Source organism: Drosophila hydei, unplaced genomic scaffold (genome assembly GCF_003285905.1).
Source record: "Drosophila hydei strain 15085-1641.00,03,60 unplaced genomic scaffold, DhydRS2 tig00000215-arrow-arrow-pilon, whole genome shotgun sequence".
In the NCBI taxonomy this organism is placed as follows: domain Eukaryota; kingdom Metazoa; phylum Arthropoda; class Insecta; order Diptera; family Drosophilidae; genus Drosophila; species Drosophila hydei.
In genome coordinates, this window is record NW_022045687.1 from 733,222 (window position 1) to 855,117 (window position 121,896).

A 121,896-nucleotide genomic window follows, 5' to 3' on the forward strand; every position below is an offset into this window, starting at 1 on the left:
GGAAAAGTAAGAGAAATACGAAAAACATAAACAAGTGAACAATGAGGCTGACTCGGCTGACAGCCACTGTGCGTGTCCGCGATCTGTTTTGGGAATGTTTTTTCGTTTTTATCTAGAGACTAGTGCAGGGAATTCGTAATTTGAGAGCGTTTCAATTGCGTCAGCGATTGGCAAATTTACGAGTATGTTGATTGAAAACTGCGATAGCCATGCACTTGCACCGTGGTTCGAATACACGTCTAAATTGCTAACAAAGCGTAGGGCAAGCGCAGAAGATTCGATGGATAGGTATTGATGCGACAAGTTTAGCTCATCAATCGTGATTGACTGATTGAAAGGCTGATTAAATGAATGATTGATCGACTTACTGCTAGATTAACTGACCCGACTCATTGGCTAACTGCTCAATCTACGAATTTATTGCTAATTAATTGACTGATTGAGCTCATAACGAACTGATTGACAGACTGATTGACAGCGCATGCGACTTATTTGATTGATTGAATGACTGATGGATCGACTGGCTGACTGAGTCAGTAAAAGAGTGACTGATTGCTTGATTGCTGGACTGGCTGATTGACTGACTGACTGCGTATTCGATTCGATTGATTTACTGACTGATTGTCTAGTTCACCAATTGACTGATTGACTGACTGATAATAAACTGGCTGTTTGACTAATTGATTGACAGTCTGATTGACTTACATTTTTTGATTGATTGACTGACTTTGATTGATTGACTGACTTTGATTGATTAACTGACTTTGATTGATGAACTGACTTTGATAGATGGACTGACTTTGATTGATAGACTGACCAACTTAAATTGATTGATTAGCTGATTGACACACTGCCTGACTAACTTTGATTGCCTGATTGACAGACCGACTGACTAACTTTGGCTGATTTACTGACTTTCCGGGTAACTGATAATTTGCCCGCTTATTGATCTATTGACAGCCTATCCAATTGACTGACTGTCTAACTTGATTGACAATCAACATAACAAGCTAGGCGTAAATACGAAAAACCTTATCAATTCATCTGCTGCATCGCCTATTGCCATGTAAAACATTTCGGCAAAAACTAGTATTTGGCACCACTGTGCCCTGGGCCTGGCCATGTCAATTAACATTAACTGAAGTGAAATTAATTGCCGTGCCATGGTCACTCTAATTGCGGTTAATGTGGAACCGATAGCCCAACTCGCCGCAATGGGCGCAATTTCTGATAAGCGATTAAGCGATTATCAGCCGCGCGCAATTTCCACTGCGCTTCATTAGCAGCAGCAGCAACAGCACTAAAAGAACTAAATGAAGAAGAAGCAGCAGCAGTGTGTGTGCGTGTGTAGAAGTGCCATATGCTGCTGACAGTGGACAGTGTGGACAGTGTGATCGCCATGTGGCTATGCAGTTGGCGTGACCTTTACGACACAATCAACAACTGTTGACCGCAACGCGAGGACCCCAGAAACGTGAGACAAGCAGAAGCAGAGGCCGAAGCAGAAGAAGAAGAAGAGACAGAAGTCCTATTCAATATTTGTCATGGTCATTATGAGTTATAAACGATATTTTGATCCCTAATCACTTGGCCAAAGACAAGAGAGAGAGAGAGAGTGAGGGAGGGCGGTCGGCAGGGAGCGGGAGCGGACACTCGCAAGCTGTCAACGCATTCGTTTCACGTTTTACCCAAATGTCGCTGTCTCTGGCTCTGGCTCTGCCTGCGTCACAGTCGCATTCACGTCCTGGCAGAGCCCGCAGCGACAGTAGGGACACATTTTGTCGGATCTTTGTCGTCGTCGTCGTCGGCGGTGGAATTAAAGGAACAATTGTTGCAGCAAAGGGCAATTATAGATTATCACCTTGTTGCCATCCCGCTTGCAGCGTGTGCGCGCTATCTCTGTCGCACCGCCCGCAACTTGGCTAAGCCCGAACGTCGGACATCGAGCATCGGGCATCGAAAAAGAACCATAAAAATGACACCACATTGTTTTTATCTTTATCGCATAATTGCGGTCAATTCCCTCGACTGTGGCCTGGCCTGGCCCGGCGCGGCTCTGGTGGCTTGGCTTGATTTCAATAGCTCGGCAACGTTTTCGGCTTTGTCTTTGATCATTTGCCATGGCTACAAGCAGCGAGCCAGCGAGAGAGCGACGGAGTGCGGGAGTGAGGTGCAGAGCTCGCCCCCTCTGCGACAGCATTAGAACAGCAATAGGTGCGGCAACGAAGGGGCCAAGGCAGAGCCAACACATTTATCTTCTTGTCACAAATTAACGCTCTCTAACCAAAGAAGCCCAACCAAATTGTCTTTAAGAACTAGTCACAGCTGTCACACGCAAATCGGAAATACTTCAACACACAAAGGAAGTTTCCAAAATATTAGACTTACCTCTATGAATAGAAGTAGCTTCAACCCGAAGCTGTAGATTAAAGGAAAGGAAAGGTTTCGAATTCGAGTTCCAACTGACATTTTTAGCAATATCTAATTCCAAAAATATATCGAAATTTGATATCGAACTGATATACGTAGTAATGTCTGTATGTCCTCCTGCAAGGATTTCGAATTCGATATCGAACTGATATGTGAAGTAATATATAATTACTTAAATATTTTTAATTCGACTTCGAACTGCGAATAGCGGAAAGACTTCAAATTCCACAGCGAATTCGACTTCGAAATAATAAGCACATAGAGTTTGTGTTTAATTCTGAAAGAATTCGAATTCGAATTCAAATTCGATATTCGTTCTGATATATGTAGCAACATGTAATTCCTGATTGATTTCGAATTCGACTTCGAATTGATACACAAATTATATAACTGATTTCAACTTCGATTTCTATCTCATATATGTTTGTGCTATATAATGTAGTAATATATCATTCCTAAATTTCGAATTCGATATCAGACATAAGTGTGACGAAATACTTCAAATTCGATATTCGATCTGATCGATATTTATAGTAATATAAAATACCTGAAGCATCGGCGGATCAATAGATATATTTCCAATCTAACATATGCGTATACATATATATATATATTTATATATGTGAGCACACATATCTAGGGCTGCTCTCATCTGTCTCTCAAGCTCCGTTCTGCCGAGATAAATCTTTACAGGGTATAAAAAGTGATGCTGCGGGTGGAACTGCGATCGTTTAGCCAAAGTATTTGATAATTGGCAACTATTTGCGAGTGTTGAGATAATTCAAATGCTGCGCGCTAAGACCTCAATTGCAATCAGCTCAAAATATAAACCGGTTTAGCCATCCTTGGCAAGCAGACGTCGAGAGCGAGAGTGCGAAAGAGACAGAGCTAAAGAGGAAGCAGCTAAGTGCAAGAGTCTTTGGGGCCTGGACTTGACGACCTTCAGATTGGCTAACAAAAGACCGCGACGCTCCCACACTCCAAATTGAAGTCTGAGCGTCTGCTTAAGCCGATAACAACAACAGCAACAGCTATTGAAGTGCCACTCTCAAATTAACAGTTATGATCTATTCATAATTATTTATGCATATAAATATTTATTTGGCTATTGGGTCAAGTTGTCGCAATTGTCGCAATTTAGTTGCGATTTTTATGCTTGACCCTAAACTGACACACACACACACTTTTCTATCCCTTCACCCTCTCTCAGTCCTGCTCTCTCGCTTCCTCTGCCTGCCCGCTCTGCTCATTGCCAGCTCAATACAGCCACCCCCCTTGACCGAACAACAGCAATGCTGCAAACAAGGCATTTGCACTGCTTTACCGACTTTGTCATGAGAGTGAGAGCACAGTGGCAAGTGCTGCAAGTGGAAGCGAGAGGCACGCTCTAGCTGTAGCTCGCTCACACTCTCGCCTGTTCGCTTGCGCCCTCTCGCTTGCTCACGCTCGCTCTCTGTCTCTCGCTCTTGCTCAGAGCCATGCGCGGCCATCCGTTGGCTTTGACCAATGCTGTCTTTTTTCGAACGGGTAGGGCCACAGCAGGTCGGCGCGGCGAGGGGCGCGGCTGCCGACGCGACGACAACGTTCGACGCGCGACACATTTCACTGTGTCACATTCGTTGCGTGGGCAGCGTGCTAGAGTGAGAGGGCGCCGCTGGGGGGTGGTGGGGTGGGGTTATAGGGTGGCAATGCCGACCGCATTCGTTGGCTCCATTGGCTGACGTCGCAGTTGTCGTCGATTTGTTGTCGTTGTTGTTGTTGCTATTGTTGTTGGCGCTGCTGAACGCGTGTGGGAAAAGGAGAGCTCTATGTGCACACACACATATGTATATATACACAGTTGTGCATACATATATACATATATGCATATATATATTTGGACGATTACGAATAAACTTAAGCAGCTAACGGCACCTAGCGCGCTGAGTTGCAACAGAATTAAGCTGCTATAAGAAAACAAAGGGAAGCAATCTAGGATAAACAAATGATTTACCTGCAAAAGGTACACAACTATAGATACTTATGCTCAAATAGAGCAATCTTTAGATTCCTTTATATATTATAATGCTTAAGTACGTAAAATGGGTGGACATAAATCGAAAGCAGTTATCCATCCAGTCTTCAAACTTAAGCTAAAATGAAACTCATGTCGAATTAATTATTAAGAATTTCTGGAAAATAATAAATAAATTTGAAATTTTTTATAGATTAAATATAATAATAATAACTCATCTACAAACAAAATATAAAAAAAAAATTGTGCTCGAAATTAAAATTAATAAATCAAAATACATTTTATATAATATAAACTTAAAATTATGTTAAATATTTAAAGCATAAATTTCAACTATAAGAAAATTGAACTATTTAACTATTTTATATTGATACAAATTTTAGTGTAAATTTAAAAATAAATAAAAGTAAAACAAATAAAACATGTAATTAAATTACATTAAATTATTTCAATAAAAAAACTTTACCAGCTGATCAATTTCATTTAAAAAAAATATATAATAGTAATATAATAGCAAAGTAAAATTAAATAAAATATTTTTCGTATTTTTAGTGTACGAAAATTTCAAATAAAATAAAACGAAAGTAATTTAAATAAACGAAATGCTGAGAATAACAAACTATTTCGAATTCTGTTAAAATAGTTTTGTTGATAAATTTAATTGTTTCAAAGTATTTTTTATTTTTTTAATTTTAAAATATAATAAATAATAAATATTTATTTTTAAATTTAAAATATTTGATACATATTTGTATTGTATCTTTTTATAATAACTATTTATAAATTATATATTTTTGTTTTTATAATTTAAATATTTACTAAGTTTTCATTATATTTTATTTTATTTATTAGTTTTAATCGAGTATCAATCAAATATGCCGACGGCATTCGATATCAAATTGAAACAATTTCAATTTGAACATAATGTATACACATATAGAAATAACTGCATATACATACATACATACATACATACATACATACACACATAGATATATTTGTGTCGAAGTAGAATTTTGTGGCTAAGAAATCGCTTAAAGTGGTTTAATTAAATTTGATTTGATTTGTTGTGTTCGCTTTTTCGACTGCACCAAAAAGGCGACACCCCATCCACACAGACACACACACCCACAAATAGATATACTTACACACACACAGAGAGATACACTTAAAGCTAAGATGTCCAGCAAGCAGCAGTACACAAATCGAGTTACACACATACACAAGTAAATATATGTTAAATTTATATAGATCCATCTCTCACTATATGTTTGTGTGCGTATTTGTAGATTGAGCAGCGGCTGAATTTTGTGCTTGTGCTCGTAATTAATTATTTCATTAGTGCACACTTGATTCGAGCCATGCCCAGCGCCCACAACGAGTTGGACAGTGAATGTGGCCAGCATGATCTATGAATGCGCTACGACAGCAAAAAATTTGCTGCTTAGAAATAATAAAACAAATAGAAGAAAATGGGAAAAAACTAAATAATACAATTAATTATTTCACATATATATATATATGTATATTTGTATATATATATATGTATATTTATAATACATATGTATGAATATTAATAACTCTTTCATTGCTATTGCTTATTTATCGTAATTCACGGCTGGCTGAATTGTAGGGTGCACAGCATAGCGCAGAGAGTGAAAATTAACATTAAAGAGCGCACATCTCGCTCTTAAGAGTGAACGTGGGAAACAAACGTTTGAATTCAATTTTGGACTGCTTGCTTGTCGCTCGCTCTCTCTCTGCCATTCAATACCAATGTGTTTTTTCTCGTTTTGCTCTCTATGTATGCATGTGTGTGTGTGTTTGCTGCTTATGGGCTGGGCATGAGCGAGAGTGAGGGAGCAAGCAATACAATACGCACAGAAGCGAATGGACACTTGCGGCGCCAGTATATGTATTTATGCATCAGTGTGTGTTTGTGTGTGCTGGTCGCCACCAGTGGCCGTTCAGCTTATGCATGCGGCGAACTGTATGAGAGAGAGTCGGAGTGCTTGTGTTTGTGTAATCACATGTGTGTGTGTATTTATGCTGTCTTTTCTCGCCGCTAGGTGGGTCTCGGTCTCCGAGTCCAAGCACGAGCGCCAAACACTGCCCAGGCCCATGCGACGACGACGACGACAGCGACAGCAGCAGCGTCAGCGTCAGCAGCAGCCAGCAGCCAGCAGCAGCAACCGCGACGGCGACGTGCGTTGGATGTGATTTCAAATAGTAAAGTTGAGTTGCCGCTGCCGCATCGCCATCGCAATCGCATCGCAATCGTCGCCGTCGTCGTCGTCGTCGTCGCCGCCGTCGCCGTCGCCGCTGTCGTCGTTGTCGTCGTAGTCATAGTCTCTCTTGTCTGAACTGAACTGAACTGCTTACCGATATTTTATCGTCGCCGTAGCTGTAGCTGTAGCTGTGGTGGCTGTGGCTGCACTGTCGCCCCCACCGGCATTGGCTGCGCTGCCGACTTTGCCACTGCCACTGCCACTGCCACCGTCGCTGTCGCTGCCGTTGCCGTTGTCGTTGTCGTTGTCGCTGTCGTTGACGCTCCTCGTTGTCGTTTTGTTGTGTACGTTTCCTCTGTACGTTGTGTTGTGTTCTGTTCTGTTCTGTTCTGTTCTGTTGTATTCCGTTGCGTTGCGTTGCGTTGCGTTCTGTTTCTGTTTTGTTGTTGTTGCTGCTGTTGCGCGCGCGCGTCTTGTTTTGCCGTCGCTAAAACGGCAAAGCGCAGAACAACTGCAAAAAAAATAAAAACGAAAATCAAAAATTGAAAATCGAAAAAAGATTTAAATAAAATTTAAATATAAAATACAAAACATTTCCACGTTCGTTTTCCAGCATTTATTTAAATTATTTATTAAATTGTTTTATTTTTTTTTTTAATTTTATTTTTTACTGTGCCTAATCAACGAGAATTTACAGTTTAAGTTGATTGCATTTGCAGCAAAAAATGAAAAATATTTTTTTTTGTGTTTTTGTTTTTGATGTGCAAAGATAAAAAGAGAAACAAGAAATAAGGAAACTGTGTGATAAATGCGAAATGCAAATGCACAAAATGTGCTGCAAGTGAAACTTGGACAAACCATAAAAACTGCCCCTAATACACACACATATACACCCTCCGCCCACACACACACACACACAGATATATACACTGTATATAGTCCTTGACTGGCTATATACTGGACGAGCATAAAAAAATGACTACCCTCAATTGTCGCCACTGGCTGGCTGGCAGAGCTAACTGTTGTTGTAGGGGTCGCGCTCGTCGTTTGACGACAACGTTCTCGCTCTGCTCCGTTCAGCTGCTGGTGCTGTCCTGCACCACCTACTCGACAGTTACTCCTATTCCTACACTGCTTGCTTTTGGCTTGCATTCCAATTGCCATGCTCTCGCTCCCACTCGCACATAAATACAAGCACAAGCAGACACACACACACACACAAACACACACAGTCACACAAATATATACACAAGTGTCGCGCGTCGTTTGTCGCTTGTCGCTGCTTCTGCTGCTGCTGCTGCTGCCGTCGCCTTTTGCTCTTCTGCTTCGTCATTTTGTGCGTCCTCTGGATTGGTTTCGGCGTTTCAATTGCGTTCGTTTTTTATTCTACCTCCCCCTCTCATTCTGCTGTGTGCGTGCGTGTGTGTGTGTTTGTTCTCGATTCGATTGGATTACATAGTCGTTGTCGTTGTCGTTGTCGTCGTCGTCGACGTCGTCTCTGCTGTCGCCTGCCTTGAGGTACTCTGTGTGGCTGCGTAATTTTTCTTCTTTTTTTTTTAATACATACTTTGCTGTCCCTCAGCATCTGCAGCTCAGTTCGCCCCCATTCCAGCCGCACAACGACGACGACATTTCGTTTTTTGAGATTCGCTTTTTGCATGTTTCGTATATACATTCTGCCGCTGTGTGCGTAGCTCTTTATGTGTGTGTATGTGTGTGCGTGTGTGTGCGTGTTCTTTAATATTGTCGTCGAGTGTCATTGGTCGAAGGCAAACGCAAGCAGCGCTGCCAGCGTCAACGTCGTCGCATATTGTCGCAAAACCTTCGTCTCGGCACGTTTTTTTCTCGTTGATTTTTTTTTGTCGAGTTTGTTTTTTGTTTTTATTGGCTTTCGGCTTGCTGCTGCTGCTGCTGCTGCGGCTGGCTGGCTTTTTATTAGAGTCCATGCAAAGGGCGTAGGGGTGTGGCACATAGAAATGGTCTGCCTGGTGGCCGAGCGTGCTTTAGGGCCGAGGGATGGCAGCACGAGGAGGCGTGTGCACCCAAGTAGCCGAATGAGTTTTTGATTGTGTGTGTCGTCGTCGTCGTCGTTGGCGTCGGGTGCGGGTGACTGTGTGTGTGTGTGAGTGTGTTTGTTATTTGTGTCGTTGTCGTTGTCCTCTCTCGCCGTGTGCATGTGTGTGTGTGCGTGAGCGAGAGCGCATTAGTTGCATATATATATATATATGCATACACGTGTGTGTGTGTGTGTGTACGAGAGCGAGTGCAAAGTGCACAAAAGTTTTGCCAAGCAAAAATGGCGACAACAGCAGCGACAACGGCAACGACAACGACAGCAGCCGCAGCAGAAGCAGCCGTCGTCGTCGTCGTCGTCGCCGTTGCCGTTGTCGTTGCCGCAGCAAATTTTGTGTCGTGCGATTTTATAACCGTTTTCAAAAGCGGCGGCGCTGCTGCTTCTGCCTGTCGCACAAAAAAATTGCACGCGGACGGACAAGCACACAGCAACAACAACAATAGCAATAATAATAATAATAATACAAATTAATATAAAAAATAACAAATCAAATAAATGAAGCAAACATTTTCTTTAACCCAAATATGCAACAAAACATTTTGTTCAAGTGTTATACATGTGTGTGTGTGTGTGTGTGTGTGTATGTGTGGGTGCAGCTGTGCTTAACAAAAAAGAACTTAAGATTTGAACTTGTTTTGGCACACCAAGTAAAATTCTAATAATAATAAAATAACAACATTCACTTTACAGTTAACCAACAACAACAAACAACAAGCACATTATCATAAACACAAACATAAAACATAATTATAATTACAATTATAATTATAATTATGATGTGATCAGAATTTTAACAGCAACAACTCAACAACAACAACAAAAGGTGCTAACAACAACAACAAAGAAGAAGAAGAGCTGACAACAAAGTATTAAACAAAAACAAAACAAAAACAAACGCCTAATAATAGTTAAAATATAGAAGAAGAAGCAGAAGAAGAAGCAGAAGAAGAAGCAGCTAACAAAAAAATGCTCAACATTTGCAACAACAACAACAACAAGAATCGCACACATACATATGCCCAGCTGTGTGCGCGTGTGTTTGGCATATACATATGTGTGTGTGTGTGAGTGTGAGTGTGAGTGTGTAACGATGTTCAACAACTAAACGAGTTAACTAACTTAACAAACACATCAAGCAAATTGATCAAACCAACAACAACGAAAACACAAACAGCAAACAACTCTAACAACAACTTCAACTCCACCACCAACAACTACAACAACAACTACAATTCTAAGAGTATTAACTAAAAAAGGAGCTAACAAAAGCACACAAAAAAACAACAAAGCAAAACAAACTCAAATTCAGGTAAGTTTTTTGTGTCTATCTAGAGATAATGCGAAACTATCTAGCGTGATTTGGCAAATGTGATATATGTACTCTCTCTATACAGTTTTGTGGGGATTTTTTCTAGGTTTATAGAGATTTCTAGAGATTTGTATCGATTTTGATCGACGCTTGTGACACTTGGCGTATGCTTGATAAAGACTTGCTTAGCTCTCTCGCTCTCACTCCCTCTGTCTCTCTCTCTATCTTACATATTCAAGCTTATGTATATATATATATATATATATATATATATATATATATATATATATATCTATTTTATATATTTTATATATTTCTATTTTATTTTAAAGTCAATCAAAATCATTTTATATGGAGATTTCCAGCTCTTATGCAGCCCAGAAGTGGTATATAGTATATATTAGATTCATATTTAGATTATTATATATTAAGCCTTGCTCATATTCTGAGCTTATTCAATCTGGTAGGCGTGACTGAGCCCATTGCTCTTAAGGCGTGTCCAGCTGTAATCTTTCATCTCCCGTTTGACAGATCTATCTTTCATATCAAAGATTTCAGAGTTAAGCTGGACCCAAGCAAAAACTGATAAGGAAGTAATATTCCTGTCAGTCTGTAGACTGGTTAAGCTATGGCCTAGAATTTTGATAACGCTCTTAATACAAATTATACATCAAAATTATTCTTATATATTGCGAAACTTTATCTTACTTTTATAATATCTCTAAATGTCAATAACTAAGTAGAGAGTTATCATATATAGAGTGCATAAATTGCAATTTCTTATATATATATATATTATTATATATATATATATATATGTATATATATATATATTATATTATATATAATATATATATATATTATATTTTTATGTTATATATTAAAGATAACATATACCTCTACCCCAACAAGCTGTCCCAACTACCTAAAATTTGATAGAAGAACTCATTTCAAATAGTTGAATATACTTGCCTATATTATATATATTGTTATATATATTGTTATATTTACATATATATGTATATGTATATATACATATTCATATGTATGTCTCTATGTATATATGAAAAGTTTGAAATATTAGCGCTGCTTTGTGAGGGCATCTTCTAGCTGAGCACTCCCTACTAGAGTCACTCAATGAGGCTGAAACTGTTTATCTACTAAGTACGGCTCAAACTAGATTTGCTTGGGCAAATACTTAGAAATTTGCGGAGAATTAAGATTCACCTTAAGCAATGCCAAAATTAGAAAAAATTCAGTAATTTCAGTTTGTTTTTTTATGCCTGAAAATTAAGTTTCTTTAAGCACTTTTGGCCAGCTGCTCTGGACATAATGAAATTTAGACTAAGCAAATGTTAGGCAGTATGTGTGTATGTGTGTTTATGTGTGTGTGTGGGCTGTCAGGAATTTCGATATTTGCCAGTTGTCTTAATATTTACACTAACATCGCGCGCGCTCTTTGCCTTTTGTCAAATCGCACAGCTCTAAATAGTGAAAAGGCGAAAGATGGAAAGAGATGGGCAATTGGCATAGGTATGCCTACACACATTTATATTTATATATATATATATATGTATAAAGACATATATAATCGCCTGTTCGTGAGCTGTAAACATGGGCATTGTAAATTTACACCATGCTTATAATTAGCTATAGAACAGAACAGGCAGTTGACTTTATTTTTTATTATTTGCTGTTCTTAGTTAAACAAATGCATATATATATTTATATATATATATATATATATATATATATATATATATACATATATATATATATATATATATATAGTATTAAGATACATATATTCATGCTGCAACTGCATAAGACACACTCGCAGACACAGCTTCTGCTCAAGTGTTAACAAAAAACTGACTTTGCTGCAGTCCCTCTCTCTCTCTCTCTGTCGCTCGCTCTCGCTGACTCTCATTCTCACCTTCTCTCTTCCTCTCTCACTCGGACTATCCCTCGTTACGGCTGCTGGCAGTCGGTGATTTGCCTATGCTTGATTGCCAGCAATAATTGTCGCTCAGGCGTTGACGCTTGACGCCAACTTCAGGGCCCACCAATGCCTCAATGCACCTGCAGCTGCAGCCAGCAGCCAGCAGCCAGCAGCAACTACAACAACAACAGCTGCTTTGACAATAGAGTTTGTTTTGTCGCCGCCGCAGAGTTGTGGCCACAAAAAAAATAAATATTGACAAATTGCAGATAAATCATTTATTATAGTGCCGCCATCTAGCGGCCTGAGCAGCAAACACGTTTTCCAGTCTATTAGCTATGCATTTACCTATATATGCATACATCTATATATATAATTATATATATTATGACTTATATATATTAATATATTATTGAAAACAACCTTCCCAAAAATGACAATTTTTATTTTCTTTGCTAAAGCTCTCGAGTCTCTTTTATGAGTTTTCTGTAAATGGGGATTGTCAGCTTTATCATTATTACTATTTAATATTTGGTTGTTCTATAGTTTTTATATATATTTTATGAATTAATTCTTTCCATTTATCAAAGCTTATCATCGCTACTTTTAAGATACATTATAAAAGTTTGCGGATGGATTTATTTATGCGTATATAGAGTCGATATTATTTCTAAATAATTCCCAAATATATATATATATATATATATATATATATATATATATATATATATATATATCTATATATATATATCTACAGTTTTTATGGCTAATTGTTTTCAAAGAGATTGAAAATCTTAAGGAATTTCATAATAGTTCCGTTTCCTTTAGTTCTTTCTCCTTCTCTTTCTCTTTCTCTTTCTCTTTCTCTTTCTCTTTCTCTTCTTCTCTTTCTCTTTCTCTTTCTCTTTCTCTTTCTCTTTCTCTTTCTCTTTCTCTTTCTCTTTCTCGTTCTCTTTCTCTTTCTCTTTCTCTTTCTCTTTCTTCTCTTTCTCCTTCTCCTACTCTTTCTCCTTGTCCCTCTCCCTCTCCCTCTCCTTTTACTTCTAGGACTCTTACAACACCTTCATATAGTTTTCTCCAGTTACTCAAAGTTACCTTTGGGCTGATCTCGGTTCTGTTGCACGTTGCAGTTGCAGTTGCTTCGGTCAACTGCATTGCCTCTTCTGCCTGTGCCTATTAATTAACATATTTCGTCATGAATTAGCAGTTGAGTTATAATGAGGTGGAAAGCAATTCCGGTTCCAGCAACAGAGAGGAAGAAAGGGGAAGAGAGAGCACTCGATATTGGCTTTTGCCTGGCTGTAAGCGATATCTGCTGTATTATCCGTTGCCCTCGCCTTCGTCCTCACCCAGGACAATAATCGTTATGCACGCTCTGCAGTTTCACAGTCCCTTTTGCTTCCTCCTGCCCGCCCGCTCTTGCTGGGGACGAACATTCACATGCCGACATGTCGTCGTCGTCGTCGTGGTCGTTGCCGCTGCTCAGCGCCAGCTCTCATAATCCGTTGCCTTTGCAATAATTGCAGTGTCGCCGCCGTTGCCACTGCACAGTGGTATGAGAACACGAAAACGGTGCAGAATTTCGGCAAAGTTTGTTAAGGAAGTGGACATAAAAGGAATATGTTTAAAGAGTAAAGAAGAAGATGATAAAGAGGAAAAAGAAAGAGAAGAAACAGAAGAAGAAGTAGGATAAGTTGAAGAAGAATTGACAGAAAAAGAAGAAGTAAGAGGAGAACTGGTGGAAGAAGTAGAAGAAAAATGTGAAGACGAAGAAGAAGGAGATAAGGAAATAGAAGAAGTAGAAGCAGAAAAAAAGAGTTAAGTGTTAAGAAGAAGAAGGATAAAGAGAAGAGAAAGGAGAAAGAGAAGAATAAAAATATTTTATCTATGAAATTTCAGTTTGAACTATTTGGAAATCAGATTTTTGCTTAATTATATTAAGTATACGCATTCCATATTAAGTATACGATTGCACATAAAAAAAAACTCCTTAAATTGACATTTTGAATATGATTTCGTATATTTTATGAGCGTGTGATAGAAAACGGTCCACAAATAGAATCTGCCGAGCCTCAAAGGCAAAGAGCAATCAGCATTTGTTGTTGTTTGAAGTGAAAGGTGCCTGAAATAGTTATAAGCGCAAGCTGCACACACTGTGCACTATTAAAAATATTAATTAAGCTTATCAACTCATATAAGTCAACTCAAAGATAGCTGCTAAAATGCATGAATGAAGTTTTTGTTTCTATTTGAAAGTCTTGAAACACTCTAAGAACAAACTTATTCAATTCAGCTGCAACTGCGACATTTTCCAATTTAAATAAACATATTCGGAATTGTTATTATTATTTTTGTATTATAATTATTATTATTTGAATTTTTGATGAACATTCGCAAGCTCTTAAGTTGGCAAACGCACGAACTGCCAATTTGTGACACGAATTGAGTGGGTAAATGAAGCCAGCTTAGGCAAGTGTAAGCGCTGAGGTCGTAACGATTATAGCCAGAAGCAGCCTGCCGCGCCCTCATCAGAATAATTTGCTGGCTGGCGCATGCATATGTTTTCGGGCCTAATTGCAAGGGCTGTGCACCACTGTGCGTGGCCAACAGCACAGCGCACAGCAAGTCACCAACCAGATGTTCAATCCCATGTACAAGCCAATGCTGCTGCTGCTGCTGCTGTTGTTGTTGTTGTTGTTATTATTATTATTGCCTGTACCTTGGCCGATGCGATCCGATGCGATCCCGTCGAACGGTCGCGACTGCAGATGAAGACGACAATTCGGAGCTTATGTGTCAGGTGCGCGAATGAAACAATTTATTGCAGTTGCCGTTGTTGTTGCTGCTGCTTTGTTGTGGCTGGTTTTAAATTGAATTTTCCCGCAAAGCTCTGTGCACAAAACGCCATTTCAAAGTCTTTTTGCCTGCTTGGCTCTGTTCAAGTCATAAAAAGAGAGAGAGAGAGAGAGGGAGACAGGGCGGCAAATTGGCCTAAAATAAGGATAAGCAGGTAGACAATTGCGCGCCATCTGTTGCCCGGAAGTGGCACTGCTGCGCCTTTGGCAACGCTCAATTGATTGATTCGTACAGCGTGTCGTATGCGCAATGCCGCAAAAACAATATTAATTCATTTATACGCCATTCACACGTCTGCCTCATGTGTGCGCCGTCAGACACATGTGTGTAGCAGAACTACTCTAGCTGTAGCTGTGTCCCGGACTTGAATGCGCTGGCATCTCGTCAAATCGGCAATCTCAAACGCTATCGCCGATCAGCGTCGCGCTGCCCCTCCTCAGCTGGGGTCGCGGTTCAAGGTAGTCGATCCGCGTACACAACGAGCAGCGAGCAGCGAGTACGAATGCAATTGCAGATACAGATACAGATACAGATACACAGACAAACACAGATACAGATACAGATACAGAAACAGTTACTGTTGCTTTAGAGCCACTCACAGTCTTTAATCGTCAGGCCTGAAATAATAAGCAACATCAAATTGCTCGCTTTTCAGCGAGGGGGCAACGCACAGCTTCAGCTTGAGTATACACACACACACACACACGCACACACATGGCTGTGCGTACATAATTCATGCACATTTTTTTTTTTCATACAAAATCAATTCAGAGTCACAGTCAAAGTCACGAGGCCGTGAGAGATTGGCAAGTCTCCATCTCCTCCATCTCCATCTCCATTTCCATCTCCATCTTCATCTTCATCTTTGTCTCCATCTATGCATATTGGCCTTTCGACGCAGTTCATCTCAGTCGACAAGGTCAATAAAAATCAAAAAATATAATTACCCAGCCGCAATTATTAATAAACATTTAGCTATACAATGGAGATCTTATGATCGTGTTTTCGATTTTCCAATTGAATACCCTGTTTCAAGGTGGCATATGGCTAGTGTATTGAAGAGCTATAGGGTATTTGTTAGCTGTGCTTATGCTGCCAGCAGCAGTCGGTTCGTTCTGGCCATGCCAGCAGATTAACTCAAGACTTTCAATTGCCAAATGTGAAATGCTAATCAAAGCTTTGATGGCATTAGCATCCTTAATATGTTCTTTAGCTTTGCTGTTTGGCACTCGGCCAGCTCACACAGATATAGTGTCTACATATATATATATATATATATGTCTGTGTGCAATTGGCTATTGCTTGGCCTGTCTATAAATGCTTGGCCAACAGGCGTTTCTAGCGTCTCTAGCTGTGGCTTGTGGCAACAATTGGTTGCACTAAAATGTTGCCACAAACTCTTCTATCGGAAGCGCATAACTAATTAGCAAACAATTTGCAGCCACAGGCCATGAAATGCCTAGGTTATTATTATTGTGTCTAAGAGACCTTTAAATAACCATCAACTACTTCGATATCTATATCGAGAGTTTTGTTCATTAAAATAGTAGTGCTGCACGGCATGAAACTTAAGCCAAATAAAGCTGCTCTTTGAACTGAAATAAATTCAAATATATACACTTTTTGTTTAAAGTAGAAATTAAGGAAGATTACTAAAAAAATAATAAATAAAATGAATAAAATAAATAACATAAATAAAATAAATAAAATAAATAAAATTAATAAAATAAATAAAATAAATAAAATAAATAAAATAAATAAATTAAATAACATAAATAACATAAATAAAATAAATAAAATAAATAAAATAATAAAATAATAAAAATTCCTCAATGAAAATCGCTTGTTCATAGAAATAGTAGCGGTATTTTCCTTTTCCTTCTTATAGCCACTACTATTTCTATGAACAATTAAATGCTGTTAATTTTCCTTACAAAGCAACATCTAAGTTGCTAGAAAATATGTTAATACTAATTTTCATGAACAGCGCTATATCTATTCTATATCTATATCTATCTGCATATCGATCTCATTGCATTTGATGCTATTCAAGTACTTCGCTCTGTCTTCCTGCCTTTGGCTGCTTGTCGCATTGTAGATGATTGTTTTGTTTGTTGTGTTGCGTTTGGCTGTTTGTTGTTTTCAGTTGTGCTGCGGCGTCTTGAAAGCTTAAATGTTTTGTAAGTTTTTGGCTAATTTGTGACATGCGCGACCTTAATGGCTTCTTTTCACATCGTAAACTGCGTTTAATTGCTCCACAAAAGCTTGAAAAAAAGAAAAAAAAAACAAAAAACCAAATCAACTTCAGCTGCTTCTTAGCTCTCGGCTCAGCCCTGGTTGACAATTCTCTGTGTGGCTGGCTGGGAAACTGAAGATAGAGATGTGAGCTGAGTTCAAATGTAAATTAATTATGCATTTTTGATGTCTGAGAAATGTGTTTTTTCTTGTCTCTCTTGTTTTGGTTGATGTAGTCGTCATGGTACGCGCTCATCAGCTTTCCAAGTAACCCAAGCTGGGGGCTAAGTAATATGCTTTTATATTCAAATTATCACGCATGCCAAACAGGGCAAATGTTGTTAAAGAAAGCCAACAACATCGCCCTCTGTCTCTCTCTGTCCATCTCTGTCTCTCTCTGTCTTTCTTGTCTCGCCGTCGCCTAAGTTTTAACGAGCTGCGCTGATGATGGCCTCGGGGCAAACTTTATGTTTATGCTTTGGTCCAAAAAAGATTTTCGATTGGTTTTGCCGGCCTGCAATTAGTAGCTGGAAATGGATCCGGGCATCTCGGGCGGGTGGTTCGTGCGGCCGTGCGCGTCTCAAGGTCGACCGACTCCTCTTGGGCATCTGTAATAAGCACGGTTGACATCCAGTGTCACACAATTAAACTTGTATTTATTGATGAGCTGGGACATTTTTGTAATAGCCAGCGATTTCCTGGCCCCCAGGGCAGCACAGCTCCAGAGCTGTTTGCAGCGCCTGTAATTGAGCTCACGCTGGCAGCTGTAAGCTAATGACAAGCCCGGTCCAAGCATGCCGAGCGGGCACGCATCCAGCATCGATAGTCGCCAACTTGCCGCCGTGCCATGTCGCGTCGATGCGATTCATTTCGGGATCCCCTCTTCTTTCTTCTTGTTGTTGTTCTCTTTTCTTTTTTTTTTTTGTGCCATGATCTGGCCGGCACTTTGCACCATTATCTGCTGCAATTGCCACGCCGCATGGGTTGGTCGCAAACACGCAACGCCAACTCGCTCCCTGCCCTCCAGCTGGCAGTGTCTCTGCCTCACTCTGTGGCTATGGCCATGGCCATCGTGCTGATATGTTGATTAGTCAATGTTCTTGGTGGCGCAGTCGGGCTGCTGCTCGACTCGACTCGATTTGGATCGGCTCGGTGTGGGGGGCACTCGTCATAACTGGCAGCAGTTGGCGCTGTGCTGCAGAGCCGAAGACAACATTAACAACGGGATGACAATGCATTCCTACACAGTCATCCGTGCCCCTCACCCCCCAGCCACCAGCCACCAGCACCCGCTCCACATCCCCCTATCTCTCCAAATGCATTCGATCATTATTATTATTATTTATTCTTCTTTTCATTTTGAGGCTGGTGAGAGTTGCTTGCATGCGGACTTCGATCGGGCATGCCAAATGAAAGTATCGAGATTAGGCTTTAGTTGATATTTTATAGAAGACGCCAAGATAAAGTTGCAACGGGCTTAAAAGTAAAGTGAAGAAGTTGTACCATATGAGAAAGGATCTTTTATTCGAATCTGTATGATGGCATAGCAGATATGAGGTTAACTTTAACAAAAATTAGTATAAAGATAAAGCTATCGATATCTAATAGAAGCTGGATGTCAAAGTTGCAATGAGCATGAGCTACTAGCTGTTTATAGCACTATTGTTGTCAGCTTAGCAGCAGAGGAGAGAAATTGAACATCTGTCAACACATGTCAAAGTACATGTTAAATTTGCCATGAACATGTGTAAAAGATTTTCGAAAAACTGGTTTCTAATGTCGGCTAAGCATTTAAAAATAATTATTAAATTTGCAACTGCATGTTAAAGTACATGTTAACTTGCAATGAACACGAGTTCGTAGTTGTTTAGAGCACATTACTCTGGCAATTGGATGTCAGCAGAGCAGTTGATGTGAGCAGTTTACCACCTGCAAGTGCATGTCAAAGTACGTGTTTAATTTGCAATGAAGAACACAAGTAAAGGAGCCACTCTACTTGGAGCTCAACTAATTATGTAGCCCAAACCAATTTGGGCTTAAGAATTTGGTATTTCGTTTCGACGAGCTGAGCTCACAGCGAACATCAAGTGGCAGCCATCAATGGGCATCTAATTTCGCTCTATTGCTTAGGCAATGAAGCTGCAAGATGAGCTTCGGATAGCCGAAGAAGATCAGCAGCAGCAGCAACAGCAGCAGCAGCTACAACCAATTACAAGAGCAACAACAACAACAATGCTAAGCACGCACACAAGGCTTCCCAATTGACAGCGGAACGAAGATGACGAACCGGGAATGGGGCTTGGCTTGGTGGCTTGCTGGCCTGGTGGCTTGGTGGTTCGGTGGTTCGGCGGTTGGCTGCACGTTTTCGCACTGCCCTTTGGTTAATATTTACACCTTTGAGAGACGAATCCATCAAAATATGGCAACTCGTTATATAGCTAATGCTGGTGGGGCCTGTCGACTGTGTGCGCAGTAGGGAGGTGGGGCGAGTCAGCCGAGACCTGTGGCCAGTGGATCACGATTGCGGTTGCGAATGCCAGAAACGGCAGCCCGTTGACGGCGGCTCGTGATGAAGCACGCAAAGGGGGTGGGGTCGGTTATTGGGCTTTAAGCTAAAGCTGCAGCGCTGCGGCGGGTGGCGGGCTGTGGGTGGGGGTCTAGGCGGACACTTGTCATGTCGCACGACTAGGCCTGGGCCGTCGACGTCGACAACGCACAGAGAGTGTGAGAGAGGGAGGGAGAGAGAGAGCGAGCGCGGCATAGAACATGCCGAGTTTAGTTTCTGTTTGAATTTATTTAATGGCATGACAAGGTCAAGACGCCACTACCACTACCATTTCGACAAACTGACTGCGCAGAGCTCCAGGTTGGGCTTTGGCTGCAGTCTCTGGCCCTGGCTACCTGCCGACTGACGATCGGCGAGCGCACAAGTTGGGCCGGGCCATAAGTCACAAAGCAATTACAGTGAATTGCTTTCTACAGGCAGAGAGGCTGCGTCTTTGGCTTTGGCTTTGGCTTCGGCTTCGGCACAGGATCGACTGAGGCTCAGGGCAGTGCCGCAAAATGCGGGCAGGGCGGGCAGTCCACAATAAATGGTGGAGCAGGAGTAGGAGCAGGAGCTGTAGCTGTAGCTGTTGCTGCAGCAGCAGCGCCTGGCGGCATGCAACGTCCATCTTTGACCAGCGGATGTAAGCGTTGGGTGTGAGAGCGTCGACAACGACGACGACGACGATGGCGACGTTGAGCGGCAGCTGCGTCTCTAAAATGCTGATCGCACCTGGTCAACCAGTGGCGGCGTTGTCCGGCTTAGCTCAGTGAGCTCAGTTATGGCATTAGCCATGCTTGAATATGCATGAATGCCAATGCAATGGGGCTTACTGTTAAAGGGGGCTAATCCAGTGTTTGGCTTGCGTTAGCCAAGCTCCAGCTGAGTGCTGATGATGCTGACATAGAGTTCTATAAGTATTGATAGTTTAGTCTTGATATTAGGTTCTGTGTATCAATATATATATTCATATTTATCGATAATCATATAAACGATAAGCTATGAAACCATTTTTGCTGATTTATATTAGATTATTAAAAAAACAAGCTATTCGATAAATTATCGATATGATAAGTATTAACTTATAATATATCGATATATTCTGATCGATAACAGACTAACAATTTTGTAGCAAAACTTTCATTTTCAAGACAACACACGATCGATAAATTATAGATTAATAAGTTGCAACTATCGATAAGTAACGCTTTACTAGGTGAATATATCGATTTATTCTAATCGATAATAGCTTACAACTTTTACAGTAAAATTTTTTGTAGCTGGCATGACGTCCTATCGTTCAAGCATTGATTTATAATTTGCAAGTATCGATAAATGCATGCTATCGATAGCACAAGCAGTTGATGGCGGCGTTGTCCGGCTTAGCTCAGTGAGCTCAGTTATGGCATTAGCCATGCTTGAATATGCATGAATGCCAATGCAATGGGGCTTACTGTTAAAGGGGGCTAATCCAGTGTTTGGCTTGCGTTAGCCAAGCTCCAGCTGAGTGCTGATGATGCTGACATAGAGTTCTATAAGTATTGATAGTTTAGTCTTGATATTAGGTTCTGTGTATCAATATATATATTCATATTTATCGATAATCATATAAACGATAAGCTATGAAACCATTTTTGCTGATTTATATTAGATTATTAAAAAAACAAGCTATTCGATAAATTATCGATATGATAAGTATTAACTTATAATATATCGATATATTCTGATCGATAACAGCTTTGCAGTAAGCACTTTCATTTATTAAATTTACATAGTATCAATCAATTATAGTTTTATAATCGATCAGCCACATTTTATTAGTATAATGTATCGATATATTCTGATCGATAACAGACTAACAATTTTGTAGCAAAACTTTCATTTTCAAGACAACACACGATCGATAAATTATAGATTAATAAGTTGCAACTATCGATAAGTAACGCTTTACTAGGTGAATATATCGATTTATTCTAATCGATAATAGCTTACAACTTTTACAGTAAAATTTTTTGTAGCTGGCATGACGTCCTATCGTTCAAGCATTGATTTATAATTTGCAAGTATCGATAAATGCATGCTATCGATAGCACAAGCAGTTGATTAAGCGTTTTCGCGCTCGTTTTGAAATTGAAGAGAGAGTCAAAAGTATTTTCCAATGCTCTATTCACAAAGATATACGTATTGAGATCCACACATCAAATCCCCATTGAATTAATATGCGACGGCGCCTGTGCAGCTTTGGCTGGCGGTTGGAGTGAGCTGAGTGCAGTTTGTGACTTGTGTTGGAGGCGGTGGCGGTGTCGGTGGCGGCGTCCAGCCGGCCAAAAGCTCTTTTTGCGGACCCCAAGTTTCATAACACTATAAAGATGAAATTGAAACCGATTACCGCACTCTTGAAAACGATCAAGTACCACGAATGCTCGCGGACACATTTTACTCATGTAATTTTATTGCGGCTGCGAATGATTGGCAATTCTGGCTAAAAGACAAACGCAGGCAATGGAGTTGCGATTGAGGACAGTCTGCTGGCTGGCGGGGGCGTTGGGGGCGGCGGGGGTATCGGGTATCGGTATGGGAATGGGAATCGAGGGACGACGATGTCCAGAAAACCAGTTGCCGCTGTTTGCCACAATGGCGCAAAATGACGACAACGACAACGACAACGACAGCGACAGCGACAGCGACGGTTGACGGTGTTGGAATGAGGATGATGATGATACTGATGAAGATGAGGATGATGATGCTAAACATGAAATCATGAAAAACAATGGCATCCATATCGACAAAGAACGAATCGAAGTCGAAGTCGAAGTTGAATCGGCAGCCAAACAGTTAGACGAGAGACACCTGCCATCAATATGGCCAAGAGCTGAGCTCAGCTCAATCCAAAGCCAACCAAGCCAATCCAATCACTCAACAGCACACACATACACACAGAGGCAGACAGGGACAAGGAGCAGCTAAAAAGTATGGCAATCTCAGCCATCATAAAATGTGCGAACGAGAAAACTTTGCCCCGCCATTTGCCGCCTCGGCACTCGCAACCGCGTCGTAGATCAGCCAACATCAAAAAAAGAGGAGAAAAAAATAAAAGAGAAGCCACTTATCTCTTCTCAACCTCAATAAGCAAACGGAACAGCCGCAGTAACAGGAACAGGAGCAGAGGCGAAAGGCGAAAGGCGGGGCAAAGGAGCAACGGGCAACGGGCAACGGGCAATGGCATCGGCATCGGCATCGGCATCGCTCACATCTCACCTGGCAGAAGCAGCCGCCACAACAGCAGGCATGAGAATAAAAAGGAAAATAAATGTAATGCCGCATAAAAATAAATAAATAAAACCTTTCAGACGCAACCGAAAAATCCTACAGAGGGGGCGGCGGGCGGTTGTCCGAGGAGCTAAAAGACAATGCCAAAAGTGAGGCAAAGGCACTGAGTCTGCCGCACTGCCAGTCACAGTGAGTATATCTATATAGATGGCTGACTGATTGATGACTGCTGAACTTGTTGAAGAGTTTTGGATGGTTCCATGTCCTTACTTCCCCATAAGTAAGCCTGGTTAGCGCAAAAGAAAAACACGCAAAAAAAAGGCCAAGAAGAAAATGCTGGAAAAAAAAATGGGAAATAAAAAACGAAACGAAAAACGTGAGAACACTTAGCCGAGAACAAACATGCAATGAAAGCAAAAGGCTTTAGCTAACTAATTTATTGTCAACCTTTTCTTGCAGTGTATGCCTTGAGGTCGCTGACAACAGCAACAATTCCAGCCGCTGTAAAACATAGCAAAATATTTGCTATTTACTTGGAAGTGATTCACAACCTGACTTCAAATCATAAATATTTATATAGATTATTTCGAATTTGACTTTATAGAGGCATTGCTAGAAGCACTCTGCAGCTATGGAGGGCTAGAGGTAGATCAGAAAGTTGACATTTTCAACTGTTTCGATTGGTTATTTATGGACATCCAAATATTCTTGAGCTTTTTGGCTAAAGCATTCAATATTTCATGAGTGTCGTATGCACATAGCAATAATAAGAATATGACTTAATAATACCCTTCGAAGGGCCTGAGAAATTTAATGCATATGCCCAAGCTGCAAGTCTCAATGAGTGATTGGCTGCAAAAAAAAGCACTCAAAATATGAATGAGCTCGGGCTAGAGGCTTCGCAAAGACTCCTACACACACGCATAGCAAGTGAGCTTGATTCTGTTTTGCGCTTTTATCGGTGTTGGCGATCAACGCGTCGGCAATATCAAAACAAAGAGTCCTGCCGTGCCGTCGATAGGATGAGAAAATAAGATAGCAACAAATTGCCATGGATATGGGTGTCTGTAATCGTCAGATTGGGTAACATTTGCTCGTAAAAGTATCACTGTGAAACACACACACACACACAGGCAGAGTGGAAAAAGGAAAAAGAACAACTAACAAACAGTTGTCCATATCGTTCAGAGCGATATCGATACGGACTATGGCTGTGCCTGGGAATGTGTGATCTGATGGCCAAAAGCGACGCCGACGCGGACAGTATCAACACCAGCAACAACAGCAGCAACAACAACACCATTGAGCACTGACAACCGCAGGCAGATCCATGGCCTATTTCGATTTGAGTGCGCAAAAATCGACCGCTGAGCTGCAGCTGAAACTGGAGGCTGCATCTGTAGACGCAAGACTGCGTTGTTCGCCGTTGCCCCAGAGGCCTCTGGTCTGCTTTCGCGGCATGGTCAAGGAATCGACTTGAGAGCGACCACATACGGTGCCCAGGCCCACCTGCCCGCCGCCTCCACCTCCACCTCCACCTCGTCCGCTGTCCTACAGCCGCCTGCTCTTTCCGCTTAGTTACGCAGTGGAACCAGCATAAGCTGCTGATCCGCAGCCGATCGGTATAAGCTTGATCAACTTTGTCTGGTTTAGTTACGGCCTAAACGTCGCAGCCACCGCATCGCCAAGCACCAATATACAGTGCCCGGAGCCAGCAGACTCTGAACCAGCTCAGCCTCACATTGCAGCGAACATTTTTGCGAGTGGCGGACCTTAACTTGACTTAACTTAACCTCGAGCAGAGAGTGTGCACAAATTAGATCTAGCTGCTCATGACCCGGTCCTTGACTTACATTTAAATACTTATGACTAAATTGAAGCTGTCGATCTCTATTGGAATTGAATGTAAGCTTTGATTAGCGTTGAGGGTGGAGGCGGCGTCCGCTACTTATTCTCTCAAATCATATTATTATATGGCTTCCTGCATCCATTTTCCTGATAAAGTAGAAGAACATGGATCACAGATCAAAGATCAAACATCTTAGATCATAGATCCTAGATCATAGATCATAGATCATAGATCATAGATTTTAGATCATAGATAATAGATCAAAGATCAAAGATCAAAGATCAAACATATTAGATAATAGATTATAGATCATAGATCATAGATCATAGATCAGAGATCATAGATCCTAGATCAAAGATCAAAGATCAAACATATTAGATAATAGATTATAGATCATAGATCATAGATCATAGATCATAGATCAGAGATCAAAGATCAAAGATCAAAGATCAAAGATCAAACATATTAGATCATAGATTATAGATCATAGATCATAGATTATAGATCATAGATCATAGATCCTAGATCCTAGATCATAGATCATAGGTCATAGATCATAGATCATAGATCAAAGATCAGAGATCAAAGATCAAAGATCATTGATCATAGCATGTTAAAATAATCTAGACTTCAAGGAATATTGAGTTATCATAGGAATTTTTAGCTAGACTCTTCCTGAGGAGTCTAAAAACTTGAGTCATAGGTCCTTTAGTTCCTCCGCTCTCTTTCTGTATTATCTACTGGGCATGAAGAACTTGAAATGAGTGCAGAGTTGAATGTTATTATTGACGACATTCAGTCAAGTTTTTACCTTTACCCACTGCATATCAAACGAATTCGAACCTATTGCGCCGCTTCACCAATTGTTTACATAATTTGTTAGTTATTTTCTGTTTTTTTTTGTTTGTCTGAATTGGTTTGGATTGACAGACTCGAGAGGCGTTCGCAAGTGTTTTCGGGCGACACAGTTCACCTTCTGCCATCTTCCACTCATACGCCCCGAAGCGGCCGTTGAGAATGGCATTTGGAGGAGGCGACGAACTATTTTTCCCCGTTAACGTGTTCACTTTTCAAGTGCTTCCTTTGTGACTGACTGCCTGACTAGCTGGCTGGCTGGCTGACTGGCTGGCTGGCTGACTGACTGACTGACTGAGCGCCTGTCTACGTGTATAATGCATGGTCGGGCGCTCGGCCGGCATAAACACTGACACAGCCATGACGTGTGCCTTTCAAAGAAACGCAAACGCGAACCGGCGAATGCCAGTCCTCAGTGCTCCGTCCGCCGTCCGCCGTCCACCGTCCTCTGTCCCGGTCCGAGCTCTCAGTTGGCAGTTCTCAGTGCTCAGTTGCAGTCACAGTTACAGTCTCAGTCGCAGTCTCAGTCGCAGTCCCAGTCGCAGTCGCAGTCGCGGTCTCAGTCTCAGTCTCCAGTCACAATCGCAGTGTCAGCTCGTGCGAGCGCGAAAAGCAAAGATTATAATGCCAAACAACTTCAGAACGTTCCTTAGGCAGTTGACGACGCCAAACTTCGTCGTTAACCCTTATGTGGCCGTATTATGATTTATGCCCAATTGTCACGATGCTCACAAATCCCAACTAGGCTATAAAACGTCAACGGAATGGCCTTAATATACGGCTATTAACAAGCACGCCCAAGGGTTAACGTCAGCGTTCAATATCTGCTAAGGAGAGTTACTTGAGTAAAAATTCATAGTCAAATTATGAAAATCGAACTGAATAGTCTCAAGTTGCTTCTCTGCGCTGCGACTGCCCATAAAGTCAAGGCAGTGTTAACAGGGTATTAAAAACTTAGCTGATTTGACGTCGCACTCGAAAATCGCGCGCACTCTCTTGTCGCACATTCAAGTCAAAGTCACTACTGCCATGTCGGACCCAACTGACGGGGCCCTCGTAGCAATGCGAAATGCCGGCGGTACAGCTGAAAGAGTCAACCTGGTGGACGTCGACGTCGACGTGGATGTGGACGTGGATGTGGATGTGGATGTGGACGTGGCACGACACAACGGCAAACGGCAACGACAACGACAACACGACATCATTTTGTACGTCACTCAAAATGTTCGTAGGCTGTCAGGGAGACAGTTCAAAAAATGAAATATATACATACACATTATAACAAATTCTAAAACGCAAAAGAGACACTCACTCACACAGACACATGGTCGGTCGGTCGGTTGGTCGGCTAGCCAGTCAGTCAGTCAGTCAGTCAGTTAGTCAAGCTTCATTGTTCGTACGTTCGATTGAAGGTGTAAGGCGTATGGATCAGCCCCAGATCCGAAGACCGATGTCAGAGACCCAGGACAACCCCAACAACACTTTTCCACATTTTACTCCACACAATGAGGGTGCGAGCGAGTCAGCTACGCTCAAGTGCGCTGCCCCGTTCCCGCTGCTGACGATGACACGGACACCGGCGCCGTCACAGACACAGACACAGACACAGACACGGACACGGACACGGACACGCTTGGCTGCTATGCAGTTCCAGTTGTTGTCATTGAAGGGTCTGCGAGGTGAGGGTGCGGTGAGAGCACCTTTTGATTTTATTATTGATTCAATTACAACGTCAATGCTAAAGGAGGCGCATATGGTCGTCGCCAGGATTGTCAAGTGCGCCACTGCCAATCACACACAGTTTTGCCATCAACTTATCAACTGTCAATTCAGTTTTGCCTGCTCTTCTTCGCTGTCTTCGTTCATTTGATCATTTGAATCGTTTATGAGTGTGCATGCATTCGCCGACGTTGACATGTGCCTTCTTAGAAAAAATATAATACACATCTGATAATACTGCTAATTGCTATTTACAATATTTGCATTGTTAAAAACGAATTTAAGCTGCTAACTGTCCAAGTTTTAAAGCCAAACAAACTTGAGAAAAGACCCGCAAAGAGAAACACTGAATGAACAAAGTGTAGATAGCGGCGGGTATGCACGACCTTCAAATATCCAGCAGTTAGTGAAAAGTAAGCTGTGTTGTTATATGGGAAACATTTTGAAGAAAGGTATATAAAGTTATATATATGTATCGCTGGGCACATGCAAAAATAATAACAAATAAAAAAATTAAATTTGCCAGAAATTTGAATTTTTTGACTATTGTCAAATCACCTATATAGTCGAGTAGACAGCACTGTGCTTCAATGCCTGACAATAATACCTAAATGGTACTGCTAATAAGCCGTTTAAATTTTTTTCTTCGTAGTGCTAATGACAATAATATTTGATTAGCCAGTTTAATTGGTTTTCTATTTTCCACTTTGTGTCAAACGCTGTCAACTTGTGTTTGCCTTGACTGTTTTTTTTCATATGACAAATCGATACTTATTTATCGATAGCCAACGTAAATGTTTCACAAATTATCGCATATTTATTACATCAAATATTCCTGGACCTGCTCGACAGACAACTCTCGAATAAATACAAATAGTTTACTCTGTCTGCGAGCGAATGTCGTGGGATCTTGTGTTTGCACAAGGCACTTAGCACTTCTTTCCGTATCGTATTAGAGAAGACTCGGATTAAATTATATGGTCGTTTATTATATTTTGTCATTTGATTTAGATTAACACCATTTCGTGGCATTCGCTTTATGCCGCATTACAGATGTGTTAGCAAAACAGTCTCATATATCACAAGCAGAGCGTTTGACTGTCATTGAAGGTTTGTCACTGTGCGTGTGTGTGGACGCTGCCTATCGATAGCATTGTTTTCGATATATATATAAATACATAAATATACATTTGTAATCGATATATAAACAAGCAAGCACAAACAAGCTGTCATCGATAAATAATAGTTGCTTGATTACCGATTGTGTGTCAGATTATCGATAGCATTGTTATCGATAACTATATGTGTATAAATATATATATTAGGCCAGAAAGTAAGGCCACTGTAGAGCATAAGTAAGCATTTTATCTGTGAGTGTTTGATTTGAGTATAGCCACAATATCGATAATTTTTCCATCGGTACATCGATATATTATATAGTGTTGATAGAAGACGCTATCTGAAATAAGACAGTATAAATGAAGTTGAATATGATTTTTGATTAGCCAACTATTTCATGTGTCATATGTCTACAGTCAGTCTATCGATAGCAATATTATCGATATCTCTATGTCAGTGCAAACAGAAATTTGATGCTCGAGCTTTACAGCAGCTACTCTGTTTGCCATTAAAAATTATATTCTTATCAAGTATTTAGTTTAGTGTATCGACAGCATTGTTATCGATATGCGGATATTAATCTATGATCTAGATCTTCATAAAATCTGTTATAAAACCTTTCCTATTTCATTTAAATGATTTGTGCTTAAAATCTTTCTTTACAGATGTGGATTTGGAAGGCCTATGCACTTTTCTCAATATGTAAGTATCGATTGCTGCAGCAGCCTCTCACTGATCTTAAGCTTTTGAGGCACAGATTATGGCTGTGTGGCCGTTGCTTTATGCATTCATGTTACCTTTCTGCCGGTCACTCATAGGCGTTTTTGACAATGTTACAACAGACTAATTTTTATTGTTTCGTAGCATATCTTAAGCGGACCGAGATGCCCTGAGATATTCGCCTCCGATACCGGGGCAACACAATAGAGTCACAAAGCTATTAAAAACTGATATAAATCTCATTAAATGCGATGGTTGTAGCACATGAACAAAGCCGCCGCCTTGCCTTCAATCAATCGTTTGTTTCGCTCCCGGCTACAAATAAGATATAAGAATGGGCTCTTGTCTTTGGTTCGGTTCAGCTCAGTTTAGTTCGGTTCAGTTCGTATCGTATCGTATCGTTTTGTGTCTCTCGTATTGCATCGTATCTTTTGCTTTTGGCTCTTCTTCACCAAATGCCTTTTATATGGCGTATTTACGAGTCTTTCCGTCCATCCGTCCCTCTCTCTCTCTTTGGGGTCTGACTGTCTTCAGGGCTTTTGGCTTACCTGTGGCCAAGTGAGCGTATCATAACTCATAAATTTGTCGTCAGGTTGATGACGCCACAGTAAGGGAGGGCGTAAACTGCTGCTCCACTAAGGTTATTTGGCATTTTGAGCCTTCAAACATTTTCCGATTTACACAAAAGTTGCAATATCAGATGCGACTTTCGGTTCTTAATAATATTTAATATTAATATCTTATTGAAGTTACTAATAATAAGAGAAATAGATATGTTATCGCGTGTATCCATAATAATACAAAGATTTCCGTTATCGGAATTCTTTTATCGTTACCAAAACTAACGATTGACATTGACGAATCATACCATCGGTAAACAAAGTTTAATATGATATCTATTGTCAGGCTTTCGGTAATAAATCTTTGAAAAATGTTTATCGATATACACTGACGAGCAAAACTGTAACACATGTTCAATGTTCTCACTTCAACGGTCTGTATAATCTTTTCTACTTTATGCATGATTATGATTATAGTTTTATTTTGTTAGTGAAATATTTGTCTCTTTTATCTATAAATTTGAAGACATTTGATTAGCGATAAGAGAAATACAATGGCAAAGAGTAAAAAAAGTCAAATGTTACAGTTTTGCACTCACAGAGCAAAACCTATTTACTTTTGTTTCAAAGCTTTTTTTACCATTAAAGCTTATTTGTTTTCGTTTAAATCGCCAAGCCTTGATCATTTTAAGTCATTTTGCAAAATAATTATGATGGCTGATGAGAAGAAAAAGGAAATAATCGAATTATTGATAGGGGGCGAATCCGTTAGGAAAGTGGCTAATAAATTCGGTGTTAGCCACATGACTGTGCAGTGTTAAAAACAAAAACAGTTCAGAAAACATTAAAATCAATAAAGGAGGCCGACCGCGACTTTTAAGCCAACGTCACACGCGCCACTTGACTAACTTAGTTACAAACAATCGCGACTTTACGCCAATAAAAGCGGCTAATGTGTTAAATTTAAATGCCAGTGAGTGGACAGTCCGTCGCAGTCTCGGCAGATTGGGGCTTAAGGCCAATGAAAGAAAAAAAAACCATTTCTAGCTAAAAGGCACATTAGTTTGCGTTAGAAACTGTGCTATAATGCATGAAAATTGGGGTCTAGCTGATTGGGATGCCGTAAGTTACAAATAAAAAGCTTAAACAATGCTAAAAAAAATTTTTCAAGGTTATTTGGTCAGACGAAACTAAAATTAATCGTTTTAAGTCAGACGGACGATCGTGGTATTGGACTAGGAATCCCACAGTCCAATCGGCAAATACAGTGCGGTGCACGGTGGCGGGTCCATAATGGTTTGGGGCTGTATTTGTACAAATGGAGTTGGGCCCTTAGTGTTAATCGATGGGATAATGCGTAAGGACCAATACCTAAAAATTCTGCAAGAAAATTTGGGAGGAGTCATTGGCAACATGGGTCTGGCTGTTGAAAATTGCATATTTCTGCAAGACAATGACCTAAAGCACACATCCCATTTGACGAAAAATTGGTTATTGAACCAAAAGTTTCAAACTATGAAGTGGCCACCGCAATCTCCAGACATGAATCCCATAGAAAATGTATGGAGCCATCTGAAATCGCAGCTTGCGAAATATGCGGCCCCTCCAAATGGCAGGATGGAGTTATGAGAGAGAACAAAGGACGTTTGGTACTCGATTCCACCTGAAATGGTGCGACGCTACACGCAAAGTATGCCAAACCGTATAAACAACCTCAAAAAATCAAAAGGGCTGTGGACCCGTTATTAAAAAAAATTTAATAAAAATATTTGTTTAAAAATATTTGCAGTGCAAAACTGTAACATTTGACTTTTTTTACTCTTTGCTATTGTATTTCTCTTATCGCTAACCAAATGTCTTCAAATTTATAAATAAAAGAGCCAAATATTTCACTAACAAAACAAGACTATGATCATGATCATGCATAAAGTAGAAAAAATAATACAGACCGTTGAAGTAAGAACATTGAACATGTGTTACAGTTTTGCTCGTCAGTGTACATATCGATTTTAAATTTGTTTTCTTACAGGCCCTGATCAATATCACCAATGGTAGTTTTCCCCAGTGTACTCAAATGTAGCGTGAAAATATTATTGATTGCTTTCGATAAATATCGATTTTCAATTAACTCTCTTGCAAGCTTTAATAAATATCACTAATATTAATGCATAAAATTAAAAATCATAATGCCTTTAAGGCTTTCTCGATTCATATCGATAAATATCGATTTTCAATTAGTTCTCTCACAGGCATTTAATCATATGATCAAAATTGCTATAAATATTTCCTAATCAAGTCGAATTTAATTTAAAAATGCTGTCGATTCCTGTCGATAAATATCGATTTTACGCATCAGCAACATTTTCCAACAGTTTACTTTAAGTATACTAATTAAACGATTTCGTACACCTTACCCCGAGTTCTTAGTAAGAAATAGTGAAAGACGTTTGTCTGCTGCTTTATCGATTAAGTGTAGAAGCTGTGTCATCATCGATCTTATGCATTTCAACTTCACTTGTCTACCTTTTGGTGGCTATATTTAGGACATAGTGGCAAGTTCACACCTTGCCTTGCCTGCCTACCGATCTCGTTCGTGCTCGTTCGTTTGCCATTCGCTATCTGTTGATTTGGTTGGTTGAGCATCTTTGGTGCTTGATTCAATTACACAAGCCCCAGCTCTAAATTGCGTTCAGTGAGCCAAGGGTCTTACAAAGCTGTGAACAATACGGAGAATGCCAACTCCTGCTGTGCTCCCAAAATCGACAAAAAAAAAAAAACGCAGCCACAACTGATCGGCTCAGACATGGGCAAACGGGTACAAGTAGCGCCACAGTCTTAGTCGCAGAAGATGAATATGCATTTGTCGCCCAAAATGTGTCAGAGGCCGAGCCAAGAACGCCAGCCCATGCCCATGCCCATGCCCATGTCCCTGTTCATGTCCATGTTCGTGTCCATGTCCTGCCATTGAGCGCTCACATGGATGCCAGCGTCTGTTGGCGCTCCGTTGTTGCCTTAGCTTCCCACCTCTGGACGTTGTTGTTGCGGTGTAGCTGTTGCTGTTGGCAATGCAACAGCGGCGTCCGTCAACGATCCTAAAGCGATTTGCATATTAAAAAAAAAAAAACAGAAAAAACCAAATTTTTGTTGAAATCACTCTGTTAAGCTTTGTTCGGCGGCAGTCGGAGGCGATCAGAGGCGTTCATAATCAAAACTGAAGTGATGCGGTGGTCACGCTGCTGGCGGCTTTGGCTCTGCCGCAGACAGGAAGGGGGCAGACCATGGGAAGATTGGAGCGCTGGAGCGTTGAAGCGTTAGCCGGCTTGACCAACACACAGACACACCGTCGCACACCATCACACACACACCGTACGTATGTGTGTGTGTGCATGCATATATTTTATATGCAGCAAGCCGTGTTGACACTTTTTATGTGTTTAATAAATTAAGTTTTACAAAATAGAGAGAATACGACACGCTGTCGCTTCTGGGCTCCCTCTCTCAGCCACCACTGGCCGCGTCTTTATGGCATCTTTTTGGGACATTCGGTTCGTTTAATGGTTGACATTTGAAATTTTTGTTGGTCGACTTTAACACGCATTTATGGCTTCTGCTTTATGGCCTTCGAAATGCGTTACCTTAAACAAAAAACGCACACACACACATGTATATAAATAAATAAATATAAATATATATATATAAATATATATATATAGCCAATAAAGATGATTGGTGTCTGGACTGGCAGAGCTTAGCTGGGAGATGAATATTTCTTTTTAAATTTTGGTGGTCTCTTGAGAATTTTGAAATTTAAATGAATTTCTAGGGAAAGGAAAAAAGCCGTTGACTTGGCCAAATGGCAGTCAAAGTTTATCATTTAATTTGTTCAGGTCAAATGTGATTTATTCGCTGCAGCTGAACAACAACAACACTGAAACGTAGTTAAGGAAAAATGTCACTTGATTTCAGATATGGGCAACGCCTGAAATAATTACTCAAATATTTCAATGAACAACAGAAGCGAAGGCAAAGCTGAGAACTTGTTTGGCAACAGCTTCAAATGAAACTAAATAAATCGATATATATACAGACGAGCTATAGATACAGATATATATAAATATATATATTTATATGTATACATATATATATATATATATATGTGTATCAGCCGAAAGCAATTAAAACTTGGCCAGCGTTCATCTCTTCTGGGCAAGTGGCAAGAGCCAAGAGCGTCAAGTAAACTGGGCTTTGAGCTTGGCGTAATCGAAATAAATGTCATTACAACAACAAGAACAGCATTTATGAACAGGTGGCAATTAAAATACAATTTGTGCAGTATTTAAATGACTTGCCGAGATGACATATGTCATGCAAGCTGCCCACAGACGACAAACAACAAGCAATTGTCGTAATAACAATAATATCGAGACAATACGAGCTTAAAAGAGACATACACACACACACACACACACATACATACATACATACATACATACACATATCTATATGTATCCTACTTATAGACATATGAACATTTATCAATAACAATGTTATTTATTGAAAGTGACATTGTTCAGTGCTTAAGTAATTGTTGTATATCCGAGAACTTTCAATCGGTATTTTGCAGCCGGGCATAAGCAGCTGCACAATACTCGTGCGCTGCTCAAGAATAGTGAAACTCATATTTCTTTTGTAATATTCTTTCTATAAGCAAAGTAACTTCAACTGCAAAATTTATTAATACCAACTCTAAGATTTTGCATAAGCTTAATAAGTAAGCTGGGATATATCAGGCTATAGTTAGGCTTAACAGTTAGTCATTTTGATACAGTTATGCTTGATTGGCATTCATACGAACTGTTGCATGAAGCTGGCTTCACTTTTGGTATCAGTTTAACAAGAGTTATCAGAAAATATAGTAAAGTAAAGTATATACTTAAAGATACTTTAAGTCTCAGAAACAGCAACGAATTTGACTTGTATAGTTTCTGATCAGGTATATATATATATATCTAAAAACTCTATAGAGTCAACTTAACTTCTTTCCTGCATTTCATTTTCTTTATCTCTTTTTCTGCTTTTTTCTCTGATTAAACATAATTTTTTCTAACATATCTTGTAATTCACAATCTGTTCAAGCAAGAATTCTCATACACTCAGCTATCTAAAAAAAACCAAAATGCTGTTAATTATTTTGCGCTCGCCCTCAGGTTGACAGATGCGCGGCAAGTTGTGGTTGTTATTGGAATATTACACATAATATTCGATATACCTATTTAGGCAATATTAGGCGCAATTTGTGCTCGCATCGTTGCTTAATGATCAGCTAATGCTGCTTACCATTTGGGAACGATGTTGAACGATGACGAGGCCGTTCCCAATCACAATTTGCGTATCCAAGTCGCACAACAGCCAGCGATGGCGATCGCAAACGCGATCACGAGCTGCGACTGCGGCTGCGGCTGGGCTTGGGGTTGGAGGGGCTGACTCTATGGCTGGTGCCATGGCGGTCTTTGGCTAGACATCGACATGGAGATCGCCTCTTGTGCGGCGCACAAGAATGTGACATGGGAATTTGAAGTGGAAGTGGCCATGGTCGACAGCACGAAGACCGTCAGTGCGTCAGCGTCAGCGTCAGCGTCTTCTTCTCGTATTGGCACTGGTACTTGTCTCTCCCTCTCTCCCTCTCGCTCTCTCTGTGTCTGTGTGTGTGTGTGTGTACATTGTCATGTCACGCCGAGGCAGCTCTAGAGCGCAGCTCGTTCAGCCAAATGTCCACTCTGTGTGTCCAGTGACTGTCTGTGCGGCATCGTTACCATCGCTCTTAAAAACGTGAAGTGTCCACTCAGAATTTGTCACATCATTATTCTTATTTTTCTTTTAAATAATCATATTTACACACACGCACACACACGCACACACACACGCAAAATACATGGCTGTTGGCTGTGGTGCGCCTGGGAGGTCTTTTGGCCACTTCGTTAGGCCTTTTCGGTGGAACTCCTTGAGCATCAGCAGTGGACAATGTTTCACATGGAGACAGCCACAGTAACAGCGACGGGTGCGTGTTGCCCCAAGCCAGGGGCATGCACCACATCGATGACAAGACACGAATTCAAATCGAATGCTTGCGAGCCAAGCGAATGAGCGTTCACTAATCATTTATTAAGCTTACAAATCATGTGACAATTAATTATATTTTGCGAATCAACAATAATAAATTATACCTCGGGAATTTTGATATTTCAATATACTTTTAGAGCTAAAGCCTTGGCTGGTCAGAAGGCGAGAGGAAAGAAAGGATTTGTAGCCCTCTCAGTGTTTCGCTCTCTGTCTTCTTCTTTCTCTCCCCCTTTGACGTCTCTCTCTTTTTGTTTCTTTCTTTCTCTCATTCTCTCTCACTCTCACTTTCTCTCTCACTCTCACTTTCTCTCTCACTCTTTCTTTATCTCTCTCTCTTTCTTCATCTCTTTGGCTCTCTCCTTCTCTCTCTTTCTCCCTCTCCTCACTGTCTCTCTCTCTCTTTCTCTCTCTCTCTCTTTCACTATCTCTCTTTCGCTCTCTCTCTTTCGCTCTCTTTCTTTCTCTCTCTCTTTCTCTCTCTCTTCTCTCTCTCTCTCTCTCTCTTTCTCTCCTCTCCTCACTCTCTCTCTCTCTCTCTCTCTCTTTCTCTCTCTCTCTCTCTCTCTTCCCCCCTCACTCTCTCTCTCCCCCTCTCTCTCTCTCTCCCCCTCTCTCTCCCTCTCTCTCACACACTCACATTGACACTCCATCATTGCAATTCCATTGTTAAACTTCGCCTCTCTTTGCGATTTTCATAAACCGAAACTTTAAAGAATTTGGAGTATTCTCGTATTAGATCCATTTATTTGCCTATTTCTATATTAATCAATTCCAAATCTAAATATTCTCTCTCTCTCTCTCTCTCTGTTGCAGCTTCGAAAATTGCCGCAACATTGGAAGAAACAACAACGAATCAGTTAGTATCTGCAAGGGAACGATTATCTGTGTCTAGTCCAACGTATTGTCACAACTCTATATAGATTAACGGTAGCTTGTAAGGCAGACGCTCTTGATGAATATTGGGCAGGAAAAGCATACGCATCAGTCGCATCAGTCGCAGCAGTCGCACACGCATCCGCATCCGCATCCGCATCCGCATTCGCATACACATCCGCAACAGCAGGCGCTTGTCAATCGCAGCCGCCACACAGATCCTCATAGTGGTTCGGGTGCTGTTGCTGCTGGAGCCGCTCCATCTGACTATCCAGCCTTGCTGCTTGGCTATCGCTATCCGCTGCCGCCCGGCCATGATCATCGACTGCACATCGAGCACCTGCGGCGCTCCGCTGCGGAGCGGCAAGTGAGGAGTCCCAACGGCTGTCCCATGGTTATGACACCCAGTCGACGCAGCTCGCCGCCGCCGTTGCCGCTGCCGTTGCCGACGCGCCATGCACTGAGCGCTGGCTCCGTTGGCCCAGCAGCCCAGCCGACCCAATCCCAGTCCCAGTCCCAGGCTCAAGCTCAGGCCCAGGCCCATGCACAGACGCCGTCCCAGACGCAGTGCATGAACGCTCACTTTTTGCACTTCCAGTCGCAGCTGCATCAGAAGCTATCCGCCAGCTACTTTCGCAACCCGCCCTCGCCATCGCCAACGGAACGAGAACGGGAACGCGATCGGGACCGGGACCGATCGGGCTCTGGGTCTGGCCCATCGCCGCCAGCGACGAGCATGAGCACAGCGCATCTGAATCCGTTGAGCGATCTGCAGAATATGCAGCCCTTTGACTTTCGCAAAATCAACTCGTTCGGTGCGCCGCCGAATGCCACGGACTTCGTGCACCACCAGCACCAGCAGGCCGTGCACCTGCAGCAGCAGGCGGCGGTGCTGGCGCAGGCGCGCCGTCGCATCAACGAGGCAACCACAGCCGGTGAGAAAAACGCTGCGGTTGCAGCGGCTGCGGCAGCTGCTGCTGCTGCCGCCCAGAGCAATCAGTTCTTTAGCGCAATGGCCATGGCCGGGCATCCGTTGCCGTATCACTTGCCCCCACCGCCACCCCCACCTCCGCCACCGCCGCAACAGCAGCAACAGCAGCAGCTGCAGCAACAGCAGCAGCAGCAGCAGCAGTCGAACAACAACCAGGTGTCGTTGGCCGGCAGCGTCGCCGAACATAGTCACGGCCTTGGGCCGCACTCGCCAAATCACGCACAGGTGAATCACAGTCACAGCCACAGTCACGGACACGGTCACGGTCACGGTCACGGTCACGGTCATGGTCACGGTCACGGCCACAGTCACAGCCACAGCCAGTATCACCAGCACTCGCATGCGCATCATCACAAGACCGGACAGCCCACATCGCCGGAGGATTCGAGCATCAGCAAATCTCGTCATTTGGCCGCCGCCGTTGCTGGGGACAAGTCGAACAGCAGCTGCTCCTCGTCAAGTGCCTCGGGCACACAGCCAGCGAGTGGATCGCAGCGCATGACACGCTTGGCACTGGCCTCCGGATCTGGTGCCGGCTCGAATATGCGCGCCAGCCGCAAGTCGGGCCACTCGCCCGGCAGCAAACGTCAGTGGGGCTCGATGCCGGCCAATCTGGGCACGCAGTTCATCAATCCGGTGACCGGCAAGAAGCGCGTCCAGTGCAATGTCTGCCTGAAGACCTTCTGTGACAAGGGCGCGCTCAAGATTCACTTTTCGGCCGTGCATCTGCGCGAGATGCACAAGTGCACGGTGGATGGCTGCAGCATGATGTTCAGCTCGAGGCGTTCGCGCAATCGTCACAGCGCCAATCCGAATCCCAAGCTTCATTCGCCGCACTTGCGTCGCAAGATCTCGCCGCACGACGGACGCAGCGCCCAGCCACATCCGCTGCTGCTGCAGGCACCGAATGGCATCATGGCGGGGCTGGGTCCGTTTGGCAGCTTCCCGCTGCTGACGCCGCCGCCTGATCTGCGACACCATGCAATGGGCGGCATGGAGCTCAAGCACGGCCAGGAATATCTGCGGCGATCCTACTTGGATAGCAACGGCATGCTCGGCCGCTACGAGGGACAGCGTCGCAAGACGGCGCTCGAGCCGGGCGATGAGGATGATGACGATGATGAGATACTTGAGGTGGGCATACACATGCCCGATGACGACGATGACGATGACGACGTCGATGGTGACGGCGAGGGCGACGATGACGACGATGATCCCGATGGAGATGGCATCGTTGTGGTCGGAGACGAACTGGACAGCATTCCCGATAAGGACAAGCACAGCCACGACGATTATATGCTGGACAATGACAACGAGAGCGACGAGCGCTCCACCTCGGCCATCTCCAGCCACAGCCTCAGTCACAGTCACAGTCACAGTCACAGTCACAATCTCAGTCACAGTCACAGTCACAATCTCAGTCACAGCCACATTCACAGTCACAGTCACAGTCACAGTCACAGTCAAACCAAAGAACAGCAACAGCCAAGTCCCTGTCCGAGCAAAGCCGAACCGGAGCCATGCCCGGAGGCTGATGAACAGCACGAGGATTCGCAGAGCCTCACAGACTCGTCGCACGCCCTCGGCCAGACGCCGGCGAGCAAACGTAAGCGCAAGAGCCAAAATCCGGTGCGCTGCACCGTGCAATCGGATGAGAACTCTTGCGACAATTCACTGGATAACTATGACGTGGCCGCCGATTTATCCATCAAGAAGATTAAGCTCAACGATGACGAGTTCGATGCAGTGGCGGCAGCTGCAGCAGCCGCCGCCGCAGCAGCAGCAGCAACAGCAGCAACCGCAATAGCAACGGATGCGCCATTGAACGCCCAGCTGGACGCAACAGCCAAAGAAGCCGAGGTGTTAACCGGCTCCACAGAGTCCACCAAGGCGATACCCTCGCCCCCGCTAACGCCCTACACCAGCGAGGCCAAGGCGCACATTAAAATGGAACTGGAGGACGACGAGCAGGAGGAGCAGGAGGTGGCTCAGCCCAAAGGAGCTCAACGACCGGACGTGGCAACAGCAAGGAGCGCATACTCCCAGCAAGAGGAGGCAGTTGGCACGCTGGATCTGTCGCTGAGCACGGCCAGTGGTTCGATTATCAAGCAGGAGCCGCTGGATGAGCTGGCTCTAACCTATGGCGCGGATGCGGACGAGAATCGCTATATGCGCATCAAGCAGGAGCTCCTGGGCGACGATGAGCCCAGCTTTGTTCGGAGTGCGGTCGAGGATTGCTTGAGCAAGAGCAGCAACAACAACAACAACATATTGACTGAGAACCTGACGAACAAGGGCGGCGACTCCAATGGCAGCATCAAGGCGGAAGCCGAACGTGAGCCAGAACAGGAACACGAGCCAGAACCGGGCCTAGAGCCGGAGCCGGAGCCGGAGCCGGAGCCCGAACCGGAGCCCGAACCTGAGCCCGAACCGGAGGTGCCCATCGACAAGGAGAATCCATTGAAATGCACCGCCTGCGGTGACATCTTTCAGAACCACTTCCACCTGAAGACCCACTACCAAAGCGTCCATCTGAAGCTCCATCACAAATGCAACATCGACGGCTGCAATGCGGCGTTCCCCTCGAAGCGGAGTCGCGACCGCCACAGCTCGAACCTTAACTTGCATCGCAAGCTGCTCTCCACCAGCGATGAGCACAATCTGCTGCTGCCGCCCGATCCACTGCTGGAGCTGATGAGCATCAACAATAACAAGGCGTTCGGCAATGCTGGTGTCGCTGCTGGCGGCCCGGTTACCGCTGCTGGCGGCATGCCCAGCAGCATTCACGCCGAGATTTTGGCACGCATCTGCGCTGGCGCCCATGGGCTAAGCATGCCGCTCTGCTTTGAGGCACTGCAGCATCGTTTTCACGCTGGCCACGGCCAGGTGCCGGTCGGATTTGGCGATCCGAATGCCAATGTCAATGCGAATCCGAATGCCTTCGTATCGGCAACCGATCCACGTCTGCTTCTAAACCACGCCAGTAATCCGCTGCTCTTCCCCGGCCTGCGACTGCCGCGCTTCCCCCACTTGACGCCCCATATGCTGGCGGGTGCCAGCGCTCTGAGTCCATTCTGCCGTCGCACCTCTTCCGATTCCAATTCCCAGCACTCGATAACACCGCCCGTTGGTGCACGCGGCTGCGATAGCGTTTCGCTGTTGGGTTTGCGTCCGCGCTCCGGCTCCGGTTCCGGATCGCCCGAATACGATGCTCAGGCGAACCATACGCATGCGCACACGCACATGCACATGCAGGCGGCCGGAGAGGAGGCCGGTCAGAGCCAGCGGCAGTCGCCAGATCGCATATCATGACCATGTACCTCGTACTATGCCAAGGCGCTGGCATTTTATCACTGAAGGATCGTCGTCGGACAACCACAATTCATTCATGCAATATCAGGCTAAAACTTAGGACTACACAGCATTGCTCATAATCATAATCGATCAATCGATAGGTCGATAGCTCGATAGGTCGATAGGTCGATAGGTCGACTTATCGATCAGAGAAGAAGGACGAAGCATACGCAATCCAAACTGCAGCTTGGCTCGCCGGCGCTCATTATAAACAATACTTTTACTAGGCTAATATAAAATATTAGATGGATCAACTAGCATTTTTTTTTCTATATATATATACATATATACATATATATATATATATAAATAAAATAATGAAATCCCCATTTTTTTTTTTGAACTTGTATTTATAAAAACTGTTGTTTTGTGTACAAGCATGAAATTGTAGAGAATTGAATAATAATTATAATAATAATAATAATAATAATAAAAATAATAATAATCATCATTATAATAATAATGATAATACGTATTATAATGATAATGAGAAACGCAAATGAATAATAAAAAGCAAATTAATATATTAATTAATAACGATATATATTGTTAGTGATACTCGATTATGTAAGCATAGCCTCTAAGCGCATACTTAACATAGATATGTGTGGGTGGGTGGTGTCGACTACTATTTTTTTTTTTTTTTTTTTTTTTTTTTGTGATTGATTTGCACTGCGACCCCCATGGGAGAATCCCAAGTGTATTGTATGATAACAAATTGAAAACGAGTCAACGATAATGATGATGATGATGATGATGATGAACAAAATGCTTTCAATGGGGCAAACAAAAACTGATTACCAATTACTGTATCGATATGATCTATCTTTCTAGTTTATATAAATGTTTTTTTTTCTGTTGTCTTCTTTTACGAGAATCCTAGAGTATCATATAGTGGGATAGTTCTGAAGCAGTAACCAGGCAAATACCTTCAACTCATATTTAAGCTATATATGTTTGCAATAAAATATCAAGAAAAATATAAAAAACAAAAACAAAAAAAAAAAAACAATTAATGCATTTTTCTATTCAGGTGAATTGGGGCAGCTGAGATGAAGCTACATCTGCATTAAGCTTACAAGTATAATACGAACTTTTCAGTTCATTCACTAGCTGAAAGTAGTATGAAACACTGGGCTGCCGAGCAAAGACTTAAGTAAATGCAATGACTTTGGAATCGGTATGTAACAGGCAGAAGCAGAAGTGGCCAACTGCATAATCTATATATATTCTAGATCAGGTCTGTCACTCTTTATATGTGTGTGTGAGTGCGTCTGCTCGTCAGGTACTCCCCACTAGAGCTCAGCTAATTAAAGGCTTCATCATGCTAATCCCTGTGCGAAAAAGTTTGTGTCTGTGGCTCTGCAGCTCAGCATATTTTTAAGCGGAAGTTGCACTCAAAGCTCGTAATTATAAGTGCAGCACCCACTAGATAACTTAAGGTGACTAAGCAACGAGAATGCAGCTGCTAATTCCTGCTTGAACAGCAACACAAGTCCTTGAAGCACAAAACAGCATATTTCTACAAAAATATAACACTGCCTCTTGTGATGCACAGCGCGTGGCAAGCAGTTAAGCGTGAGGCAGCCATCGAAGAACTGCCCAGATAGATAGACGTATTAAATTTGTGAATAAAGCTTAGAGTAGGCGACTTCTAGTTACCAATGGCTAGCTGAAATATTTGCAAACATTTCGCAAATGCAATTTTGATTGCAAATTATATGTGAAATGATTGCCAACTTTGGCATAGGTGGTCTGGTGGCGTTGATACTTATTAGGATGCCATTGGTAAAATGCAAACTTGTGGTTAGCACATTTTAGGGGGTTGCTATGCATGCGATTTTAATTTTAGATCGATTAAAATGGCTCGTAAATTTAGCTGCCTCCGCGTGGGCGTTCAGTGTCCAAATAAATAAATGCATCGAATGGGTTGAATTCGCAATCGCACTTGGGCCCACATGTGGGTAGTTGTTGTGCCCAGTGCTGTCTATATGGATACACATATGCACACATATATCTAACTATCTATATATGCATGCATATACATATATATATATATATATATATATAAATAAAAGTATCTCCGGGCCGGTAAGGCAATGGCTTGTGGTTGTCCATGTCACCCCTGGGTCGTCGACGCCATTGCCAGTGCGATGCATTGGCCTCCCTTAGGAGAAAATAATAGAGTGTACGGTGTGTACGAGTAGTGCAATTTATTTAAAGTAACATTTTAGTGTTTCCTTCCGCTGAAATTCGTTCTCTTCCTTCCTGTTTGGCAAAGTCCCGCTGTCTCTCTCTCTCTCTCTCCCTTTGTCTCTTTGCCTTGCTATCTCGCTGGGCATAGGGCCGCGGCCCGTATACGTACTCGAGGCATAACAACAGATTGTGGGCAAATAAAATTGCCACAATGTTATCGTTAAGCCTGCAGGACACGCAGAAACAACAACAACAACAGCAACGGCAACACCAACGCCATATCCGTAGCCACGGCACGTTCAGAGCCACCTCCCTGCCGCTTACATACCCTTACATTAAGCTTACATATGCACACACACACAGTTGCATATGCCACCATATGGCGGCACACACACACACACACACATATGTGCTCTGTTCTTAGTTTTTCTGACTGCATTTCATTTGCTACTTTATTCCAACTCATATGTGCAAGTTTCTATATAAATACAGACACACACACACATATATACATATATATACATTGCAATTATACACATGTATAGTAGGCGACAGTTACCCCACGCACACACCTGCACACGCTCACACACACACAGCTAAGAGATATGACAATATTACGTGGATAATGTTGTTCTAGATGCAACGTAATTCTGCACTTTTGTGCCCAAATCACTGATACACACACACACACACACACACACACACACATTGAACAACTGATGAGCGTGTTTGGTATTTTATAGCTCTAGTTGCAACGCTTTTAAGACAAACAAGCCAAAACACAGACAATGCAACTGCCTAACTCATGGATAGCCAGTGGAAAGCTGTGATAACCGACTAGCAAATACCCAGTAAAACAGAATATATGGACAAAAATAGATTTTGTCCTGAAAGCAGTCAAATCTATAGGCAGTCAACAGCCAGCTAAGTGCAGAGATCAAAACCTTTTTACAGGGTATCTGCGTGTAGTCGCTGTCAATGCATGTGCGTGTGCGTGTGTGTGTGTGTATCGGAACATATACAACTACAAAATGTATTACATAATTCGAGCAGCGCACACAAAGGAATTGCCAGGGCGAGCAGACAGGTAAATATCAGTTGAGTATACTCGCATGGGCATGGATATGTGTATGTGTGCATGCATGTGGCACACATGGATATGTATGTACAGTACTCATATGCCGCTATATAGACACCTTGGATGCCACGGATAATGCAGTCTATGTCTAGCCCCTAACGTGCAATTGTTAAATTTTGGTCTGCCAGTGGCAGTGGGTGGAAATGTGGTCTCGGCTTGGGTTTGGGCTTGGGTCTGGGTGTGCTACACGGCTTGGGTCTGTTTACGGTTCCGGGACCGTGTTTTGCACAGCACAATCGCCGCCATACAGATGTGGCAGCCAAAAAAACTGATAATGTACTCCTGCCAACTGCAAAACTAATTTGTTACCGAGGACCTTGCAGTCAGTGAGGCGTTGAATCGCATCGTAACTATTTCATATACACAGCGTAGCATAGCCATTCCTAGTTATTACCGTATAACTAAGCTCAATTATAACATTTTTGAACAGCCTTAATTAGTACAGCTATAGCGATGCTATACTGACGCTATCTTGACTATTGATTTTTAGTGTTCGAATATGGCAATGCAAATATTAAAATAAAATCTTCATAAAAATTATCTTGACATTATATTTTTAATGAAAAAAGTTAATTGCTAACACGCTGTTATGGGGGTTCGAAAAAGGTTTGTAATTCCAGTATTGAAATTTATTTTAAAACTATATTCGTCATAGTTCACAATATTAACTTGTATGTAAGTTTAATAAAGCAATATTAACAATGATAATGCTAATGATAATAATATAATATGTATTATATTATTATTATTTTATATATTATATTTATATATAATTTTATATTTTTAATTGCTGTTTTTATTTGCAATCTGTCTTATACTATAATACAATAAACAAATTTGTTAACAATAATATTACTTAACCGGATGGCTTGGGTTCCAATGAGATCAATCCATATATATAGCTTCTTTTCATATTTATCGTTTTCATTAAATCTTTTGAGTCGCCTGTGGTTGCTTGAGTCATCTAGTAGTCTTAGTGCTAGAGCAATAGTATTTTTTTAAAAATATTCTTCATTATATAGGAATACATAATTTATATGTCAGTTAAATAAAAATAGCAATGACAATGACAATGAGAATGATAATGCTAATGTTAATAATAATAAAAATAATATATAATAGAAAAATATTCTTCATTATCTATAAATGTATAACTTATACATCAGTCTAATGAAAACAGTAATTACAATAACAATGGCAATGATAATACTAAAAATATAAAAATAGCAAAAAAATTTAAAAAAAAAGCAATATTCCGCGTAACATATAAATAAATAAATTATACATCAGTCTAACAAAATAGCAATGACAATGATAATGCTAATGCTAATGCTAATAAGAATGCTATAAAAAATGAATTTAATTCATATTATATAAACATACAACTTAGTTAATGCTAAAAATAATAGCAATACTAACAATAATCTACATTGTACCCAATGCTAAGGCTAAATACAACTACTCAGGAGAGATCAATATAGTTGAGTACTACGAACATTTACAAATATTTCCTGATTTGATGGGTCTTTGACCAACGGAAAAGCAGCCGGGCAGGCAGACGGCTCGAAGGGATTTGTCTCGCGAATCTGAGCCGCGGGCGCCGAGAATGGGAGTGTTGGGCAGGTAGAATTAATCCAATTTAAAAAGCTGTTGGCTAATCCCAAAAACGCTCGAGTCTGTCAACTAAGTAGCTGTGTGTGCTTCAGCTGGGATCAATGAATGAATCCCATGGCTTTGGCTTTCATTGATCTGCAGTTCGTAAGGCGATGCGATGTGTGGCCCAGTGGCGATTAGAAGAGCTAATTTAATCTATGGCGCAGGATATACAGTCGTAATCCCGCAGCTTGCGCACATTCCCTCTCGATAGCCGGGCACAAATGTCGCTTGAATAAATAGACCTGGCCAAATGAAAGCCGATCACAGTCAATTGAGAACATTTACAGCAGACACATCACATCGGAAGAGCCTTCATTTCAAACATATCCATGGATACTGCGCCCGTGTTTCAGTCTAGCTTCTCCATACGCTCGCTGCTCTCCAGCACGCATCTGGAAGAGGAGCAGCGGCAGCAGGTCGACGTGGAGGTGGAAGCCAAAGAGGAGTCACACAAATATTATATTAGCTCCAGCCCGAGCGATTCCTGCAATAGCTCCGAGGATGCATCCTCTGAAGATGGCAACACCAATTCCCCCACAGCCAGCAGCAGCAGCAGCAGCAGCAGCAGCGGCAGCAGCAGCAACAGCATGTCGGATGCGAAGCCCGCATTTACGTATAGCGCTTTAATTGTGATGGCCATAAGGAGGAGTCCAGAGAAACGATTGACATTGAGCGGCATCTGCAAGTGGATAGCCGATAATTTTCCCTACTATCAGAATCACAAGAGCGTCTGGCAGAACTCCATACGGCACAATCTGAGCTTGAATCCGTGCTTTGTGCGTGTGCCGCGCGCCCTCGACGACCCCGGACGCGGTCATTACTGGGCACTGGATCCGTATGCCGAGGATCTGACCATTGGCGAGACAACGGGCCGTTTGCGTCGCAGCAACAGCTCACTATTGAGCCGCAATAAGGCAGTGGCTCATGGCAAGAGCCATGGCTATGCGCATCCTTATCAGCAGCTGACCAGCAATCCAGCTGCGGCGGCTGTGCTCTATGCGCAGCTCTTCAAGCCGCACGCTGCCTACTTTCCCATCGTGCCAGAGCCAGCACAGCCGCAGCATCCAATCATGATGCAGAGCGGCCAGCATCCGATTGGAGCTGGCATGGGCGTGGGCATGGGCATGGGCATGGGCATGGGCACTTTGGCTATGACAACGGCCGCAGCACAACGATACCAGCAACATCAGCCGCAGCATCAGGGGACCTTATCAGCGCCTTACCATCAGACACAGGCTGAGACACAGTCGCAGTCGCAGCAACAGCAACAGCAGCAGCAACGGTATAGCAACAACAATTACTACCAACGACATCAGCAACACCAGCAGCAGCAATTCCAACACCAACACCAACTCCAACATCACCATTATCAACAACAACAACAACATAATTATTATCTACAACAACAGGAGCAATACGCATCAGCGTATAACAGCAAATGGATGCAACAACCGAATGAAAGCTTGTGGCGTTAATTTTTAGCTAATTTTAAATAAGTTCAAAACTGATATAGAAGGTGTGCATAGGTGTGCATAGGTGTGCATAGGTGTGTGTATGTGTGTGTGTCTTCTCTTCAGTTTTTTTTTTTTGTCTTAAATAATAGCTTTGAGCAAAGGTTACCTGCCATGGCGTAGAACGCGTTTAAGTTAAAGGATTTTCCTAATCTATATATGATATGACATGCTATGATATGAGCTTAGATATGATATATAATAGAATATGATATAATTTTAATACTAAATATTATTAGAAATAGCTTTAAGAAGTTGGATCTAATCATGAATAGTTTCTATCTAGATATAATCTTAAATAGTTATACAATTTAAAATAAAAACTAAAAAACCCAACAAAATATGTATTTAATTCTCTTATAATATATAACAGAACTGCTGACTGTTCTTAAACTGAGCTGACTTTTGCTGGAAGCATGTTTGCTTGCTTGTTCCTTACTGTAGAGCCAAAGTAAGTAGACATCATTGAGATAATAAGATATAATTCCTACGTTCCATATGACATAGTCATCAGATGTAACTGATTCAGGCTTATGTATACACGCAACATAAATCAAAGGGCTCAGTTCCACTGAACATTGAACTACTATTATGAACAATTTTATAAAATAATATTTTTATAAATATTTTCATTAACTACTATTTTCATGAGCTACCATTTTCACTAACTAATATTTTCTTGAACTACATTTTTCATAAGCATTTTCATGAATTACCATTTTTTTGAACATTTTCATGAACTACTTTTATAAACATTTTTATGAAATAATATTTTTATAAATATTTTTATTGACTGCTATTTTCATGAGCTACTATTTTCACTAACTAATATTTTTTTTGTGACTATTTTCATGAACATTTTAATGAACTACTATTTTCATGAACTTTACCATGAACTACTATTTTTATGAACTACTTTTCATGAACTTTATCATGAACTACTATTTTCATGAACATTTTCATGAACTACTATTTTCATGAACAATTTCAGTAATGCAAAATACAAAGAATAGTCAGCAGAACTCAAAGATACAGCTTATTGGCTTTCAAGCAAAAGCTGATTAGGATTATGCACACTTCTACTTCTTAAAGTTAGCTTAGTAAGAACTTTTGCCATTACTGCAAGCCATGCACTTCGACCAGCTGGTTGCGTAAGCTGGCAAAACACTTGATGCTTTTACAAGCTTAGCTTCAATGCTACTTAAAATGCTTAAAATAAGCTCAATTATACTAAGCGCGGATTGAGCTGCTGCTGTGATGCATAATTATGGCCAAATCGTGGACTAAGCTGGGCTCTTATGACTTGGCATTGCCTCTTAGCTACACCTGTCGTGATGATCAGCATCATTATTATTGCTATTGCTATTATTATTAATATTATTTTTATTTTTATTTCTATTAATATTATTATTGTTATTATTATTATTGTTATTATTATCAACAACATCATAGAGCATCATATGGCTGCTGGCTTGGCTTGACTTGACTTGACTTGGCTGGCTGGCTGGCTGGCTGGCTGGCTTAAGTTTGGCTCGTAACTTAATGCTAGCGGTCAATAGCATTACGCCAGCTACAGCAACAACAACAAATGGCTTATGAAAAGAGCTAATCTGATAATACAGAATTGAAAGGGGCGGTCACGGCACGAATTTTGCTACACGCTCTTGATACTATGGCAGCAGCAGCAGCAGCAGCCACAGCTTAGGCCAAAACAAAAACCGAGCCGGAACGAGGCAGAGGGGGCGTCAGTGCCAGTGGTCTTCAGACTGAGCCACAGCCTCAGCCTGGAGCCGATGCGACGATTGACGACGACGACGACGACAACATCAACTGCCCCACCGAACCACCAACATATTGGTATAGTGCACCACATGCGAGCATAAAAACAGAAGGGATCGATGATCGGACAGCGAAATTGCATTTGTCTGCAGCCATAGCCGAGAGTTGGGAGTTGCAAGTTGCAAGTTGTTGGCTGTGCTGCTGCACTCGTACTTATTATTGGCCAGCTCTACATGGCCATAACGATATCGAGTAAAGTGCACAGTGCACACACACTGTGTGTGTACAATGTTCGAACATGCATAATGACGAGAAGCTGCATGCAGTATGCTGCATGTGGCATGCCCCCAGTTGCTTGTTGCTGCTGCTGCTGCTGCTGCTGCTGCTGCTAGTAATCTGTTGGCCGATTGGCGTCTGAGCAACAGATGTCAATAATTCAGCAGCAATAGCGATGTTTTTCCCTCTCTCTCTATCTATCTGTTTTCTGTTTTCACAAAAGCTGCAATAGTTGAGCTCTATATTTATGTGCAACGCGCACTTTGTTCCACTTTGGATCGTTTTAATTTGCTTACTTCCTAACTGATTGCTGATTGCTTCTCGGGGAGAATGGCCAGTCGCCCGCTTGGGACAAAAGAAGAGATTAACGAAAATATATACGAAAAAGGAATACGAAATCTGCTCAAACTCAAACTGAAACTCAAACTCAATTATAAAAATTTCAACCCAATCTCAATTCTGGCGAAAATGCTGTTTTGAAGTTTTTATTATTGCCGTTCATGGCTTTACTTCTTCTGATCCCGATTTCAGAACCCTTATCCCTATACATGTCTCTCTTGCTCTCTGTGTATGTGTGCGTGTGTGTGTGTGTGTGTTGTTCTGTGGTCATTCGTCATTTTAAGTTTTACGCACACACATGCAGAGTCAGAGATCTTGACCCGCTCCCCGTGCCCCAGCCAACAGACAGTCCCTAGCCATTGACACTGATATGTGTGGCAAGGTATGTCTTTTGAAATGACAATCTGCAATTTGCTATTCGAAACCGTTTAAAGTAATTTATTTTTACCCTTGCCGAGGACGCGATCCGCGACTTGTTTTCCAAACACACACAGACAACTGCAGTATATAGATATATTTATATATATAGAGATGTATGTGCATAACTTTTGATACACGCTAAGAAACAAAGTGGCTTCAGATGTCTTCAGAGTTGAGCTGCATAAAGTCTTAATATCTCTAGCATTTCAGCTACTAGAAACGTCAATTTTTGATATATTTCCATACAGTTCATATATAGCAATAGCATTTATGCAAAGCGCACGAAATTTCTTTTAGTGTAGCTGTCTTCTGCTTGGCATAATACCCAACACTGGTCAGCAATAAGTGCTGCGCGCTCAACCGGATGTCTGTTCAGATTTAGAGCTTCATACAGTGAGCCTCATTATATATATATATATACATATAACATATATATAACACATATATACTTATATGCTTAAGCTTTGACTAACAGAAAAGAATTCCCAATAGATATGGCCAATGCGCCTCCCCTGGGCTGAGCCCAGACGCCGCGCACGAATTTTCTTGGGGACAACTGATTGGAAACGCGCAGACAAATGACACTGGCTGATTAGGGGCAATCGGTATGGCATTTAATTAATGGTTTCTGCATGCCTCGAACATAACTCAAAGAACTCAACTGACTTGATAATCAATGGGCCCGACTGTACTCCAGCATGTCCTGCGTACACGCGTCCATCTATTGGCCGTCAGCTAATAAACAGAAAGACGAAAAACATTTCGTTATGCTAAATTGAGTTCGTAAATATTTTATGCAGCCGAGCGATACAATAGTTTTTCGCCCGAAACCAAATCCGGGCATCCAGCACAAATTTGCTCTCTTGACGTTGTGATTGAAGAGCCCCACCCCACACAGACATGTGCGCTTGTGTGTCCATATGTCAACCCTTTTATTGTGGGTTGTCATGGCTGGTCAGTGGATGCCCACGGTCCAAGTCCCAAGTCCTGGCTCATAAATAATGCAGCCAATTAAGGGAGCGTACATGTCACACATTACATCATGTTATGCATGAGAGTTTGCACGTCGGTCCGGACGATACGGCTGCTGCTGCTGCTGCCCAGGTATCCTTCTCAACAAGGACATGCTCAGACAGCCGTCAGCAGGCAGACTCCTGCATATGCATAGATAGCGAGCTAGCAATCTGTTGTAGTAGTTTCTACTTAGACATAATCTGCGGTGGCTGATTTACACAGGTGTCAGGTGGATAGCCTTAAGGAGTCGTGCGAGTCTTGCTGGACTTCAATGTACAGAAGTGAGTTGATCAGTTAAGATTGACTGTTTAAGGTATACGATTTGCTCTTTAATCATAACTTACTACGCTTCTTTGCCTTAGCTTAGGCTCATAACTAGTCGCTGAAAAAAGATGCCTTAGCAGTCAGTAATGCAGGAAATTCAGACAAGAGAATTCGAATATCAGTTTTGAGTTATTCAAGTTGTGAGAATTGCATAGAAGAGCTGTCTGCTGCCATACATTCTAGAGGACATAGCTGGTAGCTACTCTAAACAGTAAAAGTTCAATCCGCTCTGTTAAGTTAAGTTAACTTTTAATGTCTTGACCCAGTTGTGGACCTGCTGGATGACAAATTGGCTTAAGAAAAAGTGATAGTGTCACAGTGTCACAGTGTCAAGTGTCGAGTGTCGAGTGTACCAGGTTCACATTCACAAAGTTGTTCCGTTGATTGACAAATCAAATTGGACTTGGACATGGTAGTCGGTAGATGAATTTGGAGCCAACGTGGAACTGGTTAAGTTTTGAATAAACTGCAATTAAGTCAGAGCTGGGAGCTTACGATTTCATCACGCCGCACTATATAACTGCCTGTAAATAGGATTAAGTGCTGTCAAGGTAATGTCAACACGCTTACTTTCGACTCACTTTCACTGGGACAATTTGCACGCAGCTCTGGTCACACTGCGCCAACCTGTTGCTGCCAGCAGCCTGGGACCCGCAGCCAAATCTGGCGATCGTTTTTCATCTTTGCACATTGCTCCACTCACAACTTGGGCCACATAAACCATTTGATTGCCTTGAACCCTTTTTGCAATTGTCTTCATCTGCTTCTTCTTTTTCGTTTTCTTCTTTTTTTGTTGCTCTTGTTACTGTTACGATCGCTGGCGCCGCCTCCACTCGACATGCCAAAAAGCAGAATGCGAAAAGTTCTTCGTTTTTTTATTTTTATTTTAAGCCCATTTCGTGGTGTATTTGGCAATTTCTTGTGCTGGCAGCTCGTTGTACCGAACGACCTGTGGCCGTTGTCCATGGAATCTTCGCCTTTCGATTTCCTTTGTTTGGCTGCCCGCACTCTGTCTTTCCCAAGCTACCAGCCTTCGGCAGCTAATCACAAACATAATTAAATTATTTACAAAACTTGTTAAAGTAGCCAAAACATGGAATTCTCCACGATTTGCATATTTGAGAACAAATAGCTTTGATTCCTTTAAGTTTACTTAACTTTACTTTGATAACTGCTCGAACTATCTGTTCTTTTGTTCTCTATGTTCGCCTCTATTCAATATGATTTAAAATAGTTGTAGTAGAAGTGACATCAATGCTTGCTTTGAACCCTTGAACCCTTTTCTTCATGTCGATTTTGTTATCCTATGCCACTTAATGGCAGCGTACTGTTGACTTCATATTATATCTTCCTGATTCTTCCACGTTCACTTTATGATTTTCTATGACTTGCATATAGAACTTGCAACGGTAATTGCAAATGAAGCTTTAAGGTCACATTTTGGACTTTTGCTTAATGCTTCCAGTCTGTGCTCTCTAAGGGTTAAATCTCAAATCTCCCAGAAAACCTTACTCCACTTTCAACATACGTCTCGCTCTCTCTCTCTTCTATCCTTTCTCTCGCATTCTTAATTTGCCTATGGCTGTTTTTCTCTCCCTCCCTCTATCGCTCTCTCTCTATCTCAAATATATCTCTCGCTATCTCTCTCTTTATCTCTCTCCATCTCTAGATTTTCCTCTCTCTCTCTCTATCTATGGCTCTCTCTCTCGCCCTGTCTCTATGCTTTTCTCCTTGTCTCTATCTTTCTATCTCAATTGGTATCTCTATTCCTTCCCCTCCCTCTCCGTCTCTCTCTCTCTATCTCACCATCTCTCCTTGCAGTCCTATGACATGTTGTGTAATTATTGACAGCATGTGCGTAAATGCTAATGAATGCAAACTTGTTTTCTTTCTTGTCTATTATTTTCGTCCTTATTAATTGAGACAATTACAAGTCGATTTGTTGGGCTAGGTGTCAGTCAGTCGGTCAGTCCGCTGGGCTGGTTTGTTCCGCCTGTTAGTCTGCAAGAGCAAAAAAATGCATGTGGCTAATTAACAATAATTAATAATGCAATAGCTTCAAGCAAATACACGCGCAGCTACAGATATATATATATATATATATATATATATATATATATATATATGCACATACATATAGCTATATATGCAATGTGTATAAGTCAGGTCCAATTCATGTTGTCTCATTGTCTTTGTGGTTGTCGTTGTCGTCGTCGTTGTTGTCGTCGTCCTTGTTGCAAGTTGACTAGCCGCTCTTCTTGAATTGCGTGTAAGGGGCACATTTTGCCAACATGCGTGAATAAATAAAAGTTTCTAAAGGGATTGTCACCCATGCCACTAAAACAAAATCCGCCTGTCATATATATCACTCCACAGAGGGGGCCCCAGTCCAGGGCAGTCGAGCTGCCAAAATGGACTGGGCGCTGTTTGCCGTTGCCGTTGCCGTTGCCGTTGCCGTTGCTGTTGGCTTTAGCTTGGAGCTTGAAGCCGTAGCCGGAGCCGGACGTAACCGGCTCATAAAATATGACAAACTTAACAACGGCACGGACTGCATAACAGCAAAGACAACACCAACACCAACAACAACAACAACAACAGCAACAGCCACAGCAAGAGCAACAACAGCAGCAGAAGAACTGTCGGCATGGCCAAGAGAGCCATGGTAAAAAGGTAACCAATGGACACCCACTTCGCAGCTGTCAATCGTCTAAATCGTTATGGCCACTTGTCGGGGAAACCAAAAACAAAAAAAAAACAAAAACAAAAGAGGAAAAACAAAAGGAAAGAAAAAAAATTATATATGCAACCATTAAAAATGCCACAAAGTCAGTTCTTAAATTATTAACGACAACAAATGTTGTGATGGTCCCTGTGCCGATGACATGTAATACGCAATAAGCCCAGCTAATAGGACCAATAGACCAGCCACTAGCTGTTCACACTGACACATGCATATACATATATGTATATGTGCATATCTCATTGATACTCTAATTAAGCCGAATCCATAATTGACTTCCTGCCAAATAAATGACATCGTATACTCGAGCATCCTGTCGTCACATTCGTTTAAAGTGCTCTGCCAGAGCCAAATGATCTTGGCCCAGATGGGCGTCCCTTTAAGCCTTTCAGTACTGCATTAAGTCCAGGCTCTAACGACTATGCAAATCAGCTACAGCTGAAAGTTTTTCCAATTTCTATCTTACCTGGAAAACTGTGAAATTATTTTTAACTTTGATATCTAATATAGTCGAAATAACATAATACAAACTACAAAAATGTTTCTAAAATTTTTAACAGCTTATTATATTATTTTATTACTTGAGTAAAGTCGAAACTGCTAAGGAAGTTGGTAATATACCAAATCTCAGCCTTTTTATGAATTTCCTAATATTTTTAAAATTTTTTTCGAATTCTAGTTGATAAATGTTATTTTTTTAAGGTAATAAATTTAAAATATATATTGAATATATATATAATTTATATATTTAATATGTATATAATATAATATAAAATATAATATATATTTTTTTTATATATATAACATATACGAAGAAATTCTCGATAGAAAGGCTGGATAGGAATGTTTAACTCCATCAAGCAAGTTGTAAATTTGTCTTCATTGAAAATTATAGTAGAATTTTGCATATAAAAATAATAAAATAATAATACTAATAATAATAATGATAATAAGAATGATTATAATAATAATAATGATGACAATAATAATAAAAATAATAATAATAATAATGACAATAATAATAAAAATAATAATAATAATAATAATAATAATAATAATATTAATGACAATAATAATTATGATAATAATAATAATAATAATAATATTAATAACAATAATAATTATGATAATAATAATAATAATAATAATAATAATAATAGTAATAATGATAATAATGACAATAATAATCATGATAATAATAATAATCATGATAATAATAATCGTGATAATAATAATAATAATTCCCTTTTATTTTATAGGTCAGACAAGTCGTCACTGTAACCGCTGCTTCCTCGAGCTGTACTTGCTCTAGTTGCTTACAGATTGAAGAACTTCCTTCTGCTACACCTGGTAACCGGACGTTATTCCGTATTAGCTTTTAAGGCGGAACTCTGCTATATGGCCACTGACCTCAGTAATGAAAGCACATCATTGTTAGTAATGATAATTACTAATGATTGTAATGATAACAATGAGAATGAGACTAATACTTAGGATAGTAATAATATTGATAATGAGCATAATGACAACAATAATGTCAATGCTTATAACGATAATAATGACAATGATAATAGGACGAGTGATGGTAAGAATAGTGATAATGCGAATAATGATAGTATTGATTGCATTAGGACAATGATAATACCAATAATAATTGTAACAATGATAATAATAGAGCAAACGAGGCTGAGATCATCTATGAAAGTATACATTTTGGAATAGACTGGCACTACGAAATAGACACACATATATAGGTCATATTTATTTCGTTAAGGTCGAACTGTAGTTGTTTATTTTTTTTTTTTTTTTTTGTTTTAATAATACACAAAGTTCTGGGCCGGTTAGCGAAGGCGCCAATGTTTGCACTGCGGGGCGCATTTTCGATGCAGATGAAGCATATCTCTGCTTCTTCTTCTGATTCTTCTGCTTCTTCTCTCTTTTTTGTTTGTGAAAACCGAAACGATTTACCTTCTGAGTAGCATATTTAGGCGATTTTATTGCATTGCCTGTGAAATGAGAAATAAAACAATGTTGTCGCTGAGCTCCATCTGTGTTGGTGTTGTTGTTGCTGTTGTTGTTGCTGGTGTTGCTTTCTATTTGCCGTGCAGGAAGGAAGTTGTGAATCTTTTTGGGCAACACACGTCTGACAGCTTTGGTACGGCAAAGATTGTATTTTTTTGGATTTTGGGTTTTGTTTTTTTCCTTTTTTTTTTTTATTTTGGAGTAGGGTGTTTCTTCTTGGCTTTTTGTAGAGAATGACGCCGGTTGGTTTTTAGTTTTCGAAAACATTTGAAAAGTAATCGTTCAACGAACCGATTGACAAGGTAATCTTCCTGAAAACATGTGTTCACAATATCAAGGCCGAGCCACACACGCACGCACACACACACACACACAGATGGTTGCGGCTGCAAAAGTTTGCCAAAAGAAAAACTCCCCCACACCCCCTAACTGAACAGCGGGTTAATGCTGCAAGCGCATGAAAATGATGCAAAAAAAAAAAAAAAAGAAAAATCAACGGAAGAGGGAAAAGAAAAAAGGCAAACGTGATGGGCGAAAGTTGAAGCATTCTGATAAGATTCGACGAGCGGCCCTTTGGGCAGCATTGAAAAGGGTTTCGCCTGGTCAGAAGCTGCTGGCAGCGGGGTGCACAGTTTCTCGCTTCATCACTTATGCATGCTTTGGTCTATTAGATTTCCGTTTCCGGTTCAACTGTAACGCACGAAAGTTACGCAACGTGTTTGAGGTTTTACGCTCTCTTGGCACACACGTCAATGCGATTTGAACCGCTAAGGCTCACACACCTGGCCCGGCTTATAAGCATACTCCAACTGCCAACTGCAAAGGGCAAAGTGTACCTCTCCAGCCACACTCTTCTATATACTTTCCACTGTTATGTGTTTTCTTTTATTTTCATTTCATTTTGAATTTGTTTGAATACCTGAATTTTGATGCTCTTCACTGAATTCGATGCTTGATCATGGCCTTGTAGAAGGTCAACATATGTTGTCGAAGGACGAAGGATCATAAGTGATCCTGCGGACATCGGTCTGTTCGTCTGTTTGCCGAGCCTCAAGCAAATTTCCTACGTCTTTACAGAACCAACTGACTTCAGTCTCAGCTGCTAGTTAGAGTATCTAAGCTTCGTTCAGCTTTTTGGTTAAGCACTTTGCAAGTCTTTGACATTGGCTGCCAGAGGTTTCGGTGGACCCTTTGTTGATGTAAGCATTTAATTCGTTCTAGCCCGTTGGAATTCAAGCGATAAGGACGAGCGTTTAGGACGCGAATGGTTAGATGGATGGATGGATGGATGGATGGGCGAGTGAGCGGCTGAGTGGCAGCTTGGGCAGCCGAGTTTTTCAGCAGTTACCAGAAAGACAAAAGGGTTAAGATACACACATGCGAGCAAGCTATGTAGATATATACATATAGATTCTATATATCGAAGCATATGTAGCAAGGGGCTGCCGCCGCCGTTTAACCTTCTACCCGCTGCAAGTTATTGTTGCTGATTTCTTAAGTGGCTGCTTCAACATTTTAGATTGTTTTCCTATTGCGCAATAAATAAGGAAACACTTTCCCACAATATGCTCAATGATGAATCAGCCAGTCAGTCAGGCTTTTCTTGCATATTAATGCGTGTTTAAGTGACTTCCTTTAATTTTGTGCCTTTGTTCTGCATTTCATCTCGTTGTTTGCATAGAGAATTCAATTTCATTTAATGTTTGGCAATAGTTTGATTCACTTAAGATGGGGCTTACCTTTCAGATCGGAATCCAGCTTAAGCTTTTTTCCTTCTACCTATCTCAAGGGAGAATCTCAGCTTACAAAATGCCAGCTTCCAGTCTCTGCTGCTGGCAGTTCTTAGACTAATTGCAGCTGAGTCAAGTAAAGTCCAGCAAGAATTTAATATTCAATTATAATTCGAATTTTTCTGTTCTCTATTATAAAAATGCTTATTGGATATCGCTTCCAATAAGAATGTATTTATAGCTTTAGCGCGGAAATCGCATGTTCTTTAGGATTCTCGTTATGCAATTTTTCAAAATCTCTTTTTAATTTGTGCTCGGGAAGTGGATCGTGCTATTCTGCGTATATGCTATCACATATCATTTATCGTATATAATATATCATTCTTTATTATTCAACAACTATCGAGAATCTTGAGTTTTCGTGAGTTATATAGACTCGATTTTGATTTGGTTCATGACGCCTGGAACTTTGTCCATTTTGAACGCTGAGTTGCCTAGGCGACTCGTCTTGTTTTGGCCAAAAACAAGAAACTAATGTTGTTCTGGTCGCCTTATGCCTTGCCGTAGAGGCCCACCAAGGGACGATGCCAAGACGGCAACGCAGGCGGAGCTAAATATGACTTTAAAGTGCTTGGAGTATTGGCCAAGTTGACACTGGTTGAGGGTTAGGAATTAATTTCATATAAGATATTCATGAATAGATGAAATATAGGAAAAGCTTGGGAAGCATTCATGAGTCCCTTGAACTAATTATTATAATACATAAGTCAACTGTTTGCCAAGACTTATATATAGAAAATTCAAAAATAATTTTCAACTGAAGCCAATTCAGGACTGGCATGAAATAAAATTGCCAAAAGTAAATTTGGAACAATAAATAACCATAGGATCATAATGATCATATAATCGATCTTATTTATAACTAACTATATATATATATCTACTTGATTGTCGTGCTGAGCATGAGGGTTTCTTGGGGCGCAACTTAATTGAGAGGCCGTAAATAAGTGGCGTGGCAGCGATAAGGCGATTCATCAATTAATCGAGAGATCAATGACAGCGAGTCCTTTTTCGATATTACATGCAGCGTCTCACGCAGGGACATTTACAATTGTGACAATTTCTCACTCCCCATGATGCGAGCTATGCAATTAATCAAATTTTGTAAAGCTCTCAATATGACAAAAGTGGAATTAATGATATGGACATGCATGTACCGCATGCCACTCCACTTGTCGAGGGGAATGAGCGAGACGAAGCAAAGGGCAAACAAAACGAAACTGAAAACTGAAAACTGAAAACTGAGAACCGAAAACAACAAATCATCAATTGACAAATCGATGCGCATCACTAAAAACTCATTATTCCAATAACAGGACACAGCAAGCCACATTCTCAGCCTTAGCCCGGCCAAGAACTCTCGGCCAACGGGCAACGGGCATAACCATCATCGGCTGCCCGTCCGTCCGACTGTCCGTCTGTCTATCTTGCTGACTTCAACATCATCACCGCCTCCGCCTCCGCCACCACCAACTACAACCAGCAGCAGGCAGAACAGGGCTCAGGCAGTCGTCGAGCAACATTTTGAAAATCGTCGCATTCGTCATCGTCATATCAGCCGCTCATCTTGTAGTTGAGTGCGAGAACAGTGGTCATTATCTGTTCAGATTTTGTTGCCTGCGTATTTGTGACGACAGACGACAGCCGGACGGACGGCGTGACAGACAGACAGACAGACAGACAGAGCAAAAGGGCAGCTGTATATGGGCGACAAGAACAGTGAAACAATTTTGTTGCTGACTGCAATCATTGCCAGGATCAGGGGCCTCAGCCGGGCCACATATCGCATCAAGTGTGGGCAAGTGGAGTGAAGAGCAAAGTTAAATCCACTTTGCCTCATTCGTAATTTAGCAGGTTAATGGCTAAAGGAGGCAACCCAAACTGAAGCTGAAGCTGAAGCTGAAGCTGAGGGCGACAGGCGTTGTCCAAACCGATGGCCACAAGGAGCGAAATATGAAAAGAGAGAGAGAGAGGCAAGAGAAGAAGAAGAAGAAGAAGAACGCAGCCCCAAACTAGAACTGAACAATGGTTGCGTTGCGGTTCGATAAAAATGGCCTCAGACCTCGGGACAGTTGAGTTGAGCTCAGTTCAGTTCAGTTAAGTTCAGCTCAGCTCAGCTCAGCTCAGTTCAGTTCAGCTCAGTCTGCAATCTGTTGAAGTCTTCGACTTCTCGCTCTCACTCTCTTGTCTGCATCTCAGTTTAGTTTAGTTGGTCTGTCCATCTGGGCACCCGTCTGCCAGCCTGTCCATCCATCTATCCATCGAGCCAGAGCCACAGCACCAGCCAGAGCCACAGCCAGAGCCAGAGCCAGAGCCACATACATTATTCCAATTCTGATGGTCATCATCTTTATCATTAACTTTTTGCCATCGACGATAATGCCCGTGTGCCGGCCAGTCCCATGCCATGCGTACCGCAACGCCCCCGTTACCAAAGCACCAAAGCAACGACAACGACTCCCCTGCCGCTACCCTCGGCCACGACTCCCCACACACACACACGCTCTCGACTCGACAATGGCGCAGAGTGAATTAAAAATACGAAAATGAAAATAAATCATCATCAGAGACGCATGTCAAATTCATCTCTTGACTGCGTGCGCTGCGGCTGAGATTCAGATTGAGATTTGAGGCTGCTGCGACGGCAGCGGCGGCGACTGCGAACTGAGAGTAAGATTGACTTTGTCTCCATCTCTGTCCCCCTCGCTCTCGCTCGCGCTCTCGATCTCTCTGTCAATCCATACTCCCGTCCTTGTCTCTGTCTGCATGTTGAGCTATGTCATTCAAAACGTAACATGATAAAAATAATTAAGGCAGCAGCCGCACATACTCAAGATAGCTGATATACACACGCTTTACTGCTGCCACACATAGCACAGGAGTCTCTGGAATTTACTGACGCCGCATGCTTAATATTCGCATACAATTATGATCCAATCAGATCTGCATAATTACCTGAGCTCAAATGGAAAAGGAAAAACCGTTTGCAGTGCAAATCAATTTTCTTGGCTGCAAACTGAAATTTTTGGAAATGAATAAAAAGCGTATATAGGCTTGATCAAGCTGAAGAACTGAAGTGTCTCACCTTGAATAATGTAACTAATAGAGTCTTTAAAGTTGATTAAAGATTTCTTGTATTTTTTATACGAGATCTTGATCTACTTTCTAGCGAAATATATTCAAGCAATTCTAAAATAGCAACAAGTAAGAGTGCTCCAGTTGGCAGTGCCCGACTAGAAAATACCCTGAACCCTGCAGCGCTGCTATTTCAATCATTCACATAATACCATAGCTTAGTTATATCCTATCCTGTCTATACCCATCAAATGATATTGGTCCCACTTAGCGACAAGGACTTCATATAGATTATAAATTGATAAAACAGTTATCGTAATTATAGTTTATGCCTAGCCTCTACTTGCTATACTAACATAGGCATGTAACGTATGTCTTTGTTGTCAGCGACACAGTGTCAACTCGAATCAATCATTCGTAATAATGAAGCTGACAAGATGCTTGTTGGCCCTGGGACAATGTCTGTAAGCCTGTCCGTCCTGGAGAGTGGTGTGAAAAGCCGAAACGATCTAATCAATTGCCCAACAGCTTGTGTTTGGGCCACTCCAAATAGCGACAACACACACACGTCCTGCCAAGATGTGTCAAACGTTTTATGTGGTAATTACCTGAACCCAATCTCTAAACTACGATCTAACCCAATGTGAACCAAAAAACCGTGCCACAAAAACTGAGCAACCTAATCGGCTTAGAGTCAGTAGCGTTAAGCTGATGCTGATGCTGATGCTGATGCCGATGCCGATGCCGTTGTGGTTGCTCATGTTATTGTCTCCTAAAGAAAACAAGCTAATAGAGCAGGACTAGTAGATACGCTGTAAAGATGGACATATGCAGCTAGATCTGTCTGCTTTCGTATGGAGAAACATAATTCTTGAGTAATTTATATATTTTTTAAGCCAGTTTAAGGACCATAAAAAGTAGCAAAATAGTCTATGAAAATACTTAAAAAACTGTTCAAAAATATTTGAGAAATATATATTTTAAAAATATCTTTAAAATATTTCATAATATAATATTTTAAAAATATTAAAGAATGCTTCAAAAATATTTTTTAAAAAAATATTTCAAAATGTAATATTTTTTAAATATTTTTTTAATAAAACAAAAATGAAATTATAGCGATGAAAAAGTTGTCGCAACATATTTACGTTAGATTTTTAAATGTTATATTTTTAACATATTAAAATAAAATAAATTAAATGTTATTTTTTTAATGTTTTAAAAGATTTGTATTAATATTTTTGAAAGGCTTAAAATTTTTCGTATGAACTTTTAAAATATTTTTGGAATATTTTAAAAATATTTAAAAAATTCTTTAAAGAAATTTCAATTTTAAAAATTGATTTTTTTTTAAATTTTCTGAAAAAAATATTTTATAAATATTTTAAAAAATTAAAAAAAAAAATAACATTTCAAAATCTAGTTTTCTCTATAAGCTTTCTATAAACTATATATTATTTGAAAACTATATACTTTATGTATATTTAAAAATAAATTTAAATTGATCAATACGCATCACTTATGTGCTGGCCTGTAAGAAGTGTAGCTAAGAATGGGCACAGCCGCTTTTGACAGTTTGTAAGGTATTCAGAGCTTGGCCACAAACAATTTATTGTCAAGAAACGCGTTGGTCCACGGTTGACAGACGCTCGACTATGGGACAATGGGTCGTCGTGTAATCAATCAAAATTAGTTGTGACTTAGAGGCAGAAGCACAGTAGTGCATATTGTGACAAACCGGCGAGTCCGCAGCCAGCTGAAGCGCAGAAGCGCAGAAGGTATTAAGCCACATACCGAATGGCATTGCCTTGGCTAAGTAAGGCATTCAAATTTCAATTATGAGCACACAACACGAACGTTGACAAAAAGCTTGGCAATTGGAACTGGCCATAATAGTAATACAAACTGTAAGCCACTTGCCTCTGTGTGTGTGAGTGTGTGTGAGTGTGATGCCTGTGTTGCTTATCCAGATGCAGATAAAGTCGACGGCGACTCGAAACCAGCAATCAAGGCGCTTAATAACAAGCTCCAACAGCCCCAACCCCCAGCCAGCGGGCAATTGCCTTCGCCCTCGACTCGCCCCAACTTCTTAACTCCAAACCCAATCCCAATCCCAATCCAAGTCGCCGCGCTATAGCTGACAGCTGCGTGAAGTGAGACAGAATCGCAATGATTCCCACAATTTCGAGCAAAGTTTTGTCAGTGATTTTTCCTTTTTCCTTTTTACTTTTATTTTTTATATTTTATTTTCTTTTCTTTTCCACTTTCGCACTTCAATGCGTCCACAGGACTTAGCACAGCCATCGCCCCTGAAACACGAAGGCAACTGTCTCTTATCGCCATCGCCAGAAAGATAGTTTGCCGATGTGACCTTAAAAGGCAGTTGGTCCGAGCAACGGTCGCTTACAATTATAGCTATAGAAGCCTTGGCTATCGGCCAGGCGATGTGAATTCCAGACCAACAGACAATTGACCTCGGCCACGAAGCTAGCTTACTGTACTACATTTCACGATTGATTTGCCTCAAGAAGCTAACTTACTTAACTACATTTGTTACCTTTTTGATAACACATTATTCTAATGCCTCATACTACTAACGTCCAGGCGGTACGTATGCTATATGCCAAGTGCAATGTATTATGCCTCATATCAATAGGCATATATAGCTATATTATAGATCTGCTATTTGTAGCGATCAATAGCGTAGCTTGAGCAGCTTAAAAAAATAGCAAAAGTTGTTAAAATATTTCAAGATTCTTTCTTATATAGCTGTGTACATAAAAATTGTAGTGTATATATTTTTTATATTTTTAATTAATTTTAATTTTTTATTAATTTAATTGTGTTTTCTGCGAAAAACTTAGTTAAAGTTGAGACTAAAAATTAACAAATTTTAGTTGTTCATAAAAATAGTAGCAGCTGTTAAAGTAGGAAAAATATAAAAAAAAATGTAGTTAAATTATAGATAGAATATAAATAGAGATACAGATAAATTGAGAGTTAAGTTGGTATAATCAATCAACATTATTCAATTTACTACACTCAATCCAATAAGAACTGTTTCCAATAAGAACTTGGGCAGTTCTGGTATATGCAGCTATAGCCAGAATCAGAATCAGAATCAGAATCCACATTCCATAAACCAACACTTGTCCAGCAAATACATTTACACTCACACACGACTCTTTCATAGGGTATATGACTATGCGAATACCCTAGAATTAACTGCGCAGCGTCCATTTTGTGAGGTCTGCTCATCCAGTGACCTTGCGTAATGCCAAATTGACAGCAGCTACAAACGGCAGCACCAAATGACACAACAACAACAAACACACAAATGCAGAGTCGTTAAAAAAAAAGAAAAGAAATGGATATTAAAAAGAAAAACAGAAACAGAAACAGAAAAGAGGCACAAAAGTTCTCAGGTAACCAATGGATTGGTTCAAGTTAGTGATTGCAGAGTTTAATAGCCGCATTATTACAGCCAAACAGATCCATGCAAAAACCATAAAAAAAAAAAGACTGAAGCTGAGGCAGAGGCAGAGGCTGCCACAGATGCAGCACGTTCGAGTTTCAGTTGTTGCGCAGCGGCAGTGGCAGCGGCAGCGGCAGCCGCATAAAGCAGTTGCAACTGCAACATTAATGCGCTGCAAGTTAATGAATATTGTGTTTCATAGCCAGCCAGGCAGCCGCAGCAGAAGGCCGAGTCGAGCCTTTAACAGCTTCCGACTGGAATCCGTTTTTGACTGCAGCTCAATAGAAAGACAGAGAGCGGGAGAGAGAGAGGGCGAGAGATGCAATCTGTTGGCAGCTTGTGCTTATGCTTATAGATCGAATGAGCCGCTGACGCCCGTGGAAGGTCGTGCACGCCATCAACAGATCAGAGCACGACACACTTGCGCCTATGCAAGCGCCGCCGTCTCCACAGTCAACCCCAACGACTTGCATACAACAGGCGCAGGCGCAGGCGCAGTCGCAGCCAGAGCCAAGTGTAGGCGTAATTGTTTTATGTTGCTCGCTTCGCAACGGCAAACAGCAAGAGCGAGAGCGAGCGAGAGAGGGAAAAGTTACGAGCTGGAAGCTGGCATAGCTTGGGCTTGGCTTCGTTCCAGAAGCAGCATGCCTTTTAAATTGGCCGACCGTACCGCCTACCCAGGCGAGGCAATGGCAACGGCAACGGCAACGGCAACGGCAACGCCAACGCCATCAAATGGCTGCAAGTTGCACTTGACTCGCGCCGCATGCAGCATCAAGGAGTCCCTTAGCCCAATGAGCGCATTTTCAATTTTATGCTAATTAGTTTGGATGCGACTGCAGCGAGCTCTCTCCGAGCTGCCAGGCGTCGGCCCAGGTGCGAGCGCCCGCAGTGGCCAACCGCACCATTCACCAGCAATGTGCAACGCCTCGAACGACGCCTTAACGCGGCCAAAACCGAATGAATGAAATGCTGCCCCATTAGTAGGCCACAACCGGCAGCGTCGCCACCTGCACCTGTGTCCCTAACCAAATTGAAACCAACAAACAAACAGCAGCAATTGCTGAATGCATCGAATTATATTGTCCAAAGTTTTCAATATGGATCTTTGCTAGTGGAACTTGCAACTCGACAGACTAATTGTTGCAAGTAGCCCAGAACTAGAGACCACCCTGTGATGGGGCTTACCAATCTAAGAGAATAACCTTGGATGGAAAAGGGAGCAAGAGAAGAGTTGAGAGTGAGCGAGAATAAGTTTAGAATGAAGGATTTAGAGAAAGGGAGACAAGGGGAGGAGTGAGAAATAGAGAGATGAAGAAAGATAGAGCAAGATAGAGCAAGATAGAGAGATATAAACAAATGTGTGCGGTGAGAGCTTAAGAAAGAGAGAGAGAGGTAGAGGGGCAGTAAGAGGGAAAGAGAGCGATGGATAGAGATAATGTAAGAGATGGATATATGTAAGCAGAGAGGAAAAAAGGAAGAGAGAGAGAGAGGGGGAAAGAAGGAGTAATAAATAGAAAGGACAAAAATAGGGAGAGATATGTACGAAGTGAAAGCTAGAGAAAGAACATAAAGGTTATAGAGAGAGAGAAAGAAAGAGTGATAAATAGAGAGAAGGACAAAGAGGTATATATATTGAAGCATAAACAGAGAGAAAGATATATATACTCAAAAATACATAGAGGCAAATGGTGACAGAGAGAGAGAGAGAGAGAGAGAGAGAGAGAGAGAGGGAGAGAGAGAGAGAGAGAGAGAGAGGGAGAGAGAAAGGGCAAAGAGAGACAAACAGCAGAAAGAGCGAGAAAGTGAGAGAGAACAAAAAGGTCAAAGTGAGATAGAGAAAAAGTCTGGGAGAAATTGCAGGAGAGAGAATAATTAATTAATAATTAATAATTAATAATAATTAATTAATAATTAATTAAATAATAAACAATTAGAGAAAAAGAGATAGATAGATATATAGATGATGAATAGAGAAGATGTGACAGTCAGAGAGAGAGAGAGAGATACAGAGAGAGAATTATATTGAGCAATATGAAAGGATAGAGAGGGACAGCACGAAAGATACAGATAGAGAGAGAGAGAGAGATAAAAACAAAGCTATAATAAGCAAGAAACAGAGAAAGCGAAGGATACAGAGATTGTTATACATAATGAGATATAGAGATGGAAAGATAGATATAAAGAGAGGCAAAGAAAGGCAGCAATAAAAAAAACACAATAAACTAACATTTGCGTAGTTATGCGACTTCTGTTTCCAATGAGAGTAAAAGCAGAAGGTAAATAATATTCGTTGTATTATAACAATTATAATAATAATAATAATAATCATTGCTTAAATTATTATTTTTATAATTTGATTGCCAGTGGCATACATTGATAGAGCAGTTCTAAGTCAAGCAGTCATAAAGACTCTATCTAGAGTTCTCCTAGACAGGCCCAATTTCCGAGTAAATGACTTTAATGCACTGTGAAATTGATATCAATTGAATATGGAATATTTGAGAGCTTCACTTAGGGCAAAAGACAAATATTATCGAGGTAGCTGCTGCCTCGCCTATCGATAAAGATAGCAAATTATCTACAATGCAATTGAAGCTGACGACTGGGCGGCGAGTAAGTGTAACTAATATACCCTTGTTTAATTGCAGAACAGGGTATATAATTTGATTTAAATGCTAACGAAACTAAATGAAGTCCATATGAAGTGGAAGGCATTACTTTTTGGGTTGGCTCGGAACGAGTGTTGCAGCTGCATATGGAAATGAGGCAGAAGAACAAGAACAACGAGAGACTTCATGAGAATACAGTCCATATTGCGCTGAGAGGCCCGAAGCAATTGCAACTTTAATTGAACCCAATGAAAATTATGGACAAGCAAATTTTCCCACAGATTGCCAAAGGTTTAACGATATTTTGCGTTTTTTTTTCTTTGCGAACGTAATGAGCCTTTAAGTCAAACGTAGACCTGACAGCTTCAATGGCTTAAACGTAGCACAGAAGCTGCAACTAACCACAAATCACAATAACACCCATGCCACACACACACACACACACACACACACAGGTGAGTGTATGTGGATGTGGAAGGGAACGCATAATCATTATCACTCAAATTGGGGGCCCCTTGCACATGTGTGTGTGTGTGTGTGTGTATGCTCGATCCAAAGACCAATTATATATCGAAAACCAGAGACGAGAGCGACAGAGAGAGAGAGAGAGGAGCGAGAGAGTGCATATGATCAGCATATTCGCATATGCATATGAGCTGGTCCGGCACTTAAACGGTCTACAACCATGAAATGGGCAGATCCCGGCATCGAAAATCCCAATTCGAATACCGTAACTTAAGCCCATGAATTAAGCGGCCGCAACTGATGATGAGAACCAAGCCAAAGCTCAAACACAAAGCCAAACCCAAAGCCGAAGCCAAAGCCAAAGCCAAAGACGAATTGGAATCAATGTCCAGCGACGATGACCACCACGACTCCACAATGTGCGACTCGCGACTTTCGCATGTGCAAGAGAGAGGGAGAGAGAGAGGGAGGCGGAGAGAGCTAGGCGGTACCAAATTTATAACTTAGATCATAAGTGAGCCTCTCGACGCGCACATAGACCAGCGCCTCGAGCTTAATAAGTGCATTCGCCTGCAGCTACAGATTTTGCGCCTCGCTCGCCTCAGGCAAATTATAGTCCACAAAGATTGTTTTGGCCTAAACAAACGTTTAGATAGGATATACATATATAGTGGCTCCATTAGATATTACTTTTTTAACTGCATTTTCATATATTGTTATGTATCTACATACAAATGCAGCCCAGTTTCGAGTCCCGAAACTGAAAAAGAAATTTCCGTGCCCTTCTAAGCGATTCTCATAAGCTCAAGTAGACACTTTCCTTTAGTTTATTAACGAATTTTGTTGGTATTTCACTTTGACTTTACTAAACTTACTCCAATTTACAATCTTAACAGATATTATACATATACCTCTCTCTCTCTCTTCCTAATTCTATACTTCCTACTCCTCTTCAACTAAAGTATTATTTTGAAGTCCTTTTCTCCATTATATACCAGCACTTGTATGTGTAAGGGTTAGAAAAAATTTGTTTACATACTGTATAGTTCATTTCCTACATATTTATACATATTTCTATATATATATATATATATATAAATATCTCAATCAAATCTATCATTCATATATAAAAATAGTGTTTTCTTCTACCTGAAGCATATACTACAACTATTTTTAGCTTTCAAGTTCCCACCTTACCGCATACACACACCATAGCTCGCGCCATCTACTGCAATGCTTACACAACTGCCGCTTAGTCATAGCACACACCACAAGCGTTTAAAAGCACTACGTTAGTCAAGACACACACTAAAGTGCTCGCACTGAACGCCACTACGTACTCACCCAACGACGAACATCGCTCGAACTTAACGAATCGAACAAAAACTAAACGAAACGTACCCGCTGTTAGTTAACAGGCTGATTGTCAGATTCAAAATACATGCGACTTTCGTGGTGAGCGGACGTGTTTTTTTTATTGTTGATTTTGTTGCTTCTGCCCAAGTACTCGACGTTGAGTACACCGCTTAGTGCGCGTCGTAGATTGTGTTTATTGTTGTGAGTACTGCAAGCTGTTGTTGTTGTTGTTGTTGTTGTCGTTTTGGTAATTGCCTGGCACACACACACACACATGCACAGCTAAGTCAGTCATGAATTGGAATCGGTGCGCGCGGTCGTGTGTGTGACTGTTTGTTTGTATCCGCAACTGCATCTGTATTATTGTACCAACGTATATTTTCGTTACGGTAATATTCGTACATATTGTACTTTTTTTCTTTCATATTTTTTATTGTTGTGGTTGTAGTCATGAAATGTTATTAGAAATTGACGACAAGACACGCCAAATTAATAACACAGCCCAGACGTAATATGTGTGTGTGTGTGTGTGCTATTGTATATCTATGTGTGTGTGTGTGTAGCTGTATCTGCAGCCGTGCATCCGCAGCAGCGGCTGTGCTTAAGCAAGAGTTTTGAACGAGACCAAGTTGGATGATTCTTATTGGATTGTTGTGGTTGTTGTTGGTGCCGCTGCTGCTGTTGTTGCTGCTGCTGTTGCGTTGCCGGTGAATGAACCCAACCGAAAAAAAAACGCACAACAAACGTACGCGACGCACGCTTATGTACGTGTGTGTGTGAGAGACCACAAAATGGTGGTAGAAGGTAGAAGAGCATTAAACATTTCTCGAAATATTAACCCAACTGTGCACAACGGCATAAAGCCTCAAACAACAACAACAATAGCAACAGCAACAGCAACAGCAATAACAACAACGAAAGGGACGTAAGAAAAAGCCAAACGAGCAAAAGCGTCCGCCGTTTTGTTTAATGTCTTTTTCACAGTTGCTTTTTGTTGTTTAACAACAACAACAACAATAACAATAGCAACAGCAGCAAACAATTATCATTTACATACTATCTCTCCAATTAGAACACGCACACACACACATATACTTGTTATCTTATCAGTTATAATCTTTTGCAATCTGTTGGCAACATTTGCGCGCAACATAAAATATTAAAAAAAATACACCAAAACAGCTGCCTGGGAAATTGACTGACTAACTAAAGCTGTCCATATATGTACATGCATGCATGTGTATATAACACATAGACATGTAGAAGTGTTATATACATTTATGTAGATTTATATAGCTGCATGCTACATGCATTACTCAGAGCTTTTTTCTGCGTGTGCCATATCCGATAGCCGATACCGGTTTAAGGTCTTAAGGATTCGCAGAAAGCGGGGTGCGCCAAAAAGTGCTTTGCCTCTGCCTCTCTCTCTCTCTTGCTGCCTCTGCCAGCACCTTGTCTTCGTCTTCTGCTTCCTCTGCTTCGTCTTATGCTCAGCCGGCTTCATCAGTGCTGCCCAAGTCAAAGCTAATTTCAGCAGTTGCGCGTATTAAAAAAGAGCTAAACAAGTTGGCGCAATAAAATAAACGAAAGTGACTTGACTTTCTTATAAAACTGACATCATTGAATAAATATAAATATAAATATATTCGATAACTAAATAAGATAACAGTTATATATATATATAAAATGTATTTTGCAGTCCAGCCAACATGGTTACGTTAATGCAGTTCGTTTAGCAGTTCGTAGTGCGGAAAAGTGTTTATTAATTCTATGTGAGATAAACGAAAGAGGAAGAAGCCATAAATAACCAAATATTAGTGAATTTTATAGTCTAAAATTGTTTTTATTCTTGATAAAAATGATTAAGTCGCGGGTCAAACTTGGTAACAAGCTAAATATGATGCATATAACAAAAAGGCTACATTCATAGAAAAAAGTAGCTAGTTTCACCTAGCCAAATTGGCATCACTGAGCACTCACTCGCCTGGCTCAGTGCACACAAAACAGTTAAAAGTTCAGGCTTAAATTAAAGTTCGCCCCGGTCACATGAGAATGCTGTGAACACAGCTGTACAGACTGCTGCGTACTGGCTTCAATATTTCAAATACTACGAATCGAAAGCGTCTTATCACACTGTCAAGGTGAATCTACTATGTAATCTAAGTGGTTCACACTGCGTTCTGTACGTAGATAGATATGCCGAATACAACAAATTATGATTTATGGGCACGACACAGGCAAAGGCAATTGCCAACCTTCGTTATAACAATCATACTCTCCAAACACATAAGTATGTATATACATAGGGGTACATATGTATGTATGTGCTTTGTATGTGCTTAAATTTACTGTAGACTTCAGTTACATAGAAGTGTGGACATAAATTTGACTAAAAACGCCAAATTGCCGGCAAAAGTCACACACAGCGTTTTTTATACATATCTTTTTGTACCTCTTTTTTAGCTTCTTCTTCTTTTCTTTTCGTTTATTTTTTGTCCATTGTTCAGTTTTTTGTTACTTCTGAAAATCTTGCATAACTACAAAGGTACACACAGTGGGTAAAAATGGAATAAAAAATAATAATTATAATATGTACGTGGCGGGGGCAGGGGGTGGAGGGAGGTAGAGGAGGAGCTGGGCACACAAAATCAAATAATAACCCAGCCGTGAGCTTTGTTCGTGTGTGCTTGTATGTGTGCATGTTTGTATGAGTGTATTTGTGTAATCAGTGTGAAACTATGTTGTGTGTGTGTGTATGTAGTTCGTATGGGCGGCTGCTGTAATCGTTCGTAATCATTTAAGCCGGCGCCCATGGGCAGCTACCGAAACACACGCACACGCACACACACACACAGATACTCAAACTGGCACATATAGAAATTAACATATTTATATATGTATATATTATATATACATTTATATATAGTAGGTGAGATACAAAACGCTGTGTGCAAGCATCTGAATAATCGCAATTGCCAGCGATATCTGGCTACTCTCTACACTTACACATATACGATACCCAAAAGCCAGACAATGCTCAGCCGTGCCACTGGGGAAGGGACAGCGAAAGGGCAAAGGGGGTGGGGGGTAGACACTTCATAAAGCTGGGTTAGTAGTTCACCTGTTGATTGCATTGCTGCTCGCGACCGCACAGTGAGTGAAATTTGATACACACACACACAAGCTCATTGAATTATCAATTTAACGGCTCTTTTGCAACTGCAATTGCACAAGTTGCGCACTGACAGAAAGAGAGAGGTAGAGAGTGGCAGGAAGGGCGACAGACAGAGCGAAACAGCTAAACTTTAACCTCAGCTAAAGTTGGCTGTGACGTCATGCACAGTGAAGCAAAGCTAAGATAACTAGAGCTAGGTACTCTTCATATGCAAATATACAGTTCTATATATACTCTAGATAATTTATTGTGATTCAGTATTATATATATAATCGTGGCCAAAGCAGAAAACTTTCTACATTTAAAGTAAATTTTTGTTATCGAAATACCCTTTAAATCGCGGTGATAGAGTAGCTCAATGTGGAAGCATAATTAGCAGATCAATATACAGACAGCTGTGCTCATGAAAATAATAATTCGTCTGGGCACTAAATATTGGCCAACAAAACTTAATGCTAAACACAATGTTTTGAGAACAATTTGAAACGAATATTAATATTTATATATTTTACAGTAGTTTAGATAGTTTTTTATTATTTTTTAATTTTTGCAAACTTGGGAACATGTGCATTTTACGGCTGGCGAAAGGAACATTAAGACAATGTAGTTGTTCATAAAAATAGTAGTGGCTAAAGGCTAAAAAGCAGAAGGCAAAGCACTACTATTTCTATGAACAGTCGATTTTCATCGCTAAAATCGTCAAAAATATATTAATTCTGGGCGTTACTTTTGCCTAGATTTTCGTGATTCTCTTCCGGCTTTACCAAGTGGGCGTCTCTAATTTCTCAATGGAAATATTTTAATAAACACGTCTGTATATAGATAGTTCCATGATCGATGAGATCTCTGACAGCTATATGATATAGTGCTTCGATCTATAAAATAATTAAGCCATATTAAATATCATAAGAATCGCTTACAAGCTGAGAGACTTACAGACGTCTATTGATATTGATCATGAATATATATACTATATATATATGAGTTGAGATAAAGTAACTTAATATTTTAGTTGATATAAGCATATGGTCGCAGCACATATAACTAGTGTTACAGTGGGCACACGATGACGTGACCAACTTGCTGCGAGCTAATCACTGAAATGTCTCCATTTATGGTGCGGCCATTAAATCAATCAATAACTCATCACTCGGCAGTCAACTAAAAAGTTGCCACTAAAAATTGAAGACGTTCGAATCGTTCTAACTTTTTGATGGGCCTGTGACATTGTCACGCATCTCTCAAAGTCACAATTAATGCGAAACATGTTGAGTTTTGCAGTCGAGCACAGTGCTTAGAAAGTTACAGTGAAACTAGCTAAAAACTAAAGATCCACATCAAAAATACTTCTTTCGTAATACCCCCACCCACAACTCTATGCACTTCCCAAACAGCCATAATGCCCAGCTGGCTTATAAAGACTTGCTAGTCACATAACTGAACTATCAGCTATATGCCGCATTCCTCACGTTTCTTGAAGTTCAATCCGAGTTACGGCTGTTGCATATTCATTTCAATAAGCTGTATCTTTGTTATTTTTTTACTCATATATAGTTTGTCCCAAAAATCTGACAACAATTACCCAATTTTTCGCAAAAGCGCAGGAATTTCTGCTGTAGTTTGACTTGCAAATTGAGATAGATTTAGATGTTCCAGTAATTTCTCAATTGAACTTAATTAAAAGTGCATCGTAGGCAATGCAATTGTCTACGTTTTCGCTGAGAAAATCTATTTGCATATATAAGCTATTCAGCCTACATTAGGATAGTTGGATAAGATATATCTATGATACAGTCTTATTCAGATCATCTGGGATAAAGTCTTTCTATGCTGCAGTCTACTTTCAGATAAGTTAGGAGATTTGGATAAAGGCTTTCTTTATCACAGTCTACATTCAGATAAGTTAGGATAGTTGGATAAGATTTATCTATGCGACAGCCTTATTCAAATCATCTGTGATAAAGTATATCTATGCTACAGTCTACTTTCAGATAAGTTAGGAGATTTGGATAAAGGCTTTCTTTACTACAGTCTACATTCAGATAAGTTAGGATAGTTGGATAAGATTTATCTATGCTACAGTCTTATTCAAATCATCTGGGATAAAGTCTATCTATGCTATAGTCTACTTTCAGATAAGTTAGGAGATTTGTATAAAGGCTTTCTTTATCACAGTCTACATTCAGATAAGTTAGGATAGTTGGATAAGATCTATCTATGCTACAGCCGTATTCAAATCATCTGGGATAAAGTCTATCTATGCTACAGTCTACTTTCAGATAAGTTAGGAGATTTGAAAAAGGGTTTCTTTACTACAGTCTACATTCAGATAAGTTAGGATAGTTAGATAAGATCCATCTATGCTACAGTTTTATTCAGATCATCATAAGTTAGGAGATTTGGATAAAGGCTTTCTTTACTACAGTCTACATTCAGTTAAGTAAGGATATTTGGATAAGGTATATTTATACTATAGTCTACATTCAGATAAGCTGGGATAGCTGGATAAAGTCTATCTATACTATAGTCTACATTCAGATAAGCTGGGATAGCTGGATAAAGTCTATCTATACTACAGTCTACATTCAGATAACTTACGATAGTTGCACAAATTCTATATATAACACAGTCTACATTTATTAGTTGGATAAAGTCTCTTTATACTACAGTCCACATTCAGATAAGTTTGGATAGTTGGATAAGGGGTATCTGCACTACAGTCTACATTCAGATAAGCTGGGATAGCTGGATAAAGTCTAACTATACTACTCAACCTGTATTCAAATAAAGTAAGATATTTTGATAAAGTCTATCTAAACTTTTCAGCCTACATTTGGATAAGTTCAGATATTTCTATTATCTGTTATATTTATCAATTAAGTTAAGCTATCTGGGTATAACCTCTTTATGCATAACACAGCTAATCGAGCTCTGCTATCTCTGCAGCTAGTTTCGAATATAATTATCAGTTTTCCCCCATTTAGACGATTTGTAATGCGAGCTCTCGTAAACAATGGAGAATCGAATGCACATTCGCAATGGCATTCTAAAGGCATGCATAAATTCATGGGGTCTGTTTGTCTGGCTTTTGGTTTCGTAATTTCGATCTCAATTTTCTTCGGCGAGTTGTGGCAAATCGAATTACCTTAAACAATATCGAAGACGGTTTCATTCATGACTGCAATTCAAACAAACAATTCGTGTGCTCACTGTACCTAAGCTAAGCGCGTGCAACGCCGATTTAGTGGGTCAATCTCGGAGAGGGGGCTTGGGGTGAGTCTTGGATGCGCTGCCTCGGCATTAGAATGGCGTCATCTTTTAACAATTAATCGATGCCAAGAATTAAGTAATCGCAATTGACTTAAATTCGCTGCAATTGTAGATATACGTACACATGCATAGTTGTAAGTCGCCTAGAGTATTGGATAGGAAGGTCAATAAATGACGTTTGCACAGTGCGCAATTAAAGATTCTTTCGACTCACTGCACAGATTGAGCAGCGCCATAGACATATGCATATCATTATAAATGTGAAATGAAGACATGATGTGACTAAAAGATACCCTGTAAACGCAGTGTCTCTAGTTGCTGAAAAAGTTGAGTCTAAAAATATATTTTAGATTGAATAAAAAAGATAAAATGCAATGACAAAACTAGAAGATACCCTCTAAATGCAGTTTCTCATATTTATATAAGTACTTATACGATTTTGGATATATGAAATATAATCAAAGACGGTCTCAGAGGCATGACGACTAGAATATACCGAAAAATATATTTTATATCTTTGTTACAGATAAACAAAACTGGCTTGGCTTGGCTTGAGCGGAGTTACCCTGTAAATTGAGTAAACCAATTTGTTGATAGAAATAAAGAACTAAAGAATTATTAATACACAAATTGAAGAATAGTTTGTGTCTTTACTTTACATATTTTGTAGGGTATATAGAACTCAGTAAGAAATATGGAAAATATGGAATATTGCCTTGACTCAAAGACTGCTTGGATTTGCTTGAACTACGCTCAGTATACGGCTATTGCAATGCTTAACAGGGTATCGCAGCAGCACTGCATGTTTAGACTGTAGAATTCAGAAATATCTTGGGCATTTCTTGGGCATGCTCGTAAATAAAAAACCGAACACTTGAGCCGGCTGGGCGCTTTAAGTAGCACTGAGTACTAGGCGAACGGAGATCAAACAAAAAAAAAAATAGAAGAGGAAAAAAAAAACACGCAAATAGACGGGAACTGAGAGAGACCAAGTTACTTGGACAGTCGAAGATACATTCGGCCAGTCCGGGAGATACAAAGATACAGATACTGAGATACTTGAAAGTGTTGCGCAATTTATTGTGCGTGCGTACCACATACAGACACAGACACACAGATACATATATGCACATATATTTGGTATATAGAGAGTTGATAAAGTACGCGCTGTGCGTGGCGCACACGTAATCACGAAGTTTTTGCCTGACTTCAAATTGAATTTCACATCGAATTGGAATGCTCGTTGCCATTCCAATTGGAACACAAGTCACGAGGGCTCAGCACAGCCAAGCGGAGCAGCGGTTCTAATCAGAGCCACAGCAAATACTAAAAGAATTGTGTACAAGTGTTTTTTATAGGTTTTTTTTTTTTCAAATTGGTTTCTACTTCCCCCCTCCCGCCTCCATTTAGGTCTAAGTAACTCTTGGCCTTGCCGTAAAGCCCGAGTTTATGGGATCAGCGAGTCGAGAGTAACTAACGTTTAAATATTTTGAGGAAACGAAAACCAGTTTTCTAAATGCGCTTCGTGCTTGACTCTGAAGTTCACTTGAGCAATTTCTTAAAAGGCAACAACACAGTAAAGAAGCAGCAGACGGAACAGAGGAGGAAGACTGCTGCGATCTGCTATTAGATACCTCACTAATTATACCCTGTAAAATGAGTAAATGAAAAATGAAATGCGGACAGCTCACTGAGCTGTGTAAAAGAAATCACAAACACAATTAAGCTGCCAGATTATGCTTTAACTCTGCACTAGATGCAGCACTGATTATACCCTGTAAAATGGAAAAAACGTCGGCTAGCTGCAAAAAAAAAAAAACGTCGGCTAGCACAGTTAATCTGGGCGAGTTTCATTTGTCTCTATAATTGATGTATAACCTGTGCTTACAAAAGATGCAACACTAATTATACTCTGTAAAGTGAGTAAAAAGGCGGCTAGCTCAGTGATGTGGGCAAAAGAAGTCAATAAATTAAGCTAGGAAATAAACAATGGCTCAATCATTTGCCTTATTTGGTTTACAGTAAATACATCACTAAGTATACCCTGTAAAAATGATCTGCAATCAGAACCAAACAGGTTATAGTTCTAGCTCTTCTAATGTTCTTAAAGCTTAAAGCGATTCGCTGACTATCGATATCGATATAATCGATAGTTTCTTAGAACTTTATTAAATTCATAGAAAGTTTCCATATGCCAAGGGTATCCGCCAGCCGATCAGCCTTTGCCTTTGGCGCCGAGCACATACAAAGCTGCAATATCATGTATCGTCTAACCGAAACGGGATTTACCTCTTTCGAAAAGCAACAACAACAACGGCGAATAATCACATAAAAACATAATTATTGATTGGCAGCGTTGCTTCGCCCTCGCTCTCGCTCTCTCTATGTCTAGATATGGGCTTTATGGCCAGCTCAATGCCCCGACAAGGTTTCCCGCACACATTTTGCAATATTTATGCAAGCCATATGAAATTTTGCCAACTCAACTGTGGCGACAAATTGATGTCTGTTCGACTGTCTCGGCTTGCAGCAACTGCAGCGATATAGCGAGGGCTCAATGAGCTCTACGGCATATGTGGGCCAACTGTATAGGGTGTATGGGATATAGTATATAGATAGCTATAGAGCTTTATGCCCTGCACATATTGTATATAGGCTCACTTAACTGTTGAGGTTGTATGAAATGCATAACTGATTATATGGCTAAGAAGGCGCAGTATGTGCTATAAGGACTCTATGGCCTTCATCGGCTATATGTACTGTATCAGCCATATATTAAGTTATATATGCAAATTGTAGTTGCTTTAGGGATGCTATAGGCTATAGGCATTTACCTAGGCCAAACGAACTGTAAGGTCTCGATGGTATCTTTTGATATTGGGGAGTACAGAGGCTGCATAGACTGTACATATAGGTATATAGCACTTTACAGGGGAATCGGCTAAACGAACGATACAACTTATATCTTAAGAAGAGGCTGTATTAGCTGTTAGAAAGGTAAGCTGCCTATGGATTAACAAATATATAGGCTACGTGCTTGAGGGAATATAAGACTATGAGACCTTGAGCTTCACCACTCAGGCTATGCAGCCTATACGAACTATACGAGCTATATAGACTATGCGGACTATTTGAGTTCTAGGAACTCTACGGATAAGTACGTATATCCATAGAGTTCCTTGGGCTATGTAAAAAGTAAGATCTTAAGGCACTCTCAGAGTATACAGACTATGTGAGCTCTAGGAACTCTAGGGATATGCGGACTGCTTAGCCTATACGGACTAAGTGAGCTGAAGGAACTCTCAGAGTATACGAGCTGAAACAGCTTTAGTATCTACACGAACTATAAAGGCTATACAGACTGTTTAAGCTTAAGGAAGTCGAGCACAATACGTACTCAATAGCCTATAGAGACAGCAAGACCTTAAGGGACTCTCAGAGTATACAGACTGTTTGAGCTCTAGGAACTCTAGGGATATGAGGACTGCTTAGCCTATAGCAACTATAAAAGCTTGAGGGACTCTCAAGCTATTTAGCCTAGGCTATACGAACTATACAGACTGTTTGAGCCTTAGGGACTCTACTGATGCACGGACTCCTTGAGTGCTCTCTTGCTATTTAGCCTAGGCTATACGACTCCTTGAGTCCTCTCAAGCTATATAGCCTAGGCTATACGAACTATATAGGCTATACAGACTGTTTGAGCTATAGGAACTCTTCTGATGCACTGACTCCTTGAGTCCTCGCTGCATAGGCTGTGTTGGCTATACGAACTATATAGGCTGTGCCCACTGTATGGCCTACACCTAGTGCATGGCCAGCATAGGCCGGCTGTACGGGCTGTGGGGGGCATATGTTTGCCTTTATTGAGGTCGATTGTTCATTTATCGTCAATGTCAGTCATCAGTTGGGCTGGCTTGGCGCGTGTTTTGTTGTCTTTACACATTCCCTTGCGTGTTTCTTTCTTATTTTTTTTGTTTTTTGTTTTATTTTGTTTACATGGAGTGGGGAACGTTTATAGTACAAATGAAGAAGAGCCAAGTGCAGGCAGCAATAAGCTGGACGCGCGCTACACAAGATCTGGGCTACTCCAAAGAGAAAAGAAAAGAAAAATGTAATTTAGGTGTTTCTCAATACAAACAGCTGGAGTTTGGCCATTTGCAGTCTGCGATAAACACGCAATTAGCTTTAGATATATATGTTTAGACCAACACACAAGCGAGAAGCTGCAGTCGAATCGATAAAGCTTGTCTAGACTTCCCTTAGCTGCCTCTGCCTGTCTTTGCTCTTTTGGCAGGACTTTTGTGCTGCAGTTTGACTGCCAACGTCTGGCCAAGATATGTATCTAAGCATGATCCAGACAGCTCTAAGGCAGTGTGTGTGTGTGTGTGTGTATCTTATCTGCAAGTTGTCGCATAAATCTTGTTAGGCCGCAGCCCATTGACTTCATGGCGCCGCGTCTTAATTCTATAAATCATTTCCAATTGTCGTCTGCTTAAAAAGATAAAAGCCTCAGCCTGAGCAGCAACTGAAGTCTGCCGAAACCAAAAAACATTATACGCAATTATTGCCTAATGAAATGTTAAATATATATGAAAATATTTGTTTTCCCCACATTTGATAGTACAAGCATCGAACTTGAAACAGAGGCCATAATATTGTCCAGTTAGGGCTTCTGCCTTTAAGTGCTCCAGCTCCCATTATCTGACATTCGAAATGTATTTCAAGGAACGATTTGCTTTACGTAGACTTAAAAAAGATTTCTTTATCTGCACAAAGAATCGATAGCTGCTTGCAACACATGTTTGCTTATATATAAATAAATAAAAGATAAAGAATACTTAAAATTTGCTTACATAGTATGTGCAAGAGAGAGATAGAGAGAGAGAGAGATGGTGTGAGAGAGTGGAACAGAGTCTGAGAGGAAATGAGAATCAATCGATATCGCTAGCAAAACAATTCAAGTCTTAAAGCCCTACAGAAATGTATGAGAATTGCAGAGAGCGGCGCATATTTTGTTTTACTTCAGTTTCTTTCTACTTATTTAAGCACTTAACAATTTTTACAGGGTATATGCAAGTCCGATGAGAGCGAAAAAGTGCGAAAGAGCGGAGTAGATAGCGCTTGAGACTAGTCAATGTTAGTTTGTTGCCAGTAAGAAACCTCCTATATAAATCCAAAGTCAGTAATAAGCTTTAAGCCGTACAAAAGTTGATGAGAATTGCAGAGAAAGGCGATCAACGTTTGTGTGTTAGTTGGCCAGCTTAGTTATCTATATTGACTTCTATATAGATATACAAATCTGAGTATACCATGAAACTAATTTACAGGGTATATGCAAGTCTCACTGAATGGCAATTAGGCAAAGCTCGACCTCCATTAAATATTTAATGTGAGCAAACAAGAAATAATTATATATTTATACTTATATTTACGATTGCACTCAAAATTCTTTCGATTTCTAAATATATCCATGTTTAATAAGCTCTCCAACCCCAAAACAAAACATAATAATCCACATATATATAGAGACTATGTGCATACCAATCCAAATAGCAAAAACCAAAAATTTCAAGAACATTTTCCAATTGCATTTCTAATCCAGCAAACACTTTTCCTGCCTATTTATATATATATATATATATATATATATATATATATATATATATATATGGCCTGTAGTTTCTCGGGGTTGTTAGTTAATAGACGTCGAGCAGGGGTGGATATACATATATGTATAAGGGTGGTGAATGTTGACCCCACACAACTGCTCGAAACATTTATCCATTAAAGCCAAATATTTGACAAAGGGTGGCATTTGGTTCTATGTGATTTCGCTAAGTTTTCTTTTGACTTCTTTTCCAGACATATATATATATATAAGCACGCATATATGTAGTTAGTCGTACTGAAGGTTAAACATATATGTCTACGGCGAACACCTGTCCCAGTTTGCTTTTATCGTTTTTGGTCTGTGTGTAGAGAAATGGTTGAATTTTAAGAAAAACTCATTTGGAAGAAGAAAGAAGAAAAATTCTTTAAAAAATGCTATGAATGTCAAGAGGCATACTTATATATATATATATATTTTTTTTTTTTTTTTTTTTTTTTTGTATATAAGTATTTGTCTTTCTCTGCAATTCTCATAAACTCATGTAAGGCTTAGCGTCTAGTTTATGTGTTCCCATTTTAGTAAAGGATACTCAATGAATACAAAAATTATTTCTATCTCCTTCTCTCTCTCTCTTTCACACTGTGTCAATCCTTTCTGCATTTCTCTCTGTCTCTCTCTACATATATATTTTAATACTTCTTCAGAATGTTTCCCTTTCGCTTTTCATTGTTTGTCTCTCTCTATCTCTCTCACCCTCACTCTCTGTTCTCTTTTTCTCTCCTATGTCTATCACCATATCTCTTTGTACCCTGCTTTTTGTTTCTATTTCTCTCTTTCTCTCACTCATTCTCTTGTTCTCTCTCTATATATATCTCTGTCTCTCTTCCTCTCTTTCTTTCCCTGCTTCCCAAATTCTCTTCTCAAAAACTTCTCTTCAAGCCCAGCATTTTTGCAATTACCGCCCTTCTATGCGATTTTCATGAGCTCAATTAGCCCAAAGATATTAATACGATTTCAATACCATCTGTGTGTGTGTGTCTATGGCACCCATTTATAGGTAAGCTCATAATTTCAGACACTTCTCGCACTCTAAAGAAATGGATTAGCAACAAAGGCAGAAAAACTGATATGAGTAAAGCATTCAATTTGCAATCGGCTGGCGATTTTGTGAGACATACACTAAATGCGCAGCTACTCGTATCAAGGTGCACTAGATATTTATCCGAGGGGGAGGGGCGTTGAGAGGGGAATAGAGAAAATCAACTAGAAGTCGGTCAGATTGGCATGCAAATTGGATGCAAGGCAATTTTTGTTGTGCTTTGCCTTTAAATGCCTCAAGCCGGTTAACAGCTGCATGCAGTGCAATGAACAAACCCCTGCCACGCCCACCACCCGCTGGCCCCTGCGCCAGCTGCGCGTGTGTATCAACCCCAAGGCAAGGCACGGGGCAATCTTCGTGTTAGACAATTGTCAACTGCGGCGTTCAAAATGGGTGAAAAATATTGATTACATTGGTAAACGAGACCATTTATGCTTCGTACACGTATTTGCACATGTATGTGTCTATAGCTGTGGCCGTTACATACGTATGTAGATCGAAATTCTGCATATGCTTAGCCATATGCGCATTTCATTACCGCACAAAAGGTACGAGCAAAAGATTAGCTATCAAGTGACCCAAATGCACACACACACACAAGTAGCTACATAGCTATAGCTATATCTATAGCCATATCTACATACACTATATTGAGTTCATTTATGTCTATGAGCCGGAAGAAATAATAATTATTTAGAAATTGCTTTGCTTTGGCTTTGGCTTTTACTTTTGCAATTTTTCACAATTCTTTGGCCATGCCCTAATGAACAATAATAAACGATTTGAACAAATTTGTGGCAAATACTATAATTTGCCACAGTTGGCAGCTGAAAAACAAGCGAAGTCGAGAAAGAGAAGTGCACAACTAGCATATACCCTGCCTAGGCATAAAGTGCCCTTTGGGGCGCAGAGGCTGGCTCTATTTACATATCTGTATATATTTATGCATATATATATATATGTATGTATATACACATATATTTACTGTATATTGCTGTCCATATTTATATGCTCTATACTCAACTTATTTAGCTGTAGCCCCATAGCTGGGACTGTACTCAAAAGTTTTATAATTATTTTACTTGATTTCCAGTAAATGCTAAAAAGAAAGTGTGAAAGGTACATAGAAAGGTACATATATATATATAAATATGTCTATATATATATATAATGTATCAAGCTTGCATAGCTGTTGAGATCGTTGCGTTCCTACAGACGGAACAGAGCATCGGATAAGTCGAGCTAAGTCGATGAACACGAACAGTCGTTTAGGCTGCTAAAGACTACATATACATATATATACACATAAACATATGTACATATATATACATATATACATATTTACATCTATATACATATATACATATTATTTATATACTTAAGACTGTTAACAAACCCACTTAAAAGCGGAATTCCCATTTTCAGTGGAATTTCTTTAGGGTCAAACGATTTTTCGCAATTTTCCCATGATATTGTTCTACTTTCGCAGTTTACCTGACTACAAAGCATTGCTTGACTAACACATGTCAAACACCCGAACGCAGATGTTACGAAAAACAATGATCTAAAGGAAATCTTCAAGTGATGCTAGACAAATGCTTAAATAAGAGCTGAAAGAGAGCTTAGCTTATAAAGCGGATGGAATATATGTAGATAAATAGAATATACAAATATATAGTATATATTTAAAGTATATATATAGAATAGCATAGTAGAGCAGAGATAAAGCTTGAGCTAAAATCGATAAATATCGATTTTGGTCTTTTGTTTCTAAACTTTCTTTTAGGCATATGGAATTTGAGTGAATCTATAATTTTGGTATATGGTAAAGATATATAAATATATAAGATATAAAGATATAAGATATATAGATATAAGATATAAAGATATAAGATATAAAGATAGAATATATATAGATATAAGATATAAATACTCTACATAGCTGTATGCACTTCGTTCACAATGGATGTAACAATATAGACTATAAATTATAAATAATTTTAATGACTATACTATCTACAGCTTTGCTAGCTGGTATCATCACTGCTAAAGCTTATTTAGAGTTGAGATTACTAAAGTTATCGATTTCTGAATAGATTTCGTTGCACTAAAGCCCACTTTCCCTGATCTTTGCTTACAGATAGAGCAGCTGCGTATAGCCTGAGGCGTTATGGAAACGCTTAGCGATTGACACAGCCTAAGGAATACAAATTGCAAGTATGCAACGATATGATATAGTAAACTCTCCCACGCTCCATATATATGCATCTCATTTAATACTCTGAAAATGTTTTTGTTTTGTAGAATTTCTTGCGTGCAGTGTATTGGCAACAATCTCAATGGTGGGCGGATATACAACAGTGATTTCCAACTATCTTCCACTCCAAGTCCCCTCGTACTCCCCAGCCCTGTCCCCCCTAGACGAGCCATACAGCATAAGATGTCTGACACAGTTGCCAGCGAGCGCAAGGCCCAGGCAAATGGAACATTGAGCGATACCATTGAGTCCCTAGACGATGCCATTCTATTGGCCGATAAGTCCAAGGTATTCAGCGATTATATAGGCGAAGAGGAGCCACTGAAAATAGTGGAGCCCAGCGACAAGTTGGAGAAGAGCGCGCAGGAGAAGGTGAAAAAGTGCGTCACATTCAATCCGAACGATGAGAAGATTCGCAAGTTCACCACGGGCGAGCCGATTGTTGACCAGCAGAATCCGTTCAAGAATGGTCACATAGATAGGAAGAAGACGCCGCCGCCGGTGCCCACCAAGCGATCCACATTGAGTGTACGGAAGACGGTGACGCAACAGTTGCGAGAACGCGAGCGCGAAAAGGAGAAGGAGCGCGAAAAGCTAAAGGAGCGCGACCTGGAGGAGAAGTCCCTCAAGGACAAGGAACGCGAACAGCTCAAGAACGAGGCCAACAATCGCAAGAAGGCGCAACTTGTCGCCGATGACTACATAACCACCGAGGAGGTACTTAAGCAATCGAAGTACGTCAAGACATACATCAAGAATCCGGATGCATATTTCGTCTACGATCCCACGGTGCTGGCGCGCCTGAAGTTCGAGGAGCTGCGCGACATAGCGGGCAAAGTACCGAAACGTAAACAGGCCTGGACGAGCGGACAGCAGGCGGCAAATCGCCAAAGGGAGACGAAAGCGCCAGCGACGAAGCTGGCGAGACAACAAGAGGCTAACGGCAAGCCGAAGACGGCAACCTTTAAGAAGTGCTCCAAGCCAAACTACCCCGAATTGGCCAACTTGAAAATACGCACGGGCACCGACACGACCGGCGCTTACTTCAATCCCGACGAAGTGACCAAGAACGCCAAGAAATTCGACGAGCGCGTGAAGAAACTGCAAATTAGCTCCGACGACGATCTGGACGAGATCGATGGTCCATTGACCAAAAGCGAGTCCAGCGACGAGCTGAATCAGCCGAGTGCCGAGGAGGACACAGCGAAGATGACAACAAATGGCAATGCCCCGGCCCCTGGCACCTTCACCAACACCATCAGCTCCGAGGAGTTCCAGGCCTATCTGGAGCGCAAGGGCTTGGCGCTGATGCCCAAGCGGGAGATAAACAGCCCAACGCCCAAATCGACGCCGACGACGACGCCGACGCCGACGCCAACGCGTGCAACGGCTGAGGAGCGACGCCAACAGGTGGCCGAATCCTTGGCAGCCTTGCGCAAGAGCAATACCAAAAAGTTATCCGTCTTGCAGCGTCTCTCCAACAGTCTCTTTGCCACGCGCCGCAAGACCACGCCCAAGGGCGCACTGCCCGTGCCGCGCAGCGTCTACGGCGACAGCGAGGAGCACAAGAAGCTGAATACCCCAACAGAGATGCGGCGCATCCTGCTCGAGAGCCAGCCAAATGGCCAGTTGAGGCAGCAGGTAAAGCAGCAGCCACCGCCGCAGCCGCAGCCCAGGTCAAAGCCAACGCTGGAGACGAGACTGGAGCCGACGCCATTCCAGCGCAGCACGGAACGTCAGAGTCTCATACCCAGACGCGTCTCCCCGCCGGAGAGCAATTTGAATCGCTTCACTCGTTCCGCCTCCATGGATCGCAATCAAATCAAGCTGCACAGCCAGCGCAACATGAGCCGGCTGGAGAGCGTGGGCCAGCGACGATCCGTCGCCTCCTGCCAGTCCAACGAGGAGCGCCACAGCAACGGCCACAGCCATCCCATGGCCACATCGACGCCAGTGCGCAAAACGCTCGAGTCCCAGAACAGCAATCACAATGAATGGGAGCAATTGAGAGCGATCAAAGAGGTGACCGATAGACAGCTCTACAACAAGGTCATACAACAGCAGCAGCAGCAGCAGCAGCAACAGCAGCAACTGCTGCTGCAGCAGCAGCAGCAACAGCGACAGCGTCAGAGCGAGGAGAACATCTATGAGCACCTGCAATCGCAGCAACTGACAACGCCTGGCTTTGTGCGTGGCTCAGTGCAGCGCAACACCTATGCCGGCGTCAGCGGACGCAATCGTCAGATGCTGCAGCCCGTTGCTGCTCAGCCGGCCGGTCAGCAGTTGCCGGCGCGCTGCCAGAGCGTGCTGGATGAGCTGATCACGCCCAACAACCAGGCCACGCGACGCGGCTACGAGAGCGAGAACGAGACGCCAGTTGTGCTGCGACGCAAGGAGCCGAGCGCTGTGCGACGCATTGGCGGTCTGTTGACGCGCGACGAGATCCTCGAGAAGGTGAAGGAGTTCTGTCGCAAGTCCATCAATCGCACACCGTTGCCCGCTGCCAAAATGCAGCCCATCTATGAGCGTCACAACAACCAGAATCAGAATAGTTGTGCGGACATCTCGCCCGTGTCGTACGCCTCGGTGGAGACGCATAAGCGACCCGCCTCGCAGCTGAGTGTGGCCCGGCCGCAGGTGCCGTTGCGTGTCCAGAGCCTGCCACGGTCCAGCTATGCCACCAACTCAACGGCTATGAACGGTGCCTCGCCCATCTATGCGCACGTGAACAAGCGCAACAGCCTCCTGTCCAACGACTCCGAGCAGTATGTGTCCAATCAGCAGCTGCTGAATCAGCGCCAATCGCTGCTCACTCTGACGCCCACGGAATACGTGCTCATCCAGACAGAGGAAGGCCTGCAGGCGGCCAAGCTGATTGACTATCACAATAGCGGCTTGTATATGCAGCCACAGTATATACGCGCCAGTCCCCAGGGCTATGTGCGCATCGAGGAGCTGGCAATGGCCCAACAACAGCAGCAGCAGCAGCAGCAACAGCAGCAGCTGCAGCTGCAGCAACAACAACAGCTGCAGAATGGCCGTGCCACGCCCCTAATACTAGATCGTTCCGGGCAGCAGACAAGCCAAATATATTGGACGCCGCAGCATCAGCGCTTGCAGCAGGCAAATCAAATGAATCAGTTGACGCTGCAGAAGAGTCCACGCATGTATCCAGTGCCAGCGCCCAGATTGCACATGCCACAGAGCTATGTCATGGCGAATGGCCAGCCATATGCGACGGTTGTGCCGGCAACGAGAAATCAGGTTAACAGGCAACAGTTGGCCAGGAATTCGTCCAATTGGGATTGCAGTTCCGAGGCGGGCGAGATACGACGTATATTAGATAAGTCGTTGTAGGGTAAGTTTTTCGCAAATACTTCGACTCTATTTACTCTTATAAGTTTTTCGCAAATACTTCGACTCTATTTACTCTGCTTATCGTATAACTCAACCGAAAATATTTGGGTAACTTTTAAATATTGTGCCGCCATCACAAACTAATGTGTGCCCGTACTTGCTGAAGCGCAGAAAATAGCTTAAAAAATACCTAAAAGACATTATCGAGCAAAAAAGAAAATATCGATATATCGCCGCACAGCTCAGACAACATCTGCTTGTATTGTATTGTATCTATGTGCGTGTAGTCCAAACACAAAGGTTGAAGCGTTAGGTGAAATTGCGACGTTCGTTCATAGCTGCGGCCAATTGCAGACAGTTATTATCTACACTTGTGGGTTAATAACAATTGCCAAAAGATTCAAGGTCTATCACTTATCAGGCGAGAGCTTGATAAATCTGAATTTTAAGACAACAGACACAAATACACGTAAATTATAAATGTGAACCCGTTCACACATACACCCACATACGCTGTGTGTATACATATATGCATTGTTTTTAAACGAAACTGGTGAGTATAGGTTCAAAACAAACTTAGTTATCTATGTATACATGTGTGTGGGTGTGAGAGTGCGTGCATTTACACAACAAATGCAGAAATTTGCGTAATAACAACACACACACACATATGCACAGACCGTGCTGTTATAATTTGTTGTTAAAAACAGCAAAGCGAATTGCTAAAATTTCAACTTCAACTGACAAATACATTCGAGACCTTTCACGCAAAAGTACAAAAAATATATTCCCAGGTACTGTTAGACACACAAACATACGTATGTGCATGCATACATAGAAATGTATATAGTCCGAGGCCCGGACAAAACAGCGGTAAATACATACAAGCATAGACATATACATACTTTGGCCTGCAAGTACCTGCACTACATGCATATATACACATATACACACATGCAAACATAGATACATATATGTATGCGTTAGCTTTAGCAACAGTGCAGTTAGTTTTTTAAAGACAAAACGAAAAGATTTATAGGCAATAAAACTGATGTACCAAATTAGGATTTAATTTTTTGAAAAAAAAGGCTATATATAAAAGAAGAATCATAAATGTCTATTTAAAATAGTTTAAAAAAGGGCATTAGTTAGGTAACTACTATTCTTAAATACAACAAAGATATTTAAAAAAAAAAAATATTTAAAAAAGAAAAACAAAAAAATTAAAAATAAAAAAGCCGGATTTAGCTAAAAAGCATTTATTTCTAAAACAGAATATTTAACTCAAAACTGGCAACAAAAAATATATATGCATAAATAATGAATATATATATATATATATATATATATATATATATATATATATATATATATATATATATACATATATGAATATAGCTAAAGGAAGCTAATATAAAAGTCCATTACCATGAACACTTAAAATGGCTAAAATTGTCTACAAAACTGTGTAAAAATATTTAAAAAAAAATATTCAAGTATTCACGCTAAAAAAAAGCCAAATTTACTTATATTTGTCTTAACAATAATAATTTACTTAATCAATATTGTCTTAACAATAATAAATTATATACAAATATTTGTTTAATAAATTAATAAACTAAAAAACTCTAAAAATAGCTACTTTTAAGTAATCACTTTAAAATACGGTCATATGTAGCTATAAAACGGCAGATTTGACAACGCTGTTGAGCACAGGCCATGGCTATTGACGCCATTGGCCCATTGGCTAGCTATAATTCTAGAGCGCTGCGAAGGTCAATACGAAAATAAAGAATTCTTGTATGCATTTTTCAGACAAAGAGGCCAACAGCCCAGACGACAACGACGACGACGACGAGGACACAGTAGCAGCAGCAGCAGCAGCACCATGGACGAGCAGATCAAGAGCAGCAGCAACAGCAGCATAACCAAAGCCAAGGAGGAGGCGCTACCCATTAGTACATCATCGTCATGGACTATTTTACCACCAGATAGAGTCGAAATACTTGATTCGAGCAGCGCCAGCGAGGAGACAAGCGCAGCTGAGCAACGGACAGAGGAGGCAGGGCCAGAGGCAGAGGAGGACGAGCAAACCAATGCAGAGTAGGTGCAAGGCCGGAGAGTGGGATGGCAAATATGTTAATACGCTTAATCCTTTTTAGATGCAAGCTCGTCGAAGATGCAGATACCCAGGCCGAGGACGTCTCCGATGGCATTTCGATAATCAGTGACTGCGAAAGCACTGGACGCATTTCACCACATCCCTTTCTGCGCGAGCATCTCAATGAGCTTAGCTTTAAGTTCGATGCGGGCCACGAGCTGCCACTTCTGGGCAATTTGCCTGAGCTCAATACCGGCCAAGAGATACGCGAGCGAAGACGTGCCGCTGGCCTGCAACTGGATGACGCAGCACCGTCTGCGGCAGCATCAGCTGCCTCATCTGTGCTGGGCTATCGTCTGCCCCCGTTGGTGCAGAATGGCTTGACCGCTGTCTTCTATGTTGGCGCCACTTTGGCCATTTTGGCATTTATTGGCCGTTTGCGTAATCCCGAGTGGCAGGTGCTTGGCGGCGGTAAGCCCATTGCCGATCTGAATCAGCGTATGGTTGAGCTCGAGCTGCAAAATAATCTGATGCGCGCCGAGATTGATATTATGTCCAAACAGCTGCTGTATCTCAACTCCATGGCTGGTCAGGGACAGGGCCAGGGCCAGGGCCAGGCGCGCAAGTTAAAAACATTTAAGGCCTGGCCCGGCAATGGCAACTCTGGGGATCCAGTGGATATTACCAAGGCGGACTTGAAGCGTCCGTACAAATGTCCAAATGGCAACTATGTGGAAATCGCCGCCATGTGCATGGAAATGAAACCGCATGCCGAATCTCTAGTCGATGAGATTGGTAATGTGGTCAACGATGTGCTGCAGCAATCTCCAGCTTTTCAGAACTTTGAAAAGGTCACCGAGCGGCTAGGCACACTCGCTGGCAAAGACGCACCGCCCACTGAGACAGACACACCCACAGGCAAACCCACTGTCGGTGCCAGCGAACCATCCAAAGCTTTCCATGCGCATGGCGAAAAGTTGCGAGCGCCGCCAATAGACAACGGCAATCGCTATCCAAATATGGATGCCTCCAAGGAGCGCTACAAGACCAAATACAATCAGAAGCGTCAGGAGCACAAGCACGACTCGAAGGAGCGATACAATAGGAAGTATTTGGACAAGTCCAAGGAGCAGCAGCACGGCAGGAAGCAGCGTCATGGCGATAACGATGATAGCGGCAGCGGCGAGTGGCACGAGCGCATGATGCAACATCGTGAGCAATCACGCCAGCGGAATGAACAGAAGCACAACCACAATTGGTATATCGAGCGCGGTGGCAGTCGGGAGCAGATTCGGTCCAGCGAGACGCGACGCTGAACGCTAAGCGTCGAAAAGGGAGCGATGGGGGCTAAGGGTAGATATATACGAGAGTAGTCTGAAAAGTTGTCGGCCCTTCAGTAGATGCAAATTTCTATCAGCTTCAATTAGTTTGTTCGTCAAGTTTTCAGACTGCCCTCGTCTGTTGGGTATTATTCGACTGGCTGTTCTGATTGTTCGCATATTAATCCCAAAACTATAAAGTTAAGTAATTGGATTCTTGTCTATTTGTTGGTACTATTACGAAGTTATATAGAATATATATGTGCATCTCGACCCACAATCAAATGTACGTGCTTAACTATATATATGTATATGTATGTATGTATTTGTCTCTTATCCTGACAAACCATAAATATGCTATTTGATGTAAGGACCTTACCTATAATACAAGCGAGACGAAAGAAAACAAAAACATAATAAAATAAAATGATATAGTTCGATTCTAAGGTAAACCTAATTGAATTCCACATTGAATGTAATTGGGCTCTTCCTTTATCAATCAGCAAACACTTTTTTTTCGCTAAAAATAAAATATACATATTTGTGATATATACACCTACACACTACTACTATGATAATTGTGTATGTTTTTTTTTTTAACTTTTTTTTGTCTTAGGCTATAATATTAAATTATTGTACCATATTAGATATTCCTTGAAAGCCGATTCATATAAATATTTTTGTATGCATGTAATTCCTTATAAATAAATATATATATAATCTATATATATATATGTCTATGTCTAACTGGATCTACATATATGTGTATTAGTGTATGTATGTACCTCTCTGACAATGATAAATAAATAAACCTATCCAAAGCACACAAAATTAAGTTAAATTTCAATTTTATTATGTAAAATGTGAAAATCTATTCATGCAGGCATAGAGGGGCAGGACTATGTGTCACACATACAAATGTATATATAGCATAAGCGTTTGCCCTTTTCAGGACATTTTAGTATGTCAGTTGTTATATACATGTGTGTGTTATGTATGCACTTTCGTTTCGGTGAGAAAGTTCCCTGGGTACAAAACCTTCGTTGTGTTGGGGTTGTCCTACGCTTTCTTTTTTTTTACTACGTCCCTAAGCTTTCAACATATACATATACACAGAGTTATGCATGCAGCCTTCCCTGTACGTGTGTGTGTGTGCGTGAACTACAAAAGCACACAATATTATGATAAAACAAATTTAGCCATCGTAGCTGTCAGGCAAAAGCACAATAAGTGAGAGAGAGCACTGCGTAAATGAGTGAGAGAGAGAGGGGGAGAGAGAGAGATAGAGGGCACGAGAACAGCTTAGAGCACTGCAAACGTTCGTGTGGCTAGTTCGTTTAGACACGAACATCGTCTGCACTTCGTTAGAAATGCAATTGTGTCAGTGTTTGTGATGGTGTGTGTGTGCGTGGTATGAGTGTGGGTGTATAAGCGCGTATTTGTTTGTTGCTGGCTGACTGAGTTTCGCGTTCGCGCGTCAATTCAGTTTCATTTCAGTTACTACAACGATTTCAAGACCTACGGACGTTCTACACGGCGTTGGTGGCGCGCGCTGCAATTAAGTAACGGGACAGAGCGTTTAAAAAAATACAATAAAAATACAACACTAACAAAAAAAGCTTAATATAAAAATACATAATTCAGCTTAAATACACAGAACAATATCAAAGCAAATGTAATAACTCAGCCGTATTACACAACTCGACGACTCTCGCTCATCGTAATAAACAACGACGACCACAACAGCAACAGCAACACCAACAACCATCATTCAACATAATAAATACGTTTGGTATATGCTCAAATAAATACATCAAATTGTGTTGTGATATCTAAAGCTAAATGTAAATGTTAGTTTTACTGTTCTTCTCTCATATGTTTTTTTATATATTTTTTTCTTAAGTAACTGTAATTTGCATTACAAATGCACATAGTATGTGTGTAAATGTGAAGATACATGTATATAAATACATACATACATACAGACATACATATACATATGCAGTATATAGACACTGTGTGATAACTAGAAAACGACAACAAAACGCATTCAGATACATAGAGTACACAAATTTCGAGTCCGAATGTCCCTGTCCCTGTCCCTGTCACCGTCCCTGTCTCTCTCCTTGGCCCTGCCGCTGTAGCAGAATCAGTTGCCGATTTGACTCCATTTCGTTTTCGTTATCGCTCAGTAGGCCACTGGAGCTCGTGTTCGTGCTTCGGCCAGCTGTTGAGGCTGTCGCCGCCCCCTCCCCCACAACTCTCAATCGCATCATGTCAACCCGAAACCCCGTCGCCAGAATGAATGCGGACACGTTCCATCAGCCAAGTACTGTTGTTGCCTCTAAGTTTTTTTACGTATTTGCTTCCCGTGCGCAGCAGCATTTTGGACGTCGTCACACACATACATTAATACATACGTACATATTGAAAATCAAGTGAATAAAACAAGTGCGTCCTCTCTTGCTCTCCCGCTCACTTATGGCCTGCTCTCGTTTCTGGCAGCAATTTGTCGTCATAGTCTGCACTCAGCTGTTAGCTGCTACGAGACTCGGTGAGCTATACGTAAATAGGTACACACATACATACGTATGCAAATGTATATCATACACATGTTTTTGCACCAGAAATCTAAATACTAAATACTCCTCTTATTATGTATTCAATACGATTTCGATCAACTAAAAATCCGTTTTAGTGTTGAAAAATTCTTTAGCTAGGTATGTATGTATATGGATAAACATTTAAGCATTTGTGAGAATGTGTGTGTGCATGTGTACGTACGTACAAACGTCATTTGACATATACGTATGTATGTATATACAGTCTACATACATAGAGTCGTGGGCGACTTGTGCATAGATATCTACAAATGTTAGATGTGATACAAACGTACAGATATACATATCTACATTTGTTCATATTTACGTATTTGTCGTTTCAATTTTCATGTGTGTAGAGATAAAAAAATCATGTGCTTTAGTTTTGCTGTCACTTATAATAGGTACATTAGTACCTACACATATATATATTTATATATTTGTATATCATAGCACATGCATGCATATACATGTTTATTGTAAGCACACAAAAGCAGACAAAATTAGCAGCAACGAATAGTTGCCCATTGTATTAACGTTGAGTAACATCAGCTGTTTTCCACTACGATATTTGCCAATAACGTGCGTGCATTTTGTTATTGACAACAACGAGCTCTGATAACAACAAAATTGTACGAGCAAAACATTTTTAATTGTGGCAAATTGATAGAAATATACTTTGGCACAGTGGTAAGGCTCTGGACAAAACATGCTCAAAAGCACATACAAAACGCGCGCACACACACACACGCAGACACATACACCAATATTATACGCACGCACGCAGATGTAAACACATGCAAACGCTGTCAGCTGTTTTGTGTTGTTATGCCAAATTGTCTTCAGCAAAATTTTTGCTTGCCTGCTGATGATGACGATGTTGCCGTTACTCCTGCTAGATGCAGGAGAGAGAAGCGGGGTAGATAGCTTTACAGCGAATACAGCAAAACGTAAATAAGCGACAGCCGTTTGTGGGTATGCGTAAGCGGAAGCAGAGCAGCATGAGTGTTGCTGTCTCTACTTGTGCCTCTCTTTGGGTGTGCGTTCCTTTGCATTCATATTAGTGTGGTACATGTTCTTGGGGGCAAATGAGAGGCAAACGCTGCTCAATGTTGGGACAAGTCAGTGAAAAATATTTCCCATCATATCTAGTGAAAAATAATTTAGTGTATTTTCGATTTTGTAATATTAAGTACACAATCAGGTGCTTATGAGCGCGCGCGTGTGTGTGTGTGTTTGTATGTGTGTGAGTGTACTTGTATGTGTGTGTGCTTTGCGTCCACTCAATTTTTAAAGATGTGCTAAACAGCGAATAACCTAAAAGGAATTATGCAATGAATAGAAAAAAGGCTTGCGCTTAACTGTTTCTTTTTCTTTTGTGTAAGTGAAAAGCAACACACACATATATATACATTTAAAACTCACATAAAACCTATGTAATGATGTAAATGCGAAAGTGCAACGCTCAAGATAAACAACGAAAAGATTGAACAACAAAAACAGCGACATTTATTGGCAAGCAAAATGAACAAAAAATCAGCTGCACAAATGCACTCACACATAAGTAAATATAAATATACATGTGTACATATATGTATGTAGGTATTAGTGTACAAAGGTACATCAAGTTTGCCATTAATTTGTATTTATGTAATCGTCAATTGCTCTCTGTTGAGAGTTTTGTGTCAGCTGCAGAAGCACAGTTAAAGTAAGGGAATTCGAGCATTTGTTGAAAACTGCAACAACAACTATGCAAACACACACACATACAAATACATGCATGAACAGCGTGATGTAACAACAACAACAAACGTTTCTGACACTGACATGTGAACTGGATTACACATATTATTGGCAGCATAAAGAAACAAACAAGAATAACAAAACAGCAATAGCAAAAAAATCCCCAACAAAACAAAAAAACGTCCTCCCCCTTTATATACAGACATGCATGCATACATACAAGCATATTAGTCTGTACGGTCTGCATGTGTAAGTATGTATGTATGCATATACCAATATGGTTTTACGTACGCTCTAATTATCGACAAACAAGCTATTTGAAGGCCACTCAGATAGATCCGTAGACGTCTAGCGATAGGAGTGTGGCATATGCATTGCCTTACCTTCCCATTATCACGGCGTATTCATAATCGACGGCTTAAGAGTTAATTAACTTAAAGCTATCTAATTGGAGAAACCAGAAATCAACAGCAACATCAATAACAACAACAATAATAATAATGACAATGACAACAAATACTCTAACACTTTTAATTGACTGCACGACAATGTCATAATATCACGCAATTTCAAAGCCAACCCATTTGTAAACACTTTGTCGTGCCCTACGCCACAATATGCTATATGCCACATAACGGTATTGCTGCAAAAGTTTCTAGACCACAAACAAAAAAAAATTACGCAAACAAAAGTACTGTAGACGTGAAGGCTCCGCTAGCCAATACCCTATATACGGCTCAAATTGTAGTCAAGGTGAACAGTTTTAGCTTCTAGTACATCTCAGCAATATATATTTTATAAACATTAAACTTCCAATTAATCAATTCATCAAGAGTATATAATATATACAAATATACAATATCAGAGTTGTCGTGATTATGCGGCCTGTCTACCTAATGAATATGCCCTTCCCTGCACATTTTTAATTCTTACAGGGTATAATACTATAACGGCATAAAAATAGCACAGAAGTAAGGGACATTGTAAGGGAATTATATTTAAATGAAATTTCCCTTTCAAGGGTCTCAATAAATTGAAGCTTAAAAGGAAATTTTGAAATTTAAAAAAAAATTATTTTCAACTAAATTTATAACGTTTCTGTTCTGAAAGATTTTAATTTGTTAATTATTAATACCAATTTATACTGCATTTTCATAAACCATGTTTTTATGGAACCCGGATACTTAATAAGTGTGATAAAAAAGCAACAATTTAATTGAAAAGATAAGCTGCTTGAAATTTTGATTTTGGTCATGGGGAACCTTTTGCTCAGAAATGATTAAAAAAATCCCCATCATATGACCAAAGGGGAAGGTTTGCTTTATGCAAACAGTCACAGTGAAAGCTCACTTGACGAACAAGTTGCGTTACACGGATATTACATTTTATCTTAAATCTGTCTCTTTTTGCTTTCGTATCTGGAATACGGTTCATTGGAAATTTTAATTTGTAACTTGCTGTGGTTAATGTTTTCCTTATTAGACAGATAGGACACAAATGTATGTTTGTATGTATGTTTCAATGTGCATATGTACATATGTGGTGTGTGGTGGCTTGTGTGTGCGCTCAGCAGAGCTTTCACCGTATATGGTTACATGCATAGCTTTGAAGTGTGTTGTATGTCCGTTGGTTCTATAAATAAATTTCGCTTGAAGTATATTTGGACATTCAAAAGCATTTTGACAATTTGTTGCACACAGCAACCAAGCAGATAATCATCATCAACAAACCAACCCACCAACCCTCCCTCCAATGACGATGTTGATTTTGATGATGATGAACACGCTTCCAGCCAACATAAAATGCCATGTGAAAGTAAACACAACAACATCTGCGCCTCTCTCGCTCGACTCTCAGCCATTGCTCTTGTTCTTGCTCTTGCTCTCGCTGTAGCACTCTTTCAGCGGCGTCAACGCCGCCGTCGCTGTCGTCGTGGTCGTCGGCTGCTCTTTGCCACACAATAAAAATCAATAAAATCTGGGCCACCAGTTTTAAAGGTTGATTTAAAAGGTATGGCGATGCCACTTTGACCCAACTCTGCACACATGCATGAGTACATACACAGGCACACACAAATATATATATAGACCGACCTACCCACCTTCTCATACATTATGTGGGGGAGTGTGTATGTATCTTCGTCTATAAATAAACAATAATGAACTGTCAACATCCGGATGTTGCCTACCCAGAGGGGCTTTATTAATTACGACCATCTGGCAACTCTCTATATTGCACTACGTCAATGAGACTTGTCTGCATCTTATGTAGCGACATGTGCCTACATGCTCATAAAAGTGAAAATTGAGCTTTTTCAAGTTCACACACACAAGCATGCATACACATTCATATATATACATGCATAGCTCTATACTTATACATATGTATGTATGCAATACTCTATTTCTACTATGGCTAAATGTTGAGCTGGAATTAAGCTTTCTTAGGGGTACTTTTGCATATGCTTTCTTGTCCTTAATACGTCTATCAATCACATACAGCTAAATCAGAGACTATAAAAAAAACAAATGGCTTAAATCATATTTTACAGTATATGCTCATATGAATAAATATTCTAAAATAAATATATTAGGACTTTGACATTTTTAATCGTATATCGTAAAACGTATGTCTTCCATATTTAATAATATTTTCTGAAGCACCACTTCATTAGTAACTCATATATAAATACTCGTAATTTGCCAAATTTATTTAAAAATTGTTGTTAAATATAATCTATTTAAACTTCAATTCATTATGTATACTTCAATTAATTATATATATTAATATATTTGCATAGCGAAATATTAACAAAAAATTCTTTAAACTGAGACTTGACCACATAAATTGAATTTACTGATTTAAATAATTTTGTACTTCGTTTGGTATCAGAGGGTATACGCACATCGGTGTTTACTTTGCTTGTGCTTGCTTGGTATTTGGCCGTGTGCATGTCTGTGAGCGTGGCTATTATTAAGCTAAGTTTCCCATAGCGCTGAGCTTTGAGACGCACGGCCTTCAGCCAGTACGCGTCTAGAGCGCAGACTTGCACATATATACAAATACATGCATATGTATAGCTATAATTCTCTATATACACAGCAATGCATTTAACACAGCTGCAAAAGCGCGATTAAGCTGTACATGCATCCGTATACATATACATATAGCCATGCATAGCTGTGGCTGTGTGCGTACCGTTTTAAATGTCATTGCGCATACGCACCAGCAATTTGAGCAACAAGAACAGCAGATTTTGCTCTTGCTCTTTCGTTCGTATTCGTCTTTGCTCCAATTATGAACTGCAGGCAGAGCCAAAAAAAAGAAAACAACACCAGACAAGCATTTCGCTATTTATTCTTTGCTCTTTCGTTCGTTCTCGTCTTTGCTCCAATTACGAACATGCAGTTCGGCTTTCGCTCTCACCTGGACTAGTTTTTAGCTGCTCTCTTTGGATGGCCATGGTTAACCTATATTCACGGCTGACATTTAGGTGCATCGTGTCGGGCACTTGTCTGCAACTGAATGACGTCGCTAACTACCTCTGTGTGTGTGTATATATGTATATATACATAAGTGCAAATAGAGGCCGTTTTTATGAGCTTTTAAAATATTCATTGAATAGAAGAATCCGGGGATTCGCAATTAGCGTGAGAGATAACAAATACTTAATTAGCCTAATGATTGATACAGAATTCTTATAGATTTACCGATTTACCGCCTTGTCATGGATTTTATAAACGTCAGGTCAGGAATTTAATAATTTATTGCATCGGACTGGGTTACACATGGTAAATGATAGACCTAACTGCACTAATTTTGATATCTGATAAATACTGTCGTTTCTGTTTGCTGTTGTTTGGGCAGACAAATAATTTGGATGGCCAAAGTATCGATTTGCTTAAATATTATCTCGGGTCTCAACAATGCGACAAAGAATGGGTATATCTTCTGGCTGTGTACTATTGACGCTATTTTCATTCAATGTGCTCTGTACATAATCCCGCTTGAATTTCTCCCAGCGGCGTGTTTTCAAAAAGTGACTGAATAGCTCCTCGCGTGACGGTATATTCGTTTCCAGCGAGAATTTGCGTCGCAGCCAGATATGACCCGGATTCTGCGCCTCAGCCATTAGCCAATAGCGAGGCAATAGCAGACACTGTACCACGGTGCGGGCCATTATAACACGATGAGTAATTTTTTCGCCCAGACCAAAGATACCGCCATAGGTCAAGGAGCCGACGTCTATGAAATGCGTCTCTGAGGGCTATCGAAAAGATATGTATATATATATATATATAAATAAGACAAGTAGAAAAAATCTGGTCGTGCGTGACCGACTAGAAGATACCCTGGCTAGAACGACTCAGCCTGATCAAGAATACCTATAGCACGCCCTCTGCTGCCTCTACACCTTCAGTGCGCCCGAAATAACTAACCTTATTTATCAAGGGCCCCTTCTCTTTTTCATAATTTGCACAATAGACCGACGACTGCGCGCTCAAGCTTTCCGCTGCTTCATCACCAGATGTATCCACATAATCTGTATTGTAAACAGTTACAACTCTGCTCGATTTATCACTGTTTCTATCCATGGATTCCGCCGGAGAACTTGATTCGGAAAGTTTCGACGATGATCTATGCTCGAGGGAATCCGTTTGGGTTTCGAATAGCTCGAATTCTTCATCCAGATAAGACTCATCGGTGGTAGACGAGAACGTACTGATGTGCTCCTCGCTGGTCACTTTCTCAGATTGAACTAGTAGGGAACGCTTCGATTTACTTGTTGTTAGTCGCTTACTTAAGGCATGCGATTTCTTTCGATCACGTCCGACAACAGGTTCATTGCTAAGACCAAATCCGCAGGCAATTTCAATTTCTCGCAGACCCGTTATGCGCTTCTAAACATATGCAAATAGTTTGATGAATCTATGAATTTCGCATAGCTAGACCTTGATCTATGTATATACCGCTTTTTTTTGCTCCACTGTCTCGTCGTCCATGTCCGATGAAGATGCCAATAGCTCACTGAGATTGAATTTCGATCCGGACAACAGCTTGTCCCTCGTTTGCCCAACATCATGGAACGAGCTACTTAAAGATTTAACCGACCTGGTTGGATTCGCAAATATATCATTCTCGGACTCCTTGACAGTGACCAATTCATACGTTTTTGTGCCATCCGGCTTGATTACTTGCTAACCATATGATAAAGCCAATAATATCATATGATCAAGATGCACATGTGTCGCATACTTACAAACATTTTGAGGCACTGTAAGACAACACACTCGCCGCTCAGTATGAAGTGAACGCAGCTGACGGCGCCCCTATCCTCTGAGTAAATCGAATGCAATGGATCGTATTGTTCCAGCTGGCAATAGGCGCATGCTCGGACAATCTGAAACAGATATATGTATATATAATATATAGTTATATTCATATAAATCTAATATGATTGACCTGTGCTTCAGTGAAAAAATTAAAATGTTCTACCGAACTTAATGCAGCTTTCTTCTGTTGCCATTGTTTTCGCATGAATTTACCCAAAACATCTTTGAACTCATCATCGGTTATGTACAAGACCTCACAGGGGTCTACGAATTTGGATGTCATTTAGTTTAGAGATTTCGCATTTGTTGACATTTCAGACTCTTAACACTTACTTAGCGTTACATAAGTGTTCAACCGCAGGCAGCTCTCGAGCATGGCCACGTCGCCTATGACATCGCCTCCACCCACGATTGCCTCGGAGACCATTACCATTTTCTTTGTTGTCTAGTAAATGAAAATTAGCGTAAGATAATGCTAATAAGATAATTGTGGCATGACCTAGAGCTTAGTTTAAATGTTATTTATTTCTCCCTCTTTCCAGATAGAGAGAAGAGCGAGAGTATAGAGGGAGAGAGAGAGAGAGGGAAAAGAATAGAGAGAGAGAAATACGTGTGTATGGATGGAGAGGATATAATATAAATGAAAAGAGATGAACAGAAAGAGATAAGCTGGGCTCACCTTGTCGTAGACAACTTTCTTCATTTCAATCTCACCAGATATCATGAAGTAAACCGTAATCGGTACATCATTCTGTCTTATTAGCACACGATCTTCTCCATAAGTGGCAAACTTTAAATACGGTATTAATCGCACTCGCAGTTTCTGTAGATCCAATATATATTGTTAACTGTTAAACAGGCATGTTATTAGCCAAACACTTACTGGCGGCAAATTGGCGAAGCATGGCAGAGCAGCTACAACTAGGCAGAGCTTCTTGCGCTCCTCTATAGTGCGTAACGTATGGGGAGTTCGTAGCAAGGTTTTCTCCTATTCCAAATTAAAAAGTAAATAAGAAATTGGTAATTAGTTAGGAGAACATAAGTTGCTTATAATAAATTAACTATCGTAAATCGAATATCGTATTTCGAATATCGTAAATCGAATATCATAAATAGAATATCGTAAATCGAATATTGCAAATCGAATATCATATTTCGAATATTATATTCCGAATATCGTAAATCGAATATCGTAAATCGAATATCGTAAATCGAATATCGTAAATCGAATATTGCAAATCGAATATCATATTTCGAATATTGTATTCCGAATATCGTAAGTAATATCGTATATCGCAAATCGTATATACTTACCGCCACTGTTAACAGTCCCGTTTTGCGCTTCTGCCTGATGAGAAGAGCAACATTCTTCTTTGCATTCATCACGATGCCCTGTTCCTCGCTATCATCCAACCATTGTTTATTCAACAGTATAGCTAGCACCAATTTCTTGAAACGCAGTCGTGAATTTTTCTTGCGCATAATTTTATCATCTGCATCGCGAGTCCTTTTAGCTAGCATTGTGTCCGATTCGCAAACTTCCTGAAATTTTTTATCTTCCTTTCGCTAGATTTTTCAATTTTTTTCTAGTCTTTTGTATTTTAATGTGTTTTTTGTGTTTCTTGTTTCTTGGTTTTTTTGTGTTTTTTGTGTGCTTCTGCTTAAGTATACTTTATTTTAACCATGTCGACGAGCTTACGAGTGTTCAATTAATGAAGGGTTTACCTGAAATACACATCAAATGAATCGAGTGCTTTGATGTAAATCTTTTTTAGAATGAAAACGCAAATTTTCTGGTTTTCTTTTCTGCATTGCTCATGGCCCATGAAGCTTTAAAATCCCTTTGACTTAGAATTATTATTTATTTCATTTCATTATTATTTATTAGTGAAAAAGAAAGACTTCAGTAGCGCCGTTCGCTCAGACATTGACTTATAATATTTCTCTCTCTTTCTATATGTATCTCCCTTTGTGTTGCTTTTAATGTAATATCGTATTGCTTGACTCTTTGTCTCGCTCTCTGTTTTTCTTGCCGTGTCACTTTTGCGCCTTCTTTCGCAACTTACTCTCTCTGTTTCTCTGCTACTCTTCGCTTTGCTTTCTCTCTCTCTTTGTATTTCACTTTGTATCTCTAACTCTCTAACTCTCTATCTTTCCATCTCCCTATCTCTCTCTCTGTGTGTGTCTCTTCATTTCGTCTGCTTTTGTACCGCTTTTTGTCTCTCTCTCTCTCTGACTTTCACTTTTTTAACTTTTGTCTCTTTCCTTGTCTACATCTTAGAGTTAGTCTCTTCTTCTTTCTCTCTCTTTCTTACTAACTCACTCTTTCTCTCGCTCACTCTATCTTTCTCTCTCTCTCTCATTCTCCCTCTCTCTCGCATTCTCACTCTCTCTCTCTGTCGCATTCTCACTCTCTCTCTCTGTCGCATTATCTCTATCTCTCTCTCACTCTCTTTCTCTCTTTTGCTCTCTCTCTCTCTCTCTCTCTCTCTCTTTCTCTTTCTCTTTCTCTTTATCTTTATCTCTATCTCTATCTCTCGCTCTTTCCCTCTTTTTTTCTCTCTTGACAAATTTTTACCGTTACTCGGTTTAAAAATGTTCGCCTCTCTATTCGATTTTCATCTGATCAAGTTAAGCTCAAGTTACATAAAAACAAACAAACCGAATAATATATAATATTATATGATTATTGGAAAAACTAGTTTTTAAATATCACAAAATGTTTATTTTTTAATATTATATAGTTTATATATATTTTTGATCGAACTAAAAGTTAATGTATTTTCTTATCCATTTTTTACAGGTACATAAAATATAATCTTATAATCGAGATCGAACATAGTCAAAGCCAATAGACTGCCAAGAGCAATAGAAGCAATACATATGTAGATATATATATATAAACATATAAACATACATACATACACACATAGAGACAGAGAGAGAGAGAGAGAGAGAGAAAGAGAGATGTATCGTTAAGGTATCAAGCAGCCACACACATCTGTGCATCCATATACATATATGTATATAGTATATATGCTGAGGAGACGCGTCTAGTTGCCAATGCCCGAAAAGTCAACTGAATGGGGCACACTTAGCAAACCGAAAATAAAGCACACAATTCTCATTTGACACAGAGAAACAGTTTGATAAATATATTCAATACAGCGTGCAATACACAACAACAAAAAAACATACATTAGACATACGGAAAACGACAAAAAACACAAAAAAAAAAATAAAATACACACGCACAGACACACATATGCACACTCACACACAGACACACACACGGCACAAAAAACGAGAAAAATTGGAAAAAACAAAAACAATAACAAAAACAGAAACCAAAACAAAACATAAAGAAAAGCAAATAGAAAAAAAATTATTAACAATTGCTAAAAAGTTTTTCGACCAGACAAAAACTAAAGAAAACAAAATAAAATAAAAGAAACCAAATAAAATATATTCCAAATTGTTAACAAGTGAAACGCTTCATAAACAACAAAAATAAATAAATTAATTTGACTGCCTGCCTCGTACAAAGCCAAAACGTTCTAGAAAAAAACCTTTTTTTTGCAACTTTCGTAATTCGTGATTTTTGACTGCAAGAGTGGAGAGCGCAGAGAGCAGAGAGAGAAAGAAAGAGAAAAAGAGAAAAAGAGAAACAGAGGCAGAGAGAGAGACAGACAGATACAGATACAGATACAGACACACACAGAGAGAGAGAGAGAGAAAGCGAGATAGATATATATATATATATCCATATATATAATATATAACTATATACATATATATAGTTTATAAATATATACATATATATATATATATATATACATATATATATATGTATATATATATATATATATATTTATAAATGCATATATATATATAGTAGATCAAGCGTAGATCGTGTAACACAGCTTGCGGAGCTCGGGGGCTGCCATCAAAATGCATATTGAAATACAAGTGGCTCTGAACTTTGTCATTTCGTATCTGTATAATAAACTGCCCCGACGTCGTGTGAACATATTTGGTGAGGAGCTGGAGAAGGCGCTGCGCGACAAGTTTCAAGGCCACTGGTACCCGGAGAAGCCCTTCAAGGTGCGTCCAGCTGCCCGAATCCATGTCGATATCTAATCAATTGTCTGTTGCAGGGCTCGGCGTATCGTTGTCTCAAAACTGGCGATCCCATTGACTCGGTGCTGGCGCGCGCTGCTCGCGAGAGTGGCGTGCCCATAAGCGATATACTGGAGAACTTGCCCAACGAGCTGTCCGTCTGGGTGGATCCGGGCGAGGTGTCCTATCGCATTGGCGAAAAGGGCGCTGTTAAGGTGAGCGAGCAAGCAGCAGGCGACACTCTCTCCGTCCGCATGGCTAATATGTATCCTTCTCCATAGATACTCTATACGGAGAACAATGATAATCCGGAGGAGAGCCATTCGGCGGATCGTGAGGTTACCAAAACGTTCAATCCGGAGGCGCAATGCTTTCGTCCCATCGATGTGGTCAATACGACCATGAACAATCTGAGCTTAAGTCCCAAGGCATTGCCGTTGCCATTGCCATTGCCGTTGCCATTGCCGCTGCCGCTGCCATTGCCATTGCCGTCGTCGGGTTCGTCGCCACAGTCGGCCGCCTCCAGTGGGTCGCCAACCTACAAGGGCAGTCCGAATCCCAATGGCGGTGGCTCGAGCGGTGGCAGCAGCAATGCCACAGCCAGCGCCACAGCCACCGCCGCTGCGACTGCCTTCGTGCAGCGCGCTGCCCAGGCACCGCTCACATTCACCACGGCGACCTTTGCCCAGACGAAATTCGGCAGCACCAAACTGAAGACTAGCTCCAAGCGTACCAACAGGTGAGAAAGAAAGAGAGAGAGAGAGAAAGCACGTGAGAGAGTGTGAGAGCAAGAGCAAGCCTTATATCTATAAACTGTTTCATTCATCAATATCATCTCATACAGCAGCTCGTATCGCATGTCGCCCACTGAATTCTCCAACTATATCAAGCAGCGCGCGATGCAGCAGCAGCTGCATCATGGACACAGCGTTGGCGGGTCGTCGACGTCGGCATTCGGCGGCCTGGATGCGGTCTCGCCGGCACGTTCACTGTCGCCCAATCCTCTGGCGCTGGGCGGCAATCCGAGTAATAACAGCAACGTAGCATCGACAGCTGCAGCCGATCCATTTTATTATCCAAATATTACAATGGGCCTGTATCCGCAATACAATGGACAGCGTGGTCTATTCGAGCCCCATTTTACTGCGGATGCGGGCAACCTTGGACTGTTTGGAGCCGGTGGAACAGCAGCAGCAGCAGCAGCAGCAGCAGCAGCAGCAGCGGCCGCCGCCAACGGTGCAGCAGCAGCAGCGGCCAGCAGCAATAGCTTCAGTACTTACCTGGAACCATGTTACTTTACCAATGGTCATGTCAATGTGAATGCCAATGCCACAGGTGCCACTTTGATCAATCAACAGCAGCAGCAGCAGCAGCAACAGCAACAGCAAAAGCAGCAGCAACAGCAACAGCAGCAACAGCAACAGCAGCAACAGCAACAGCAACAGCAACAGCAGCAACAGCAGCAACATCATCAGCAGCAACAGCATTTGGAGCATGCAAACAGCAGCGAGAGCTGCTTTGGCTTGGACACGGATTGCAGTGCCGTTGGCATCGAGGACGCGACCAATTCAGCTGTCGGCCTTGCTACTGGTGAATCGTCCACGGATAATAGCCCAATAGCCACGCCCACAGCTGGCATTGCAGCGAGCCTGAATGTGTCCAGCAGCGCTCAAGCTGTCGTCTCGACTGCCAGCCTAACGGCAGCGGCCACAAATGGCGGCAGCAATCAGCCGGACGGCAATACATCTTCTGCCAGCAATAGCAACAATAGCAAACTGATTGATGGACTGAGCTCGTTCTATGGCAGCGGCTCCACCTACCAGCAGCTACTGGTGGCCAACTAGAACCAGCTGAAATCGCTACGACAGCAATTCACAAGGGACGACAAAGGAGCGCTAACCGGAAATGCAATAGAAACCAACAAAAAGACGAAGGCGACAAATGTTCAAAGCAGCAGCAAAAGCAACAGCAAAAGCAAAAGCAACAGCAAAAGCAAAAGCAAAAGCAAAAGCAACAGCAAAAGCAACAGCAAAAGCAAAAGCAACAGCAACAGCAAAAGCAAAAGCAACAGCAAAAGCAAAAGCAACAGCAAAAGCAAAAGCAAAAGCAACAGCAACAGCAACAGCAAAAGCAAAAGCGACAGCAACAGCAACAGCAACAGCAACAGCAAAAGCAAAAGCAACATCAACAGCAATAGCAATAGCAATAGCAACAGCAACAGCAGCAGCAAAGGCAGCAGCAAAAGCAACAGCAATAGCAACAGCAATAGCAACAGCAACAGCAACAGCAACAGCAACAGCAATAGCAATAGCAATAGCAATAGCAACAGCAACAGCAGCAGCAAAAACAACAGCAAAGGCAGCAGCAAAAACAACAGCAAAGCCAACAGCAAAGCCAACAGCAAAGCCAACAGCAAAGCCAACAGCAAAAGCAGCAGCAAAAACAACAGCAAAAGCAAAAGCAAAAGCAAAAGCAAAAGCAAGCGGCCAAAGTCATCTTAACTTTAACTAGAGATAATGTTAAATGGGTCTGGCCCAACAAAAATTAATCTAGAGGAAGATATATATATATATATATATATGTATGTATGTATGTATGTATGTATGTATGTATGTATGTATATATATATGTATATATATATATATATATGCATATATGTATATATATATATATGTATATGTATATGTTATATATATATATATATATATATATATATGCATATATATATATATATATGTATATAAAGCAGGTCGGAAGAGAGTATGTGCTGGATGGGAGGTAACAAGGGAAGCGAAGCGAATGACATGAGAGAGAGACACACAGAGATACAGAGAGAGAGAGAGAGACAGACAGAGAGAGAAAGAGAGAGAAAGAGGGAAAGAGAGGGAGAGAGAGGGAGAGGGAAAGAGAGGGAGAGAGAGGGAAAGAGAGGGAAAGAGAGGGAAAAAGAGGGAGATAGAGAGACACAGACAGACAGACAAACAAACAAACAAAGATAGAGAGACGACACATGTACATGTATGTATGTATGTATGTATGTATGTATGTATGTATGTATGTATGTATGTATGTATGTATGTATGTATGCGTATGCATATATATACATGTGTGTGTTTGTATAGCCAGAGCCAATGTCACTGTATCCCTTTTGTAAACTCTATACCAAACTCAAGCATGTATTACTAAACAACAACAAACAGACAAAGCAACTCTCAAGCAACAAATAAGCAGAAAATATACAAAATAAATAGATCGTGTATATATATATATATATATGGAAAGCTCTGCTCTGTACTTGATTCGATGTGCATATATATATATATATATATATATATATATGAGTATGTGTGTGTATGTAGACATATTTATTTTGTTATCCACATATGTACTATGTGTATATATATAGTACGATTTAGGTATATATATATATATATATATCTAAGATTTAAAGCACGACATTAAAGTAAATTAACAACTAGAAACGAGATCCTTTTTAGAATTTCTAAACTAATTGTTTTCCAATTGTTATATATATATATATATATATTCTATATAAATGAATGAAAGAAAGAAGAAATCATGAAAAAAATCAAAAATAAGTTAGATAAATCCTCTGACATTAAGTTTTTTAATTAGCCATAAGTTCTGTTTTTTGTATCAAGTGAAGCAAAAAGTTGTTAAATTACAACATATGAAATGTAACACAAAATGACATATGATCGATGTGGACATACCCTGTGAAGTCTAGCTAAGCAGCCCAACTCTCTCACTCTCCATATATATATATATATATATCGAGGGATATATAGTCATATGCTTAACTGATATTAAGTTGCAAGTTCTTATAGCTGGTCTGACTGCCAAGTTCTCAATGTTTCTTTTCGTTTCTGTCATTCTCACATTATCTTTTACCAGCTCTTCTTGGCTTTGCCTTTCTCTAGGGTATGTCGCAGTCTGCTCTATATATATGTATGTATGTGTGAGTGCGTGCGTGTGTGTGTGTAATACTATTTGACTTTATTTTTTTTATATGTATGTATATCTATTTTTATATGAACATTTGTAATTTTTATAAAAAAAACAACAACAAACAAACAACAACAAACAACGTAAAGTAAAAAAACAATTTTACACTTTTTATACGGGCTTACGTAATATACCTTGTGCTATATAAATGTTTACTTTAATTTCCAAAAAAGAAAAAATGAAACCAAAAAAAACACAAACTGAAAAATGAAAAACAAAAAAAAGCATTTTTATTTATATAAATTAAAATATATGAAACATGCACATATATATAGATGTATATGTGTGCGTGTGTATGTGTGGGTGTGTGTGTGTAGTGTATGTGTGTGTGCGTGTAGCTATGTAATCTAACCTAACATATGTTATGTATATACGATAAACTCTAATTTAAATACGCTAACCGAATTCGAAATTAAGATAAATCATATTAAATATATATGCATATGTATATATATATATATATATAAATAAGAAACTACGGTCAACAAATTCCTTCTAAATGGCAAAATGTTAAATTATTCTATAAATATATATATTTTTTATTATAATTTATTTAGTTGAAAATCCTAAAAATTCATTGTACCTACACACACACACCCACACAGACACAGATGGTATGTATGTGTGTGCGCGCGTGTGCGTGTGTGTGTGTACCTAAAACTTACCACTGAAATGGAAATTTAAAGAAACATTTAAGTACCTTAAACACGCTTCTAACTAACTGTATAACTAACTAACTAACTATTATGATGCGAGTGCAAATGATTTGTCTATGAAAACTCATTTCGATCATGATAGTACGAAAAGTACCTACAAAGCAAGCAAAAACCAAAATGCATTCACAATATGATACGAAAAAACTAGAAAAAAAAAACAAACAACTTTTAGATAAACTAGAATAATACTTACAATTTTGTACTTTTATATATATATATATATATATGTATATATATATATATATATGTATATATATATATATATATATATATATATATATATAAACAATAAAAAAGAGAAACATATGAATAGTTATATATATATATATATATATATATATATATATATATATATATATATATATATATATATATATATATATATATATATATATATAAATATATATACATATATATATATATATCATGATTTGATGAATGTATAGCAAAATACTTAAAGTTTATAACGTTATTCAGTTATATTATAGCTCGATGTGTGTATACAACTAAGCTAGGCCTATGCGAAGAAGAAGTAAGAACCTTTTTTTTTTTGGTTTTTGCTAACTGAAATTAGGTAAAACAAAAAGTTTAGGCACTCTCCAATTGTGATAGAGTAGATAAATATATATATATATATATTGGAGATAGATCTATAAATCGGATGTAAGGGAGAAATACATAAATGCCTCTGTATGCCCCACTAATAAGTTCTAACCCACGACTGTACCTAGTACAGACCTATATATATAAAAAATATATATAAATGTATATATGTATGTACGTTAGACCCACAGAACGAAAGTATATTAATTATAGCAATATTGAAATTGAATAACAAACCTACCAAACAAACAAACAACAAGAAAACTACAACAATAATTAACAAAAAAAATTATAATAATTATATATGTAAATACATATATGGTCTAGTGAAGTATTCATAAAAAGTCTTATAAATAGAACGAAAAATATGGAAAAAAACAGAATTGCTCAACTTTAGTTAGTGTTACTAACTATCCACAGATTAACTATAAATATATATATATATATATATATATATATATATATATTTTATGATATGAACAACACACACACGCGCGCGCAATACAACACCAAGTATTGTACATCATAAAAAAAAAAAATATATATATATATATATATATATATACATAAATATATAAGATAGATACAGCTGTGTTCATGAAAATAGTAGTGCGACTCTTCAGGGCTTGAGAAAGAAAACCAAATGTGGTTGTTCATAAAAATAGTAGTGACTACTGAATTATGCGATTCTCAATGCATCTCTCTAAAATTCTCAAAAACACATGAATTCTGAGCGAAAGTAACAGAACTCATTTGTGGAAATATTTTAATGTTCTTTTTTCTTTAGTGTATGTTTCATATTGGGCAGCAGTACTATTTTCATGAACACAGCTGTATACGTATTCAAATAAGTTATGTACTTACATATATTCAGCCGAAACTAACAGAATTTATATTAAAAAAAAAAAAAATACAAAAGAATGAAAATTCAAATTTTTATCTGATTCTTCATGTCAAAAAAAGGAAAATTGAAAAAAAAAATATTTTTTTTATTTTGTACTTCGAAATGTGTTTCTATGTGAATATATGTATGTATGTATGTATGTATGTGCATGCATGTGTATGTATGTATATCAGTAAATGAAACATTTAGGTAGTTAGAAAATAATTCATTCATAATTATAAATATTTTTTACATAAAAAAAAAATATATATATATATATATATTATTTTTTTAGGTAACTTCAATTAAATTGCTAAGCTTTTTCAAAACATCTAAATGTCCATACAACTATAATTAAACATATGTGTGTATGTGCATGTATGTATGTGTACGTATATTAAACTGAATTTTTAGATATCCTTTTCAATGAATGTCTGTGTGAGTGTGTGTGTAAACAAACAAAACAAACAATGCTCTGCCATTTCATGCATACATATTAACATAAGTACAAGCAATCATATATGTGTGCATGTGTGATCTATGCGATAGTCAAAATAAAAATGTCCCATCCCCTTCCAGCTTCCTGTTCCAGTTCCAGTTGAGTTTTGAATTTGCCAAGCTAAGCATAAAAAACAAACACTTAGAAAAAATGTGAAAATAATGCTATACACACATACATATATATTTAATTATAAGTGTATGTTTTTTACTCAGACATATATATATATATATATATATATATATATATATATATATATATATATATATATATATATATATATATGTTTGTGTGCAACAATTAATAATTAAATAAATGCATATCAGTGAATACAATAAAGAGAAACAACAAATAAACATACATACATACATACATACACACATGCATACATATATTGAATTCAAAGTGCTATAGATGTATATATGTATGAATGTGTATGTACACAAAAATTAGTAAATAAAATATTCAATCAATTAAAACAAAACCAACAGCAAGAGAAAGCAAATCTAAAATTGTGTATATAAAAAAATTAAGTTAATATTGTAAATGTAACATATACATATACATATATGTATACATATATCTCTATATAAAGGAATATAGATTTATATACATACATATATGCATGTATTATGTATAGAAAAGTAATAACTTCCATATTGAGTATTTTTCATATTACCTTTAATAGAATAAAGATTATCGTATTATTCAAAAAAAATAATAATAATAACTTTTATTTTGTCATTGAAATATTTGTTTAAAGTGAGAAAGGTGTAGTAAAAGGATGTAACATAATTGTTCAAAACTAGTTCGGTTCATCAATAAATCAAGCTTCAAAGTGAACAGCGCAACACTCATTGCATGTACTTTAACAATAAAAATATCAGCACAGCTCAGCTCAGGAAACTAGTTCGATGCAACTGATTCGAATGTGAACTTTTCAACTCGATAGTTGTTATCGGTCATCTCTATTTTTGTTGTTGTGTCAAACTTACTTCGCTGACTACGCTCAGTTGTATTTGCCACTCTAGAATAATATCTACAACGTTTTAATACATTGTCGAAAATCTAAATAATTTTTTTAAGATGTCTGAGGAAAAAAAGGTAAATATGTTACAAAATTCTATTGTTTTCAAATGGCAAACGACGCGCACAATGTTGTGCGCGAATACATTGTGGCTAGCGCGAAAAAAGCCGGTGTGTACTGTATATGCATATATACACACGCACACACATACACATAAACGCGCGCACAAACACCAGGAAAAAGGGAACATGTTTCTTAATTTAAGCATGGCAAAATAACTTTTTTTCATAAAGCCGTCAATTTTTTGTTATATACTATTAAATATACTATACAAATATACGTTAATAAATGACAAACAAATGTATAAATATATTTTTTTGCCGCGTAGACTGAAACTGAGCACATTAACTTGAAGGTCCTTGGTCAGGACAACGCTGTCGTACAGTTCAAAATCAAGAAACACACGCCGCTGCGTAAGCTGATGAATGCATATTGTGACCGAGCAGTAAGTAGATGCATCAAATACCAGGTCAAGCCAGAACTTAACATAATACGCTCCCTCTCTCGCTCTACTTTGTAGGGTCTTTCGATGCAAGTGGTACGGTTTCGCTTCGATGGGCAGCCGATCAATGAAAATGATACGCCCACGTCCCTGGAAATGGAGGAGGGCGACACGATTGAAGTTTATCAACAACAAACAGGCGGCGCGACAAACACCATCAACTTATTATAATTCCAACACTATTAAGATGTCAATTGACTTGGTTTAATTTTAAAACAAACATTAATTTTGCAGACAGTAAACGGTGCAGTAAACATTTTTTGCTATTGTACATTTACGCTGCTTTTGTTGCATTAGCAAACAACAAAAAATAATATAAAACGAAAACAAAAAACAGAAATAATAAAAAGTATTTATGTATTCGTTGGGTCATGAACATTTCAATCCAACGAATCGAAAATAAAAACATTGCTCTTTAAGTGGAAGAAGAACATGAATTTGTTTATTAACTATATTTTATTTGATAAGATATAAATCTTAGCTATTTAGCATTAGACCCTCGAAATTGATATCCTCCGGCGCATCGTCAATGGCAAAGTTGAATTTGAAGGGCGCCTCATTGTTTGTCAGCTGCAAGTTGCTGCAGCTGCTTGTCTTTGTGGCAGCTGTAGCTGTTTGGGGCACTGTTGTCAGAGGCTGGCTGGCATCTGCCTCGTTCTCATTGTTATTTGGAAGCGCAAAATTGAAGCGAAAGTCCTTGCCGGACGTCAACAGCGCTGACTTCTTTACAAAGCTCGATTTCGTATTCGTCTCGGTAGCAGCTGTAAATTTGATTTGTTTGGATGCTAAGGAGAAAAAGACGTTGTAAGTGAAATGAATCAGAGATATGCATGCATTGAAGAGAGATAGATACACACAACATAAAGCATAAATTTCCCTTGTAGACAAACAGACAATTAAGTTTAATAGTTAGTTGACTAATTATTGTTATGTCTGTATTTTTTAAACATATTTTAACAATATTACTTTTCAAATACTAGATTAATCTACTATTTACTAATTCTAAAAGCTTCTTTCAACTTGATCCTTAATCTTTGTGCCTTGTCTTAAATTTTTATTATTTCCAGCCATACAGGTATATAAAATAAGCTTTTTACTAACTTTTTGTTAATTATAAGAGCCTGACTTAGTTTCAAATTCAGTTTACTATAATATTATTTAGCAATATACAATCCATAGATACATGCTTCCATACAACAACTAATAAAACTCCTCAATATATTAACACTTGCTTCATATTATGGATTCCTCTACTCATCGTGCTCCTTCTATATCTGCCTAATGTATAAATTAAATAAGTTACGTGGAATTACCTTCATTACAATTCATATACGTAACAATTTAATAAATACGTTTAAAATTAAGCTTAAGTGCCTGGTCTCTCTCTTATTGCTCTCTTACCTAGCAGCATTTTTTTCTCCTCCTGTTGCATTTTCAAACGGTAATCACCGAGGGCCATTTTCATGACTTGTCGCTTTTTGATGAGTGGTGCCGTTTGGCTCGTCAAAGTCTTCAGATTCTTGGCCGTATCTTCAGCTGTATTGTTGCATTTAACAATTTGTTTTCATTTATAACTTGAACATTCAGCAGGCTTACCAACTTTCTGGCTCAGTTTGCCGCTGTCGAGTGCTGTTTGCAGTTGCTGCACACACCAACAGAGTTCCAGCTCGAATTGTATGTCATTGTCGCCATCGAAATTGGTTTTCTTTGCTGCCGCTTGTATTGGCGGCGGCTTGTTTATGGATTTTGCAGTTTTCCTTCGATGCATATTTATGTATGTGCACTACATGTGCGATTCGGCAAAATAAATGTTCTCGCACACACATACATCAAGACATGTCATACGGCGGGTATGTGTGTGTGCGTATGGGTCTTCAAGCATTTGCGCCTTCCTAGAGGCTCCATTTTGGTAACATATGTGAAAAATGTATCGTTCGTACCGATATTAAATTCGATAAAAAAATATTGAGTTAAATTAAAAATATTATAGTTCAAAGTGGTAAAGGCAGTAAATTAATAATATTAGACATATTGAAACAGCAATAATTACCAGTTTAGAATATAAATTAAATTTTTTATTTATATAGACAACTTTAAGTACTATCGATAAGTATATGCACCTCTGCTATGCACTAAATCGTATCGTGTGCTAGCAACCTTAGGGTTACCATACAAGTGCTAAATCAACAGTGCAACCCTTACAATGGCAGCGTGTTTCCGCCTTGCTGACAAATCTGCCTTTTTGACAGCGTCACTCGACCAAGGTGGGTTGTTTGCTCCGCCTTTTAATAAAATATTTTACTTAAGTAATTTTTCTTGTTTCTTTTAGTTGTTTTTGTGTGACTTTAAACATTCAATATGGTTGCCGTAAAGAAACAGGTAAATATAAAAAAACTAACCGAAGCATAGCGTATATTTTATTAACCAATTGACGTTCTTACATGCTAATTTCAGAAAAAGGCCTTAGAGAGCACCAATGCGCGTCTGGCGCTGGTTATGAAATCTGGCAAATACTGCCTGGGTTACAAGCAAACGCTGAAGACCCTGCGTCAGGGCAAGGCCAAACTGGTGCTCATCGCCAGCAATACGCCCGCATTGAGGTAAAAACGAAAATGTGTTCCTCGTGTTGGATTATAAACGAAAATACTACTGAGAAGTAGATTTCCATTACGCCCAAGTATGAACAGTGATAAGTAGCTGTTGTTGTAGTTATTGGAACCATATGGAGTCTTCTTTAATGCTGACTGAGAAATATGATTCCAATCGAATAATATTGATGGAAACTATGGAGTAGTATAACAGCAGTCGCCAACGACAATGCAACAGTTCGAACTAGTTCCGCATGTCTCCAAATGGTTCCAGTAACAACACACACGCACGCACTCATGTTAATGTGATTGGGGTAAGGAGTCATTCTCAATAGATCTGAATAGTAATCGAAACTTATTTATGTGATGATTTTTTGTAATTCCGAATGCCTTGACGAATTTTTATTACTAGAGACTCTTTCTGATTGCCATATCGTGGCATACAGTCGGTAAAGTTATGGGCATGTAATTAAAAATCATATTTTTTGACAATTTCAGGAAGTCGGAGATTGAATACTACGCCATGTTGGCCAAAACAGAAGTCCAGCACTACAGTGGAACCAACATTGAGCTGGGCACCGCCTGCGGTAAATACTTCCGTGTGTGCACGATGTCCATTACCGATCCTGGAGATTCGGACATCATTCGCTCATTGCCCGACAATTAAATAAAGAGTCTTTTTCTTTAAATTCAATAGACATTTATTTAAATAAAACTCTGAAATTGTATAATCGTATGCTAGTTTACTTTTAAATAACCAGTTTGGTATCTATTTGTCTTATGCGATTAATGGAAGCTTTGAAGGGCGATGGGCACTTTAAGCGATGGAATTAAATCGATATTTGTGCTTCACATGAATGATCTGACACCCCATTGAAAATTTAGCGATGGTTACTTTGACGATAACTTTTGAGCCTGCGCTGTGAGGCGCACGGAAATTCAACACATCACTAGTGCTGTTTTAAATAGATTTTAAGTAACCTTACGTTCTGTCTCAAAAAAAAAAATTTTATGAAAATGACTTCTGGATATTTGAGTACTTATCAAATACCACTAATCACAACAACAGACAAACATCCAAAGCACGTTTGCGAGTCTGTGTCCGTTAAGCTATCATCGCAACCGGCGCTGAAGGTGGCTGCAAATCGTTTTCACACTGCCGGAAAAGGAATGCAGAGTGAGGCAGTTATGATGAATAATATGGAGCATTCATCTGCAATTGCATCACAACGCAAACTGAAGAGGAAAATGTGCGAATCAGTGGAGGCCGAAGGCAATAATTTGGTTCTGTTTCAGGGCCGCGACGAAAGTTACCCGGACGAGCTAAACAAATTGATCCATCCACTGTCCTGTCAATTATGCAAGTCACAGATGACCTCGATGAAGAGTGCCAAGGATCATTATGAATCCAAGGCTCACGATCGCCACATTAGCGCTTGGCTGGCCAAAAACTATACCGAAATGGGACTTCAGACACCGCCCATTAAACGTCTCGTCAAACAGGGCCCGACCGGGCCAAATGCATTCCATTGTAATCTGTGCGATCTGCCGCTTACCTCGATGACCCATGCCCGTCAGCACTATGCTGGACGCAAACATCAACTGGTAGTGCAGAAACGCTCAAAGCCATCGGGCGCTGGCTACTACAATTCAGACGGCAACTGGGTGCGCACTGGCACAAAGGCAGAGGCTATGATTGACGACGGTCGCTTTGGCATTGGTGAGATGTTCATGCGAGGCGGATCTGTAGCAGATCTACATGACATGTCCAGTGACATGATGGACATCGGCGAGGAGCAGCACCAGCTGAACGCTGTCGACGAAAGCCTTACCTGTAAAATATGCAAAATCAGCGTCACATCGGCATCTCAAATCCAAATGCATCTCGATGGAGCCAAACACCAGAAGAAGCTACGCCAGCAAAATCTCGACGAGGATCCAAACGCACTTGAACTGCTCGGCGAGCAGCAGCAGTCAATAGCAGCAGCTTGCATCATTGATATAAATGGCGATCTGTCCATGTATCGCACTCCATCCGGCTCGTATTACTGCAAGCTATGCAACAAGGCAATGAATCATATATCCATTTTGCAGCAGCATTTGCAAGGAAAGAAGCATCTCAAGACTGTACGCCAGCAGGCCGAAGAGATGATCTCCCAATAAGAAATAAGCCAGACTAACTATATAAGATAACAGCTGTGAATGATTTAGGACAGCAGAACAACAGCTGTATATCGCGATTTCTTCAACCACTTAGTTAACTCACATTTTATGATTTTTACCAAATTTTGTTATGCATCCATCAGCATTTGGCGGATGCCGTTGAATGAATTTTATTTTGATATCTATACATATGTCTGAAGGCGAGGGCCGTCGAGCAATCAGATCAACAATCAGCACGGACCATCTCGCTGGCTGCCAACATATGGATTATGTGCTAGAAGACACAGTTATTTGTTAATAGTTTCTATACCTCTGCATGGAGGTCATTAAAAATTTTGTCATGAAATGTATATTGTAAATATATATAATATATAAGTATATATGTATATGTATATGTATATATGTATATGTATATGTATATGTATATGTATATGTGTATATATATGTATACATAGACATATATGTATACACATACATATGTGTATATATATACATATATGTATACATATACATATACATATACATATTTATATATATATACATATATGTATACATATACATATATATATATATATATAAATATATATATATACATATACATATACATATATATTTGTATATTATATGTATTTATATATGTTCAATAGCAATCAATATGAAAAGCTAAAGTTATTTTGTTTCTAATTTTTAAGCGAACAATCTTCTCAACATCGGATAAGTATATCATAGGAATTGATTTCTTATGCTAATGTGACTTTTTTTTAGTTTAAATTAAGCTCAAATCTAGCTAACTTAATTATTTAATTCCACTATCTATACGACTTGATTTGGCTTTAAAAAAATACTGTACATATATAATGAGCAGCTGATCCAAGAATATAATTATTACTACTAAGCGTCTGTGTACATATTAAGAAAAAATGAAAATTGAAAAGAAAGAAAATACTTAAAGGAATTGGAATGTGCACAAACATCAAGTCAAATGTTTAACCTTAAGTTGTTCTGCTGTAAGGAAGCCTAAGAGAAGCATGTTTCTGTAAATTCGAATTTGAAAATATGAGTTTCTGAAAACTATATAAAAGAAAATAATCGACAGTAAATTTTAAAGACTTTTTTCAAGTAAATGCGATTCATACACAATTTATTTGTTGTACATAATTATATTAACAATTTTATATTCCATTTTTTTTTTGCTCTGATCATTTTCAATATATCATATTTTTCCATATGTGCATGTATATATATAAAGTGGTATATATATGTATGTGTAGACACGTAGTTTTCAATTATATAGGAGTCATATGTATGTGTTAGACAACAAAAATGCACTTTTATCTTAAGTAAGAGCTAAAAGAGAAATGAAAGCATTCGGATGCTGGCATTATATACAAGTTTTCAACAGAAATAGGTCGCAGGCTTGGCTTGGGTTGGGTTGGATTGGCTTGGCTTGGCGGTAGGGTCACAACAGTATTATATCTTCTTTAGAAGTGCTGGGTTTAGGTAGACCCACACTATTGTGAGGGCGAAAATTCGGTGGGTGCCAGGACGCGGCAGTGCATCTCACGTATGAGGGGCACGGTATATGCTACACACTCATCCCAGCCAGGTGAACGCCAAGCAGCCTCCCTGGTCTCCTTGCGATCCTGCAGCGACTTGTAACCTAAGCAATGCGAGAGCATATTAATATATATGTATGTATGTATATATATATATATATATATATATATATATATATATATATATTATAAGTGCGAGAACTGCCTTACACCAAATGTGATGGACATTGTAGAGTCGACCGATTTGCGAGAAGAAGCCAGCAAAGGCCTCATTGTTATGCTTGCGGAAGTTAATGGCACGTGCCCAGTTGTTGCCCCACTCGATCATGGTGCCAGGAGTTAGACGATACGATCTGTATTTTTATATATAATATATAAAATATAACATATCGAATATCTATAATTTGGTTATACTTGCCGCATCTCGTAGATGTTCTTGCCTGTTCGGCTGGCGATTTGCGGCCAATAGCTGAAGGCCAGCAGGTATTGCAGGTGGCGGGAACGCAAGAACTTGGAACGCTCGCTCATTAGCTTCAAGTACTCTTCATCATGCCACAGATCCTCTTTGGCCTGATCGATTTTCTCGAAGCCGCCGGTGTATTTCCACAAATGCAGACACTGATCCATATCGCCCACCTGGACAGTCCATGAGGCGACCAATTTGCATGACAGGCTCGTCTTCTTCTCATTAATTAGGCCCACAGTGTTTTTACTATTGGTTTTTAACGAAAATTAATTAATTTCAGTTATCTGATCTGATGTGATTTGCCACTCACTAATTATTGAGATAGTCGCCCATGGAATCGGGGCGCACGTTATGCGTATGCAATGCGTATATAATTTCCTTATCGCTCAGCATGCGACTGTGCGACTCCTTCGTTGGCTCGATCTTGCGCACCAGCAGCTTGGAGAACCATGATTCCGAGTCCTTGCAGCTGGCGGTTGTGGACAGACAGCTGAAGCAGTAATCAAAAAGAAGATATAAGTTTCGCTTTGCAGTTGAATTACTTGTCGTGCTGATATCGTATTTCGGACGTCCAACTTACCGAATTGCGATTGGGCCGGCATTAAAGCCCACCGCCGACCAGGTGTTACGTAGCTTCAACATGATCTGTTCCGACGATTGTGCCTGTGGGAAATCACTTGCATGTTATTTTAGCTACTGTGTTATCATTCCAGCCGTTTTGTTTTTGCTTTTCTGTTTTTTCATAATGCTCGTTTTTGTTTTTGCATTGCCCCGTGTACTTTAGTCAAGGTGAAGTCAGAGTCAGACGAACAAGTGGCATAAGGAATCATTTTTCCCATCGATAGTTTCTGCCGCACGGCACCCACCCACCTACGCAGTCCGTTTATCTCAGCCTATGTGTTCAATGGACGTTCTAGCCTCTAAATTTTATGCAAAATGTCAATCACTCAAACATATATGTTTGCAGTTAATTTCGGCATATAGACATATGTAAATACACCTCTATATATGCATATACACGGATGTGTCTTATCACTGGGCAATGAAAAATATGATACACACTTAGTTTGTCTAGTTGGTATAGTAAACCCACTTTTTATGCTTTGCAGGATGTTTTCAAAAAAATTAAAAAAAAAATCGTGTATATTATAAATCAAATGTTGATGTTGTTATATATTTAAACAAAAAGAAAATAAAAATTCGTGCTATAAATAAGTATGCGATTGCTTTCAAAATATCGATCGACAAGCTGATAGCAAGCGATAGATTTGTAATTGTCATCGATAGTTGAAAGCTTACATTTGCTATAAGGTTCACAATATTGCTGAGCTTTATGTACTAATATTGCAAACGTTGCAAGAAAAATGTTGTTGGCAAAATGTATATAAAAGTTAATATATTCATATTTTCATATAATCCGTTGTACTATTAAGTGAATCTTGCAAAGCAATATACAATAAGTGCAAAAAACTTCCGCCTATTTCGATTGTAATTATTATCTAATGGTCGCAGAAAACAGCTAACTGTTATGACACCCGCTCCTAAGCTGCTTGCTATGATTTTCAGTTA

General features: G+C 40.0%; 11 protein-coding genes and 1 long non-coding RNA gene across 14 annotated transcripts; 9 read left to right on the forward strand and 3 right to left on the reverse strand.

The window, feature by feature from the left end:
- The first annotated feature begins 10,018 nt into the window (after nucleotides 1–10,018).
- Nucleotides 10,019–41,310, forward strand: LOC111592718. Its single transcript, XM_030223481.1, has 4 exons — nucleotides 10,019–10,055; nucleotides 29,111–29,147; nucleotides 36,659–39,129; nucleotides 39,277–41,310. Exons 3-4 carry the CDS (start codon nucleotides 36,798–36,800, stop codon nucleotides 41,019–41,021), a joined length of 4,077 nt encoding a protein of 1,358 aa, XP_030079341.1. The 5' UTR covers nucleotides 10,019–10,055; nucleotides 29,111–29,147; nucleotides 36,659–36,797; the 3' UTR covers nucleotides 41,022–41,310.
- A 5,072-nt stretch (nucleotides 41,311–46,382) lies between these two features.
- Nucleotides 46,383–80,824, forward strand: LOC111592727 (fork head domain transcription factor slp1). The gene is made up of 3 exons (XM_030223477.1): nucleotides 46,383–46,539; nucleotides 46,594–47,165; nucleotides 80,765–80,824. The coding sequence occupies exons 1-3, from the start codon at nucleotides 46,383–46,385 to the stop codon at nucleotides 80,822–80,824; spliced, it is 789 nt and encodes a 262-aa protein (XP_030079337.1).
- On the forward strand, nucleotides 69,468–89,916 carry LOC111592711 (putative mediator of RNA polymerase II transcription subunit 26). The gene is made up of 4 exons (XM_023305098.2): nucleotides 69,468–69,640; nucleotides 84,550–84,626; nucleotides 84,714–88,024; nucleotides 89,839–89,916. The coding sequence occupies exon 3, from the start codon at nucleotides 84,850–84,852 to the stop codon at nucleotides 88,021–88,023; it is 3,174 nt and encodes a 1,057-aa protein (XP_023160866.2). The 5' UTR covers nucleotides 69,468–69,640; nucleotides 84,550–84,626; nucleotides 84,714–84,849; the 3' UTR covers nucleotide 88,024; nucleotides 89,839–89,916.
- Nucleotides 89,743–91,440, forward strand: LOC111592726. Its single transcript, XM_023305113.2, has 2 exons — nucleotides 89,743–89,798; nucleotides 90,186–91,440. Exons 1-2 carry the CDS (start codon nucleotides 89,743–89,745, stop codon nucleotides 91,438–91,440), a joined length of 1,311 nt encoding a protein of 436 aa, XP_023160881.1.
- A 1,491-nt stretch (nucleotides 91,441–92,931) lies between these two features.
- On the forward strand, nucleotides 92,932–104,312 carry LOC115482960. 3 transcript variants are annotated; one of them, XR_003944179.1, is made up of 2 exons: nucleotides 92,932–93,287; nucleotides 103,923–104,312. It is a non-coding gene; the product is annotated as an uncharacterized LOC115482960 (long non-coding RNA). The 3 variants fall into 3 exon arrangements; XR_003944178.1 differs by having other exon boundaries at nucleotides 92,933–93,235; XR_003944180.1 differs by having other exon boundaries at nucleotides 93,239–93,293.
- LOC111592712 lies at nucleotides 99,537–102,863 on the reverse strand. The gene is made up of 9 exons (XM_023305099.2): nucleotides 102,434–102,863; nucleotides 102,003–102,107; nucleotides 101,799–101,942; nucleotides 101,453–101,564; nucleotides 101,250–101,383; nucleotides 101,047–101,187; nucleotides 100,757–100,984; nucleotides 100,226–100,687; nucleotides 99,537–100,053 (listed from the first exon to the last, which is right to left on the reverse strand). Exons 1-9 carry the CDS (start codon nucleotides 102,638–102,640, stop codon nucleotides 99,688–99,690), a joined length of 1,899 nt encoding a protein of 632 aa, XP_023160867.1. The 5' UTR covers nucleotides 102,641–102,863; the 3' UTR covers nucleotides 99,537–99,687.
- A 675-nt stretch (nucleotides 104,313–104,987) lies between the features above and the next one.
- LOC111592713 (protein Tob1) lies at nucleotides 104,988–107,201 on the forward strand. Its single transcript, XM_023305100.2, has 5 exons — nucleotides 104,988–105,223; nucleotides 105,277–105,453; nucleotides 105,520–105,977; nucleotides 106,083–106,554; nucleotides 106,699–107,201. Exons 1-5 carry the CDS (start codon nucleotides 105,071–105,073, stop codon nucleotides 107,080–107,082), a joined length of 1,644 nt encoding a protein of 547 aa, XP_023160868.2. The 5' UTR covers nucleotides 104,988–105,070; the 3' UTR covers nucleotides 107,083–107,201.
- A 5,721-nt stretch (nucleotides 107,202–112,922) lies between these two features.
- Nucleotides 112,923–113,870, forward strand: LOC111592719 (small ubiquitin-related modifier 3-like). Its single transcript, XM_023305108.2, has 3 exons — nucleotides 112,923–113,069; nucleotides 113,381–113,497; nucleotides 113,573–113,870. The coding sequence occupies exons 1-3, from the start codon at nucleotides 113,052–113,054 to the stop codon at nucleotides 113,723–113,725; spliced, it is 288 nt and encodes a 95-aa protein (XP_023160876.1). The 5' UTR covers nucleotides 112,923–113,051; the 3' UTR covers nucleotides 113,726–113,870.
- Nucleotides 113,871–113,978: 108 nt separating this feature from the next.
- LOC111592720 (UPF0488 protein CG14286) lies at nucleotides 113,979–115,438 on the reverse strand. Its single transcript, XM_023305109.2, has 3 exons — nucleotides 115,151–115,438; nucleotides 114,956–115,090; nucleotides 113,979–114,339 (listed from the first exon to the last, which is right to left on the reverse strand). The coding sequence occupies exons 1-3, from the start codon at nucleotides 115,320–115,322 to the stop codon at nucleotides 114,032–114,034; spliced, it is 615 nt and encodes a 204-aa protein (XP_023160877.2). The 5' UTR covers nucleotides 115,323–115,438; the 3' UTR covers nucleotides 113,979–114,031.
- A 330-nt stretch (nucleotides 115,439–115,768) lies between these two features.
- Nucleotides 115,769–116,876, forward strand: LOC111592710 (60S ribosomal protein L30). The gene is made up of 4 exons (XM_023305096.2): nucleotides 115,769–115,818; nucleotides 115,884–115,933; nucleotides 116,009–116,154; nucleotides 116,641–116,876. The coding sequence occupies exons 2-4, from the start codon at nucleotides 115,913–115,915 to the stop codon at nucleotides 116,807–116,809; spliced, it is 336 nt and encodes a 111-aa protein (XP_023160864.1). The 5' UTR covers nucleotides 115,769–115,818; nucleotides 115,884–115,912; the 3' UTR covers nucleotides 116,810–116,876.
- Nucleotides 116,877–117,073: 197 nt separating this feature from the next.
- On the forward strand, nucleotides 117,074–118,606 carry LOC111592709 (zinc finger matrin-type protein 1). Its single transcript, XM_023305095.2, has one exon. The coding sequence runs from the start codon at nucleotides 117,154–117,156 to the stop codon at nucleotides 118,303–118,305; it is 1,152 nt and encodes a 383-aa protein (XP_023160863.1). The 5' UTR covers nucleotides 117,074–117,153; the 3' UTR covers nucleotides 118,306–118,606.
- A 946-nt stretch (nucleotides 118,607–119,552) lies between these two features.
- Nucleotides 119,553–121,567, reverse strand: LOC111592717 (protein NipSnap). The gene is made up of 6 exons (XM_023305105.2): nucleotides 121,421–121,567; nucleotides 120,908–120,990; nucleotides 120,638–120,817; nucleotides 120,280–120,573; nucleotides 120,072–120,214; nucleotides 119,553–119,965 (listed from the first exon to the last, which is right to left on the reverse strand). The coding sequence occupies exons 2-6, from the start codon at nucleotides 120,967–120,969 to the stop codon at nucleotides 119,817–119,819; spliced, it is 828 nt and encodes a 275-aa protein (XP_023160873.1). The 5' UTR covers nucleotides 120,970–120,990; nucleotides 121,421–121,567; the 3' UTR covers nucleotides 119,553–119,816.
- Nucleotides 121,568–121,896: the final 329 nt, after the last annotated feature.

Excerpts from the sequence above, each read along its gene's own strand:
- LOC111592718 (XM_030223481.1), top strand. The coding sequence starts at position 36,798 with ATGAATATTGGGCAGGAAAAGCATACGCATCAGTCGCATCAGTCGCAG. Across the intron at positions 39,130-39,276 it reads CAGTCACAGTCACAATCTCA|ACTCGTCGCACGCCCTCGGC; the intron begins GTCACAGCCACA and ends AGAGCCTCACAG.
- LOC111592727 (XM_030223477.1), top strand. The coding sequence starts at position 46,383 with ATGGATACTGCGCCCGTGTTTCAGTCTAGCTTCTCCATACGCTCGCTG. Across the intron at positions 46,540-46,593 it reads CTCCAGCCCGAGCGATTCCT|CCAGCAGCAGCAGCAGCAGC; the intron begins GCAATAGCTCCG and ends ATTCCCCCACAG. Across the intron at positions 47,166-80,764 it reads CGATTGGAGCTGGCATGGGC|GGTATATGCAAGTCCGATGA; the intron begins GTGGGCATGGGC and ends CAATTTTTACAG.
- LOC111592711 (XM_023305098.2), top strand. The coding sequence starts at position 84,850 with ATGTCTGACACAGTTGCCAGCGAGCGCAAGGCCCAGGCAAATGGAACA.
- LOC111592726 (XM_023305113.2), top strand. The coding sequence starts at position 89,743 with ATGGCTATTGACGCCATTGGCCCATTGGCTAGCTATAATTCTAGAGCG. Across the intron at positions 89,799-90,185 it reads AATTCTAGAGCGCTGCGAAG|ATGCAAGCTCGTCGAAGATG; the intron begins GTCAATACGAAA and ends AATCCTTTTTAG.
- LOC111592712 (XM_023305099.2), bottom strand. The coding sequence starts at position 102,640 with ATGCTAGCTAAAAGGACTCGCGATGCAGATGATAAAATTATGCGCAAG. Across the intron at positions 101,188-101,249 it reads ATTTTTTCACTGAAGCACAG|ATTGTCCGAGCATGCGCCTA; the intron begins GTCAATCATATT and ends TATCTGTTTCAG. Across the intron at positions 100,054-100,225 it reads AGGGGCCCTTGATAAATAAG|CCCTCAGAGACGCATTTCAT; the intron begins GTTAGTTATTTC and ends TCTTTTCGATAG.
- LOC111592713 (XM_023305100.2), top strand. The coding sequence starts at position 105,071 with ATGCATATTGAAATACAAGTGGCTCTGAACTTTGTCATTTCGTATCTG. Across the intron at positions 105,454-105,519 it reads GCGAAAAGGGCGCTGTTAAG|ATACTCTATACGGAGAACAA; the intron begins GTGAGCGAGCAA and ends CCTTCTCCATAG. Across the intron at positions 105,978-106,082 it reads AGCTCCAAGCGTACCAACAG|CAGCTCGTATCGCATGTCGC; the intron begins GTGAGAAAGAAA and ends CATCTCATACAG.
- LOC111592719 (XM_023305108.2), top strand. Across the intron at positions 113,498-113,572 it reads ATGCATATTGTGACCGAGCA|GGTCTTTCGATGCAAGTGGT; the intron begins GTAAGTAGATGC and ends TCTACTTTGTAG.
- LOC111592720 (XM_023305109.2), bottom strand. The coding sequence starts at position 115,322 with ATGCATCGAAGGAAAACTGCAAAATCCATAAACAAGCCGCCGCCAATA. Across the intron at positions 115,091-115,150 it reads CAAACTGAGCCAGAAAGTTG|CTGAAGATACGGCCAAGAAT; the intron begins GTAAGCCTGCTG and ends GCAACAATACAG. Across the intron at positions 114,340-114,955 it reads GGAGAAAAAAATGCTGCTAG|CATCCAAACAAATCAAATTT; the intron begins GTAAGAGAGCAA and ends TTTTCTCCTTAG.
- LOC111592710 (XM_023305096.2), top strand. The coding sequence starts at position 115,913 with ATGGTTGCCGTAAAGAAACAG. Across the intron at positions 115,934-116,008 it reads TGGTTGCCGTAAAGAAACAG|AAAAAGGCCTTAGAGAGCAC; the intron begins GTAAATATAAAA and ends TGCTAATTTCAG. Across the intron at positions 116,155-116,640 it reads AGCAATACGCCCGCATTGAG|GAAGTCGGAGATTGAATACT; the intron begins GTAAAAACGAAA and ends TGACAATTTCAG.
- LOC111592709 (XM_023305095.2), top strand. The coding sequence starts at position 117,154 with ATGAAAATGACTTCTGGATATTTGAGTACTTATCAAATACCACTAATC.
- LOC111592717 (XM_023305105.2), bottom strand. The coding sequence starts at position 120,969 with ATGTTGAAGCTACGTAACACCTGGTCGGCGGTGGGCTTTAATGCCGGC. Across the intron at positions 120,818-120,907 it reads GCCGGCCCAATCGCAATTCG|CTGTCTGTCCACAACCGCCA; the intron begins GTAAGTTGGACG and ends TTACTGCTTCAG. Across the intron at positions 120,574-120,637 it reads GGCGACTATCTCAATAATTA|TAAAAACACTGTGGGCCTAA; the intron begins GTGAGTGGCAAA and ends AAAAACCAATAG.